Here is a 144,179-nt window from a genome sequence, read left to right on the forward strand (position 1 = left end):
TTCCCACAGTGACAGTTCTCACGCTGAGAGTTGTCATGGTGATAGTGCCCATGGTGACAGTGCACATGGTCATACTGCCAATGGTGACAGTACTCATGGTTGCAGTACCCATGGTGACAGTGTGCAAAATGGCATTTCCCATGGTGACATTGCCCATGGTGACATTGCCTATGGTGACACATCTCACGGTGACATTTCCCATGGTGACATTGCTCAAGGTGACACACGACATTGTGCCAGTGCCCATGGTGACAGTGCACATTGTGATACTCGCAATGGTGACAGTGCTCATGGTGACAGCGCTCATGGTGGCAGTACCCAAGGTGACAGTGCTCACAGTGACAGTGCCCACTGTATGAGTGCCCATGTTGACAGTGCTCATGGTGCCACTGACCATGGTGACATTGCCTATGGTGACAGTGCTCATGGTGACAGTGCCCATGGTGACACTGACCACAGTGAGAATGCTCACAGTGATAGTGCCAATGATGCCAGCACTCATGTTGACAGCCCCCATTGTGCAAGGTGCCATGGTGACAGTGACCATGGTGAGAGATCTCACGGTGATAGCGCTCACAGTAATAGTCCTCATGGTGAGAGTGCAAATGGTGACAATACACAGGGTGACAGTACACATGGTGAAAATACCCATGGTAGCAGTTCTCATAGTGACAGTGCTCATGGGGGAAGTGCCCATGCTGACAGTGCTCATTGTGGCAGTGCTCATGGTGACAGTACCGATGAGGCCAGTGATTATGGTGATGGTGTTCACAGTGGCTGTGCTCATGGAGATAGTGCTCACGGTGACCGTGCCCATGATGACAGTGCCCAGGGTGACAGTGCTCACGGGGAAAGTGCCAATGATAACATTAACCATGGTGATAGTGCCCGTGGTGACACGGCCCACAGTGACATTGCTCATGGTGATAGTGCCATTGGTGACAGTGCTCACGGTGAAGTTGCCCATCCTGACAATGCTCATGGTGACATTGACCTTCGAGATAGTACCCATGTTGACAGTGCCCATGGTGACGTGCTCATGTTGACAGTGCTCAAAGTGATAGTGCGCATGGTGACATTGTCAAGAGTGACAGTGCCCATGCTGACAGTTCTCATTGTGATAGTGCCCATGGTGACAGTGCACATGGTGATACTTGCAATGGTGACAGTGCTCATGGTGACAGCGCTCATGGTTGCAGTACCCATGGTGACAGTGCTCAAAATGACAGTGACAGTGGTGGCAGTGACCATGGTGACAGTGCCCACGGTGACATTGCCTATAGTGACACTTCTCACAGTGACATTGCCCATGGTGACAGGGCTCATGTTGACGTGCTCATATTGACAGAGCTCACAGCGATAATGTCCATGGTGACATTGCCCATGGTGGAATTGCACACAATGCCATTTCCAACAGTGAAAGTGCTCACGCTGAGAGTTGTCATGGTGATAGTGCCCATGGTGACAGTGCACATGGTCATACTGCCAATGGTTAAATTACTCATGGTGACAGTACTCATGGTTGCAGTACCCATGGTGACAGTGCTCAAAATGGCAGTTCCCATGGTGACATTGCCCATGGTGACATTGCCTATGGTGACACTTCTCACGGTGACATTTCCCATGGTGACATGGCTCATGGTGACACACCACATTGTGCCAGTGCCCATGGTGACAGTGTTCACAGTGAAAGTGCTCATGGTAATACTGTTTACTTTGAGAGTGCCCAAGGTGAAAATACACATGGTGACATTACTCATTGAGAAATTGCCCATGGTTACAATTCTCATAGCAACAGTTATGGTGACAGTGCTCATGGTGGCACTGCCCTGGGTGACAGTGCTCGTGGTGTCAGTGCTCATGGTGACAGTGCTCATGATGAGAGTGCCTATGTTGTTAATTCCCATGGTGACACTTCTCACAGTGACACTGGCAATGGTTACAGGTCACATGTTGGCCGTGCCCTTGGTGACAGTGCCCATGCAGACAGTACTTATGGTGACAGTGTTATCGGTGATAGTGCCCATGGTGAGAGTGCACATGGTGGTAGTGCACATGGTGGCACTGCAAAATGGTGACAGGGCTCATGGTGACAGTGCTCACGGTAAAAACCCATGCTGACAGTACTCACAGAGACACTGCTCATAGTGGCAGTAACCATGGTGACAGTTCGCACAGTGACAGTGCCCACTGTAGGAGTGCCCATGGAGACATTGCTCATGGTGACACTGACCACGGTGACATTGCCTATGGCGACAGTGCTCATGGTGACAGAGCCCATGTTGACTCTGACCACAGTGAGAATGCTCACGGTGATAGTGCCAATGGTGACAGCACTCATGTTGACAGCACGCATTGTGCAAGGTGCCATGGTGACAGTGACCATGGTGAGAGATCTCACGGTGATAGCACTCATGGTAATAGTCCTGATGGTGACAGTGCAAATGGTGACAATACAGAGGGTGACAGTACTCATGGTGAAAATACCCATGCTAGCAGTTCTCATAGTGACAGTGCTCATGGGGGAAGTGCCCATGCTGACAGTGCTCATTGTGGCAGTGCTCATGGTGACAGTACCGATGAGGCCAGTGATTATGGTGATGGTGTTCACAGTGGCTGTGCTCATGGAGATAGTGCTCACGGTGACCGTGCCCATGATGACAGTGCCCAGGGTGACAGTGCTCACGGGGAAGGTGCCAATGATAACATTAACCATGGTGATAGTGCCCCTGGTGACACGGCCCACAGTGACATTGCTCATGGTGATAGTGCCTTTGGTGACAGTGCTCATGGTGAAATTACCCTTCCTGACAATGCTCATGGTGACATTGCCCTTCGAGATAGTACCCATGTTGACAGTGCCCATGGTGACGTGCTCATGTTGACAGTGCTCACAGTGATAGTGCCCATGGTGACATTGCCCATGGTGGAAGTGCCCACGGTGCCCTTGCCAACAGTGACAGTGCCCACGCTGACAGTTCTCATTGTGATAGTGCCCATGGTGACAGTACACATGGTGATAATTGCAATGGTGACAGTGCTCATGTTGACAGTGCTCATGGTTGCAATACCCATGGTGACAGTGCTCAAAATGACAGTGACAGTGGTGGCAGTGACCATGGTGACAGTGCCGACGGTGACCTTGCCTATAGTGACACTTCTCACGGTGACATTGCCAATGGTGACAGGGCTCATGTTGACGTGCTTATATTGAGAGTGCTCACAGTGATAGTGCCCATGGTGACATTGCCCATGGTGGAATTGCACACAATGCCAGTTCCCACAGTGACAGTGCTCACGCTGAGAGTTGTCATGGTGATAGTGCCCATGGTGACAGTGCACATGGTCATACTGCCAATGGTGACAGTACTCATGGTTGCAGTACCCATGGTGACAGTGTGCAAAATGGCATTTCCCATGGTGACATTGCCCATGGTGACATTGCCTATGGTGACACATCTCACGGTGACATTTCCCATGGTGACATTGCTCAAGGTGACACACGACATTGTGCCAGTGACCATGGTGACAGTGCACATTGTGATACTCGCAATGGTGACAGTGCTCATGGTGACAGCGCTCATGGTGGCAGTACCCAAGGTGACAGTGCTCACAGTGACAGTGCCCACTGTATGAGTGCCCATGTTGACAGTGCTCATGGTGCCACTGACCATGGTGACATTGCCTATGGTGACAGTGCTCATGGTGACAGTGCCCATGGTGACACTGACCACAGTGAGAATGCTCACAGTGATAGTGCCAATGGTGCCAGCACTCATGTTGAGAGCCCCCATTGTGCAAGGTGCCATGGTGACAGTGACCATGGTGAGAGATCTCACGGTGAGAGTGCTCACGGTAATAGTCCTCATGGTGAGAGTGCAAATGGTGACAATACACAGGGTGACAGTACACATGGTGAAAATACCCATGGTAGCAGTTCTCATAGTGACAGTGCTCATGGGGATGTGCCCATGATGACAGTGCTCATTGTGGCAGTGCTCATGTTGACAGTACCGATGAGGCCAGTGATTATGGTGATGGTGTTCACAGTGGCTGTGCTCATGGAGATAGTGCTCACGGTGACCGTGCCCATGATGACAGTGCCCAGGGTGACAGTGCTCACGGGGAAAGTGCCAATGATAACATTAACCATGGTGATAGTGCCCCTGGTGACACGGCCCACAGTGACATTGCTCATGGTGATAGTGCCATTGGTGACAGTGCTCACGGTGAAGTTGCCCATCCTGACAATGCTCATGGTGACATTGACCTTCGAGATAGTACCCATGTTGACAGTGCCCATGGTGACGTGCTCATGTTGACAGTGCTCAAAGTGATAGTGCCCATGGTGACATTGCCAAGAGTGACAGTGCCCATGCTGACAGTTCTCATTGTGATAGTGCCCATGGTGACAGTGCACATGGTGATACTTGCAATGGTGACAGTGCTCATGGTGACAGCGCTCATGGTTGCAGTACCCATGGTGACAGTGCTCAAAATGACAGTGACAGTGGTGGCAGTGACCATGGTGACAGTGCCCACGGTGACATTGCCTATAGTGACACTTCTCACAGTGACATTGCCCATGGTGACAGGGCTCATGTTGACGTGCTCATATTGACAGTGCTCACAGCGATAATGTCCATGGTGACATTGCCCATGGTGGAATTGCACACAATGCCATTTCCAACAGTGACAGTGCTCACGCTGAGAGTTGTCATGGTGATAGTGCCCATGGTGACAGTGCACATGGTCATACTGCCAATGGTTAAATTACTCATGGTGACAGTACTCATGGTTGTAGTACCCATGGTGACAGTGCTCAAAATGGCAGTTCCTATGGTGACATTGCCCATGGTGACATTGCCTATGGTGACACTTCTCACGGTGACATTTCCCATGGTGACATGGCTCATGGTGACACACCACATTGTGCCAGTGCCCATGGTGACAGTGTTCACAGTGAAAGTGCTCATGGTAATACTGTTTACTTTGAGAGTGCCCAAGGTGAAAATACACATGGTGACATTACTCATTGAGAAATTGCCCATGGTTACAATTCTCATAGCAACAGTTATGGTGACAGTGCTCATGGTGGCACTGCCCTGGGTGACAGTGCTCGTGGTGTCAGTGCTCATGGTGACAGTGCTCATGATGAGAGTGCCTATGTTGTTAATTCCCATGGTGACACTTCTCACAGTGACACTGACAATGGTTACAGGTCACATGTTGGCCGTGCCCTTGGTGACAGTGCCCATGAAGACAGTACTTATGGTGACAGTGTTATCGGTGATAGTGCCCATGGTGAGAGTGCACATGGTGGTAGTGCACATGGTGGCACTGAAGAATGGTGACAGGGCTCATGGTGACAGTGCTCACGGTAAAAACCCATGCTGACAGTACTCACAGAGACACTGCTCATAGTGGCAGTAACCATGGTGACAGTTCGCACAGTGACAGTGCCCACTGTAGGAGTGCCCATGGAGACATTGCTCATGGTGACACTGACCACGGTGACATTGCCTATGGTGACAGTGCTCATGGTGACAGAGCCCATGTTGACTCTGACCACAGTGAGAATGCTCACGGTGATAGTGCCAATGGTGACAGCACTCATGTTGACAGCCCCCATTGTGCAAGGTGCCATGGTGACAGTGACCATGGTGAGAGATCTCACGGTGATAGCACTCACGGTAATAGTCCTGATGGTGACAGTGCAAATGGTGACAATACAGAGGGTGACAGTACTCATGGTGAAAATACCCATGCTAGCAGTTCTCATAGTGACAGTGCTCATGGGGGAAGTGCCCATGCTGACAGTGCTCATTGTGGCAGTGCTCATGGTGACAGTACCGATGAGGCCAGTGATTATGGTGATGGTGTTCACAGTGGCTGTGCTCATGGAGATAGTGCTCACGGTGACCGTGCCCATGATGACAGTGCCCAGGGTGACAGTGCTCACGGGGAAAGTGCCAATGAGAACATTAACCATGGTGATAGTGCCCCTGGTGACACGGCCCACAGTGACATTGCTCATGGTGATAGTGCCTTTGGTGACAGTGCTCATGGTGAAATTGCCCTTCCTGACAATGCTCATGGTGACATTGCCCTTCGAGATAGTACCCATGTTGACAGTGCCCATGGTGACGTGCTCATGTTGACAGTGCTCACAGTGATAGTGCCCATGGTGACATTGCCCATGGTGGAAGTGCCCACGGTGCCCTTGCCAACAGTGACAGTGCCCACGCTGACAGTTCTCATTGTGATAGTGCCCATGGTGACAGTACACATGGTGATAATCGCAATGGTGACAGTGCTCATGGTGACAGTGCTCATGGTTGCAATACCCATGGTGACAGTGCTCAAAATGACAGTGACAGTGGTGGCAGTGACCATGGTGACAGTGCCCATGGTGACATCGCCTATAGTGACACTTCTCACGGTGACATTGCCAGTGGTGACAGGGCTCATGTTGACGTGCTTATATTGACAGTGCTCACAGTGATTGTGCCCATGGTGACATTGCCCATGGTGGAATTGCACACAATGCCAGTTCCCACAGTGACAGTGCTCACGCTAAGAGTTGTCATGGTGATAGTGCCCATGGTGACAGTGCACATGGTCATACTGCCAATGGTGACAGTACTCATGGTTGCAGTACCCATGGTGACAGTGTGCAAAATGGCATTTCCCATGGTGACATTGCCCATGGTGACATTGCCTATGGTGACACATCTCACGGTGACATTTCCCATGGTGACATTGCTCAAGGTGACACACGACATTGTGCCAGTGCCCATGGTGACAGTGCACATTGTGATACTCGCAATGGTGACAGTGCTCATGGTGACAACGCTCAGGGTGGCAGTACCCAAGGTGACAGTGCTCACAGTGACAGTGCCCACTGTATGAGTGCCCATGTTGACAGTGCTCATGGTGCCACTCACCATGGTGACATTGCCTATGGTGACAGTGCTCATGGTGACAGTGGCCATGGTGACACTGACCACAGTGAGAATGCTCACAGTGATAGTGCCAATGGTGCCAGCACTCATGTTGACAGCCCCCATTGTGCAAGGTGCCATGGTGACAGTGACCAAGGTGAGAGATCTCACGGTGATAGTGCTCACGGTAATAGTCCTCATGGTGACAGTGCAAATGGTGACAATACACAGGGTGACAGTACACATGGTGAAAATACCCATGGTAGCAGTTCTCATAGTGACAGTGCTCATGGGGATGTGCCCATGATGACAGTGCTCATTGTGGCAGTGCTCATGTTGACAGTACCGATGAGGCCAGTGATTATGGTGATGGTGTTCACAGTGGCTGTGCTCATGGAGATAGTGCTCACGGTGACCGTGCCCATGATGACAGTGCCCAGGGTGACAGTGCTCACGGGGAAAGTGCCAATGAGAACATTAACCATGGTGATAGTGCCCCTGGTGACACGGCCCACAGTGACATTGCTCATGGTGATAGTGCCATTGGTGACAGTGCTCACGGTGAAGTTGCCCATCCTGACAATGCTCATGGTGACATTGACCTTCGAGATAGTACCCATGTTGACAGTGCCCATGGTGACGTGCTCATGTTGACAGTGCTCAAAGTGATAGTGCCCATGGTGACATTGCCAAGAGTGACAGTGCCCATGCTGACATTTCTCATTGTGATAGTGCCCATGGTGACAGTGCACATGGTGATACTTGCAATGGTGACAGTGCTCATGGTGACAGCGCTCATGGTTGCAGTACCCATGGTGACAGTGCTCAAAATGACAGTGACAGTGGTGGCAGTGACCATGGTGACAGTGCCCATGGTGACATTGCCTATTGTGACACTTCTCACAGTGACATTGCCCATGGTGACAGGGCTCATGTTGACGTGCTCATATTGACAGTGCTCACAGCGATAATGTCCATGGTGACATTGCCCATGGTGGAATTGCACACAATGCCATTTCCAACAGTGACAGTGCTCACGCTGAGAGTTGTCATGGTGATAGTGCCCATGGTGACAGTGCACATGGTCATACTGCCAATGGTTAAATTACTCATGGTGACAGTACTCATGGTTGTAGTACCCATGGTGACAGTGCTCAAAATGGCAGTTCCCATGGTGACATTGCCCATGGTGACATTGCCTATGGTGACACTTCTCACGGTGACATTTCCCATGGTGACATGGCTCATGGTGACACACCACATTGTGCCAGTGCCCATGGTGACAGTGTTCACAGTGAAAGTGCTCATGGTAATACTGTTTACTTTGAGAGTGCCCACGGTGAAAATACACATGGTGACATTACTCATTGAGAAATTGCCCATGGTTACAATTCTCATAGCAACAGTTATGGTGACAGTGCTCATGGTGGCACTGCCCTGGGTGACAGTGCTCGTCGTGTCAGTGCTCATGGTGACAGTGCTCATGATGAGAGTGCCTATGTTGTTAATTCCCATGGTGACACTTCTCACAGTGACACTGACAATGGTTACAGGTCACATGTTGGCCGTGCCCTTGGTGACAGTGCCCATGAAGACAGTACTTATGGTGACAGTGTTATCGGTGATAGTGCCCATGGTGAGAGTGCCCATGGTGGTAGTGCACATGGTGGCACTGAAGAATGGTGACAGGGCTCATGGTGACAGTGCTCACGGTAAAAACCCATGCTGACAGTACTCACAGAGACACTGCTCATAGTGGCAGTAACCATGGTGACAGTTCGCACAGTGACAGTGCCCACTGTAGGAGTGCCCATGGAGACATTGCTCATGGTGACACTGACCACGGTGACATTGCCTATGGTGACAGTGCTCATGGTGACAGAGCCCATGTTGACTCTGACCACAGTGAGAATGCTCACGGTGATAGTGCCAATGGTGACAGCACTCATGTTGACAGCACGCATTGTGCAAGGTGCCATGGTGACAGTGACCATGGTGAGAGATCTCACGGTGATAGCACTCACGGTAATAGTCCTGATGGTGACAGTGCAAATGGTGACAATACAGAGGGTGACAGTACTCATGGTGAAAATACCCATGCTAGCAGTTCTCATAGTGACAGTGCTCATGGGGGAAGTGCCCATGCTGACAGTGCTCATTGTGGCAGTGCTCATGGTGACAGTACCGATGAGGCCAGTGATTATGGTGATGGTGTTCACAGTGGCTGTGCTCATGGAGATAGTGCTCACGGTGACCGTGCCCATGATGACAGTGCCCAGGGTGACAGTGCTCACGGGGAAAGTGCCAATGAGAACATTAACCATGGTGATAGTGCCCCTGGTGACACGGCCCACAGTGACATTGCTCATGGTGATAGTGCCTTTGGTGACAGTGCTCATGGTGAAATTGCCCTTCCTGACAATGCTCATGGTGACATTGCCCTTCGAGATAGTACCCATGTTGACAGTGCCCATTGTGACGTGCTCATGTTGACAGTGCTCACAGTGATAGTGCCCATGGTGAAATTGCCCATGGTGGAAGTGCCCACGGTGCCCTTTCCAACAGTGACAGTGCCCACGCTGACAGTTCTCATTGTGATAGTGCCCATGGTGACAGTACACATGGTGATAATCGCAATGGTGACAGTGCTCATGGTGACAGTGCTCATGGTTGCAACACCCATGGTGACAGTGCTCAAAATGACAGTGACAGTGGTGGCAGTGACCATGGTGACAGTGCCCACGGGGACATCGCCTATAGTGACACTTCTCACGGTGACATTGCCAATGGTGACAGGGCTCATGTTGACGTGCTTATATTGACAGTGCTCACAGTGATAGTGCCCATGGTGACATTGCCCATGGTGGAATTGCACACAATGCCTGTTCCCACAGTGACAGTGCTCATGCTGAGAGTTGTCATGGTGATAGTGCCCATGGTGACAGTGCACATGGTCATACTGCCAATGGTGACAGTACTCATGGTTGCAGTACCCATGGTGACAGTGTGCAAAATGGCATTTCCCATGGTGACATTGCCCATGGTGACATTGCCTATGGTGACACATCTCACGGTGACATTTCCCATGGTGACATTGCTCAAGGTGACACACGACATTGTGCCAGTGCCCATGGTGACAGTGCACATTGTGATACTCGCAATGGTGACAGTGCTCATGGTGACAGCGCTCATGGTGGCAGTACCAAAGGTGACAGTGCTCACAGTGACAGTGCCCACTGTATGAGTGCCCATGTTGACAGTGCTCATGGTGCCACAGACCATGGTGACATTGCCTATGGTGACAGTGCTCATGGTGACAGTGGCCATGGTGACACTGACCACAGTGAGAATGCTCACAGTGATAGTGCCAATGGTGCCAGCACTCATGTTGAGAGCCCCCATTGTGCAAGGTGCCATGGTGACAGTGACCATGGTGAGAGATCTCACGGTGAGAGTGCTCACGGTAATAGTCCTCATGGTGAGAGTGCAAATGGTGACAATACACAGGGTGACAGTACACATGGTGAAAATACCCATGGTAGCAGTTCTCATAGTGACAGTGCTCATGGGGATGTGCCCATGATGACAGTGCTCATTGTGGCAGTGCTCATGTTGACAGTACCGATGAGGCCAGTGATTATGGTGATGGTGTTCACAGTGGCTGTGCTCATGGAGATAGTGCTCACGGTGACCGTGCCCATGATGACAGTGCCCAGGGTGACAGTGCTCACGGGGAAAGTGCCAATGATAACATTAACCATGGTGATAGTGCCCCTGGTGACACGGCCCACAGTGACATTGCTCATGGTGATAGTGCCATTGGTGACAGTGCTCACGGTGAAGTTGCCCATCCTGACAATGCTCATGGTGACATTGACCTTCGAGATAGTACCCATGTTGACAGTGCCCATGGTGACGTGCTCATGTTGACAGTGCTCAAAGTGATAGTGCCCATGGTGACATTGCCAAGAGTGACAGTGCCCATGCTGACAGTTCTCATTGTGATAGTGCCCATGGTGACAGTGCACATGGTGATACTTGCAATGGTGACAGTGCTCATGGTGACAGCGCTCATGGTTGCATTACCCATGGTGACAGTGCTCAAAATGACAGTGACAGTGGTGGCAGTGACCATGGTGACAGTGCCCACGGTGACATTGCCTATAGTGACACTTCTCACAGTGACATTGCCCATGGTGACAGGGCTCATGTTGACGTGCTCATATTGACAGTGCTCACAGCGATAATGTCCATGGTGACATTGCCCATGGTGGAATTGCACACAATGCCATTTCCAACAGTGACAGTGCTCACGCTGAGAGTTGTCATGGTGATAGTGCCCATGGTGACAGTGCACATGGTCATACTGCCAATGGTTAAATTACTCATGGTGACAGTACTCATGGTTGTAGTACCCATGGTGACAGTGCTCAAAATGGCAGTTCCCATGGTGACATTGCCCATGGTGACATTGCCTATGGTGACACTTCTCACGGTGACATTTCCCATGGTGACATGGCTCATGGTGACACACCACATTGTGCCAGTGCCCATGGTGACAGTGTTCACAGTGAAAGTGCTCATGGTAATACTGTTTACTTTGAGAGTGCCCAAGGTGAAAATACACATGGTGACATTACTCATTGAGAAATTGCCCATGGTTACAATTCTCATAGCAACAGTTATGGTGACAGTGCTCATGGTGGCACTGCCCTGGGTGACAGTGCTCGTGGTGTCAGTGCTCATGGTGACAGTGCTCATGATGAGAGTGCCTATGTTGTTAATTCCCATGGTGACACTTCTCACAGTGACACTGACAATGGTTACAGGTCACATGTTGGCCGTGCCCTTGGTGACAGTGCCCATGAAGACAGTACTTATGGTGACAGTGTTATCGGTGATAGTGCCCATGGTGAGAGTGCACATGGTGGTAGTGCACATGGTGGCACTGAAGAATGGTGACAGGGCTCATGGTGACAGTGCTCACGGTAAAAACCCATGCTGACAGTACTCACAGAGACACTGCTCATAGTGGCAGTAACCATGGTGACAGTTCGCACAGTGACAGTGCCCACTGTAGGAGTGCCCATGGAGACATTGCTCATGGTGACACTGACCACGGTGACATTGCCTATGGTGACAGTGCTCATGGTGACAGAGCCCATGTTGACTCTGACCACAGTGAGAATGCTCACGGTGATAGTGCCAATGGTGACAGCACTCATGTTGACAGCCCCCATTGTGCAAGGTGCCATGGTGACAGTGACCATGGTGAGAGATCTCACGGTGATAGCACTCACGGTAATAGTCCTGATGGTGACAGTGCAAATGGTGACAATACAGAGGGTGACAGTACTCATGGTGAAAATACCCATGCTAGCAGTTCTCATAGTGACAGTGCTCATGGGGGAAGTGCCCATGCTGACAGTGCTCATTGTGGCAGTGCTCATGGTGACAGTACCGATGAGGCCAGTGATTATGGTGATGGTGTTCACAGTGGCTGTGCTCATGGAGATAGTGCTCACGGTGACCGTGCCCATGATGACAGTGCCCAGGGTGACAGTGCTCACGGGGAAAGTGCCAATGAGAACATTAACCATGGTGATAGTGCCCCTGGTGACACGGCCCACAGTGACATTGCTCATGGTGATAGTGCCTTTGGTGACAGTGCTCATGGTGAAATTGCCCTTCCTGACAATGCTCATGGTGACATTGCCCTTCGAGATAGTACCCATGTTGACAGTGCCCATGGTGACGTGCTCATGTTGACAGTGCTCACAGTGATAGTGCCCATGGTGACATTGCCCATGGTGGAAGTGCCCACGGTGCCCTTGCCAACAGTGACAGTGCCCACGCTGACAGTTCTCATTGTGATAGTGCCCATGGTGACAGTACACATGGTGATAATCGCAATGGTGACAGTGCTCATGGTGACAGTGCTCATGGTTGCAATACCCATGGTGACAGTGCTCAAAATGACAGTGACAGTGGTGGCAGTGACCATGGTGACAGTGCCCATGGTGACATCGCCTATAGTGACACTTCTCACGGTGACATTGCCAGTGGTGACAGGGCTCATGTTGACGTGCTTATATTGACAGTGCTCACAGTGATTGTGCCCATGGTGACATTGCCCATGGTGGAATTGCACACAATGCCAGTTCCCACAGTGACAGTGCTCACGCTAAGAGTTGTCATGGTGATAGTGCCCATGGTGACAGTGCACATGGTCATACTGCCAATGGTGACAGTACTCATGGTTGCAGTACCCATGGTGACAGTGTGCAAAATGGCATTTCCCATGGTGACATTGCCCATGGTGACATTGCCTATGGTGACACATCTCACGGTGACATTTCCCATGGTGACATTGCTCAAGGTGACACACGACATTGTGCCAGTGCCCATGGTGACAGTGCACATTGTGATACTCGCAATGGTGACAGTGCTCATGGTGACAACGCTCAGGGTGGCAGTACCCAAGGTGACAGTGCTCACAGTGACAGTGCCCACTGTATGAGTGCCCATGTTGACAGTGCTCATGGTGCCACTCACCATGGTGACATTGCCTATGGTGACAGTGCTCATGGTGACAGTGGCCATGGTGACACTGACCACAGTGAGAATGCTCACAGTGATAGTGCCAATGGTGCCAGCACTCATGTTGACAGCCCCCATTGTGCAAGGTGCCATGGTGACAGTGACCAAGGTGAGAGATCTCACGGTGATAGTGCTCACGGTAATAGTCCTCATGGTGACAGTGCAAATGGTGACAATACACAGGGTGACAGTACACATGGTGAAAATACCCATGGTAGCAGTTCTCATAGTGACAGTGCTCATGGGGATGTGCCCATGATGACAGTGCTCATTGTGGCAGTGCTCATGTTGACAGTACCGATGAGGCCAGTGATTATGGTGATGGTGTTCACAGTGGCTGTGCTCATGGAGATAGTGCTCACGGTGACCGTGCCCATGATGACAGTGCCCAGGGTGACAGTGCTCACGGGGAAAGTGCCAATGAGAACATTAACCATGGTGATAGTGCCCCTGGTGACACGGCCCACAGTGACATTGCTCATGGTGATAGTGCCATTGGTGACAGTGCTCACGGTGAAGTTGCCCATCCTGACAATGCTCATGGTGACATTGACCTTCGAGATAGTACCCATGTTGACAGTGCCCATGGTGACGTGCTCATGTTGACAGTGCTCAAAGTGATAGTGCCCATGGTGACATTGCCAAGAGTGACAGTGCCCATGCTGACATTTCTCATTGTGATAGTGCCCATGGTGACAGTGCACATGGTGATACTTGCAATGGTGACAGTGCTCATGGTGACAGCGCTCATGGTTGCAGTACCCATGGTGACAGTGCTCAAAATGACAGTGACAGTGGTGGCAGTGACCATGGTGACAGTGCCCATGGTGACATTGCCTATTGTGACACTTCTCACAGTGACATTGCCCATGGTGACAGGGCTCATGTTGACGTGCTCATATTGACAGTGCTCACAGCGATAATGTCCATGGTGACATTGCCCATGGTGGAATTGCACACAATGCCATTTCCAACAGTGACAGTGCTCACGCTGAGAGTTGTCATTGTGATAGTGCCCATGGTGACAGTGCACATGGTCATACTGCCAATGGTTAAATTACTCATGGTGACAGTACTCATGGTTGTAGTACCCATGGTGACAGTGCTCAAAATGGCAGTTCCCATGGTGACATTGCCCATGGTGACATTGCCTATGGTGACACTTCTCACGGTGACATTTCCCATGGTGACATGGCTCATGGTGACACACCACATTGTGCCAGTGCCCATGGTGACAGTGTTCACAGTGAAAGTGCTCATGGTAATACTGTTTACTTTGAGAGTGCCCACGGTGAAAATACACATGGTGACATTACTCATTGAGAAATTGCCCATGGTTACAATTCTCATAGCAACAGTTATGGTGACAGTGCTCATGGTGGCACTGCCCTGGGTGACAGTGCTCGTCGTGTCAGTGCTCATGGTGACAGTGCTCATGATGAGAGTGCCTATGTTGTTAATTCCCATGGTGACACTTCTCACAGTGACACTGACAATGGTTACAGGTCACATGTTGGCCGTGCCCTTGGTGACAGTGCCCATGAAGACAGTACTTATGGTGACAGTGTTATCGGTGATAGTGCCCATGGTGAGAGTGCCCATGGTGGTAGTGCACATGGTGGCACTGAAGAATGGTGACAGGGCTCATGGTGACAGTGCTCACGGTAAAAACCCATGCTGACAGTACTCACAGAGACACTGCTCATAGTGGCAGTAACCATGGTGACAGTTCGCACAGTGACAGTGCCCACTGTAGGAGTGCCCATGGAGACATTGCTCATGGTGACACTGACCACGGTGACATTGCCTATGGTGACAGTGCTCATGGTGACAGAGCCCATGTTGACTCTGACCACAGTGAGAATGCTCACGGTGATAGTGCCAATGGTGACAGCACTCATGTTGACAGCACGCATTGTGCAAGGTGCCATGGTGACAGTGACCATGGTGAGAGATCTCACGGTGATAGCACTCACGGTAATAGTCCTGATGGTGACAGTGCAAATGGTGACAATACAGAGGGTGACAGTACTCATGGTGAAAATACCCATGCTAGCAGTTCTCATAGTGACAGTGCTCATGGGGGAAGTGCCCATGCTGACAGTGCTCATTGTGGCAGTGCTCATGGTGACAGTACCGATGAGGCCAGTGATTATGGTGATGGTGTTCACAGTGGCTGTGCTCATGGAGATAGTGCTCACGGTGACCGTGCCCATGATGACAGTGCCCAGGGTGACAGTGCTCACGGGGAAAGTGCCAATGAGAACATTAACCATGGTGATAGTGCCCCTGGTGACACGGCCCACAGTGACATTGCTCATGGTGATAGTGCCTTTGGTGACAGTGCTCATGGTGAAATTGCCCTTCCTGACAATGCTCATGGTGACATTGCCCTTCGAGATAGTACCCATGTTGACAGTGCCCATTGTGACGTGCTCATGTTGACAGTGCTCACAGTGATAGTGCCCATGGTGAAATTGCCCATGGTGGAAGTGCCCACGGTGCCCTTGCCAACAGTGACAGTGCCCACGCTGACAGTTCTCATTGTGATAGTGCCCATGGTGACAGTACACATGGTGATAATCGCAATGGTGACAGTGCTCATGGTGACAGTGCTCATGGTTGCAACACCCATGGTGACAGTGCTCAAAATGACAGTGACAGTGGTGGCAGTGACCATGGTGACAGTGCCCACGGGGACATCGCCTATAGTGACACTTCTCACGGTGACATTGCCAATGGTGACAGGGCTCATGTTGACGTGCTTATATTGACAGTGCTCACAGTGATAGTGCCCATGGTGACATTGCCCATGGTGGAATTGCACACAATGCCTGTTCCCACAGTGACAGTGCTCATGCTGAGAGTTGTCATGGTGATAGTGCCCATGGTGACAGTGCACATGGTCATACTGCCAATGGTGACAGTACTCATGGTTGCAGTACCCATGGTGACAGTGTGCAAAATGGCATTTCCCATGGTGACATTGCCCATGGTGACATTGCCTATGGTGACACATCTCACGGTGACATTTCCCATGGTGACATTGCTCAAGGTGACACACGACATTGTGCCAGTGCCCATGGTGACAGTGCACATTGTGATACTCGCAATGGTGACAGTGCTCATGGTGACAGCGCTCATGGTGGCAGTACCAAAGGTGACAGTGCTCACAGTGACAGTGCCCACTGTATGAGTGCCCATGTTGACAGTGCTCATGGTGACACTGACCATGGTGACATTGCCTATGGTGACAGTGCTCATGGTGACAGTGCCCATGGTGACACTGACCACAGTGAGAATGCTCACAGTGATAGTGCCAATGGTGCCAGCACTCATGTTGACAGCCCCCATTGTGCAAGGTGCCATGGTGACAGTGACCATGGTGAGAGATCTCACGGTGATAGCGCTCACGGTAATAGTCCTCATGGTGACAGTGCAAATGGTGACAATACACAGGGTGACAGTACACATGGTGAAAATACCCATGGTAGCAGTTCTCATAGTGACACTGCTCACGGGGAAAGTGCCAATGATAACATTAACCATGGTGATAGTGCCCCTGGTGACACGGCCCACAGTGACATTGCTCATGGTGATAGTGCCATTGGTGACAGTGCTCACGGTGAAGTTGCCCATCCTGACAATTCTCATGGTGACATTGACCTTCGAGATAGTACCCATGTTGACAGTGCCCATGGTGACGTGCTCATGTTGACAGTGCTCATAGTGATAGTGCCCATGGTGACATTGCCAAGAGTGACAGTGCCCATGCTGACAGTTCTCATTGTGATAGTGCCCATGGTGACAGTGCACATGGTGATACTTGCAATGGTGACAGTGCTCATGGTGACAGTGCTCATGGTTGCAGTACCCATGGTGACGGTGCTCAAAATGACAGTGACAGTGGTGGCAGTGACCATGGTGACAGTGCCCACGGTGACATTGCCTATAGTGACACTTCTCACAGTGACATTGCCCATGGTGACAGGGCTCATGTTGACGTGCTCATATTGACAGTGCTCACAGCGATAATGTCCATGGTGACATTGCCCATGGTGGAATTGCACACAATGCCATTTCCAACAGTGACAGTGCTCACGCTGAGAGTTGTCATGGTGATAGTGCCCATGGTGACAGTGCACATGGTCATACTGCCAATGGTTAAATTACTCATGGTGACAGTACTCATGGTTGCAGTACCCATGGTGACAGTGCTCAAAATGGCAGTTCCCATGGTGACATTGCCCATGGTGACATTGCCTATGGTGACACTTCTCACGGTGACATTCCCCATGGTGACATGGCTCATGGTGACACACCACATTGTGCCAGTGCCGATGGTGACAGTGTTCACAGTGAAAGTGCTCATGGTAATACTGTTTACTTTGAGAGTGCCCAAGGTGAAAATACACATGGTGACATTACTCATTGAGAAATTGCCCATGGTTACAATTCTCATAGCAACAGTTATGGTGACAGTGCTCATGGTGGCACTGCCCTGGGTGACAGTGCTCGTCGTGTCAGTGCTCATGGTGACAGTGCTCATGATGAGAGTGCCTATGTTGTTAATTCCCATGGTGACACTTCTCACAGTGACACTGACAATGGTTACAGGTCACATGTTGGCCGTGCCCTTGGTAACAGTGCCCATGCAGACAGTACTTATGGTGACAGTGTTATCGGTGATAGTGCCCATGGTGAGAGTGCACATGATTGTAGTGCACATGGTGGCACTGAAAAATGGTGACAGGGCTCATGGTGACAGTGCTCACGGTAAAAACCCATGCTGACAGTACTCACAGAGACACTGCTCATAGTGGCAGTAACCATGGTGACAGTTCGCACAGTGACAGTGCCCACTGTAGGAGTGCCCATGGAGACATTGCTCATGGTGACACTGACCACGGTGACATTGCCTATGGTGACAGTGCTCATGGTGACAGAGCCCATGTTGACTCTGACCACAGTGAGAATGCTCACGGTGATAGTGCCAATGGTGACAGCACTCATGTTGACAGCACGCATTGTGCAAGGTGCCATGGTGACAGTGACCATGGTGAGAGATCTCACGGTGATAGCACTCACGGTAATAGTCCTGATGGTGACAGTGCAAATGGTGACAATACAGAGGGTGACAGTACTCATGGTGAAAATACCCATGCTAGCAGTTCTCATAGTGACAGTGCTCATGGGGGAAGTGCCCATGCTGACAGTGCTCATTGTGGCAGTGCTCATGGTGACAGTACCGATGAGGCCAGTGATTATGGTGATGGTGTTCACAGTGGCTGTGCTCATGGAGATAGTGCTCACGGTGACCGTGCCCATGATGACAGTGCCCAGGGTGACAGTGCTCACGGGGAAAGTGCCAATGAGAACATTAACCATGGTGATAGTGCCCCTGGTGACACGGCCCACAGTGACATTGCTCATGGTGATAGTGCCTTTGGTGACAGTGCTCATGGTGAAATTGCCCTTCCTGACAATGCTCATGGTGACATTGCCCTTCGAGATAGTACCCATGTTGACAGTGCCCATGGTGACGTGCTCATGTTGACAGTGCTCACAGTGATAGTGCCCATGGCGACATTGCCCATGGTGGAAGTGCCCACGGTGCCCTTGCCAACAGTGACAGTGCCCACGCTGACAGTTCTCATTGTGATAGTGCCCATGGTGACAGTACACATGGTGATAATCGCAATGGTGACAGTGCTCATGGTGACAGTGCTCATGGTTGCAACACCCATGGTGACAGTGCTCAAAATGACAGTGACAGTGGTGCCAGTGACCATGGTGACAGTGCCCACGGGGACATCGCCTATAGTGACACTTCTCACGGTGACATTGACAATGGTGACAGGGCTCATGTTGACGTGCTTATATTGACAGTGCTCACAGTGATAGTGCCCATGGTGACATTGCCCATGGTGGAATTGCACACAATGCCAGTTCCCACAGTGACAGTGCTCACGCTGAGAGTTGTCATGGTGATAGTGCCCATGGTGACAGTGCACATGGTCATACTGCCAATGGTGACAGTACTCATGGTTGCAGTACCCATGGTGACAGTGTGCAAAATGGCATTTCCCATGGTGACATTGCCCATGGTGACATTGCCTATGGTGACACATCTCACGGTGACATTTCCCATGGTGACATTGCTCAAGGTGACACACGACATTGTGCCAGTGCCCATGGTGACAGTGCACATTGTGATACTCGCAATGGTGACAGTGCTCATGGTGACAGCGCTCATGGTGGCAGTACCAAAGGTGACAGTGCTCACAGTGACAGTGCCCACTGTATGAGTGCCCATGTTGACAGTGCTCATGGTGACACTGACCATGGTGACATTGCCTATGGTGACAGTGCTCATGGTGACAGTGCCCATGGTGACACTGACCACAGTGAGAATGCTCACAGTGATAGTGCCAATGGTGCCAGCACTCATGTTGACAGCCCCCATTGTGCAAGGTGCCATGGTGACAGTGACCATGGTGAGAGATCTCACGGTGATAGCGCTCACGGTAATAGTCCTCATGGTGACAGTGCAAATGGTGACAATACACAGGGTGACAGTACACATGGTGAAAATACCCATGGTAGCAGTTCTCATAGTGACACTGCTCACGGGGAAAGTGCCAATGATAACATTAACCATGGTGATAGTGCCCCTGGTGACACGGCCCACAGTGACATTGCTCATGGTGATAGTGCCATTGGTGACAGTGCTCACGGTGAAGTTGCCCATCCTGACAATTCTCATGGTGACATTGACCTTCGAGATAGTACCCATGTTGACAGTGCCCATGGTGACGTGCTCATGTTGACAGTGCTCATAGTGATAGTGCCCATGGTGACATTGCCAAGAGTGACAGTGCCCATGCTGACAGTTCTCATTGTGATAGTGCCCATGGTGACAGTGCACATGGTGATACTTGCAATGGTGACAGTGCTCATGGTGACAGTGCTCATGGTTGCAGTACCCATGGTGACGGTGCTCAAAATGACAGTGACAGTGGTGGCAGTGACCATGGTGACAGTGCCCACGGTGACATTGCCTATAGTGACACTTCTCACAGTGACATTGCCCATGGTGACAGGGCTCATGTTGACGTGCTCATATTGACAGTGCTCACAGCGATAATGTCCATGGTGACATTGCCCATGGTGGAATTGCACACAATGCCATTTCCAACAGTGACAGTGCTCACGCTGAGAGTTGTCATGGTGATAGTGCCCATGGTGACAGTGCACATGGTCATACTGCCAATGGTTAAATTACTCATGGTGACAGTACTCATGGTTGCAGTACCCATGGTGACAGTGCTCAAAATGGCAGTTCCCATGGTGACATTGCCCATGGTGACATTGCCTATGGTGACACTTCTCACGGTGACATTCCCCATGGTGACATGGCTCATGGTGACACACCACATTGTGCCAGTGCCCATGGTGACAGTGTTCACAGTGAAAGTGCTCATGGTAATACTGTTTACTTTGAGAGTGCCCAAGGTGAAAATACACATGGTGACATTACTCATTGAGAAATTGCCCATGGTTACAATTCTCATAGCAACAGTTATGGTGACAGTGCTCATGGTGGCACTGCCCTGGGTGACAGTGCTCGTCGTGTCAGTGCTCATGGTGACAGTGCTCATGATGAGAGTGCCTATGTTGTTAATTCCCATGGTGACACTTCTCACAGTGACACTGACAATGGTTACAGGTCACATGTTGGCCGTGCCCTTGGTGACAGTGCCCATGCAGACAGTACTTATGGTGACAGTGTTATCGGTGATAGTGCCCATGGTGAGAGTGCACATGATTGTAGTGCACATGGTGGCACTGAAAAATGGTGACAGGGCTCATGGTGACAGTGCTCACGGTAAAAACCCATGCTGACAGTACTCACAGAGACACTGCTCATAGTGGCAGTAACCATGGTGACAGTTCGCACAGTGACAGTGCCCACTGTAGGAGTGCCCATGGAGACATTGCTCATGGTGACACTGACCACGGTGACATTGCCTATGGTGACAGTGCTCATGGTGACAGAGCCCATGTTGACTCTGACCACAGTGAGAATGCTCACGGTGATAGTGCCAATGGTGACAGCACTCATGTTGACAGCACGCATTGTGCAAGGTGCCATGGTGACAGTGACCATGGTGAGAGATCTCACAGTGATAGCACTCACGGTAATAGTCCTGATGGTGACAGTGCAAATGGTGACAATACAGAGGGTGACAGTACTCATGGTGAAAATACCCATGCTAGCAGTTCTCATAGTGACAGTGCTCATGGGGGAAGTGCCCATGCTGACAGTGCTCATTGTGGCAGTGCTCATGGTGACAGTACCGATGAGGCCAGTGATTATGGTGATGGTGTTCACAGTGGCTGTGCTCATGGAGATAGTGCTCACGGTGACCGTGCCCATGATGACAGTGCCCAGGGTGACAGTGCTCACGGGGAAAGTGCCAATGAGAACATTAACCATGGTGATAGTGCCCCTGGTGACACGGCCCACAGTGACATTGCTCATGGTGATAGTGCCTTTGGTGACAGTGCTCATGGTGAAATTGCCCTTCCTGACAATGCTCATGGTGACATTGCCCTTCGAGATAGTACCCATGTTGACAGTGCCCATGGTGACGTGCTCATGTTGACAGTGCTCACAGTGATAGTGCCCATGGCGACATTGCCCATGGTGGAAGTGCCCACGGTGCCCTTGCCAACAGTGACAGTGCCCACGCTGACAGTTCTCATTGTGATAGTGCCCATGGTGACAGTACACATGGTGATAATCGCAATGGTGACAGTGCTCATGGTGACAGTGCTCATGGTTGCAATACCCATGGTGACAGTGCTCAAAATGACAGTGACAGTGGTGCCAGTGACCATGGTGACAGTGCCCACGGGGACATCGCCTATAGTGACACTTCTCACGGTGACATTGACAATGGTGACAGGGCTCATGTTGACGTGCTTATATTGACAGTGCTCACAGTGATAGTGCCCATGGTGACATTGCCCATGGTGGAATTGCACACAATGCCAGTTCCCACAGTGACAGTGCTCACGCTGAGAGTTGTCATGGTGATAGTGCCCATGGTGACAGTGCACATGGTCATACTGCCAATGGTGACAGTACTCATGGTTGCAGTACCCATGGTGACAGTGTGCAAAATGGCATTTCCCATGGTGACATTGCCCATGGTGACATTGCCTATGGTGACACATCTCACGGTGACATTTCCCATGGTGACATTGCTCAAGGTGACACACGACATTGTGCCAGTGCCCATGGTGACAGTGCACATTGTGATACTCGCAATGGTGACAGTGCTCATGGTGACAGCGCTCATGGTGGCAGTACCCAAGGTGACAGTGCTCACAGTGACAGTGCCCACTGTATGAGTGCCCATGTTGACAGTGCTCATGGTGCCACAGACCATGGTGACATTGCCTATGGTGACAGTGCTCATGGTGACAGTGCCCATGGTGACACTGACCACAGTGAGAATGCTCACAGTGATAGTGCCAATGGTGCCAGCACTCATGTTGACAGCCCCCATTGTGCAAGGTGCCATGGTGACAGTGACCATGGTGAGAGATCTCACGGTGATAGCGCTCACGGTAATAGTCCTCATGGTGACAGTGCAAATGGTGACAATACACAGGGTGACAGTACACATGGTGAAAATACCTATGGTAGCAGTTCTCATAGTGACAGTGCTCATGGGGGATGTGCCCATGCTGACAGTGCTCATTGTGGCAGTGCTCATGGTGACAGTACCGATGAGGCCAGTGATTATGGTGATGGTGTTCACAGTGGCTGTGCTCATGGAGATAATGCTCACGGTGACCGTGCCCATGATGACAGTGCCCAGGGTGACAGTGCTCACGGGGAAATTGCCAATGATAACATTAACCATGGTGATAGTGCCCCTGGTGACACGGCCCACAGTGACATTGCTCATGGTGACAGTGCTCATGGTGAAGTTGCCCATCCTGACAATGCTCATGGTGACATTGACCTTCGAGATAGTACCCATGTTGACAGTGCCCATGGTGACGTGCTCATGTTGACAGTGCTCAAAGTGATAGTGCCCATGGTGACATTGCCAAGAGTGACAGTGCCCATGCTGACAGTTCTCATTGTGATAGTGCCCATGGTGGCAGTGCACATGGTGATACTTGCAATGGTGACAGTGCTCATGGTGACAGCGCTCATGGTTGCAGTACCCATGGTGACAGTGCTCAAAATGACAGTGACAGTGGTGGCAGTGACCATGGTGACAGTGCCCACGGTGACATTGCCTATAGTGACACTTCTCACAGTGACATTGCCCATGGTGACAGGGCTCATGTTGACGTGCTCATATTGACAGTGCTCACAGCGATAATGTCCATGGTGACATTGCCCATGGTGGAATTGCACACAATGCCATTTCCAACAGTGACAGTGCTCACGCTGAGAGTTGTCATGGTGATAGTGCCCATGGTGACAGTGCACATGGTCATACTGCCAATGGTTAAATTACTCATGGTGACAGTACTCATGGTTGCAGTACCCATGGTGACAGTGCTCAAAATGGCAGTTCCCATGGTGACATTGCCCATGGTGACATTGCCTATGGTGACACTTCTCACGGTGACATTTCCCATGGTGACATGGCTCATGGTGACACACCACATTGTGCCAGTGCCCATGGTGACAGTGTTCACAGTGAAAGTGCTCATGGTAATACTGTTTACTTTGAGAGTGCCCAAGGTGAAAATACACATGGTGACATTACTCATTGAGAAATTGCCCATGGTTACAATTCTCATAGCAACAGTTATGGTGACAGTGCTCATGGTGGCACTGCCCTGGGTGACAGTGCTCGTCGTGTCAGTGCTCATGGTGACAGTGCTCATGATGAGAGTGCCTATGTTGTTAATTCCCATGGTGACACTTCTCACAGTGACACTGAAAATGGTTACAGGTCACATGTTGGCCGTGCCCTTGGTGACAGTGCCCATGCAGACAGTACTTATGGTGACAGTGTTATCGGTGATAGTGCCCATGGTGAGAGTGCACATGGTGGTAGTGCACATAGTGGCACTGCAAAATGGTGACAGGGCTCATGGTGACAGTGCTCACGGTAAAAACCCATGCTGACAGTACTCACAGAGACACTGCTCATAGTGGCAGTAACCATGGTGACATTTCGCACAGTGACAGTGCCCACTGTAGGAGTGCCCATGGAGACATTGCTCATGGTGACACTGACCACGGTGACATTGCCTATGGTGACAGTGCTCATGGTGACAGAGCCCATGTTGACTCTGACCACAGTGAGAATGCTCACGGTGATAGTGCCAATGGTGACAGCACTCATGTTGACAGCACGCATTGTGCAAGGTGCCATGGTGACAGTGACCATGGTGAGAGATCTCACGGTGATAGCACTCACGGTAATAGTCCTGATGGTGACAGTGCAAATGGTGACAATACAGAGGGTGACAGTACTCATGGTGAAAATACCCATGCTAGCAGTTCTCATAGTGACAGTGCTCATGGGGGAAGTGCCCATGCTGACAGTGCTCATTGTGGCAGTGCTCATGGTGACAGTACCGATGAGGCCAGTGATTATGGTGATGGTGTTCACAGTGGCTGTGCTCATGGAGATAGTGCTCACGGTGACCGTGCCCATAATGACAGTGCCCAGGGTGACAGTGCTCACGGGGAAAGTGCCAATGAGAACATTAACCATGGTGATTGTGCCCCTGGTGACACGGCCCACAGTGACATTGCTCATGGTGATAGTGCCATTGGTGACAGTGCTCACGGTGAAGTTGCCCATCCTGACAATGCTCATGGTGACATTGACCTTCGAGATAGTACCCATGTTGACAGTGCCCATGGTGACGTGCTCATGTTGACAGTGCTCAAAGTGATAGTGCCCATGGTGACATTGCCAAGAGTGACAGTGCCCATGCTGACAGTTCTCATTGTGATAGTGCCCATGGTGACAGTGCACATGGTGATACTTGCAATGGTGACAGTGCTCATGGTGACAGCGCTCATGGGTGCAGTACCCATGGTGACAGTGCTCAAAATGACAGTGACAGTGGTGGCAGTGACCATGGTGACAGTGCCCACGGTGACATTGCCTATAGTGACACTTCTCACAGTGACATTGCCCATGGTGACAGGGCTCATGTTGACGTGCTCATATTGACAGTGCTCACAGCGATAATGTCCATGGTGACATTGCCCATGGTGGAATTGCACACAGTGCCATTTCCAACAGTGACAGTGCTCACGCTGAGAGTTGTCATGGTGATAGTGCCCATGGTGACAGTGCACATGGTCATACTGCCAATGGTTAAATTACTCATGGTGACAGTACTCATGGTTGCAGTACCCATGGTGACAGTGCTCAAAATGGCAGTTCCCATGGTGACATTGCCCATGGTGACATTGCCTATGGTGACACTTCTCACGGTGACATTTCCCATGGTGACATGGCTCATGGTGACACACCACATTGTGCCAGTGCCCATGGTGACAGTGTTCACAGTGAAAGTGCTCATGGTAATACTGTTTACTTTGAGAGTGCCCAAGGTGAAAATACACATGGTGACATTACTCATTGAGAAATTGCCCATGGTTACAATTCTCATAGCAACAGTTATGGTGACAGTGCTCATGGTGGCACTGCCCTGGGTGACAGTGCTCGTCGTGTCAGTGCTCATGGTGACAGTGCTCATGATGAGAGTGCCTATGTTGTTAATTCCCATGGTGACACTTCTCACAGTGACACTGAAAATGGTTACAGGTCACATGTTGGCCGTGCCCTTGGTGACAGTGCCCATGCAGACAGTACTTATGGTGACAGTGTTATCGGTGATAGTGCCCATGGTGAGAGTGCACATGGTGGTAGTGCACATAGTGGCACTGCAAAATGGTGACAGGGCTCATGGTGACAGTGCTCACGGTAAAAACCCATGCTGACAGTACTCACAGAGACACTGCTCATAGTGGCAGTAACCATGGTGACATTTCGCACAGTGACAGTGCCCACTGTAGGAGTGCCCATGGAGACATTGCTCATGGTGACACTGACCACGGTGACATTGCCTATGGTGACAGTGCTCATGGTGACAGAGCCCATGTTGACTCTGACCACAGTGAGAATGCTCACGGTGATAGTGCCAATGGTGACAGCACTCATGTTGACAGCACGCATTGTGCAAGGTGCCATGGTGACAGTGACCATGGTGAGAGATCTCACGGTGATAGCACTCACGGTAATAGTCCTGATGGTGACAGTGCAAATGGTGACAATACAGAGGGTGACAGTACTCATGGTGAAAATACCCATGCTAGCAGTTCTCATAGTGACAGTGCTCATGGGGGAAGTGCCCATGCTGACAGTGCTCATTGTGGCAGTGCTCATGGTGACAGTACCGATGAGGCCAGTGATTATGGTGATGGTGTTCACAGTGGCTGTGCTCATGGAGATAGTGCTCACGGTGACCGTGCCCATAATGACAGTGCCCAGGGTGACAGTGCTCACGGGGAAAGTGCCAATGAGAACATTAACCATGGTGATTGTGCCCCTGGTGACACGGCCCACAGTGACATTGCTCATGGTGATAGTGCCATTGGTGACAGTGCTCACGGTGAAGTTGCCCATCCTGACAATGCTCATGGTGACATTGACCTTCGAGATAGTACCCATGTTGACAGTGCCCATGGTGACGTGCTCATGTTGACAGTGCTCAAAGTGATAGTGCCCATGGTGACATTGCCAAGAGTGACAGTGCCCATGCTGACAGTTCTCATTGTGATAGTGCCCATGGTGACAGTGCACATGGTGATACTTGCAATGGTGACAGTGCTCATGGTGACAGCGCTCATGGGTGCAGTACCCATGGTGACAGTGCTCAAAATGACAGTGACAGTGGTGGCAGTGACCATGGTGACAGTGCCCACGGTGACATTGCCTATAGTGACACTTCTCACAGTGACATTGCCCATGGTGACAGGGCTCATGTTGACGTGCTCATATTGACAGTGCTCACAGCGATAATGTCCATGGTGACATTGCCCATGGTGGAATTGCACACAGTGCCATTTCCAACAGTGACAGTGCTCACGCTGAGAGTTGTCATGGTGATAGTGCCCATGGTGACAGTGCACATGGTCATACTGCCAATGGTTAAATTACTCATGGTGACAGTACTCATGGTTGCAGTACCCATGGTGACAGTGCTCAAAATGGCAGTTCCCATGGTGACATTGCCCATGGTGACATTGCCTATGGTGACACTTCTCACGGTGACATTTCCCATGGTGACATGGCTCATGGTGACACACCACATTGTGCCAGTGCCCATGGTGACAGTGTTCACAGTGAAAGTGCTCATGGTAATACTGTTTACTTTGAGAGTGCCCAAGGTGAAAATACACATGGTGACATTACTCATTGAGAAATTGCCCATGGTTACAATTCTCATAGCAACAGTTATGGTGACAGTGCTCATGGTGGCACTGCCCTGGGTGACAGTGCTCGTCGTGTCAGTGCTCATGGTGACAGTGCTCATGATGAGAGTGCCTATGTTGTTAATTCCCATGGTGACACTTCTCACAGTGACACTGACAATGGTTACAGGTCACATGTTGGCCGTGCCCTTGGTGACAGTGCCCATGCAGACAGTACTTATGGTGACAGTGTTATCGGTGATAGTGCCCATGGTGAGAGTGCACATGATTGTAGTACACATGGTGGCACTGAAAAATGGTGACAGGGCTCATGGTGATAGTGCTCACGGTAAAAACCCATGCTGACAGTACTCACAGAGACACTGCTCATAGTGGCAGTAACCATGGTGACAGTTCGCACAGTGACAGTGCCCACTGTAGGAGTGCCCATGGAGACATTGCTCATGGTGACACTGACCACGGTGACATTGCCTATGGTGACAGTGCTCATGGTGACAGAGCCCATGTTGACTCTGACCACAGTGAGAATGCTCACGGTGATAGTGCCAATGGTGACAGCACTCATGTTGACAGCACGCATTGTGCAAGGTGCCATGGTGACAGTGACCATGGTGAGAGATCTCACGGTGATAGCACTCACGGTAATAGTCCTGATGGTGACAGTGCAAATGGTGACAATACAGAGGGTGACAGTACTCATGGTGAAAATACCCATGCTAGCAGTTCTCATAGTGACAGTGCTCATGGGGGAAGTGCCCATGCTGACAGTGCTCATTGTGGCAGTGCTCATGGTGACAGTACCGATGAGGCCAGTGATTATGGTGATGGTGTTCACAGTGGCTGTGCTCATGGAGATAGTGCTCACGGTGACCGTGCCCATGATGACAGTGCCCAGGGTGACAGTGCTCACGGGGAAAGTGCCAATGAGAACATTAACCATGGTGATAGTGCCCCTGGTGACACGGCCCACAGTGACATTGCTCATGGTGATAGTGCCTTTGGTGACAGTGCTCATGGTGAAATTGCCCTTCCTGACAATGCTCATGGTGACATTGCCCTTCGAGATAGTACCCATGTTGACAGTGCCCATGGTGACGTGCTCATGTTGACAGTGCTCACAGTGATAGTGCCCATGGCGACATTGCCCATGGTGGAAGTGCCCACGGTGCCCTTGCCAACAGTGACAGTGCCCACGCTGACAGTTCTCATTGTGATAGTGCCCATGGTGACAGTACACATGGTGATAATCGCAATGGTGACAGTGCTCATGGTGACAGTGCTCATGGTTGCAATACCCATGGTGACAGTGCTCAAAATGACAGTGACAGTGGTGCCAGTGACCATGGTGACAGTGCCCACGGGGACATCGCCTATAGTGACACTTCTCACGGTGACATTTCCCATGGTGACATGGCTCATGGTGACACACCACATTGTGCCAGTGCCCATGGTGACAGTGTTCACAGTGAAAGTGCTCATGGTAATACTGTTTACTTTGAGAGTGCCCAAGGTGAAAATACACATGGTGACATTACTCATTGAGAAATTGCCCATGGTTACAATTCTCATAGCAACAGTTATGGTGACAGTGCTCATGGTGGCACTGCCCTGGGTGACAGTGCTCGTCGTGTCAGTGCTCATGGTGACAGTGCTCATGATGAGAGTGCCTATGTTGTTAATTCCCATGGTGACACTTCTCACAGTGACACTGACAATGGTTACAGGTCACATGTTGGCCGTGCCCTTGGTGACAGTGCCCATGCAGACAGTACTTATGGTGACAGTGTTATCGGTGATAGTGCCCATGGTGAGAGTGCACATGATTGTAGTACACATGGTGGCACTGAAAAATGGTGACAGGGCTCATGGTGACAGTGCTCACGGTAAAAACCCATGCTGACAGTACTCACAGAGACACTGCTCATAGTGGCAGTAACCATGGTGACAGTTCGCACAGTGACAGTGCCCACTGTAGGAGTGCCCATGGAGACATTGCTCATGGTGACACTGACCACGGTGACATTGCCTATGGTGACAGTGCTCATGGTGACAGAGCCCATGTTGACTCTGACCACAGTGAGAATGCTCACGGTGATAGTGCCAATGGTGACAGCACTCATGTTGACAGCACGCATTGTGCAAGGTGCCATGGTGACAGTGACCATGGTGAGAGATCTCACGGTGATAGCACTCACGGTAATAGTCCTGATGGTGACAGTGCAAATGGTGACAATACAGAGGGTGACAGTACTCATGGTGAAAATACCCATGCTAGCAGTTCTCATAGTGACAGTGCTCATGGGGGAAGTGCCCATGCTGACAGTGCTCATTGTGGCAGTGCTCATGGTGACAGTACCGATGAGGCCAGTGATTATGGTGATGGTGTTCACAGTGGCTGTGCTCATGGAGATAGTGCTCACGGTGACCGTGCCCATGATGACAGTGCCCAGGGTGACAGTGCTCACGGGGAAAGTGCCAATGAGAACATTAACCATGGTGATAGTGCCCCTGGTGACACGGCCCACAGTGACATTGCTCATGGTGATAGTGCCTTTGGTGACAGTGCTCATGGTGAAATTGCCCTTCCTGACAATGCTCATGGTGACATTGCCCTTCGAGATAGTACCCATGTTGACAGTGCCCATGGTGACGTGCTCATGTTGACAGTGCTCACAGTGATAGTGCCCATGGCGACATTGCCCATGGTGGAAGTGCCCACGGTGCCCTTGCCAACAGTGACAGTGCCCACGCTGACAGTTCTCATTGTGATAGTGCCCATGGTGACAGTACACATGGTGATAATCGCAATGGTGACAGTGCTCATGGTGACAGTGCTCATGGTTGCAATACCCATGGTGACAGTGCTCAAAATGACAGTGACAGTGGTGCCAGTGACCATGGTGACAGTGCCCACGGGGACATCGCCTATAGTGACACTTCTCACGGTGACATTGCCAATGGTGACAGGGCTCATGTTGACGTGCTTATATTGACAGTGCTCACAGTGATAGTGCCCATGGTGACATTGCCCATGGTGGAATTGCACACAATGCCAGTTCCCACAGTGACAGTGCTCACGCTGAGAGTTGTCATGGTGATAGTGCCCATGGTGACAGTGCACATGGTCATACTGCCAATGGTGACAGTACTCATGGTTGCAGTACCCATGGTGACAGTGTGCAAAATGGCATTTCCCATGGTGACATTGCCCATGGTGACATTGCCTATGGTGACACATCTCACGGTGACATTTCCCATGGTGACATTGCTCAAGGTGACACACGACATTGTGCCAGTGCCCATGGTGACAGTGCACATTGTGATACTCGCAATGGTGACAGTGCTCAAGGTGACAGCGCTCATGGTGGCAGTACCCAAGGTGACAGTGCTCACAGTGACAGTGCCCACTGTATGAGTGCCCATGTTGACAGTGCTCATGGTGCCACAGACCATGGTGACATTGCCTATGGTGACAGTGCTCATGGTGACAGTGCCCATGGTGACACTGACCACAGTGAGAATGCTCACAGTGATAGTGCCAATGGTGCCAGCACTCATGTTGACAGCCCCCATTGTGCAAGGTGCCATGGTGACAGTGACCATGGTGAGAGATCTCACGGTGATAGCGCTCACGGTAATAGTCCTCATGGTGACAGTGTAAATGGTGACAATACACAGGGTGACAGTACACATGGTGAAAATACCTATGGTAGCAGTTCTCATAGTGACAGTGCTCATGGGGGATGTGACCATGCTGACAGTGCTCATTGTGGCAGTGCTCATGGTGACAGTACCGATGAGGCCAGTGATTATGGTGATGGTGTTCACAGTGGCTGTGCTCATGGAGATAGTGCTCACGGTGACCGTGCCCATGATGACAGTGCCCAGGGTGACAGTGCTCACGGGGAAATTGCCAATGATAACATTAACCATGGTGATAGTGCCCCTGGTGACACGGCCCACAGTGACATTGCTCATGGTGACAGTGCTCATGGTGAAGTTGCCCATCCTGACAATGCTCATGGTGACATTGACCTTCGAGATAGTACCCATGTTGACAGTGCCCATGGTGACGTGCTCATGTTGACAGTGCTCAAAGTGATAGTGCCCATGGTGACATTGCCAAGAGTGACAGTGCCCATGCTGACAGTTCTCATTGTGATAGTGCCCATGGTGGCAGTGCACATGGTGATACTTGCAATGGTGACAGTGCTCATGGTGACAGCGCTCATGGGTGCAGTACCCATGGTGACAGTGCTCAAAATGACAGTGACAGTGGTGGCAGTGACCATGGTGACAGTGCCCACGGTGACATTGCCTATAGTGACACTTCTCACAGTGACATTGCCCATGGTGACAGGGCTCATGTTGACGTGCTCATATTGACAGTGCTCACAGCGATAATGTCCATGGTGACATTGCCCATGGTGGAATTGCACACAATGCCATTTCCAACAGTGACAGTGCTCACGCTGAGAGTTGTCATGGTGATAGTGCCCATGGTGACAGTGCACATGGTCATACTGCCAATGGTTAAATTACTCATGGTGACAGTACTCATGGTTGTAGTACCCATGGTGACAGTGCTCAAAATGGCAGTTCCCATGGTGACATTGCCCATGGTGACATTGCCTATGGTGACACTTCTCACGGTGACATTTCCCATGGTGACATGGCTCATGGTGACACACCACATTGTGCCAGTGCCCATGGTGACAGTGTTCACAGTGAAAGTGCTCATGGTAATACTGTTTACTTTGAGAGTGCCCAAGGTGAAAATACACATGGTGACATTACTCATTGAGAAATTGCCCATGGTTACAATTCTCATAGCAACAGTTATGGTGACAGTGCTCATGGTGGCACTGCCCTGGGTGACAGTGCTCGTGGTGTCAGTGCTCATGGTGACAGTGCTCATGATGAGAGTGCCTATGTTGTTAATTCCCATGGTGACACTTCTCACAGTGACACTGACAATGGTTACAGGTCACATGTTGGCCGTGCCCTTGGTGACAGTGCCCATGAAGACAGTACTTATGGTGACAGTGTTATCGGTGATAGTGCCCATGGTGAGAGTGCACATGGTGGTAGTGCACATGGTGGCACTGAAGAATGGTGACAGGGCTCATGGTGACAGTGCTCACGGTAAAAACCCATGCTGACAGTACTCACAGAGACACTGCTCATAGTGGCAGTAACCATGGTGACAGTTCGCACAGTGACAGTGCCCACTGTAGGAGTGCCCATGGAGACATTGCTCATGGTGACACTGACCAGGGTGACATTGCCTATGGTGACAGTGCTCATGGTGACAGAGCCCATGTTGACTCTGACCACAGTGAGAATGCTCACGGTGATAGTGCCAATGGTGACAGCACTCATGTTGACAGCACGCATTGTGCAAGGTGCCATGGTGACAGTGACCATGGTGAGAGATCTCACGGTGATAGCACTCACGGTAATAGTCCTGATGGTGACAGTGCAAATGGTGACAATACAGAGGGTGACAGTACTCATGGTGAAAATACCCATGCTAGCAGTTCTCATAGTGACAGTGCTCATGGGGGAAGTGCCCATGCTGACAGTGTTCATTGTGGCAGTGCTCATGGTGACAGTACCGATGAGGCCAGTGATTATGGTGATGGTGTTCACAGTGGCTGTGCTCATGGAGATAGTGCTCACGGTGACCGTGCCCATGATGACAGTGCCCAGGGTGACAGTGCTCACGGGGAAAGTGCCAATGAGAACATTAACCATGGTGATAGTGCCCCTGGTGACACGGCCCACAGTGACATTGCTCATGGTGATAGTGCCTTTGGTGACAGTGCTCATGGTGAAATTGCCCTTCCTGACAATGCTCATGGTGACATTGCCCTTCGAGATAGTACCCATGTTGACAGTGCCCATGGTGACGTGCTCATGTTGACAGTGCTCACAGTGATAGTGCCCATGGTGACATTGCCCATGGTGGAAGTGCCCATGGTGCCCTTGCCAACAGTGACAGTGCCCACGCTGACAGTTCTCATTGTGATAGTGCCCATGGTGACAGTACACATGGTGATAATCGCAATGGTGACAGTGCTCATGGTGACAGTGCTCATGGTTGCAATACCCATGGTGACAGTGCTCAAAATGACAGTGACAGTGGTGGCAGTGACCATGGTGACAGTGCCCATGGTGACATCGCCTATAGTGACACTTCTCACGGTGACATTGCCAGTGGTGACAGGGCTCATGTTGACGTGCTTATATTGACAGTGCTCACAGTGATTGTGCCCATGGTGACATTGCCCATGGTGGAATTGCACACAATGCCAGTTCCCACAGTGACACTGCTCACGCTGAGAGTTGTCATGGTGATAGTGCCCATGGTGACAGTGCACATGGTCATACTGCCAATGGTGACAGTACTCATGGTTGCAGTACCCATGGTGACAGTGTGCAAAATGGCATTTCCCATGGTGACATTGCCCATGGTGACATTGCCTATGGTGACACATCTCACGGTGACATTTCCCATGGTGACATTGCTCAAGGTGACACACGACATTGTGCCAGTGCCCATGGTGACAGTGCACATTGTGATACTCGCAATGGTGACAGTGCTCATGGTGACAGCGCTCATGGTGGCACTACCCAATGTGACAGTGCTCACAGTGACAGTGCCCACTGTATGAGTGCCCATGTTGACAGTGCTCATGGTGCCACTCACCATGGTGACATTGCCTATGGTGACAGTGCTCATGGTGACAGTGGCCATGGTGACACTGACCACAGTGAGAATGCTCACAGTGATAGTGCCAATGGTGCCAGCACTCATGTTGACAGCCCCCATTGTGCAAGGTGCCATGGTGACAGTGACCATGGTGAGAGATCTCACGGTGAGAGTGCTCACGGTAATAGTCCTCATGGTGAGAGTGCAAATGGTGACAATACACAGGGTGACAGTACACATGGTGAAATTACCCATGGTAGCAGTTCTCATAGTGACAGTGCTCATGGGGGATGTGCCCATGCTGACAGTGCTCATTGTGGCAGTGCTCATGGTGACAGTACCGATGAGGCCAGTGATTATGGTGATGGTGTTCACAGTGGCTGTGCTCATGGAGATAGTGCTCACGGTGACCGTGCCCATGATGACAGTGCCCAGGGTGACAGTGCTCACGGGGAAAGTGCCAATGATAACATTAACCATGGTGATAGTGCCCCTGGTGACACGGCCCACAGTGACATTGCTCATGGTGATAGTGCCATTGGTGACAGTGCTCACGGTGAAGTTGCCCATCCTGACAATGCTCATGGTGACATTGACCTTCGAGATAGTACCCATGTTGACAGTGCCCATGGTGACGTGCTCATGTTGACAGTGCTCAAAGTGATAGTGCCCATGGTGACATTGCCAAGAGTGACAGTGCCCATGCTGACAGTTCTCATTGTGATAGTGCCCATGGTGACAGTGCACATGGTGATACTTGCAATGGTGACAGTGCTCATGGTGACAGCGCTCATGGTTGCAGTACCCATGGTGACAGTGCTCAAAATGACAGTGACAGTGGTGGCAGTGACCATGGTGACAGTGCCCACGGTGACATTGCCTATAGTGACACTTCTCACAGTGACATTGCCCATGGTGACAGGGCTCATGTTGACGTGCTCATATTGACAGTGCTCACAGCGATAATGTCCATGGTGACATTGCCCATGGTGGAATTGCACACAATGCCATTTCCAACAGTGACAGTGCTCACGCTGAGAGTTGTCATGGTGATAGTGCCCATGGTGACAGTGCACATGGTCATACTGCCAATGGTTAAATTACTCATGGTGACAGTACTCATGGTTGTAGTACCCATGGTGACAGTGCTCAAAATGGCATTTCCCATGGTGACATTGCCCATGGTGACATTGCCTATGGTGACACTTCTCACGGTGACATTTCCCATGGTGACATGGCTCATGGTGACACACCACATTGTGCCAGTGCCCATGGTGACAGTGTTCACAGTGAAAGTGCTCATGGTAATACTGTTTACTTTGAGAGTGCCCAAGGTGAAAATACACATGGTGACATTACTCATTGAGAAATTGCCCATGGTTACAATTCTCATAGCAACAGTTATGGTGACAGTGCTCATGGTGGCACTGCCCTGGGTGACAGTGCTCGTGGTGTCAGTGCTCATGGTGACAGTGCTCATGATGAGAGTGCCTATGTTGTTAATTCCCATGGTGACACTTCTCACAGTGACACTGACAAAGGTTACAGGTCACATGTTGGCCGTGCCCTTGGTGACAGTGCCCATGCAGACAGTACTTATGGTGACAGTGTTATCGGTGATAGTGCCCATGGTGAGAGTGCACATGGTGGTAGTGCACATGGTGGCACTGAAAAATGGTGACAGGGCTCATGGTGACAGTGCTCACGGTAAAAACCCATGCTGACAGTACTCACAGAGACACTGCTCATAGTGGCAGTAACCATGGTGACAGTTCGCACAGTGACAGTGCCCACTGTAGGAGTGCCCATGGAGACATTGCTCATGGTGACACTGACCACGGTGACATTGCCTATGGTGACAGTGCTCATGGTGACAGAGCCCATGTTGACTCTGACCACAGTGAGAATGCTCACGGTGATAGTGCCAATGGTGACAGCACTCATGTTGACAGCACGCATTGTGCAAGGTGCCATGGTGACAGTGACCATGGTGAGAGATCTCACGGTGATAGCACTCACGGTAATAGTCCTGATGGTGACAGTGCAAATGGTGACAATACAGAGGGTGACAGTACTCATGGTGAAAATACCCATGCTAGCAGTTCTCATAGTGACAGTGCTCATGGGGGAAGTGCCCATGCTGACAGTGCTCATTGTGGCAGTGCTCATGGTGACAGTACCGATGAGGCCAGTGATTATGGTGATGGTGTTCACAGTGGCTGTGCTCATGGAGATAGTGCTCACGGTGACCGTGCCCATGATGACAGTGCCCAGGGTGACAGTGCTCACGGGGAAAGTGCCAATGAGAACATTAACCATGGTGATAGTGCCCCTGGTGACACGGCCCACAGTGACATTGCTCATGGTGATAGTGCCTTTGGTGACAGTGCTCATGGTGAAATTGCCCTTCCTGACAATGCTCATGGTGACATTGCCCTTCGAGATAGTACCCATGTTGACAGTGCCCATGGTGACGTGCTCATGTTGACAGTGCTCACAGTGATAGTGCCCATGGTGACATTGCCCATGGTGGAAGTGCCCACGGTGCCCTTGCCAACAGTGACAGTGCCCACGCTGACAGTTCTCATTGTGATAGTGCCCATGGTGACAGTACACATGGTGATAATCGCAATGGTGACAGTGCTCATGGTGACAGTGCTCATGGTTGCAATACCCATGGTGACAGTGCTCAAAATGACAGTGACAGTGGTGGCAGTGACCATGGTGACAGTGCCCATGGTGACATCGCCTATAGTGACACTTCTCACGGTGACATTGCCAGTGGTGACAGGGCTCATGTTGACGTGCTTATATTGACAGTGCTCACAGTGATAGTGCCCATGGTGACATTGCCCATGGTGGAATTGCACACAATGCCAGTTCCCACAGTGACAGTGCTCACGCTGAGAGTTGTCATGGTGATAGTGCCCATGGTGACAGTGCACATGGTCATACTGCCAATGGTGACAGTACTCATGGTTGCAGTACCCATGGTGACAGTGTGCAAAATGGCATTTCCCATGGTGACATTGCCCATGGTGACATTGCCTATGGTGACACATCTCACGGTGACATTTCCCATGGTGACATTGCTCAAGGTGACACACGACATTGTGCCAGTGCCCATGGTGACAGTGCACATTGTGATACTCGCAATGGTGACAGTGCTCATGGTGACAGCGCTCATGGTGGCAGTACCCAAGGTGACAGTGCTCACAGTGACAGTGCCCACTGTATGAGTGCCCATGTTGACAGTGCTCATGGTGCCACTGACCATGGTGACATTGCCTATGGTGACAGTGCTCATGGTGACAGTGCCCATGGTGACACTGACCACAGTGAGAATGCTCACAGTGATAGTGCCAATGGTGCCAGCACTCATGTTGACAGCCCCCATTGTGCAAGGTGCCATGGTGACAGTGACCATGGTGAGAGATCTCACGGTGATAGCGCTCACGGTAATAGTCCTCATGGTGACAGTGCAAATGGTGACAATACACAGGGTGACAGTACACATGGTGAAAATACCCATGGTAGCAGTTCTCATAGTGACAGTGCTCATGGGGGATGTGCCCATGCTGACAGTGCTCATTGTGGCAGTGCTCATGGTGACAGTACCGATGAGGCCAGTGATTATGGTGATGGTGTTCACAGTGGCTGTGCTCATGGAGATAGTGCTCACGGTGACCGTGCCCATGATGACAGTGCCCAGGGTGACAGTGCTCACGGGGAAAGTGCCAATGAGAACATTAACCATGGTGATAGTGCCCCTGGTGACCCGGCCCACAGTGACATTGCTCATGGTGATAGTGCCACTGGTGACAGTGCTCACGGTGAAGTTGCCCATCCTGACAATGCTCATGGTGACATTGACCTTCGAGATAGTACCCATGTTGACAGTGCCCATGGTGACGTGCTCATGTTGACAGTGCTCAAAGTGATAGTGCCCATGGTGACATTGCCAAGAGTGACAGTGCCCATGCTGACAGTTCTCATTGTGATAGTGCCCATGGTGACAGTGCACATGGTGATACTTGCAATGGTGACAGTGCTCATGGTGACAGCGCTCATGGTTGCAGTACCCATGGTGACAGTGCTCAAAATGACAGTGACAGTGGTGGCAGTGACCATGGTGACAGTGCCCACGGTGACATTGCCTATAGTGACACTTCTCACAGTGACATTGCCCATGGTGACAGGGCTCATGTTGACGTGCTCATATTGACAGTGCTCACAGCGATAATGTCCATGGTGACATTGCCCATGGTGGAATTGCACACAATGCCATTTCCAACAGTGACAGTGCTCACGCTGAGAGTTGTCATGGTGATAGTGCCCATGGTGACAGTGCACATGGTCATACTGCCAATGGTTAAATTACTCATGGTGACAGTACTCATGGTTGCAGTACCCATGGTGACAGTGCTCAAAATGGCAGTTCCCATGGTGACATTGCCCATGGTGACATTGCCTATGGTGACACTTCTCACGGTGACATTTCCCATGGTGACATGGCTCATGGTGACACACCACATTGTGCCAGTGCCCATGGTGACAGTGTTCACAGTGAAAGTGCTCATGGTAATACTGTTTACTTTGAGAGTGCCCAAGGTGAAAATACACATGGTGACATTACTCATTGAGAAATTGCCCATGGTTACAATTCTCATAGCAACAGTTATGGTGACAGTGCTCATGGTGGCACTGCCCTGGGTGACAGTGCTCGTCGTGTCAGTGCTCATGGTGACAGTGCTCATGATGAGAGTGCCTATGTTGTTAATTCCCATGGTGACACTTCTCACAGTGACACTGACAATGGTTACAGGTCACATGTTGGCCGTGCCCTTGGTGACAGTGCCCATGAAGACAGTACTTATGGTGACAGTGTTATCGGTGATAGTGCCCATGGTGAGAGTGCACATGGTGGTAGTGCACATGGTGGCACTGAAGAATGGTGACAGGGCTCATGGTGACAGTGCTCACGGTAAAAACCCATGCTGACAGTACTCACAGAGACACTGCTCATAGTGGCAGTAACCATGGTGACAGTTCGCACAGTGACAGTGCCCACTGTAGGAGTGCCCATGGAGACATTGCTCATGGTGACACTGACCACGGTGACATTGCCTATGGTGACAGTGCTCATGGTGACAGAGCCCATGTTGACTCTGACCACAGTGAGAATGCTCACGGTGATAGTGCCAATGGTGACAGCACTCATGTTGACAGCCCCCATTGTGCAAGGTGCCATGGTGACAGTGACCATGGTGAGAGATCTCACGGTGATAGCACTCACGGTAATAGTCCTGATGGTGACAGTGCAAATGGTGACAATACAGAGGGTGACAGTACTCATGGTGAAAATACCCATGCTAGCAGTTCTCATAGTGACAGTGCTCATGGGGGAAGTGCCCATGCTGACAGTGCTCATTGTGGCAGTGCTCATGGTGACAGTACCGATGAGGCCAGTGATTATGGTGATGGTGTTCACAGTGGCTGTGCTCATGGAGATAGTGCTCACGGTGACCGTGCCCATGATGACAGTGCCCAGGGTGACAGTGCTCACGGGGAAAGTGCCAATGAGAACATTAACCATGGTGATAGTGCCCCTGGTGACACGGCCCACAGTGACATTGCTCATGGTGATAGTGCCTTTGGTGACAGTGCTCATGGTGAAATTGCCCTTCCTGACAATGCTCATGGTGACATTGCCCTTCGAGATAGTACCCATGTTGACAGTGCCCATGGTGACGTGCTCATGTTGACAGTGCTCACAGTGATAGTGCCCAAGGTGACATTGCCCATGGTGGAAGTGCCCACGGTGCCCTTGCCAACAGTGACAGTGCCCACGCTGACAGTTCTCATTGTGATAGTGCCCATGGTGACAGTACACATGGTGATAATCGCAATGGTGACAGTGCTCATGGTGACAGTGCTCATGGTTGCAATACCCATGGTGACAGTGCTCAAAATGACAGTGACAGTGGTGGCAGTGACCATGGTGACAGTGCCCATGGTGACATCGCCTATAGTGACACTTCTCACGGTGACATTGCCAGTGGTGACAGGGCTCATGTTGACGTGCTTATATTGACAGTGCTCACAGTGATAGTGCCCATGGTGACATTGCCCATGGTGGAATTGCACACAATGCCAGTTCCCACAGTGACAGTGCTCACGCTGAGAGTTGTCATGGTGATAGTGCCCATGGTGACAGTGCACATGGTCATACTGCCAATGGTGACAGTACTCATGGTTGCAGTACCCATGGTGACAGTGTGCAAAATGGCATTTCCCATGGTGACATTGCCCATGGTGACATTGCCTATGGTGACACATCTCACGGTGACATTTCCCATGGTGACATTGCTCAAGGTGACACACGACATTGTGCCAGTGCCCATGGTGACAGTGCACATAGTGATACTCGCAATGGTGACAGTGCTCATGGTGACAGCGCTCATGGTGGCAGTACCCAAGGTGACAGTGCTCACAGTGACAGTGCCCACTGTATGAGTGCCCATGTTGACAGTGCTCATGGTGCCACTGACCATGGTGACATTGCCTATGGTGACAGTGCTCATGGTGACAGTGGCCATGGTGACACTGACCACAGTGAGAATGCTCACAGTGATAGTGCCAATGGTGCCAGCACTCATGTTGACAGCCCCCATTGTGCAAGGTGCCATGGTGACAGTGACCATGGTGAGAGATCTCACGGTGAGAGTGCTCACGGTAATAGTCCTCATGGTGACAGTGCAAATGGTGACAATACACAGGGTGACAGTACACATGGTGAAAATACCCATGGTAGCAGTTCTCATAGTGACAGTGCTCATGGGGATGTGCCCATGATGACAGTGCTCATTGTGGCAGTGCTCATGTTGACAGTACCGATGAGGCCAGTGATTATGGTGATGGTGTTCACAGTGGCTGTGCTCATGGAGATAGTGCTCACGGTGACCGTGCCCATGATGACAGTGCCCAGGGTGACAGTGCTCACGGGGAAAGTGCCAATGAGAACATTAACCATGGTGATAGTGCCCCTGGTGACCCGGCCCACAGTGACATTGCTCATGGTGATAGTGCCACTGGTGACAGTGCTCACGGTGAAGTTGCCCATCCTGACAATGCTCATGGTGACATTGACCTTCGAGATAGTACCCATGTTGACAGTGCCCATGGTGACGTGCTCATGTTGACAGTGCTCAAAGTGATAGTGCCCATGGTGACATTGCCAAGAGTGACAGTGCCCATGCTGACAGTTCTCATTGTGATAGTGCCCATGGTGACAGTGCACATGGTGATACTTGCAATGGTGACAGTGCTCATGGTGACAGCGCTCATGGTTGCAGTACCCATGGTGACAGTGCTCAAAATGACAGTGACAGTGGTGGCAGTGACCATGGTGACAGTGCCCACGGTGACATTGCCTATAGTGACACTTCTCACAGTGACATTGCCCATGGTGACAGGGCTCATGTTGACGTGCTCATATTGACAGTGCTCACAGCGATAATGTCCATGGTGACATTGCCCATGGTGGAATTGCACACAATGCCATTTCCAACAGTGACAGTGCTCACGCTGAGAGTTGTCATGGTGATAGTGCCCATGGTGACAGTGCACATGGTCATACTGCCAATGGTTAAATTACTCATGGTGACAGTACTCATGGTTGTAGTACCCATGGTGACAGTGCTCAAAATGGCAGTTCCCATGGTGACATTGCCCATGGTGACATTGCCTATGGTGACACTTCTCACGGTGACATTTCCCATGGTGACATGGCTCATGGTGACACACCACCTTGTGCCAGTGCCCATGGTGACAGTGTTCACAGTGAAAGTGCTCATGGTAATAGTGTTTACTTTGAGAGTGCCCAAGGTGAAAATACACATGGTGACATTACTCATTGAGAAATTGCCCATGGTTACAATTCTCATAGCAACAGTTATGGTGACAGTGCTCATGGTGGCACTGCCCTGGGTGACAGTGCTCGTGGTGTCAGTGCTCATGGTGACAGTGCTCATGATGAGAGTGCCTATGTTGTTAATTCCCATGGTGACACTTCTCACAGTGACACTGACAATGGTTACAGGTCACATGTTGGCCGTGCCCTTGGTGACAGTGCCCATGAAGACAGTACTTATGGTGACAGTGTTATCGGTGATAGTGCCCATGGTGAGAGTGCACATGTTGGTAGTGCACATGGTGGCACTGAAGAATGTTGACAGGGCTCATGGTGACAGTGCTCACGGTAAAAACCCATGCTGACAGTACTCACAGAGACACTGCTCATAGTGGCAGTAACCATGGTGACAGTTCGCACAGTGACAGTGCCCACTGTAGGAGTGCCCATGGAGACATTGCTCATGGTGACACTGACCACGGTGACATTGCCTATGGTGACAGTGCTCATGGTGACAGAGCCCATGTTGACTCTGACCACAGTGAGAATGCTCACGGTGATAGTGCCAATGGTGACAGCACTCATGTTGACAGCCCCCATTGTGCAAGGTGCCATGGTGACAGTGACCATGGTGAGAGATCTCACGGTGATAGCACTCACGGTAATAGTCCTGATGGTGACAGTGCAAATGGTGACAATACAGAGGGTGACAGTACTCATGGTGAAAATACCCATGCTAGCAGTTCTCATAGTGACAGTGCTCATGGGGGAAGTGCCCATGCTGACAGTGCTCATTGTGGCAGTGCTCATGGTGACAGTACCGATGAGGCCAGTGATTATGGTGATGGTGTTCACAGTGGCTGTGCTCATGGAGATAGTGCTCACGGTGACCGTGCCCATGATGACAGTGCCCAGGGTGACAGTGCTCACGGGGAAAGTGCCAATGAGAACATTAACCATGGTGATAGTGCCCCTGGTGACACGGCCCACAGTGACATTGCTCATGGTGATAGTGCCTTTGGTGACAGTGCTCATGGTGAAATTGCCCTTCCTGACAATGCTCATGGTGACATTGCCCTTCGAGATAGTACCCATGTTGACAGTGCCCATGGTGACGTGCTCATGTTGACAGTGCTCACAGTGATAGTGCCCATGGCGACATTGCCCATGGTGGAAGTGCCCACGGTGCCCTTGCCAACAGTGACAGTGCCCATGCTGACAGTTCTCATTGTGATAGTGCCCATGGTGACAGTACACATGGTGATAATCGCAATGGCGACAGTGCTCATGGTGACAGTGCTCATGGTTGCAATACCCATGGTGACAGTGCTCAAAATGACAGTGACAGTGGTGCCAGTGACCATGGTGACAGTGCCCACGGGGACATCGCCTATAGTGACACTTCTCACGGTGACATTGACAATGGTGACAGGGCTCATGTTGACGTGCTTATATTGACAGAGCTCACAGTGATAGTGCCCATGGTGACATTGCCCATGGTGGAATTGCACACAATGCCAGTTCCCACAGTGACAGTGCTCACGCTGAGAGTTGTCATGGTGATAGTGCCCATGGTGACAGTGCACATGGTCATACTGCCAATGGTGACAGTACTCATGGTTGCAGTACCCATGGTGACAGTGTGCAAAATGGCATTTCCCATGGTGACATTGCCCATGGTGACATTGCCTATGGTGACACATCTCACGGTGACATTTCCCATGGTGACATTGCTCAAGGTGACACACGACATTGTGCCAGTGCCCATGGTGACAGTGCACATTGTGATACTCGCAATGGTGACAGTGCTCATGGTGACAGCGCTCATGGTGGCAGTACCCAAGGTGACAGTGCTCACAGTGACAGTGCCCACTGTATGAGTGCCCATGTTGACAGTGCTCATGGTGCCACAGACCATGGTGACATTGCCTATGGTGACAGTGCTCATAGTGACAGTGCCCATGGTAACATTGACCACAGTGAGAATGCTCACAGTGATAGTGCCAATGGTGCCAGCACTCATGTTGACAGCCCCCATTGTGCAAGGTGCCATGGTGACAGTGACCATGGTGAGAGATCTCACGGTGATAGCGCTCACGGTAATAGTCCTCATGGTGACAGTGTAAATGGTGACAATACACAGGGTGACAGTACACATGGTGAAAATACCTATGGTAGCAGTTCTCATAGTGACAGTGCTCATGGGGGATGTGCCCATGCTGACAGTGCTCATTGTGGCAGTGCTCATGGTGACAGTACCGATGAGGCCAGTGATTATGGTGATGGTGTTCACAGTGGCTGTGCTCATGGAGATAGTGCTCACGGTGACCGTGCCCATGATGACAGTGCCCAGGGTGACAGTGCTCACGGGGAAATTGCCAATGATAACATTAACCATGGTGATAGTGCCCCTGGTGACACGGCCCACAGTGACATTGCTCATGGTGACAGTGCTCATGGTGAAGTTGCCCATCCTAACAATGCTCATGGTGACATTGACCTTCGAGATAGTACCCATGTTGACAGTGCCCATGGTGACGTGCTCATGTTGACAGTGCTCAAAGTGATAGTGCCCATGGTGACATTGCCAAGAGTGACAGTGCCCATGCTGACAGTTCTCATTGTGATAGTGCCCATGGTGGCAGTGCACATGGTGATACTTGCAATGGTGACAGTGCTCATGGTGACAGCGCTCATGGGTGCAGTACCCATGGTGACAGTGCTCAAAATGACAGTGACAGTGGTGGCAGTGACCATGGTGACAGTGCCCACGGTGACATTGCCTATAGTGACACTTCTCACAGTGACATTGCCCATGGTGACAGGGCTCATGTTGACGTGCTCATATTGACAGTGCTCACAGCGATAATGTCCATGGTGACATTGCCCATGGTGGAATTGCACACAGTGCCATTTCCAACAGTGACAGTGCTCACGCTGAGAGTTGTCATGGTGATAGTGCCCATGGTGACAGTGCACATGGTCATACTGCCAATGGTTAAATTACTCATGGTGACAGTACTCATGGTTGCAGTACCCATGGTGACAGTGCTCAAAATGGCAGTTCCCATGGTGACATTGCCCATGGTGACATTGCCTATGGTGACACTTCTCACGGTGACATTTCCCATGGTGACATGGCTCATGGTGACACACCACATTGTGCCAGTGCCCATGGTGACAGTGTTCACAGTGAAAGTGCTCATGGTAATACTGTTTACTTTGAGAGTGCCCAAGGTGAAAATACACATGGTGACATTACTCATTGAGAAATTGCCCATGGTTACAATTCTCATAGCAACAGTTATGGTGACAGTGCTCATGGTGGCACTGCCCTGGGTGACAGTGCTCGTGGTGTCAGTGCTCATTGTGACAGTGCTCATGATGAGAGTGCCTATGTTGTTAATTCCCATGGTGACACTTCTCACAGTGACACTGACAATGGTTACAGGTCACATGTTGGCCGTGCCCTTGGTGACAGTGCCCATGAAGACAGTACTTATGGTGACAGTGTTATCGGTGATAGTGCCCATGGTGAGAGTGCACATGGTGGTAGTGCACATGGTGGCACTGAAGAATGGTGACAGGGCTCATGGTGACAGTTCTCAAGGTAAAAACCCATGCTGACAGTACTCACAGAGACACTGCTCATAGTGGCAGTAACCATGGTGACAGTTCGCACAGTGACAGTGCCCACTGTAGGAGTGCCCATGGAGACATTGCTCATGGTGTCACTGACCACGGTGACATTGCCTATGGTGACAGTGCTCATGGTGACAGAGCCCATGTTGACTCTGACCACAGTGAGAATGCTCACGGTGATAGTGCCAATGGTGACAGCACTCATGTTGACAGCACGCATTGTGCAAGGTGCCATGGTGACAGTGACCATGGTGAGAGATCTCACGGTGACAGCACACACGGTAATAGTCCTGATGGTGACAGTGCAAATGGTGACAATACAGAGGGTGACAGTACTCATGGTGAAAATACCCATGCTAGCAGTTCTCATAGTGACAGTGCTCATGGGGGAAGTGCCCATGCTGACAGTGCTCATTGTGGCAGTGCTCATGGTGACAGTACCGATGAGGCCAGTGATTATGGTGATGGTGTTCACAGTGGCTGTGCTCATGGAGATAGTGCTCACGGTGACCGTGCCCATGATGACAGTGCCCAGGGTGACAGTGCTCACGGGGAAAGTGCCAATGAGAACATTAACCATGGTGATAGTGCCCCTGGTGACACGGCCCACAGTGACATTGCTCATGGTGATAGTGCCTTTGGTGACAGTGCTCATGGTGAAATTGCCCTTCCTGACAATGCTCATGGTGACATTGCCCTTCGAGATAGTACCCATGTTGACAGTGCCCATGGTGATGTGCTCATGTTGACAGTGCTCACAGTGATAGTGCCCATGGTGACATTGCCCATGGTGGAAGTGCCCACGGTGACCTTGCCAACAGTGACAGTGCCCACGCTGACAGTTCTCATTGTGATAGTGCCCATGGTGACAGTACACATGGTGATAATCACAATGGTGACACTGCTCATGGTGACAGTGCTCATGGTTGCAATACCCATGGTGACAGTGCTCAAAATGACAGTGACAGTGGTGCCAGTGACCATGGTGACAGTGCCCACGGGGACATCGCCTATAGTGACACTTCTCACGGTGACATTGACCATGGTGACAGGGCTCATGTTGACGTGCTTATATTGACAGTGCTCACAGTGATAGTGCCCATGGTGACATTGCCCATGGTGGAATTGCACACAATGCCAGTTCCCACAGTGACAGTGCTCACGCTGAGAGTTGTCATGGTGATAGTGCCCATGGTGACAGTGCACATGGTCATACTGCCAATGGTGACAGTACTCATGGTTGCAGTACCCATGGTGACAGTGTGCAAAATGGCATTTCCCATGGTGACATTGCCCATGGTGACATTGCCTATGGTGACACATCTCACGGTGACATTTCCCATGGTGACATTGCTCAAGGTGACACACGACATTGTGCCAGTGCCCATGGTGACAGTGCACATTGTGATACTCGCAATGGTGACAGTGCTCATGGTGACAGCGCTCATGGTGGCACTACCCAAGGTGACAGTGCTCACAGTGACAGTGCCCACTGTATGAGTGCCCATGTTGAGAGTGCTCATTGTGCCACAGACTATGGTGACATTGACTATGGTGACAGTGCTCATGGTGACAGTGCCCATGGTGACACTGACCACAGTGAGAATGCTCACAGTGATAGTGCCAATGGTGCCAGCACTCATGTTGACAGCCCCCATTGTGCAAGGTGCCATGGTGACAGTGACCATGGTGAGAGATCTCACGGTGATAGTGCTCACGGTAATAGTCCTCATGGTGACAGTGCAAATGGTGACAATACACAGGGTGACAGTACACATGGTGAAAATACCCATGGTAGCAGTTCTCATAGTGACAGTGCTCAGGGGGGATGTGCCCATGATGACAGTGCTCATTGTGGCAGTGCTCATGGTGACAGTACCGATGAGGCCAGTGATTATGGTGATGGTGTTCACAGTGGCTGTGCTCATGGAGATAGTGCTCACGGTGACCGTGCCCATGATGACAGTGCCCAGGGTGACAGTGCTCACGGGGAAAGTGCCAATGAGAACATTAACCATGGTGATAGTGCCCCTGGTGACACGGCCCACAGTGACATTGCTCATGGTGATAGTGCCATTGGTGACAGTGCTCACGGTGAAGTTGCCCATCCTGACAATGCTCAAGGTGACATTGACCTTCGAGATTGTACCCATGTGGACAGTGCCCACGGTGACGTGCTCATGTTGACAGTGCTCAAAGTGATAGTGCCCATGGTGACATTGCCAAGAGTGACAGTGCCCATGCTGACAGTTCTCATTGTGATAGTGCCCATGGTGACAGTGCACATGGTGATACTTGCAATGGTGACAGTGCTCATGGTGACAGCGCTCATGGTTGCAGTACCCATGGTGACAGTGCTCAAAATGACAGTGACAGTGGTGGCAGTGACCATGGTGACAGTGCCCACGGTGACATTGCCTATAGTGACACTTCTCACAGTGACATTGCCCATGGTGACAGGGCTCATGTTGACGTGCTCATATTGACAGTGCTCACAGCGATAATGTCCATGGTGACATTGCCCATGGTGGAATTGCACACAATGCCATTTCCAACAGTGACAGTGCTCACGCTGAGAGTTGTCATGGTGATAGTGCCCATGGTGACAGTGCACATGGTCATACTGCCAATGGTTAAATTACTCATGGTGACAGTACTCATGGTTGTAGTACCCATGGTGACAGTGCTCAAAATGGCAGTTCCCATGGTGACATTGCCCATGGTGACATTGCCTATGGTGACACTTCTCACGGTGACATTTCCCATGGTGACATGGCTCATGGTGACACACCACCTTGTGCCAGTGCCCATGGTGACAGTGTTCACAGTGAAAGTGCTCATGGTAATAGTGTTTACTTTGAGAGTGCCCAAGGTGAAAATACACATGGTGACATTACTCATTGAGAAATTGCCCATGGTTACAATTCTCATAGCAACAGTTATGGTGACAGTGCTCATGGTGGCACTGCCCTGGGTGACAGTGCTCGTGGTGTCAGTGCTCATGGTGACAGTGCTCATGATGAGAGTGCCTATGTTGTTAATTCCCATGGTGACACTTCTCACAGTGACACTGACAATGGTTACAGGTCACATGTTGGCCGTGCCCTTGGTGACAGTGCCCATGAAGACAGTACTTATGGTGACAGTGTTATCGGTGATAGTGCCCATGGTGAGAGTGCACATGTTGGTAGTGCACATGGTGGCACTGAAGAATGTTGACAGGGCTCATGGTGACAGTGCTCACGGTAAAAACCCATGCTGACAGTACTCACAGAGACACTGCTCATAGTGGCAGTAACCATGGTGACAGTTCGCACAGTGACAGTGCCCACTGTAGGAGTGCCCATGGAGACATTGCTCATGGTGACACTGACCACGGTGACATTGCCTATGGTGACAGTGCTCATGGTGACAGAGCCCATGTTGACTCTGACCACAGTGAGAATGCTCACGGTGATAGTGCCAATGGTGACAGCACTCATGTTGACAGCCCCCATTGTGCAAGGTGCCATGGTGACAGTGACCATGGTGAGAGATCTCACGGTGATAGCACTCACGGTAATAGTCCTGATGGTGACAGTGCAAATGGTGACAATACAGAGGGTGACAGTACTCATGGTGAAAATACCCATGCTAGCAGTTCTCATAGTGACAGTGCTCATGGGGGAAGTGCCCATGCTGACAGTGCTCATTGTGGCAGTGCTCATGGTGACAGTACCGATGAGGCCAGTGATTATGGTGATGGTGTTCACAGTGGCTGTGCTCATGGAGATAGTGCTCACGGTGACCGTGCCCATGATGACAGTGCCCAGGGTGACAGTGCTCACGGGGAAAGTGCCAATGAGAACATTAACCATGGTGATAGTGCCCCTGGTGACACGGCCCACAGTGACATTGCTCATGGTGATAGTGCCTTTGGTGACAGTGCTCATGGTGAAATTGCCCTTCCTGACAATGCTCATGGTGACATTGCCCTTCGAGATAGTACCCATGTTGACAGTGCCCATGGTGACGTGCTCATGTTGACAGTGCTCACAGTGATAGTGCCCATGGCGACATTGCCCATGGTGGAAGTGCCCACGGTGCCCTTGCCAACAGTGACAGTGCCCATGCTGACAGTTCTCATTGTGATAGTGCCCATGGTGACAGTACACATGGTGATAATCGCAATGGCGACAGTGCTCATGGTGACAGTGCTCATGGTTGCAATACCCATGGTGACAGTGCTCAAAATGACAGTGACAGTGGTGCCAGTGACCATGGTGACAGTGCCCACGGGGACATCGCCTATAGTGACACTTCTCACGGTGACATTGACAATGGTGACAGGGCTCATGTTGACGTGCTTATATTGACAGAGCTCACAGTGATAGTGCCCATGGTGACATTGCCCATGGTGGAATTGCACACAATGCCAGTTCCCACAGTGACAGTGCTCACGCTGAGAGTTGTCATGGTGATAGTGCCCATGGTGACAGTGCACATGGTCATACTGCCAATGGTGACAGTACTCATGGTTGCAGTACCCATGGTGACAGTGTGCAAAATGGCATTTCCCATGGTGACATTGCCCATGGTGACATTGCCTATGGTGACACATCTCACGGTGACATTTCCCATGGTGACATTGCTCAAGGTGACACACGACATTGTGCCAGTGCCCATGGTGACAGTGCACATTGTGATACTCGCAATGGTGACAGTGCTCATGGTGACAGCGCTCATGGTGGCAGTACCCAAGGTGACAGTGCTCACAGTGACAGTGCCCACTGTATGAGTGCCCATGTTGACAGTGCTCATGGTGCCACAGACCATGGTGACATTGCCTATGGTGACAGTGCTCATAGTGACAGTGCCCATGGTGACACTGACCACAGTGAGAATGCTCACAGTGATAGTGCCAATGGTGCCAGCACTCATGTTGACAGCCCCCATTGTGCAAGGTGCCATGGTGACAGTGACCATGGTGAGAGATCTCACGGTGATAGCGCTCACGGTAATAGTCCTCATGGTGACAGTGTAAATGGTGACAATACACAGGGTGACAGTACACATGGTGAAAATACCTATGGTAGCAGTTCTCATAGTGACAGTGCTCATGGGGGATGTGCCCATGCTGACAGTGCTCATTGTGGCAGTGCTCATGGTGACAGTACCGATGAGGCCAGTGATTATGGTGATGGTGTTCACAGTGGCTGTGCTCATGGAGATAGTGCTCACGGTGACCGTGCCCATGATGACAGTGCCCAGGGTGACAGTGCTCACGGGGAAATTGCCAATGATAACATTAACCATGGTGATAGTGCCCCTGGTGACACGGCCCACAGTGACATTGCTCATGGTGACAGTGCTCATGGTGAAGTTGCCCATCCTAACAATGCTCATGGTGACATTGACCTTCGAGATAGTACCCATGTTGACAGTGCCCATGGTGACGTGCTCATGTTGACAGTGCTCAAAGTGATAGTGCCCATGGTGACATTGCCAAGAGTGACAGTGCCCATGCTGACAGTTCTCATTGTGATAGTGCCCATGGTGGCAGTGCACATGGTGATACTTGCAATGGTGACAGTGCTCATGGTGACAGCGCTCATGGGTGCAGTACCCATGGTGACAGTGCTCAAAATGACAGTGACAGTGGTGGCAGTGACCATGGTGACAGTGCCCACGGTGACATTGCCTATAGTGACACTTCTCACAGTGACATTGCCCATGGTGACAGGGCTCATGTTGACGTGCTCATATTGACAGTGCTCACAGCGATAATGTCCATGGTGACATTGCCCATGGTGGAATTGCACACAGTGCCATTTCCAACAGTGACAGTGCTCACGCTGAGAGTTGTCATGGTGATAGTGCCCATGGTGACAGTGCACATGGTCATACTGCCAATGGTTAAATTACTCATGGTGACAGTACTCATGGTTGCAGTACCCATGGTGACAGTGCTCAAAATGGCAGTTCCCATGCTGACATTGCCCATGGTGACATTGCCTATGGTGACACTTCTCACGGTGACATTTCCCATGGTGACATGGCTCATGGTGACACACCACATTGTGCCAGTGCCCATGGTGACAGTGTTCACAGTGAAAGTGCTCATGGTAATACTGTTTACTTTGAGAGTGCCCAAGGTGAAAATACACATGGTGACATTACTCATTGAGAAATTGCCCATGGTTACAATTCTCATAGCAACAGTTATGGTGACAGTGCTCATGGTGGCACTGCCCTGGGTGACAGTGCTCGTGGTGTCAGTGCTCATTGTGACAGTGCTCATGATGAGAGTGCCTATGTTGTTAATTCCCATGGTGACACTTCTCACAGTGACACTGACAATGGTTACAGGTCACATGTTGGCCGTGCCCTTGGTGACAGTGCCCATGAAGACAGTACTTATGGTGACAGTGTTATCGGTGATAGTGCCCATGGTGAGAGTGCACATGGTGGTAGTGCACATGGTGGCACTGAAGAATGGTGACAGGGCTCATGGTGACAGTTCTCAAGGTAAAAACCCATGCTGACAGTACTCACAGAGACACTGCTCATAGTGGCAGTAACCATGGTGACAGTTCGCACAGTGACAGTGCCCACTGTAGGAGTGCCCATGGAGACATTGCTCATGGTGTCACTGACCACGGTGACATTGCCTATGGTGACAGTGCTCATGGTGACAGAGCCCATGTTGACTCTGACCACAGTGAGAATGCTCACGGTGATAGTGCCAATGGTGACAGCACTCATGTTGACAGCACGCATTGTGCAAGGTGCCATGGTGACAGTGACCATGGTGAGAGATCTCACGGTGACAGCACACACGGTAATAGTCCTGATGGTGACAGTGCAAATGGTGACAATACAGAGGGTGACAGTACTCATGGTGAAAATACCCATGCTAGCAGTTCTCATAGTGACAGTGCTCATGGGGGAAGTGCCCATGCTGACAGTGCTCATTGTGGCAGTGCTCATGGTGACAGTACCGATGAGGCCAGTGATTATGGTGATGGTGTTCACAGTGGCTGTGCTCATGGAGATAGTGCTCACGGTGACCGTGCCCATGATGACAGTGCCCAGGGTGACAGTGCTCACGGGGAAAGTGCCAATGAGAACATTAACCATGGTGATAGTGCCCCTGGTGACACGGCCCACAGTGACATTGCTCATGGTGATAGTGCCTTTGGTGACAGTGCTCATGGTGAAATTGCCCTTCCTGACAATGCTCATGGTGACATTGCCCTTCGAGATAGTACCCATGTTGACAGTGCCCATGGTGATGTGCTCATGTTGACAGTGCTCACAGTGATAGTGCCCATGGTGACATTGCCCATGGTGGAAGTGCCCACGGTGACCTTGCCAACAGTGACAGTGCCCACGCTGACAGTTCTCATTGTGATAGTGCCCATGGTGACAGTACACATGGTGATAATCACAATGGTGACACTGCTCATGGTGACAGTGCTCATGGTTGCAATACCCATGGTGACAGTGCTCAAAATGACAGTGACAGTGGTGCCAGTGACCATGGTGACAGTGCCCACGGGGACATCGCCTATAGTGACACTTCTCACGGTGACATTGACCATGGTGACAGGGCTCATGTTGACGTGCTTATATTGACAGTGCTCACAGTGATAGTGCCCATGGTGACATTGCCCATGGTGGAATTGCACACAATGCCAGTTCCCACAGTGACAGTGCTCACGCTGAGAGTTGTCATGGTGATAGTGCCCATGGTGACAGTGCACATGGTCATACTGCCAATGGTGACAGTACTCATGGTTGCAGTACCCATGGTGACAGTGTGCAAAATGGCATTTCCCATGGTGACATTGCCCATGGTGACATTGCCTATGGTGACACATCTCACGGTGACATTTCCCATGGTGACATTGCTCAAGGTGACACACGACATTGTGCCAGTGCCCATGGTGACAGTGCACATTGTGATACTCGCAATGGTGACAGTGCTCATGGTGACAGCGCTCATGGTGGCACTACCCAAGGTGACAGTGCTCACAGTGACAGTGCCCACTGTATGAGTGCCCATGTTGAGAGTGCTCATTGTGCCACAGACTATGGTGACATTGACTATGGTGACAGTGCTCATGGTGACAGTGCCCATGGTGACACTGACCACAGTGAGAATGCTCACAGTGATAGTGCCAATGGTGCCAGCACTCATGTTGACAGCCCCCATTGTGCAAGGTGCCATGGTGACAGTGACCATGGTGAGAGATCTCACGGTGATAGTGCTCACGGTAATAGTCCTCATGGTGACAGTGCAAATGGTGACAATACACAGGGTGACAGTACACATGGTGAAAATACCCATGGTAGCAGTTCTCATAGTGACAGTGCTCAGGGGGGATGTGCCCATGATGACAGTGCTCATTGTGGCAGTGCTCATGGTGACAGTACCGATGAGGCCAGTGATTATGGTGATGGTGTTCACAGTGGCTGTGCTCATGGAGATAGTGCTCACGGTGACCGTGCCCATGATGACAGTGCCCAGGGTGACAGTGCTCACGGGGAAAGTGCCAATGAGAACATTAACCATGGTGATAGTGCCCCTGGTGACACGGCCCACAGTGACATTGCTCATGGTGATAGTGCCATTGGTGACAGTGCTCACGGTGAAGTTGCCCATCCTGACAATGCTCAAGGTGACATTGACCTTCGAGATTGTACCCATGTGGACAGTGCCCATGGTGACGTGCTCATGTTGACAGTGCTCAAAGTGATAGTGCCCATGGTGACATTGCCAAGAGTGACAGTGCCCATGCTGACAGTTCTCATTGTGATAGTGCCCATGGTGACAGTGCACATGGTGATACTTGCAATGGTGACATTGCTCATGGTTACAGCGCTCATGGTTGCAGTACCCATGGTGACAGTGCTCAAAATGACAGTGACAGTGGTGGCAGTGACCATGGTGACAGTGCCCACGGTGACATTGCCTATAGTGACACTTCTCACAGTGACATTGCCCATGGTGACAGGGCTCATGTTGATGTGCTCATATTGACAGTGCTCACAGCGATAATGTCCATGGTGACATTGCCCATGGTGGAATTGCACACAATGCCATTTCCAACAGTGACAGTGCTCACGCTGAGAGTTGTCATGGTGATAGTGCCCATGGTGACAGTGTACATGGTCATACTGCCAATGGTTAAATTACTCATGGTGACAGTACTCATGGTTGCAGTACCCATGGTGACAGTGCTCAAAATGGCAGTTCCCATGGTGACATTGCCCATGGTGACATTGCCTATGGTGACACTTCTCACGGTGACATTTCCCATGGTGACATGGCTCATGGTGACACACCACATTGTGCCAGTGCCCATGGTGACAGTGTTCACAGTGAAAGTGCTCATGGTAATACTGTTTACTTTGAGAGTGCCCAAGGTGAAAATACACATGGTGACATTACTCATTGAGAAATTGCCCATGGTTACAATTCTCATAGCAACAGTTATGGTGACAGTGCTCATGGTGGCACTGCCCTGGGTGAGAGTGCTCATGGTGTCAGTGCTCATGGTGACAGTGCTCATGATGAGAGTGCCTATGTTGTTAATTCCCATGGTGACACTTCTCACAGTGACACTGACAATGGTTACAGGTCACATGTTGCCCGTGCCCTTGGTGACAGTGCCCATGCAGACAGTACTTATGGTGACAGTGTTATCGGTGATAGTGCCCATGGTGAGAGTGCACATGGTGGTAGTGCACATGGTGGCACTGAAGAATGGTGACAGGGCTCATGGTGACAGTTCTCAAGGTAAAAACCCATGCTGACAGTACTCACAGAGACACTGCTCATAGTGACAGTAACCATGGTGACAGTTCGCACAGTGACAGTGCCCACTGTAGGAGTGCCCATGGAGACATTGCTCATGGTGACACTGACCACGGTGACATTGCCTATGGTGACAGTGCTCATGGTGACAGAGCCCATGTTGACTCTGACCACAGTGAGAATGCTCACGGTGATAGTGCCAATGGTGACAGCACTCATGTTGACAGCACGCATTGTGCAAGGTGCCATGGTGACAGTGACCATGGTGAGAGATCTCACGGTGACAGCACACACGGTAATAGTCCTGATGGTGACAGTGCAAATGGTGACAATACAGAGGGTGACAGTACTCATGGTGAAAATACCCATGCTAGCAGTTCTCATAGTGACAGTGCTCATGGGGGAAGTGCCCATGCTGACAGTGCTCATTGTGGCAGTGCTCATGGTGACAGTACCGATGAGGCCAGTGATTATGGTGATGGTGTTCACAGTGGCTGTGCTCATGGAGATAGTGCTCACGGTGACCGTGCCCATGATGACAGTGCCCAGGGTGACAGTGCTCACGGGGAAAGTGCCAATGAGAACATTAACCATGGTGATAGTGCCCCTGGTGACACGGCCCACAGTGACATTGCTCATGGTGATAGTGCCTTTGGTGACAGTGCTCATGGTGAAATTGCCCTTCCTGACAATGCTCATGGTGACATTGCCCTTCGAGATAGTACCCATGTTGACAGTGCCCATGGTGACGTGCTCATGTTGACAGTGCTCACAGTGATAGTGCCCATGGTGACATTGCCCATGGTGGAAGTGCCCACGGTGCCCTTGCCAACAGTGACAGTGCCCACGCTGACAGTTCTCATTGTGATAGTGCCCATGGTGACAGTACACATGGTGATAATCGCAATGGTGACAGTGCTCATGGTGACAGTGCTCATGGTTGCAATACCCATGGTGACAGTGCTCAAAATGACAGTGACAGTGGTGGCAGTGACCATGGTGACAGTGCCCACGGTGACATCGCCTATAGTGACACTTCTCACGGTGACATTTCCAATGGTGACAGGGCTCATGTTGACGTGCTTATATTGACAGTGCTCACAGTGATAGTGCCCATGGTGACATTGCCCATGGTGGAATTGCACACAATGCCTGTTCCCACAGTGACAGTGCTCACGCTGAGAGTTGTCATGGTGATAGTGCCCATGGTGACAGTGCACATGGTCATACTGCCAATGGTGACAGTACTCATGGTTGCAGTACCCATGGTGACAGTGTGCAAAATGGCATTTCCCATGGTGACATTGCCCATGGTGACATTGCCTATGGTGACACATCTCACGGTGACATTTCCCATGGTGACATTGCTCAAGGTGACACACGACATTGTGCCAGTGCCCATGGTGACAGTGCACATTGTGATACTCGCAATGGTGACAGTGCTCATGGTGACAGCGCTCATGGTGCCAGTACCAAAGGTGACAGTGCTCACAGTGACAGTGCCCACTGTATGAGTGCCCATGTTGACAGTGCTCATGGTGACACTGACCATGGTGACATTGCCTATGGTGACAGTGCTCATGGTGACAGTGCCCATGGTGACACTGACCACAGTGAGAATGCTCACAGTGATAGTGCCAATGGTGCCAGCACTCATGTTGACAGCCCCCATTGTGCAAGGTGCCATGGTGACAGTGACCATGGTGAGAGATCTCACGGTGATAGCGCTCACGGTAATAGTCCTCATGGTGACAGTGCAAATGGTGACAATACACAGGGTGACAGTACACATGGTGAAAATACCCATGGTAGCAGTTCTCATAGTGACAGTGCTCACGGGGAAAGTGCCAATGATAACATTAACCATGGTGATAGTGCCCCTGGTGACACGGCCCACAGTGACATTGCTCATGGTGATAGTGCCATTGGTGACAGTGCTCACGGTGAAGTTGCCCATCCTGACAATGCTCATGGTGACATTGAACTTCGAGATAGTACCCATGTTGACAGTGCCCATGGTGACGTGCTCATGTTGACAGTGCTCAAAGTGATAGTGCCCATGGTGACATTGCCAAGAGTGACAGTGCCCATGCTGACAGTTCTCATTGTGATAGTGCCCATGGTGACAGTGCACATGGTGATACTTGCAATGGTGACAGTGCTCATGGTGACAGTGCTCATGGTTGCAGTACCCATGGTGACAGTGCTCAAAATGACAGTGACAGTGGTGGCAGTGACCATGGTGACAGTGCCCACGGTGACATTGCCTATAGTGACACTTCTCACAGTGACATTGCCCATGGTGACAGGGCTCATGTTGACGTGCTCATATTGACAGTGCTCACAGCGATAATGTCCATGGTGACATTGCCCATGGTGGAATTGCACACAATGCCATTTCCAACAGTGACAGTGCTCACGCTGAGAGTTGTCATGGTGATAGTGCCCATGGTGACAGTGCACATGGTCATACTGCCAATGGTTAAATTACTCATGGTGACAGTACTCATGGTTGCAGTACCCATGGTGACAGTGCTCAAAATGGCAGTTCCCATGGTGACATTGCCCATGGTGACATTGCCTATGGTGACACTTCTCACGGTGACATTCCCCATGGTGACATGGCTCATGGTGACACACCACTTTGTGCCAGTGCCCATGGTGACAGTGTTCACAGTGAAAGTGCTCATGGTAATACTGTTTACTTTGAGAGTGCCCAAGGTGAAAATACACATGGTGACATTACTCATTGAGAAATTGCCCATGGTTACAATTCTCATAGCAACAGTTATGGTGACAGTGCTCACGGTGGCACTGCCCTGGGTGACAGTGCTCGTGGTGTCAGTGCTCATGGTGACAGTGCTCATGATGAGAGTGCCTATGTTGTTAATTCCCATGGTGACACTTCTCACAGTGACACTGACAGTGGTTACAGGTCACATGTTGGCCGTGCCCTTGGTGACAGTGCCCATGCAGACAGTACTTATGGTGACAGTGTTATCGGTGATAGTGCCCATGGTGAGAGTGCACATGGTGGTATTGCACATGGTGCCACTGAAAAATGGTGACAGGGCTCATGGTGACAGTGCTCACGGTAAAAACCCATGCTGACAGTACTCACAGAGACACTGCTCACAGTGGCAGTAACCATGGTGACAGTTCGCACAGTGACAGTGCCCACTGTAGGAGTGCCCATGGAGACATTGCTCATGGTGTCACTGACCACGGTGACATTGCCTATGGTGACAGTGCTCATGGTGACAGAGCCCATGTTGACTCTGACCACAGTGAGAATGCTCACGGTGATAGTGCCAATGGTGACAGCACTCATGTTGACAGCACGCATTGTGCAAGGTGCCATGGTGACAGTGACCATGGTGAGAGATCTCACGGTGATAGCACTCACGGTAATAGTCCTGATGGTGACAGTGCAAATGGTGACAATACAGAGGGTGAAAGTACTCATGGTGAAAATACCCATGCTAGCAGTTCTCATAGTGACAGTGCTCATGGGGGAAGTGCCCATGCTGACAGTGCTCATTGTGGCAGTGCTCATGGTGACAGTACCGATGAGGCCAGTGATTATGGTGATGGTGTTCACAGTGGCTGTGCTCATGGAGATAGTGCTCACGGTGACCGTGCCCATGATGACAGTGCCCAGGGTGACAGTGCTCACGGGGAAAGTGCCAATGAGAACATTAACCATGGTGATAGTGCCCCTGGTGACACGGCCCACAGTGACATTGCTCATGGTAATAGTGCCTTTGGTGACAGTGCTCATGGTGAAATTGCCCTTCCTGACAATGCTCATGGTGACATTGCCCTTCGAGATAGTACCCATGTTGACAGTGCCCATTGTGACGTGCTCATGTTGACAGTGCTCACAGTGATAGTGCCCATGGTGAAATTGCCCATGGTGGAAGTGCCCACGGTGCCCTTGCCAACAGTGACAGTGCCCACGCTGACAGTTCTCATTGTGATAGTGCCCATGGTGACAGTACACATGGTGATAATCGCAATGGTGACAGTGCTCATGGTGACAGTGCTCATGGTTGCAACACCCATGGTGACAGTGCTCAAAATGACAGTGACAGTGGTGGCAGTGACCATGGTGACAGTGCCCACGGGGACATCGCCTATAGTGACACTTCTCACGGTGACATTGCCAATGGTGACAGGGCTCATGTTGACGTGCTTATATTGAGAGTGCTCACAGTGATAGTGCCCATGGTGACATTGCCCATGGTGGAATTGCACACAATGCCAGTTCCCACAGTGACAGTGCTCATGCTGAGAGTTGTCATGGTGATAGTGCCCATGGTGACAGTGCACATGGTCATACTGCCAATGGTGACAGTACTCATGGTTGCAGTACCCATGGTGACAGTGTGCAAAATGGCATTTCCCATGGTGACATTGCCCATGGTGACATTGCCTATGGTGACACATCTCACGGTGACATTTCCTATGGTGACATTGCTCAAGGTGACACACGACATTGTGCCAGTGCCCATGGTGACAGTGCACATTGTGATACTCGCAATGGTGACAGTGCTCATGGTGACAGCGCTCATGGTGGCAGTACCAAAGGTGACAGTGCTCACAGTGACAGTGCCCACTGTATGAGTGCCCATGTTGACAGTGCTCATGGTGACACTGACCATGGTGACATTGCCTATGGTGACAGTGCTCATGGTGACAGTGCCCATGGTGACACTGACCACAGTGAGAATGCTCACAGTGATAGTGCCAATGGTGCCAGCACTCATGTTGACAGCCCCCATTGTGCAAGGTGCCATGGTGACAGTGACCATGGTGAGAGATCTCACGGTGATAGCGCTCACGGTAATAGTCCTCATGGTGACAGTGCAAATGGTGACAATACACAGGGTGACAGTACACATGGTGAAAATACCCATGGTAGCAGTTCTCATAGTGACAGTGCTCACGGGGAAAGTGCCAATGATAACATTAACCATGGTGATAGTGCCCCTGGTGACACGGCCCACAGTGACATTGCTCATGGTGATAGTGCCATTGGTGACAGTGCTCACGGTGAAGTTGCCCATCCTGACAATGCTCATGGTGACATTGACCTTCGAGATAGTACCCATGTTGACAGTGCCCATGGTGACGTGCTCATGTTGACAGTGCTCAAAGTGATAGTGCCCATGGTGACATTGCCAAGAGTGACAGTGCCCATGCTGACAGTTCTCATTGTGATAGTGCCCATGGTGACAGTGCACATGGTGATACTTGCAATGGTGACAGTGCTCATGGTGACAGTGCTCATGGTTGCAGTACCCATGGTGACAGTGCTCAAAATGACAGTGACAGTGGTGGCAGTGACCATGGTGACAGTGCCCACGGTGACATTGCCTATAGTGACACTTCTCACAGTGACATTGCCCATGGTGACAGGGCTCATGTTGACGTGCTCATATTGACAGTGCTCACAGCGATAATGTCCATGGTGACATTGCCCATGGTGGAATTGCACACAATGCCATTTCCAACAGTGACAGTGCTCACGCTGAGAGTTGTCATGGTGATAGTGCCCATGGTGACAGTGCACATGGTCATACTGCCAATGGTTAAATTACTCATGGTGACAGTACTCATGGTTGCAGTACCCATGGTGACAGTGCTCAAAATGGCAGTTCCCATGGTGACATTGCCCATGGTGACATTGCCTATGGTGACACTTCTCACGGTGACATTCCCCATGGTGACATGGCTCATGGTGACACACCACATTGTGCCAGTGCCCATGGTGACAGTGTTCACAGTGAAAGTGCTCATGGTAATACTGTTTACTTTGAGAGTGCCCAAGGTGAAAATACACATGGTGACATTACTCATTGAGAAATTGCCCATGGTTTCAATTCTCATAGCAACAGTTATGGTGACAGTGCTCACGGTGGCACTGCCCTGGGTGACAGTGCTCGTGGTGTCAGTGCTCATGGTGACAGTGCTCATGATGAGAGTGCCTATGTTGTTAATTCCCATGGTGACACTTCTCACAGTGACACTGACAATGGTTACAGGTCACATGTTGGCCGTGCCCTTGGTGACAGTGCCCATGAAGACAGTACTTATGGTGACAGTGTTATCGGTGATAGTGCCCATGGTGAGAGTGCACATGGTGGTAGTGCACATGGTGGCACTGAAAAATGGTGACAGGGCTCATGGTGACAGTGCTCACGGTAAAAACCCATGCTGACAATACTCACAGAGACACTGCTCATAGTGGCAGTAACCATGGTGACAGTTCGCACAGTGACAGTGCCCACTGTAGGAGTGCCCATGGAGACATTGCTCATGGTGACACTGACCACGGTGACATTGCCTATGGTGACAGTGCTCATGGTGACAGAGCCCATGTTGACTCTGACCACAGTGAGAATGCTCACGGTGATAGTGCCAATGGTGACAGCACTCATGTTGACAGCCCCCATTGTGCAAGGTGCCATGGTGACAGTGACCATGGTGAGAGATCTCACGGTGATAGCACTCACGGTAATAGTCCTGATGGTGACAGTGCAAATGGTGACAATACAGAGGGTGACAGTACTCATGGTGAAAATACCCATGCTAGCAGTTCTCATAGTGACAGTGCTCATGGGGGAAGTGCCCATGCTGACAGTGCTCATTGTGGCAGTGCTCATGGTGACAGTACCGATGAGGCCAGTGATTATGGTGATGGTGTTCACAGTGGCTGTGCTCATGGAGATAGTGCTCACGGTGACCGTGCCCATGATGACAGTGCCCAGGGTGACAGTGCTCACGGGGAATGTGCCAATGAGAACATTAACCATGGTGATAGTGCCCCTGGTGACACGGCCCACAGTGACATTGCTCATGGTGATAGTGCCTTTGGTGACAGTGCTCATGGTGAAATTGCCCTTCCTGACAATGCTCATGGTGACATTGCCCTTCGAGATAGTACCCATGTTGACAGTGCCCATGGTGACGTGCTCATGTTGACAGTGCTCACAGTGATAGTGCCCATGGTGACATTGCCCATGGTGGAAGTGCCAACGGTGCCCTTGCCAACAGTGACAGTGCCCACGCTGACAGTTCTCATTGTGATAGTGCCCATGGTGACAGTACACATGGTGATAATCGCAATGGTGACAGTGCTCATGGTGACAGTGCTCATGGTTGCAATACCCATGGTGACAGTGCTCAAAATGACAGTGACAGTGGTGGCAGTGACCATGGTGACAGTGCCCATGGTGACATCGCCTATAGTGACACTTCTCACGGTGACATTGCCAGTGGTGACAGGGCTCATGTAGACGTGCTTATATTGACAGTGCTCACAGTGATAGTGCCCATGGTGACATTGCCCATGGTGGAATTGCACACAATGCCAGTTCCCACAGTGACAGTGCTCACGCTGAGAGTTGTCATGGTGATAGTGCCCATGGTGACAGTGCACATGGTCATACTGCCAATGGTGACAGTACTCATGGTTGCAGTACCCATGGTGACAGTGTGCAAAATGGCATTTCCCATGGTGACATTGCCCATGGTGACATTGCCTATGGTGACACATCTCACGGTGACATTTCCCATGGTGACATTGCTCAAGGTGACACACGACATTGTGCCAGTGCCAATGGTGACAGTGCACATTGTGATACTCGCAATGGTGACAGTGCTCATGGTGACAGCGCTCATGGTGGCAGTACCCAAGGTGACAGTGCTCACAGTGACAGTGCCCACTGTATGAGTGCCCATGTTGACAGTGCTCATGGTGCCACTGACCATGGTGACATTGCCTATGGTGACAGTGCTCATGGTGCCACTCACCATGGTGACATTGCCTATGGTGACAGTGCTCATGGTGACAGTGGCCATGGTGACACTGACCACAGTGAGAATGCTCACAGTGATAGTGCCAATGGTGCCAGCACTCATGTTGACAGCCCCCATTGTGCAAGGTGCCATGGTGACAGTGACCAAGGTGAGAGATCTCACGGTGATAGTGCTCACGGTAATAGTCCTCATGGTGACAGTGCAAATGGTGACAATACACAGGGTGACAGTACACATGGTGAAAATACCCATGGTAGCAGTTCTCATAGTGACAGTGCTCATGGGGATGTGCCCATGATGACAGTGCTCATTGTGGCAGTGCTCATGTTGACAGTACCGATGAGGCCAGTGATTATGGTGATGGTGTTCACAGTGGCTGTGCTCATGGAGATAGTGCTCACGGTGACCGTGCCCATGATGACAGTGCCCAGGGTGACAGTGCTCACGGGGAAAGTGCCAATGAGAACATTAACCATGGTGATAGTGCCCCTGGTGACACGGCCCACAGTGACATTGCTCATGGTGATAGTGCCATTGGTGACAGTGCTCACGGTGAAGTTGCCCATCCTGACAATGCTCATGGTGACATTGACCTTCGAGATAGTACCCATGTTGACAGTGCCCATGGTGACGTGCTCATGTTGACAGTGCTCAAAGTGATAGTGCCCATGGTGACATTGCCAAGAGTGACAGTGCCCATGCTGACAGTTCTCATTGTGATAGTGCCCATGGTGACAGTGCACATGGTGATACTTGCAATGGTGACAGTGCTCATGGTGACAGCGCTCATGGTTGCAGTACCCATGGTGACAGTGCTCAAAATGACAGTGACAGTGGTGGCAGTGACCATGGTGACAGTGCCCACGGTGACATTGCCTATTGTGACACTTCTCACAGTGACATTGCCCATGGTGACAGGGCTCATGTTGACGTGCTCATATTGACAGTGCTCACAGCGATAATGTCCATGGTGACATTGCCCATGGTGGAATTGCACACAATGCCATTTCCAACAGTGACAGTGCTCACGCTGAGAGTTGTCATGGTGATAGTGCCCATGGTGACAGTGCACATGGTCATACTGCCAATGGTTAAATTACTCATGGTGACAGTACTCATGGTTGTAGTACCCATGGTGACAGTGCTCAAAATGGCAGTTCCCATGGTGACATTGCCCATGGTGACATTGCCTATGGTGACACTTCTCACGGTGACATTTCCCATGGTGACATGGCTCATGGTGACACACCACATTGTGCCAGTGCCCATGGTGACAGTGTTCACAGTGAAAGTGCTCATGGTAATACTGTTTACTTTGAGAGTGCCCACGGTGAAAATACACATGGTGACATTACTCATTGAGAAATTGCCCATGGTTACAATTCTCATAGCAAGAGTTATGGTGACAGTGCTCATGGTGGCACTGCCCTGGGTGACAGTGCTCGTCGTGTCAGTGCTCATGGTGACAGTGCTCATGATGAGAGTGCCTATGTTGTTAATTCCCATGGTGACACTTCTCACAGTGACACTGACAATGGTTACAGGTCACATGTTGGCCGTGCCCTTGGTGACAGTGCCCATGAAGACAGTACTTATGGTGACAGTGTTATCGGTGATAGTGCCCATGGTGAGAGTGCCCATGGTGGTAGTGCACATGGTGGCACTGAAGAATGGTGACAGGGCTCATGGTGACAGTGCTCACGGTAAAAACCCATGCTGACAGTACTCACAGAGACACTGCTCATAGTGGCAGTAACCATGGTGACAGTTCGCACAGTGACAGTGCCCACTGTAGGAGTGCCCATGGAGACATTGCTCATGGTGACACTGACCACGGTGACATTGCCTATGGTGACAGTGCTCATGGTGACAGAGCCCATGTTGACTCTGACCACAGTGAGAATGCTCACGGTGATAGTGCCAATGGTGACAGCACTCATGTTGAGAGCACGCATTGTGCAAGGTGCCATGGTGACAGTGACCATGGTGAGAGATCTCACGGTGATAGCACTCACGGTAATAGTCCTGATGGTGACAGTGCAAATGGTGACAATACAGAGGGTGACAGTACTCATGGTGAAAATACCCATGCTAGCAGTTCTCATAGTGACAGTGCTCATGGGGGAAGTGCCCATGCTGACAGTGCTCATTGTGGCAGTGCTCATGGTGACAGTACCGATGAGGCCAGTGATTATGGTGATGGTGTTCACAGTGGCTGTGCTCATGGAGATAGTGCTCACGGTGACCGTGCCCATGATGACAGTGCCCAGGGTGACAGAGCTCACGGGGAAAGTGCCAATGAGAACATTAACCATGGTGATAGTGCCCCTGGTGACACGGCCCACAGTGACATTGCTCATGGTGATAGTGCCTTTGGTGACAGTGCTCATGGTGAAATTGCCCTTCCTGACAATGCTCATGGTGACATTGCCCTTCGAGATAGTACCCATGTTGACAGTGCCCATTGTGACGTGCTCATGTTGACAGTGCTCACAGTGATAGTGCCCATGGTGAAATTGCCCATGGTGGAAGTGCCCACGGTGCCCTTGCCAACAGTGACAGTGCCCACGCTGACAGTTCTCATTGTGATAGTGCCCATGGTGACAGTACACATGGTGATAATCGCAATGGTGACAGTGCTCATGGTGACAGTGCTCATGGTTGCAACACCCATGGTGACAGTGCTCAAAATGACAGTGACAGTGGTGGCAGTGACCATGGTGACAGTGCCCACGGGGACATCGCCTATAGTGACACTTCTCACGGTGACATTGCCAATGGTGACAGGGCTCATGTTGACGTGCTTATATTGAGAGTGCTCACAGTGATAGTGCCCATGGTGACATTGCCCATGGTGGAATTGCACACAATGCCTGTTCCCACAGTGACAGTGCTCATGCTGAGAGTTGTCATGGTGATAGTGCCCATGGTGACAGTGCACATGGTCATACTGCCAATGGTGACAGTACTCATGGTTGCAGTACCCATGGTGACAGTGTGCAAAATGGCATTTCCCATGGTGACATTGCCCATGGTGACATTGCCTATGGTGACACATCTCACGGTTACATTTCCCATGGTGACATTGCTCAAGGTGACACACGACATTGTGCCAGTGCCCATGGTGACTGTGCACATTGTGATACTCGCAATGGTGACAGTGCTCATGGTGACAGCGGTCATGGTGGCAGTACCAAAGGTGACAGTGCTCACAGTGACAGTGCCCACTGTATGAGTGCCCATGTTGACAGTGCTCATGGTGACACTGACCATGGTGACATTGCCTATGGTGACAGTGCTCATGGTGACAGTGCCCATGGTGAAACTGACCACAGTGAGAATGCTCACAGTGATAGTGCCAATGGTGCCAGCACTCATGTTGACAGCCCCCATTGTGCAAGGTGCCATGGTGACAGTGACCATGGTGAGAGATCTCACGGTGATAGCGCTCACGGTAATAGTCCTCATGGTGACAGTGCAAATGGTGACAATACACAGGGTGACAGTACACATGGTGAAAATACCCATGGTAGCAGTTCTCATAGTGACAGTGCTCACGGGGAAAGTGCCAATGATAACATTAACCATGGTGATAGTGCCCCTGGTGACACGGCCCACAGTGACATTGCTCATGGTGATAGTGCCATTGGTGACAGTGCTCACGGTGAAGTTGCCCATCCTGACAATGCTCATGGTGACATTGAACTTCGAGATAGTACCCATGTTGACAGTGCCCATGGTGACGTGCTCATGTTGACAGTGCTCAAAGTGATAGTGCCCATGGTGACATTGCCAAGAGTGACAGTGCCCATGCTGACAGTTCTCATTGTGATAGTGCCCATGGTGACAGTGCACATGGTGATACTTGCAATGGTGACAGTGCTCATGGTGACAGTGCTCATGGTTGCAGTACCCATGGTGACAGTGCTCAAAATGACAGTGACAGTGGTGGCAGTGACCATGGTGACAGTGCCCACGGTGACATTGCCTATAGTGACACTTCTCACAGTGACATTGCCCATGGTGACAGGGCTCATGTTGACGTGCTCATATTGACAGTGCTCACAGCGATAATGTCCATGGTGACATTGCCCATGGTGGAATTGCACACAATGCCATTTCCAACAGTGACAGTGCTCACGCTGAGAGTTGTCATGGTGATAGTGCCCATGGTGACAGTGCACATGGTCATACTGCCAATGGTTAAATTACTCATGGTGACAGTACTCATGGTTGCAGTACCCATGGTGACAGTGCTCAAAATGGCAGTTCCCATGGTGACATTGCCCATGGTGACATTGCCTATGGTGACACTTCTCACGGTGACATTCCCCATGGTGACATGGCTCATGGTGACACACCACTTTGTGCCAGTGCCCATGGTGACAGTGTTCACAGTGAAAGTGCTCATGGTAATACTGTTTACTTTGAGAGTGCCCAAGGTGAAAATACACATGGTGACATTACTCATTGAGAAATTGCCCATGGTTACAATTCTCATAGCAACAGTTATGGTGACAGTGCTCACGGTGGCACTGCCCTGGGTGACAGTGCTCGTGGTGTCAGTGCTCATGGTGACAGTGCTCATGATGAGAGTGCCTATGTTGTTAATTCCCATGGTGACACTTCTCACAGTGACACTGACAATGGTTACAGGTCACATGTTGGCCATGCCCTTGGTGACAGTGCCCATGAAGACAGTACTTATGGTGACAGCGTTATCGGTGATAGTGCCCATGGTGAGAGTGCACATGGTGGTAGTGCACATGGTGGCACTGAAAAATGGTGACAGGGCTCATGGTGACAGTGCTCATGGTAAAAACCCATGCTGACAGTACTCACAGAGACACTGCTCACAGTGGCAGTAACCATGGTGACAGTTCGCACAGTGACAGTGCCCACTGTAGGAGTGCCCATGGAGACATTGCTCATGGTGTCACTGACCACGGTGATATTGCCTATGGTGACAGTGCTCATGGTGACAGAGCCCATGTTGACTCTGACCACAGTGAGAATGCTCACGGTGATAGTGCCAATGGTGACAGCACTCATGTTGACAGCACGCATTGTGCAAGGTGCCATGGTGACAGTGACCATGGTGAGAGATCTCACGGTGATAGCACTCATGGTAATAGTCCTGATGGTGACAGTGCAAATGGTGACAATACAGAGGGTGACAGTACTCATGGTGAAAATACCCATGCTAGCAGTTCTCATAGTGACAGTGCTCATGGGGGAAGTGCCCATGCTGACAGTGCTCATTGTGGCAGTGCTCATGGTGACAATACCGATGAGGCCAGTGATTATGGTGATGGTGTTCACAGTGGCTGTGCTCATGGAGATAGTGCTCACGGTGACCGTGCCCATGATGACAGTGCCCAGGGTGACAGTGCTCACGGGGAAAGTGCCAATGAGAACATTAACCATGGTGATAGTGCCCCTGGTGACACGGCCCACAGTGACATTGCTCATGGTGATAGTGCCTTTGGTGACAGTGCTCATGGTGAAATTGCCCTTCCTGACAATGCTCATGGTGACATTGCCCTTCGAGATAGTACCCATGTTGACAGTGCCCATGGTGACGTGCTCATGTTGACAGTGCTCACAGTGATAGTGCCCATGGCGACATTGCCCATGGTGGAAGTGCCCACGGTGCCCTTGCCAACAGTGACAGTGCCCACGCTGACAGTTCTCATTGTGATAGTGCCCATGGTGACAGTACACATGGTGATAATCGCAATGGTGACAGTGCTCATGGTGACAGTGCTCATGGTTGCAATACCCATGGTGACAGTGCTCAAAATGACAGTGACAGTGGTGCCAGTGACCATGGTGACAGTGCCCACGGGGACATCGCCTATAGTGACACTTCTCACGGTGACATTTCCAATGGTGACAGGGCTCATGTTGACGTGCTTATATTGACAGAGCTCACAGTGATAGTGCCCATGGTGACATTGCCCATGGTGGAATTGCACACAATGCCAGTTCCCACAGTGACAGTGCTCACGCTGAGAGTTGTCATGGTGATAGTGCCCATGGTGACAGTGCACATGGTCATACTGCCAATGGTGACAGTACTCATGGTTGCAGTACCCATGGTGACAGTGTGCAAAATGGCATTTCCCATGGTGACATTGCCCATGGTGACATTGCCTATGGTGACACATCTCACGGTGACATTTCCCATGGTGACATTGCTCAAGGTGACACACGACATTGTGCCAGTGCCCATGGTGACAGTGCACATTGTGATACTCGCAATGGTGACAGTGCTCATGGTGACAGCGCTCATGGTGGCAGTACCCAAGGTGACAGTGCTCACAGTGACAGTGCCCACTGTATGAGTGCCCATGTTGACAGTGCTCATGGTGCCACAGACCATGGTGACATTGCCTATGGTGACAGTGCTCATAGTGACAGTGCCCATGGTGACACTGACCACAGTGAGAATGCTCACTGTGATAGTGCCAATGGTGCCAGCACTCATGTTGACAGCCCCCATTGTGCAAGGTGCCATGGTGACAGTGACCATGGTGAGAGATCTCACGGTGATAGCGCTCACGGTAATAGTCCTCATGGTGACAGTGTAAATGGTGACAATACACAGGGTGACAGTACACATGGTGAAAATACCTATGGTAGCAGTTCTCATAGTGACAGTGCTCATGGGGGATGTGCCCATGCTGACAGTGCTCATTGTGGCAGTGCTCATGGTGACAGTACCGATGAGGCCAGTGATTATGGTGATGGTGTTCACAGTGGCTGTGCTCATGGAGATAGTGCTCACGGTGACCGTGCCCATGATGACAGTGCCCAGGGTGACAGTGCTCACGGGGAAATTGCCAATGATAACATTAACCATGGTGATAGTGCCCCTGGTGACACGGCCCACAGTGACATTGCTCATGGTGACAGTGCTCATGGTGAAGTTGCCCATCCTAACAATGCTCATGGTGACATTGACCTTCGAGATAGTACCCATGTTGACAGTGCCCATGGTGACGTGCTCATGTTGACAGTGCTCACAGTGATAGTGCCCATGGTGACATTGCCCATGGTGGAAGTGCCAACGGTGCCCTTGCCAACAGTGACAGTGCCCACGCTGACAGTTCTCATTGTGATAGTGCCCATGGTGACAGTACACATGGTGATAATCGCAATGGTGACAGTGCTCATGGTGACAGTGCTCATGGTTGCAATACCCATGGTGACAGTGCTCAAAATGACAGTGACAGTGGTGGCAGTGACCATGGTGACAGTGCCCATGGTGACATCGCCTATAGTGACACTTCTCACGGTGACATTGCCAGTGGTGACAGGGCTCATGTAGACGTGCTTATATTGACAGTGCTCACAGTGATAGTGCCCATGGTGACATTGCCCATGGTGGAATTGCACACAATGCCAGTTCCCACAGTGACAGTGCTCACGCTGAGAGTTGTCATGGTGATAGTGCCCATGGTGACAGTGCACATGGTCATACTGCCAATGGTGACAGTACTCATGGTTGCAGTACCCATGGTGACAGTGTGCAAAATGGCATTTCCCATGGTGACATTGCCCATGGTGACATTGCCTATGGTGACACATCTCACGGTGACATTTCCCATGGTGACATTGCTCAAGGTGACACACGACATTGTGCCAGTGCCAATGGTGACAGTGCACATTGTGATACTCGCAATGGTGACAGTGCTCATGGTGACAGCGCTCATGGTGGCAGTACCCAAGGTGACAGTGCTCACAGTGACAGTGCCCACTGTATGAGTGCCCATGTTGACAGTGCTCATGGTGCCACTGACCATGGTGACATTGCCTATGGTGACAGTGCTCATGGTGCCACTCACCATGGTGACATTGCCTATGGTGACAGTGCTCATGGTGACAGTGGCCATGGTGACACTGACCACAGTGAGAATGCTCACAGTGATAGTGCCAATGGTGCCAGCACTCATGTTGACAGCCCCCATTGTGCAAGGTGCCATGGTGACAGTGACCAAGGTGAGAGATCTCACGGTGATAGTGCTCACGGTAATAGTCCTCATGGTGACAGTGCAAATGGTGACAATACACAGGGTGACAGTACACATGGTGAAAATACCCATGGTAGCAGTTCTCATAGTGACAGTGCTCATGGGGATGTGCCCATGATGACAGTGCTCATTGTGGCAGTGCTCATGGTGACAGTACCGATGAGGCCAGTGATTATGGTGATGGTGTTCACAGTGGCTGTGCTCATGGAGATAGTGCTCACGGTGACCGTGCCCATGATGACAGTGCCCAGGGTGACAGTGCTCACGGGGAAAGTGCCAATGAGAACATTAACCATGGTGATAGTGCCCCTGGTGACACGGCCCACAGTGACATTGCTCATGGTGATAGTGCCATTGGTGACAGTGCTCACGGTGAAGTTGCCCATCCTGACAATGCTCATGGTGACATTGACCTTCGAGATAGTACCCATGTTGACAGTGCCCATGGTGACGTGCTCATGTTGACAGTGCTCAAAGTGATAGTGCCCATGGTGACATTGCCAAGAGTGACAGTGCCCATGCTGACAGTTCTCATTGTGATAGTGCCCATGGTGACAGTGCACATGGTGATACTTGCAATGGTGACAGTGCTCATGGTGACAGCGCTCATGGTTGCAGTACCCATGGTGACAGTGCTCAAAATGACAGTGACAGTGGTGGCAGTGACCATGGTGACAGTGCCCACGGTGACATTGCCTATAGTGACACTTCTCACAGTGACATTGCCCATGGTGACAGGGCTCATGTTGACGTGCTCATATTGACAGTGCTCACAGCGATAATGTCCATGGTGACATTGCCCATGGTGGAATTGCACACAATGCCATTTCCAACAGTGACAGTGCTCACGCTGAGAGTTGTCATGGTGATAGTGCCCATGGTGACAGTGTACATGGTCATACTGCCAATGGTTAAATTACTCATGGTGACAGTACTCATGGTTGCAGTACCCATGGTGACAGTGCTCAAAATGGCAGTTCCCATGGTGACATTGCCCATGGTGACATTGCCTATGGTGACACTTCTCACGGTGACATTTCCCATGGTGACATGGCTCATGGTGACACACCACATTGTGCCAGTGCCCATGGTGACAGTGTTCACAGTGAAAGTGCTCATGGTAATACTGTTTACTTTGAGAGTGCCCAAGGTGAAAATACACATGGTGACATTACTCATTGAGAAATTGCCCATGGTTACAATTCTCATAGCAAGAGTTATGGTGACAGTGCTCATGGTGGCACTGCCCTGGGTGACAGTGCTCGTGGTGTCAGTGCTCATGGTGACAGTGCTCATGATGAGAGTGCCTATGTTGTTAATTCCCATGGTGACACTTCTCACAGTGACACTGACAATGGTTACAGGTCACATGTTGGCCGTGCCCTTGGTGACAGTGCCCATGCAGACAGTACTTATGGTGACAGTGTTATCGGTGATAGTGCCCATGGTGAGAGTGCACATGGTGGTAGTGCACATGGTGGCACTGCAAAATGGTGACAGGGCTCATGTTGACAGTGCTCACGGTAAAAACCCATGCTGACAGTACTCACAGAGACACTGCTCATAGTGGCAGTAACCATGGTGACATTTCGCACAGTGACAGTGCCCACTGTAGGAGTGCCCATGGAGACATTGCTCATGGTGACACTGACCACGGTGACATTGCCTATGGTGACAGTGCTCATGGTGACAGAGCCCATGTTGACTCTGACCACAGTGAGAATGCTCACGGTGATAGTGCCAATGGTGACAGCACTCATGTTGACAGCACGCATTGTGCAAGGTGCCATGGTGACAGTGACCATGGTGAGAGATCTCACGGTGATAGCACTCACAGTAATAGTCCTGATGGTGACAGTGCAAATGGTGACAATACAGAGGGTGACAGTACTCATGGTGAAAATACCCATGCTAGCAGTTCTCATAGTGACAGTGCTCATGGGGGAAGTGCCCATGCTGACAGTGCTCATTGTGGCAGTGCTCATGGTGACAGTACCGATGAGGCCAGTGATTATGGTGATGGTGTTCACAGTGGCTGTGCTCATGGAGATAGTGCTCACGGTGACCGTGCCCATGATGACAGTGCCCAGGGTGACAGTGCTCACGGGGAAAGTGCCAATGAGAACATTAACCATGGTGATAGTGCCCCTGGTGACACGGCCCACAGTGACATTGCTCATGGTAATAGTGCCTTTGGTGACAGTGCTCATGGTGAAATTGCCCTTCCTGACAATGCTCATGGTGACATTGCCCTTCGAGATAGTACCCATGTTGACAGTGCCCATGGTGATGTGCTCATGTTGACAGTGCTCACAGTGATAGTGCCCATGGTGACATTGCCCATGGTGGAAGTGCCCACGGTGACCTTGCCAACAGTGACAGTGCCCACGCTGACAGTTCTCATTGTGATAGTGCCCATGGTGACAGTACACATGGTGATAATCACAATGGTGACACTGCTCATGGTGACAGTGCTCATGGTTGCAATACCCATGGTGACAGTGCTCAAAATGACAGTGACAGTGGTGCCAGTGACCATGGTGACAGTGCCCACGGGGACATCGCCTATAGTGACACTTCTCACGGTGACATTGACCATGGTGACAGGGCTCATGTTGACGTGCTTATATTGACAGTGCTCACAGTGATAGTGCCCATGGTGACATTGCCCATGGTGGAATTGCACACAATGCCAGTTCCCACAGTGACAGTGCTCACGCTGAGAGTTGTCATGGTGATAGTGCCCATGGTGACAGTGCACATGGTCATACTGCCAATGGTGACAGTACTCATGGTTGCAGTACCCATGGTGACAGTGTGCAAAATGGCATTTCCCATGGTGACATTGCCCATGGTGACATTGCCTATGGTGACACATCTCACGGTGACATTTCCCATGGTGACATTGCTCAAGGTGACACACGACATTGTGCCAGTGCCCATGGTGACAGTGCACATTGTGATACTCGCAATGGTGACAGTGCTCATGGTGACAGCGCTCATGGTGGCACTACCCAAGGTGACAGTGCTCACAGTGACAGTGCCCACTGTATGAGTGCCCATGTTGAGAGTGCTCATTGTGCCACAGACTATGGTGACATTGACTATGGTGACAGTGCTCATGGTGACAGTGCCCATGGTGACACTGACCACAGTGAGAATGCTCACAGTGATAGTGCCAATGGTGCCAGCACTCATGTTGACAGCCCCCATTGTGCAAGGTGCCATGGTGACAGTGACCATGGTGAGAGATCTCACGGTGATAGTGCTCACGGTAATAGTCCTCATGGTGACAGTGCAAATGGTGACAATACACAGGGTGACAGTACACATGGTGAAAATACCCATGGTAGCAGTTCTCATAGTGACAGTGCTCAGGGGGGATGTGCCCATGATGACAGTGCTCATTGTGGCAGTGCTCATGGTGACAGTACCGATGAGGCCAGTGATTATGGTGATGGTGTTCACAGTGGCTGTGCTCATGGAGATAGTGCTCACGGTGACCGTGCCCATGATGACAGTGCCCAGGGTGACAGTGCTCACGGGGAAAGTGCCAATGAGAACATTAACCATGGTGATAGTGCCCCTGGTGACACGGCCCACAGTGACATTGCTCATGGTGATAGTGCCATTGGTGACAGTGCTCACGGTGAAGTTGCCCATCCTGACAATGCTCATGGTGACATTGCCCTTCGAGATAGTACCCATGTTGACAGTGCCCATGGTGACGTGCTCATGTTGACAGTGCTCAAAGTGATAGTGCCCATGGTGACATTGCCAAGAGTGACAGTGCCCATGCTGACAGTTCTCATTGTGATAGTGCCCATGGTGACAGTGCACATGGTGATACTTGCAATGGTGACAGTGCTCATGGTGACAGCGCTCATGGTTGCAGTACCCATGGTGACAGTGCTCAAAATGACAGTGACAGTGGTGGCAGTGACCATGGTGACAGTGCCCACGGTGACATTGCCTATAGTGACACTTCTCACAGTGACATTGCCCATGGTGACAGGGCTCATGTTGATGTGCTCATATTGACAGTGCTCACAGCGATAATGTCCATGGTGACATTGCCCATGGTGGAATTGCACACAATGCCATTTCCAACAGTGACAGTGCTCACGCTGAGAGTTGTCATGGTGATAGTGCCCATGGTGACAGTGTACATGGTCATACTGCCAATGGTTAAATTACTCATGGTGACAGTACTCATGGTTGCAGTACCCATGGTGACAGTGCTCAAAATGGCAGTTCCCATGGTGACATTGCCCATGGTGACATTGCCTATGGTGACACTTCTCACGGTGACATTTCCCATGGTGACATGGCTCATGGTGACACACCACATTGTGCCAGTGCCCATGGTGACAGTGTTCACAGTGAAAGTGCTCATGGTAATACTGTTTACTTTGAGAGTGCCCAAGGTGAAAATACACATGGTGACATTACTCATTGAGAAATTGCCCATGGTTACAATTCTCATAGCAACAGTTATGGTGACAGTGCTCATGGTGGCACTGCCCTGGGTGAGAGTGCTCATGGTGTCAGTGCTCATGGTGACAGTGCTCATGATGAGAGTGCCTATGTTGTTAATTCCCATGGTGACACTTCTCACAGTGACACTGACAATGGTTACAGGTCACATGTTGGCCGTGCCCTTGGTGACAGTGCCCATGCAGACAGTACTTATGGTGACAGTGTTATCGGTGATAGTGCCCATGGTGAGAGTGCACATGGTGGTAGTGCACATGGTGGCACTGAAGAATGGTGACAGGGCTCATGGTGACAGTTCTCAAGGTAAAAACCCATGCTGACAGTACTCACAGAGACACTGCTCATAGTGACAGTAACCATGGTGACAGTTCGCACAGTGACAGTGCCCACTGTAGGAGTGCCCATGGAGACATTGCTCATGGTGACACTGACCACGGTGACATTGCCTATGGTGACAGTGCTCATGGTGACAGAGCCCATGTTGACTCTGACCACAGTGAGAATGCTCACGGTGATAGTGCCAATGGTGACAGCACTCATGTTGACAGCACGCATTGTGCAAGGTGCCATGGTGACAGTGACCATGGTGAGAGATCTCACGGTGACAGCACACACGGTAATAGTCCTGATGGTGACAGTGCAAATGGTGACAATACAGAGGGTGACAGTACTCATGGTGAAAATACCCATGCTAGCAGTTCTCATAGTGACAGTGCTCATGGGGGAAGTGCCCATGCTGACAGTGCTCATTGTGGCAGTGCTCATGGTGACAGTACCGATGAGGCCAGTGATTATGGTGATGGTGTTCACAGTGGCTGTGCTCATGGAGATAGTGCTCACGGTGACCGTGCCCATGATGACAGTGCCCAGGGTGACAGTGCTCACGGGGAAAGTGCCAATGAGAACATTAACCATGGTGATAGTGCCCCTGGTGACACGGCCCACAGTGACATTGCTCATGGTGATAGTGCCTTTGGTGACAGTGCTCATGGTGAAATTGCCCTTCCTGACAATGCTCATGGTGACATTGCCCTTCGAGATAGTACCCATGTTGACAGTGCCCATGGTGACGTGCTCATGTTGACAGTGCTCACAGTGATAGTGCCCATGGTGACATTGCCCATGGTGGAAGTGCCCACGGTGCCCTTGCCAACAGTGACAGTGCCCACGCTGACAGTTCTCATTGTGATAGTGCCCATGGTGACAGTACACATGGTGATAATCGCAATGGTGACAGTGCTCATGGTGACAGTGCTCATGGTTGCAATACCCATGGTGACAGTGCTCAAAATGACAGTGACAGTGGTGGCAGTGACCATGGTGACAGTGCCCACGGTGACATCGCCTATAGTGACACTTCTCACGGTGACATTTCCAATGGTGACAGGGCTCATGTTGACGTGCTTATATTGACAGTGCTCACAGTGATAGTGCCCATGGTGACATTGCCCATGGTGGAATTGCACACAATGCCTGTTCCCACAGTGACAGTGCTCACGCTGAGAGTTGTCATGGTGATAGTGCCCATGGTGACAGTGCACATGGTCATACTGCCAATGGTGACAGTACTCATGGTTGCAGTACCCATGGTGACAGTGTGCAAAATGGCATTTCCCATGGTGACATTGCCCATGGTGACATTGCCTATGGTGACACATCTCACGGTGACATTTCCCATGGTGACATTGCTCAAGGTGACACACGACATTGTGCCAGTGCCCATGGTGACAGTGCACATTGTGATACTCGCAATGGTGACAGTGCTCATGGTGACAGCGCTCATGGTGCCAGTACCAAAGGTGACAGTGCTCACAGTGACAGTGCCCACTGTATGAGTGCCCATGTTGACAGTGCTCATGGTGACACTGACCATGGTGACATTGCCTATGGTGACAGTGCTCATGGTGACAGTGCCCATGGTGACACTGACCACAGTGAGAATGCTCACAGTGATAGTGCCAATGGTGCCAGCACTCATGTTGACAGCCCCCATTGTGCAAGGTGCCATGGTGACAGTGACCATGGTGAGAGATCTCACGGTGATAGCGCTCACGGTAATAGTCCTCATGGTGACAGTGCAAATGGTGACAATACACAGGGTGACAGTACACATGGTGAAAATACCCATGGTAGCAGTTCTCATAGTGACAGTGCTCACGGGGAAAGTGCCAATGATAACATTAACCATGGTGATAGTGCCCCTGGTGACACGGCCCACAGTGACATTGCTCATGGTGATAGTGCCATTGGTGACAGTGCTCACGGTGAAGTTGCCCATCCTGACAATGCTCATGGTGACATTGAACTTCGAGATAGTACCCATGTTGACAGTGCCCATGGTGACGTGCTCATGTTGACAGTGCTCAAAGTGATAGTGCCCATGGTGACATTGCCAAGAGTGACAGTGCCCATGCTGACAGTTCTCATTGTGATAGTGCCCATGGTGACAGTGCACATGGTGATACTTGCAATGGTGACAGTGCTCATGGTGACAGTGCTCATGGTTGCAGTACCCATGGTGACAGTGCTCAAAATGACAGTGACAGTGGTGGCAGTGACCATGGTGACAGTGCCCACGGTGACATTGCCTATAGTGACACTTCTCACAGTGACATTGCCCATGGTGACAGGGCTCATGTTGACGTGCTCATATTGACAGTGCTCACAGCGATAATGTCCATGGTGACATTGCCCATGGTGGAATTGCACACAATGCCATTTCCAACAGTGACAGTGCTCACGCTGAGAGTTGTCATGGTGATAGTGCCCATGGTGACAGTGCACATGGTCATACTGCCAATGGTTAAATTACTCATGGTGACAGTACTCATGGTTGCAGTACCCATGGTGACAGTGCTCAAAATGGCAGTTCCCATGGTGACATTGCCCATGGTGACATTGCCTATGGTGACACTTCTCACGGTGACATTCCCCATGGTGACATGGCTCATGGTGACACACCACTTTGTGCCAGTGCCCATGGTGACAGTGTTCACAGTGAAAGTGCTCATGGTAATACTGTTTACTTTGAGAGTGCCCAAGGTGAAAATACACATGGTGACATTACTCATTGAGAAATTGCCCATGGTTACAATTCTCATAGCAACAGTTATGGTGACAGTGCTCACGGTGGCACTGCCCTGGGTGACAGTGCTCGTGGTGTCAGTGCTCATGGTGACAGTGCTCATGATGAGAGTGCCTATGTTGTTAATTCCCATGGTGACACTTCTCACAGTGACACTGACAGTGGTTACAGGTCACATGTTGGCCGTGCCCTTGGTGACAGTGCCCATGCAGACAGTACTTATGGTGACAGTGTTATCGGTGATAGTGCCCATGGTGAGAGTGCACATGGTGGTATTGCACATGGTGCCACTGAAAAATGGTGACAGGGCTCATGGTGACAGTGCTCACGGTAAAAACCCATGCTGACAGTACTCACAGAGACACTGCTCACAGTGGCAGTAACCATGGTGACAGTTCGCACAGTGACAGTGCCCACTGTAGGAGTGCCCATGGAGACATTGCTCATGGTGTCACTGACCACGGTGACATTGCCTATGGTGACAGTGCTCATGGTGACAGAGCCCATGTTGACTCTGACCACAGTGAGAATGCTCACGGTGATAGTGCCAATGGTGACAGCACTCATGTTGACAGCACGCATTGTGCAAGGTGCCATGGTGACAGTGACCATGGTGAGAGATCTCACGGTGATAGCACTCACGGTAATAGTCCTGATGGTGACAGTGCAAATGGTGACAATACAGAGGGTGAAAGTACTCATGGTGAAAATACCCATGCTAGCAGTTCTCATAGTGACAGTGCTCATGGGGGAAGTGCCCATGCTGACAGTGCTCATTGTGGCAGTGCTCATGGTGACAGTACCGATGAGGCCAGTGATTATGGTGATGGTGTTCACAGTGGCTGTGCTCATGGAGATAGTGCTCACGGTGACAGTGCCCATGATGACAGTGCCCAGGGTGACAGTGCTCACGGGGAAAGTGCCAATGAGAACATTAACCATGGTGATAGTGCCCCTGGTGACACGGCCCACAGTGACATTGCTCATGGTAATAGTGCCTTTGGTGACAGTGCTCATGGTGAAATTGCCCTTCCTGACAATGCTCATGGTGACATTGCCCTTCGAGATAGTACCCATGTTGACAGTGCCCATTGTGACGTGCTCATGTTGACAGTGCTCACAGTGATAGTGCCCATGGTGAAATTGCCCATGGTGGAAGTGCCCACGGTGCCCTTGCCAACAGTGACAGTGCCCACGCTGACAGTTCTCATTGTGATAGTGCCCATGGTGACAGTACACATGGTGATAATCGCAATGGTGACAGTGCTCATGGTGACAGTGCTCATGGTTGCAACACCCATGGTGACAGTGCTCAAAATGACAGTGACAGTGGTGGCAGTGACCATGGTGACAGTGCCCACGGGGACATCGCCTATAGTGACACTTCTCACGGTGACATTGCCAATGGTGACAGGGCTCATGTTGACGTGCTTATATTGAGAGTGCTCACAGTGATAGTGCCCATGGTGACATTGCCCATGGTGGAATTGCACACAATGCCAGTTCCCACAGTGACAGTGCTCATGCTGAGAGTTGTCATGGTGATAGTGCCCATGGTGACAGTGCACATGGTCATACTGCCAATGGTGACAGTACTCATGGTTGCAGTACCCATGGTGACAGTGTGCAAAATGGCATTTCCCATGGTGACATTGCCCATGGTGACATTGCCTATGGTGACACATCTCACGGTGACATTTCCTATGGTGACATTGCTCAAGGTGACACACGACATTGTGCCAGTGCCCATGGTGACAGTGCACATTGTGATACTCGCAATGGTGACAGTGCTCATGGTGACAGCGCTCATGGTGGCAGTACCAAAGGTGACAGTGCTCACAGTGACAGTGCCCACTGTATGAGTGCCCATGTTGACAGTGCTCATGGTGACACTGACCATGGTGACATTGCCTATGGTGACAGTGCTCATGGTGACAGTGCCCATGGTGACACTGACCACAGTGAGAATGCTCACAGTGATAGTGCCAATGGTGCCAGCACTCATGTTGACAGCCCCCATTGTGCAAGGTGCCATGGTGACAGTGACCATGGTGAGAGATCTCACGGTGATAGCGCTCACGGTAATAGTCCTCATGGTGACAGTGCAAATGGTGACAATACACAGGGTGACAGTACACATGGTGAAAATACCCATGGTAGCAGTTCTCATAGTGACAGTGCTCACGGGGAAAGTGCCAATGATAACATTAACCATGGTGATAGTGCCCCTGGTGACACGGCCCACAGTGACATTGCTCATGGTGATAGTGCCATTGGTGACAGTGCTCACGGTGAAGTTGCCCATCCTGACAATGCTCATGGTGACATTGACCTTCGAGATAGTACCCATGTTGACAGTGCCCATGGTGACGTGCTCATGTTGACAGTGCTCAAAGTGATAGTGCCCATGGTGACATTGCCAAGAGTGACAGTGCCCATGCTGACAGTTCTCATTGTGATAGTGCCCATGGTGACAGTGCACATGGTGATACTTGCAATGGTGACAGTGCTCATGGTGACAGCGCTCATGGGTGCAGTACCCATGGTGACAGTGCTCAAAATGACAGTGACAGTGGTGGCAGTGACCATGGTGACAGTGCCCACGGTGACATTGCCTATAGTGACACTTCTCACAGTGACATTGCCCATGGTGACAGGGCTCATGTTGACGTGCTCATATTGACAGTGCTCACAGCGATAATGTCCATGGTGACATTGCCCATGGTGGAATTGCACACAATGCCATTTCCAACAGTGACAGTGCTCACGCTGAGAGTTGTCATGGTGATAGTGCCCATGGTGACAGTGCACATGGTCATACTGCCAATGGTTAAATTACTCATGGTGACAGTACTCATGGTTGCAGTACCCATGGTGACAGTGCTCAAAATGGCAGTTCCCATGGTGACATTGCCCATGGTGACATTGCCTATGGTGACACTTCTCACGGTGACATTCCCCATGGTGACATGGCTCATGGTGACACACCACTTTGTGCCAGTGCCCATGGTGACAGTGTTCACAGTGAAAGTGCTCATGGTAATACTGTTTACTTTGAGAGTGCCCAAGGTGAAAATACACATGGTGACATTACTCATTGAGAAATTGCCCATGGTTACAATTCTCATAGCAACAGTTATGGTGACAGTGCTCACGGTGGCACTGCCCTGGGTGACAGTGCTCGTGGTGTCAGTGCTCATGGTGACAGTGCTCATGATGAGAGTGCCTATGTTGTTAATTCCCATGGTGACACTTCTCACAGTGACACTGACAGTGGTTACAGGTCACATGTTGGCCGTGCCCTTGGTGACAGTGCCCATGCAGACAGTACTTATGGTGACAGTGTTATCGGTGATAGTGCCCATGGTGAGAGTGCACATGGTGGTATTGCACATGGTGCCACTGAAAAATGGTGACAGGGCTCATGGTGACAGTGCTCACGGTAAAAACCCATGCTGACAGTACTCACAGAGACACTGCTCACAGTGGCAGTAACCATGGTGACAGTTCGCACAGTGACAGTGCCCACTGTAGGAGTGCCCATGGAGACATTGCTCATGGTGTCACTGACCACGGTGACATTGCCTATGGTGACAGTGCTCATGGTGACAGAGCCCATGTTGACTCTGACCACAGTGAGAATGCTCACGGTGATAGTGCCAATGGTGACAGCACTCATGTTGACAGCCCCCATTGTGCAAGGTGCCATGGTGACAGTGACCATGGTGAGAGATCTCACGGTGATAGCACTCACGGTAATAGTCCTGATGGTGACAGTGCAAATGGTGACAATACAGAGGGTGACAGTACTCATGGTGAAAATACCCATGCTAGCAGTTCTCATAGTGACAGTGCTCATGGGGGAAGTGCCCATGCTGACAGTGCTCATTGTGGCAGTGCTCATGGTGACAGTACCGATGAGGCCAGTGATTATGGTGATGGTGTTCACAGTGGCTGTGCTCATGGAGATAGTGCTCACGGTGACCGTGCCCATGATGACAGTGCCCAGGGTGACAGTGCTCACGGGGAAAGTGCCAATGAGAACATTAACCATGGTGATAGTGCCCCTGGTGACACGGCCCACAGTGACATTGCTCATGGTGATAGTGCCTTTGGTGACAGTGCTCATGGTGAAATTGCCCTTCCTGACAATGCTCATGGTGACATTGCCCTTCGAGATAGTACCCATGTTGACAGTGCCCATGGTGACGTGCTCATGTTGACAGTGCTCACAGTGATAGTGCCCATGGTGACATTGCCCATGGTGGAAGTGCCAACGGTGCCCTTGCCAACAGTGACAGTGCCCACGCTGACAGTTCTCATTGTGATAGTGCCCATGGTGACAGTACACATGGTGATAATCGCAATGGTGACAGTGCTCATGGTGACAGTGCTCATGGTTGCAATACCCATGGTGACAGTGCTCAAAATGACAGTGACAGTGGTGGCAGTGACCATGGTGACAGTGCCCATGGTGACATCGCCTATAGTGACACTTCTCACGGTGACATTGCCAGTGGTGACAGGGCTCATGTAGACGTGCTTATATTGACAGTGCTCACAGTGATAGTGCCCATGGTGACATTGCCCATGGTGGAATTGCACACAATGCCAGTTCCCACAGTGACAGTGCTCACGCTGAGAGTTGTCATGGTGATAGTGCCCATGGTGACAGTGCACATGGTCATACTGCCAATGGTGACAGTACTCATGGTTGCAGTACCCATGGTGACAGTGTGCAAAATGGCATTTCCCATGGTGACATTGCCCATGGTGACATTGCCTATGGTGACACATCTCACGGTGACATTTCCCATGGTGACATTGCTCAAGGTGACACACGACATTGTGCCAGTGCCAATGGTGACAGTGCACATTGTGATACTCGCAATGGTGACAGTGCTCATGGTGACAGCGCTCATGGTGGCAGTACCCAAGGTGACAGTGCTCACAGTGACAGTGCCCACTGTATGAGTGCCCATGTTGACAGTGCTCATGGTGCCACTGACCATGGTGACATTGCCTATGGTGACAGTGCTCATGGTGCCACTCACCATGGTGACATTGCCTATGGTGACAGTGCTCATGGTGACAGTGGCCATGGTGACACTGACCACAGTGAGAATGCTCACAGTGATAGTGCCAATGGTGCCAGCACTCATGTTGACAGCCCCCATTGTGCAAGGTGCCATGGTGACAGTGACCAAGGTGAGAGATCTCACGGTGATAGTGCTCACGGTAATAGTCCTCATGGTGACAGTGCAAATGGTGACAATACACAGGGTGACAGTACACATGGTGAAAATACCCATGGTAGCAGTTCTCATAGTGACAGTGCTCATGGGGATGTGCCCATGATGACAGTGCTCATTGTGGCAGTGCTCATGTTGACAGTACCGATGAGGCCAGTGATTATGGTGATGGTGTTCACAGTGGCTGTGCTCATGGAGATAGTGCTCACGGTGACCGTGCCCATGATGACAGTGCCCAGGGTGACAGTGCTCACGGGGAAAGTGCCAATGAGAACATTAACCATGGTGATAGTGCCCCTGGTGACACGGCCCACAGTGACATTGCTCATGGTGATAGTGCCATTGGTGACAGTGCTCACGGTGAAGTTGCCCATCCTGACAATGCTCATGGTGACATTGACCTTCGAGATAGTACCCATGTTGACAGTGCCCATGGTGACGTGCTCATGTTGACAGTGCTCAAAGTGATAGTGCCCATGGTGACATTGCCAAGAGTGACAGTGCCCATGCTGACAGTTCTCATTGTGATAGTGCCCATGGTGACAGTGCACATGGTGATACTTGCAATGGTGACAGTGCTCATGGTGACAGCGCTCATGGTTGCAGTACCCATGGTGACAGTGCTCAAAATGACAGTGACAGTGGTGGCAGTGACCATGGTGACAGTGCCCACGGTGACATTGCCTATTGTGACACTTCTCACAGTGACATTGCCCATGGTGACAGGGCTCATGTTGACGTGCTCATATTGACAGTGCTCACAGCGATAATGTCCATGGTGACATTGCCCATGGTGGAATTGCACACAATGCCATTTCCAACAGTGACAGTGCTCACGCTGAGAGTTGTCATGGTGATAGTGCCCATGGTGACAGTGCACATGGTCATACTGCCAATGGTTAAATTACTCATGGTGACAGTACTCATGGTTGTAGTACCCATGGTGACAGTGCTCAAAATGGCAGTTCCCATGGTGACATTGCCCATGGTGACATTGCCTATGGTGACACTTCTCACGGTGACATTTCCCATGGTGACATGGCTCATGGTGACACACCACATTGTGCCAGTGCCCATGGTGACAGTGTTCACAGTGAAAGTGCTCATGGTAATACTGTTTACTTTGAGAGTGCCCACGGTGAAAATACACATGGTGACATTACTCATTGAGAAATTGCCCATGGTTACAATTCTCATAGCAAGAGTTATGGTGACAGTGCTCATGGTGGCACTGCCCTGGGTGACAGTGCTCGTCGTGTCAGTGCTCATGGTGACAGTGCTCATGATGAGAGTGCCTATGTTGTTAATTCCCATGGTGACACTTCTCACAGTGACACTGACAATGGTTACAGGTCACATGTTGGCCGTGCCCTTGGTGACAGTGCCCATGAAGACAGTACTTATGGTGACAGTGTTATCGGTGATAGTGCCCATGGTGAGAGTGCCCATGGTGGTAGTGCACATGGTGGCACTGAAGAATGGTGACAGGGCTCATGGTGACAGTGCTCACGGTAAAAACCCATGCTGACAGTACTCACAGAGACACTGCTCATAGTGGCAGTAACCATGGTGACAGTTCGCACAGTGACAGTGCCCACTGTAGGAGTGCCCATGGAGACATTGCTCATGGTGACACTGACCACGGTGACATTGCCTATGGTGACAGTGCTCATGGTGACAGAGCCCATGTTGACTCTGACCACAGTGAGAATGCTCACGGTGATAGTGCCAATGGTGACAGCACTCATGTTGAGAGCACGCATTGTGCAAGGTGCCATGGTGACAGTGACCATGGTGAGAGATCTCACGGTGATAGCACTCACGGTAATAGTCCTGATGGTGACAGTGCAAATGGTGACAATACAGAGGGTGACAGTACTCATGGTGAAAATACCCATGCTAGCAGTTCTCATAGTGACAGTGCTCATGGGGGAAGTGCCCATGCTGACAGTGCTCATTGTGGCAGTGCTCATGGTGACAGTACCGATGAGGCCAGTGATTATGGTGATGGTGTTCACAGTGGCTGTGCTCATGGAGATAGTGCTCACGGTGACCGTGCCCATGATGACAGTGCCCAGGGTGACAGAGCTCACGGGGAAAGTGCCAATGAGAACATTAACCATGGTGATAGTGCCCCTGGTGACACGGCCCACAGTGACATTGCTCATGGTGATAGTGCCTTTGGTGACAGTGCTCATGGTGAAATTGCCCTTCCTGACAATGCTCATGGTGACATTGCCCTTCGAGATAGTACCCATGTTGACAGTGCCCATTGTGACGTGCTCATGTTGACAGTGCTCACAGTGATAGTGCCCATGGTGAAATTGCCCATGGTGGAAGTGCCCACGGTGCCCTTGCCAACAGTGACAGTGCCCACGCTGACAGTTCTCATTGTGATAGTGCCCATGGTGACAGTACACATGGTGATAATCGCAATGGTGACAGTGCTCATGGTGACAGTGCTCATGGTTGCAACACCCATGGTGACAGTGCTCAAAATGACAGTGACAGTGGTGGCAGTGACCATGGTGACAGTGCCCACGGGGACATCGCCTATAGTGACACTTCTCACGGTGACATTGCCAATGGTGACAGGGCTCATGTTGACGTGCTTATATTGAGAGTGCTCACAGTGATAGTGCCCATGGTGACATTGCCCATGGTGGAATTGCACACAATGCCTGTTCCCACAGTGACAGTGCTCATGCTGAGAGTTGTCATGGTGATAGTGCCCATGGTGACAGTGCACATGGTCATACTGCCAATGGTGACAGTACTCATGGTTGCAGTACCCATGGTGACAGTGTGCAAAATGGCATTTCCCATGGTGACATTGCCCATGGTGACATTGCCTATGGTGACACATCTCACGGTTACATTTCCCATGGTGACATTGCTCAAGGTGACACACGACATTGTGCCAGTGCCCATGGTGACTGTGCACATTGTGATACTCGCAATGGTGACAGTGCTCATGGTGACAGCGGTCATGGTGGCAGTACCAAAGGTGACAGTGCTCACAGTGACAGTGCCCACTGTATGAGTGCCCATGTTGACAGTGCTCATGGTGACACTGACCATGGTGACATTGCCTATGGTGACAGTGCTCATGGTGACAGTGCCCATGGTGAAACTGACCACAGTGAGAATGCTCACAGTGATAGTGCCAATGGTGCCAGCACTCATGTTGACAGCCCCCATTGTGCAAGGTGCCATGGTGACAGTGACCATGGTGAGAGATCTCACGGTGATAGCGCTCACGGTAATAGTCCTCATGGTGACAGTGCAAATGGTGACAATACACAGGGTGACAGTACACATGGTGAAAATACCCATGGTAGCAGTTCTCATAGTGACAGTGCTCACGGGGAAAGTGCCAATGATAACATTAACCATGGTGATAGTGCCCCTGGTGACACGGCCCACAGTGACATTGCTCATGGTGATAGTGCCATTGGTGACAGTGCTCACGGTGAAGTTGCCCATCCTGACAATGCTCATGGTGACATTGACCTTCGAGATAGTACCCATGTTGACAGTGCCCATGGTGACGTGCTCATGTTGACAGTGCTCAAAGTGATAGTGCCCATGGTGACATTGCCAAGAGTGACAGTGCCCATGCTGACAGTTCTCATTGTGATAGTGCCCATGGTGACAGTGCACATGGTGATACTTGCAATGGTGACAGTGCTCATGGTGACAGTGCTCATGGTTGCAGTACCCATGGTGACAGTGCTCAAAATGACAGTGACAGTGGTGGCAGTGACCATGGTGACAGTGCCCACGGTGACATTGCCTATAGTGACACTTCTCACAGTGACATTGCCCATGGTGACAGGGCTCATGTTGACGTGCTCATATTGACAGTGCTCACAGCGATAATGTCCATGGTGACATTGCCCATGGTGGAATTGCACACAATGCCATTTCCAACAGTGACAGTGCTCACGCTGAGAGTTGTCATGGTGATAGTGCCCATGGTGACAGTGCACATGGTCATACTGCCAATGGTTAAATTACTCATGGTGACAGTACTCATGGTTGCAGTACCCATGGTGACAGTGCTCAAAATGGCAGTTCCCATGGTGACATTGCCCATGGTGACATTGCCTATGGTGACACTTCTCACGGTGACATTCCCCATGGTGACATGGCTCATGGTGACACACCACTTTGTGCCAGTGCCCATGGTGACAGTGTTCACAGTGAAAGTGCTCATGGTAATACTGTTTACTTTGAGAGTGCCCAAGGTGAAAATACACATGGTGACATTACTCATTGAGAAATTGCCCATGGTTACAATTCTCATAGCAACAGTTATGGTGACAGTGCTCACGGTGGCACTGCCCTGGGTGACAGTGCTCGTGGTGTCAGTGCTCATGGTGACAGTGCTCATGATGAGAGTGCCTATGTTGTTAATTCCCATGGTGACACTTCTCACAGTGACACTGACAATGGTTACAGGTCACATGTTGGCCATGCCCTTGGTGACAGTGCCCATGAAGACAGTACTTATGGTGACAGCGTTATCGGTGATAGTGCCCATGGTGAGAGTGCACATGGTGGTAGTGCACATGGTGGCACTGAAAAATGGTGACAGGGCTCATGGTGACAGTGCTCATGGTAAAAACCCATGCTGACAGTACTCACAGAGACACTGCTCACAGTGGCAGTAACCATGGTGACAGTTCGCACAGTGACAGTGCCCACTGTAGGAGTGCCCATGGAGACATTGCTCATGGTGTCACTGACCACGGTGATATTGCCTATGGTGACAGTGCTCATGGTGACAGAGCCCATGTTGACTCTGACCACAGTGAGAATGCTCACGGTGATAGTGCCAATGGTGACAGCACTCATGTTGACAGCACGCATTGTGCAAGGTGCCATGGTGACAGTGACCATGGTGAGAGATCTCACGGTGATAGCACTCATGGTAATAGTCCTGATGGTGACAGTGCAAATGGTGACAATACAGAGGGTGACAGTACTCATGGTGAAAATACCCATGCTAGCAGTTCTCATAGTGACAGTGCTCATGGGGGAAGTGCCCATGCTGACAGTGCTCATTGTGGCAGTGCTCATGGTGACAATACCGATGAGGCCAGTGATTATGGTGATGGTGTTCACAGTGGCTGTGCTCATGGAGATAGTGCTCACGGTGACCGTGCCCATGATGACAGTGCCCAGGGTGACAGTGCTCACGGGGAAAGTGCCAATGAGAACATTAACCATGGTGATAGTGCCCCTGGTGACACGGCCCACAGTGACATTGCTCATGGTGATAGTGCCTTTGGTGACAGTGCTCATGGTGAAATTGCCCTTCCTGACAATGCTCATGGTGACATTGCCCTTCGAGATAGTACCCATGTTGACAGTGCCCATGGTGACGTGCTCATGTTGACAGTGCTCACAGTGATAGTGCCCATGGCGACATTGCCCATGGTGGAAGTGCCCACGGTGCCCTTGCCAACAGTGACAGTGCCCACGCTGACAGTTCTCATTGTGATAGTGCCCATGGTGACAGTACACATGGTGATAATCGCAATGGTGACAGTGCTCATGGTGACAGTGCTCATGGTTGCAATACCCATGGTGACAGTGCTCAAAATGACAGTGACAGTGGTGCCAGTGACCATGGTGACAGTGCCCACGGGGACATCGCCTATAGTGACACTTCTCACGGTGACATTGACAATGGTGACAGGGCTCATGTTGACGTGCTTATATTGACAGAGCTCACAGTGATAGTGCCCATGGTGACATTGCCCATGGTGGAATTGCACACAATGCCAGTTCCCACAGTGACAGTGCTCACGCTGAGAGTTGTCATGGTGATAGTGCCCATGGTGACAGTGCACATGGTCATACTGCCAATGGTGACAGTACTCATGGTTGCAGTACCCATGGTGACAGTGTGCAAAATGGCATTTCCCATGGTGACATTGCCCATGGTGACATTGCCTATGGTGACACATCTCACGGTGACATTTCCCATGGTGACATTGCTCAAGGTGACACACGACATTGTGCCAGTGCCCATGGTGACAGTGCACATTGTGATACTCGCAATGGTGACAGTGCTCATGGTGACAGCGCTCATGGTGGCAGTACCCAAGGTGACAGTGCTCACAGTGACAGTGCCCACTGTATGAGTGCCCATGTTGACAGTGCTCATGGTGCCACAGACCATGGTGACATTGCCTATGGTGACAGTGCTCATAGTGACAGTGCCCATGGTGACACTGACCACAGTGAGAATGCTCACTGTGATAGTGCCAATGGTGCCAGCACTCATGTTGACAGCCCCCATTGTGCAAGGTGCCATGGTGACAGTGACCATGGTGAGAGATCTCACGGTGATAGCGCTCACGGTAATAGTCCTCATGGTGACAGTGTAAATGGTGACAATACACAGGGTGACAGTACACATGGTGAAAATACCTATGGTAGCAGTTCTCATAGTGACAGTGCTCATGGGGGATGTGCCCATGCTGACAGTGCTCATTGTGGCAGTGCTCATGGTGACAGTACCGATGAGGCCAGTGATTATGGTGATGGTGTTCACAGTGGCTGTGCTCATGGAGATAGTGCTCACGGTGACCGTGCCCATGATGACAGTGCCCAGGGTGACAGTGCTCACGGGGAAATTGCCAATGATAACATTAACCATGGTGATAGTGCCCCTGGTGACACGGCCCACAGTGACATTGCTCATGGTGACAGTGCTCATGGTGAAGTTGCCCATCCTAACAATGCTCATGGTGACATTGACCTTCGAGATAGTACCCATGTTGACAGTGCCCATGGTGACGTGCTCATGTTGACAGTGCTCACAGTGATAGTGCCCATGGTGACATTGCCCATGGTGGAAGTGCCAACGGTGCCCTTGCCAACAGTGACAGTGCCCACGCTGACAGTTCTCATTGTGATAGTGCCCATGGTGACAGTACACATGGTGATAATCGCAATGGTGACAGTGCTCATGGTGACAGTGCTCATGGTTGCAATACCCATGGTGACAGTGCTCAAAATGACAGTGACAGTGGTGGCAGTGACCATGGTGACAGTGCCCATGGTGACATCGCCTATAGTGACACTTCTCACGGTGACATTGCCAGTGGTGACAGGGCTCATGTAGACGTGCTTATATTGACAGTGCTCACAGTGATAGTGCCCATGGTGACATTGCCCATGGTGGAATTGCACACAATGCCAGTTCCCACAGTGACAGTGCTCACGCTGAGAGTTGTCATGGTGATAGTGCCCATGGTGACAGTGCACATGGTCATACTGCCAATGGTGACAGTACTCATGGTTGCAGTACCCATGGTGACAGTGTGCAAAATGGCATTTCCCATGGTGACATTGCCCATGGTGACATTGCCTATGGTGACACATCTCACGGTGACATTTCCCATGGTGACATTGCTCAAGGTGACACACGACATTGTGCCAGTGCCAATGGTGACAGTGCACATTGTGATACTCGCAATGGTGACAGTGCTCATGGTGACAGCGCTCATGGTGGCAGTACCCAAGGTGACAGTGCTCACAGTGACAGTGCCCACTGTATGAGTGCCCATGTTGACAGTGCTCATGGTGCCACTGACCATGGTGACATTGCCTATGGTGACAGTGCTCATGGTGCCACTCACCATGGTGACATTGCCTATGGTGACCGTGCTCATGGTGACAGTGGCCATGGTGACACTGACCACAGTGAGAATGCTCACAGTGATAGTGCCAATGGTGCCAGCACTCATGTTGACAGCCCCCATTGTGCAAGGTGCCATGGTGACAGTGACCAAGGTGAGAGATCTCACGGTGATAGTGCTCACGGTAATAGTCCTCATGGTGACAGTGCAAATGGTGACAATACACAGGGTGACAGTACACATGGTGAAAATACCCATGGTAGCAGTTCTCATAGTGACAGTGCTCATGGGGATGTGCCCATGATGACAGTGCTCATTGTGGCAGTGCTCATGGTGACAGTACCGATGAGGCCAGTGATTATGGTGATGGTGTTCACAGTGGCTGTGCTCATGGAGATAGTGCTCACGGTGACCGTGCCCATGATGACAGTGCCCAGGGTGACAGTGCTCACGGGGAAAGTGCCAATGAGAACATTAACCATGGTGATAGTGCCCCTGGTGACACGGCCCACAGTGACATTGCTCATGGTGATAGTGCCATTGGTGACAGTGCTCACGGTGAAGTTGCCCATCCTGACAATGCTCATGGTGACATTGACCTTCGAGATAGTACCCATGTTGACAGTGCCCATGGTGACGTGCTCATGTTGACAGTGCTCAAAGTGATAGTGCCCATGGTGACATTGCCAAGAGTGACAGTGCCCATGCTGACAGTTCTCATTGTGATAGTGCCCATGGTGACAGTGCACATGGTGATACTTGCAATGGTGACAGTGCTCATGGTGACAGCGCTCATGGTTGCAGTACCCATGGTGACAGTGCTCAAAATGACAGTGACAGTGGTGGCAGTGACCATGGTGACAGTGCCCACGGTGACATTGCCTATAGTGACACTTCTCACAGTGACATTGCCCATGGTGACAGGGCTCATGTTGACGTGCTCATATTGACAGTGCTCACAGCGATAATGTCCATGGTGACATTGCCCATGGTGGAATTGCACACAATGCCATTTCCAACAGTGACAGTGCTCACGCTGAGAGTTGTCATGGTGATAGTGCCCATGGTGACAGTGTACATGGTCATACTGCCAATGGTTAAATTACTCATGGTGACAGTACTCATGGTTGCAGTACCCATGGTGACAGTGCTCAAAATGGCAGTTCCCATGGTGACATTGCCCATGGTGACATTGCCTATGGTGACACTTCTCACGGTGACATTTCCCATGGTGACATGGCTCATGGTGACACACCACATTGTGCCAGTGCCCATGGTGACAGTGTTCACAGTGAAAGTGCTCATGGTAATACTGTTTACTTTGAGAGTGCCCAAGGTGAAAATACACATGGTGACATTACTCATTGAGAAATTGCCCATGGTTACAATTCTCATAGCAAGAGTTATGGTGACAGTGCTCATGGTGGCACTGCCCTGGGTGACAGTGCTCGTGGTGTCAGTGCTCATGGTGACAGTGCTCATGATGAGAGTGCCTATGTTGTTAATTCCCATGGTGACACTTCTCACAGTGACACTGACAATGGTTACAGGTCACATGTTGGCCGTGCCCTTGGTGACAGTGCCCATGCAGACAGTACTTATGGTGACAGTGTTATCGGTGATAGTGCCCATGGTGAGAGTGCACATGGTGGTAGTGCACATGGTGGCACTGCAAAATGGTGACAGGGCTCATGTTGACAGTGCTCACGGTAAAAACCCATGCTGACAGTACTCACAGAGACACTGCTCATAGTGGCAGTAACCATGGTGACATTTCGCACAGTGACAGTGCCCACTGTAGGAGTGCCCATGGAGACATTGCTCATGGTGACACTGACCACGGTGACATTGCCTATGGTGACAGTGCTCATGGTGACAGAGCCCATGTTGACTCTGACCACAGTGAGAATGCTCACGGTGATAGTGCCAATGGTGACAGCACTCATGTTGACAGCACGCATTGTGCAAGGTGCCATGGTGACAGTGACCATGGTGAGAGATCTCACGGTGATAGCACTCACAGTAATAGTCCTGATGGTGACAGTGCAAATGGTGACAATACAGAGGGTGACAGTACTCATAGTGAAAATACCCATGCTAGCAGTTCTCATAGTGACAGTGCTCATGGGGGAAGTGCCCATGCTGACAGTGCTCATTGTGGCAGTGCTCATGGTGACAGTACCGATGAGGCCAGTGATTATGGTGATGGTATTCACAGTGGCTGTGCTCATGGAGATAGTGCTCACGGTGACCGTGCCCATGATGACAGTGCCCAGGTTGACAGTGCTCACGGGGAAAGTGCCAATGAGAACATTAACCATGGTGATAGTGCCCCTGGTGACACGGCCCACAGTGACATTGCTCATGGTGATAGTGCCATTGGTGACAGTGCTCACGGTGAAGTTGCCCATCCTGACAATGCTCATGGTGACATTGACCTTCGAGATAGTACCCATGTTGACAGTGCCCATGGTGACGTGCTCATGTTGACAGTGCTCACAGTGATAGTGCCCATGGTGACATTGCCAAGAGTGACAGTGCCCATGCTGACAGTTCTCATTGTGATAGAGCCCATGGTGACAGTGCACATGGTGATACTTGCAATGGTGACAGTGCTCATGGTGACAGCGCTCATGGTTGCAGTACCCATGGTGACAGTGCTCAAAATGACAGTGACAGTGGTGGCAGTGACCATGGTGACAGTGCCCACGGTGACATTGCCTATAGTGACACTTCTCACAGTGACATTGCCCATGGTGACAGGGCTCATGTTGACGTGCTCATATTGACAGTGCTCACAGCGATAATGTCCATGGTGACATTGCCCATGGTGGAATTGCACACAATGCCATTTCCAACAGTGACAGTGCTCACGCTGAGAGTTGTCATGGTGATAGTGCCCATGGTGACAGTGCACATGGTCATACTGCCAATGGTTAAATTACTCATGGTGACAGTACTCATGGTTGTAGTACCCATGGTGACAGTGCTCAAAATGGCATTTCCCATGGTGACATTGCCCATGGTGACATTGCCTATGGTGACACTTCTCACGGTGACATTTCCCATGGTGACATGGCTCTTGGTGACACACCACATTGTGCCAGTGCCCATGGTGACAGTGTTCACAGTGAAAGTGCTCATGGTAATACTGTTTACTTTGAGAGTGCCCAAGGTGAAAATACACATGGTGACATTACTCATTGAGAAATTGCCCATGGTTACAATTCTCATAGCAAGAGTTATGGTGACAGTGCTCATGGTGGCACTGCCCTGGGTGACAGTGCTCGTCGTGTCAGTGCTCATGGTGACAGTGCTCATGATGAGAGTGCCTATGTTGTTAATTCCCATGGTGACACTTCTCACAGTGACACTGACAATGGTTACAGGTCACATGTTGGCCGTGCCCTTGGTGACAGTGCCCATGCAGACAGTACTTATGGTGACAGTGTTATCGGTGATAGTGCCCATGGTGAGAGTGCACATGGTGGTAGTGCACATGGTGGCACTGAAGAATGGTGACAGGGCTCATGGTGACAGTGCTCACGGTAAAAACCCATGCTGACAGTACTCACAGAGACACTGCTCATAGTGGCAGTAACCATGGTGACAGTTCGCACAGTGACATTGCCCACTGTAGGAGTGCCCATGGAGACATTGCTCATGGTGACACTGACCACGGTGACATTGCCTATGGTGACAGTGCTCATGGTGACAGAGCCCATGTTGACTCTGACCACAGTGAGAATGCTCACGGTGATAGTGCCAATGGTGACAGCACTCATGTTGACAGCACGCATTGTGCAAGGTGCCATGGTGACAGTGACCATGGTGAGAGATCTCACGGTGATAGCACTCACGGTAATAGTCCTGATGGTGACAGTGCAAATGGTGACAATACAGAGGGTGACAGTACTCATGGTGAAAATACCCATGCTAGCAGTTCTCATAGTGACAGTGCTCATGGGGGAAGTGCCCATGCTGACAGTGCTCATTGTGGCAGTGCTCATGGTGACAGTACCGATGAGGCCAGTGATTATGGGGATGGTGTTCACAGTGGCTGTGCTCATGGAGATAGTGCTCACGGTGACCATGCCCATGATGACAGTGCCCAGGGTGACAGTGCTCACGGGGAAATTGCCAATGATAACATTAACCATGGTGATAGTGCCCCTGGTGACACGGCCCACAGTGACATTGCTCATGGTGATAGTGCCATTGGTGACAGTGCTCACGGTGAAGTTGCCCATCCTGACAATGCTCATGGTGACATTGACCTTCGAGATAGTACCCATGTTGACAGTGCCCATGGTGACGTGCTCATGTTGACAGTGCTCAAAGTGATAGTGCCCATGGTGACATTGCCAAGAGTGACAGTGCCCATGCTGACAGTTCTCATTGTGATAGTGCCCATGTTGACAGTGCACATGGTGATACTTGCAATGGTGACAGTGCTCATGGTGACAGCGCTCATGGTTGCAGTACCCATGGTGACAGTGCTCAAAATGACAGTGACAGTGGTGGCAGTGACCATGGTGACAGTGCCCATGGTGACATTGCCTATAGTGACACTTCTCACAGTGACATTGCCCATGGTGACAGGGCTCATGTTGACGTGCTCATATTGACAGTGCTCACAGCGATAATGTCCATGGTGACATTGCCCATGGTGGAATTGCACACAATGCCATTTCCAACAGTGACAGTGCTCACGCTGAGAGTTGTCATGGTGATAGTGCCCATGGTGACAGTGCACATGGTCATACTGCCAATGGTTAAATTACTCATGGTGACAGTACTCATGGTTGCAGTACCCATGGTGACAGTGCTCAAAATGGCAGTTCCCATGGTGACATTGCCCATGGTGACATTGCCTATGGTGACACTTCTCACGGTGACATTTCCCATGGTGACATGGCTCATGGTGACACACCACATTGTGCCAGTGCCCATGGTGACAGTGTTCACAGTGAAAGTGCTCATGGTAATACTGTTTACTTTGAGAGTGCCCAAGGTGAAAATACACATGGTGGCATTACTCATTGAGAAATTGCCCATGGTTACAATTCTCATAGCAACAGTTATGGTGACAGTGCTCATGGTGGCACTGCCCTGGGTGACAGTGCTCGTGGTGTCAGTGCTCATGGTGAGAGTGCTCATGATGAGAGTGCCTATGTTGTTAATTCCCATGGTGACACTTCTCACAGTGACACTGACAATGGTTACAGGTCACATGTTGGCCGTGCCCTTGGTGACAGTGCCCATGCAGACAGTACTTATGGTGACAGTGTTATCGGTGATAGTGCCCATGGTGAGAGTGCACATGGTGGTAGTGCACATGGTGGCACTGCAAAATGGTGACAGGGCTCATGGTGACAGTGCTCACGGTAAAAACCCATGCTGACAGTACTCACAGAGACACTGCTCATAGTGGCAGTAACCATGGTGACATTTCGCACAGTGACAGTGCCCACTGTAGGAGTGCCCATGGAGACATTGCTCATGGTGACACTGACCACGGTGACATTGCCTATGGTGACAGTGCTCATGGTGACAGAGCCCATGTTGACTCTGACCACAGTGAGAATGCTCACGGTGATAGTGCCAATGGTGACAGCACTCATGTTGACAGCACGCATTGTGCAAGGTGCCATGGTGACAGTGACCATGGTGAGAGATCTCACGGTGATAGCACTCACGGTAATAGTCCTGATGGTGACAGTGCAAATGGTGACAATACAGAGGGTGACAGTACTCATGGTGAAAATACCCATGCTAGCAGTTCTCATAGTGACAGTGCTCATGGGGGAAGTGCCCATGCTGACAGTGCTCATTGTGGCAGTGCTCATGGTGACAGTACCGATGAGGCCAGTGATTATGGGGATGGTATTCATAGTGGCTGTGCTCATGGAGATAGTGCTCACGGTGACCGTGCCCATGATGACAGTGCCCAGGGTGACAGTGCTCACGGGGAAAGTGCCAATGAGAACATTAACCATGGTGATAGTGCCCCTGGTGACACGGCCCACAGTGACATTGCTCATGGTGATAGTGCCATTGGTGACAGTGCTCACGGTGAAGTTGCCCATCCTGACAATGCTCATGGTGACATTGACCTTCGAGATAGTACCCATGTTGACAGTGCCCATGGTGACGTGCTCATGTTGACAGTGCTCAAAGTGATAGTGCCCATGGTGACATTGCCAAGAGTGACAGTGCCCATGCTGACAGTTCTCATTGTGATAGTGCCCATGTTGACAGTGCACATGGTGATACTTGCAATGGTGACAGTGCTCATGGTGACAGCGCTCATGGTTGCAGTACCCATGGTGACAGTGCTCAAAATGACAGTGACAGTGGTGGCAGTGACCATGGTGACAGTGCCCATGGTGACATTGCCTATAGTGACACTTCTCACAGTGACATTGCCCATGGTGACAGGGCTCATGTTGACGTGCTCATATTGACAGTGCTCACAGCGATAATGTCCATGGTGACATTGCCCATGGTGGAATTGCACACAATGCCATTTCCAACAGTGACAGTGCTCACGCTGAGAGTTGTCATGGTGATAGTGCCCATGGTGACAGTGCACATGGTCATACTGCCAATGGTTAAATTACTCATGGTGACAGTACTCATGGTTGCAGTACCCATGGTGACAGTGCTCAAAATGGCAGTTCCCATGGTGACATTGCCCATGGTGACATTGCCTATGGTGACACTTCTCACGGTGACATTTCCCATGGTGACATGGCTCATGGTGACACACCACATTGTGCCAGTGCCCATGGTGACAGTGTTCACAGTGAAAGTGCTCATGGTAATACTGTTTACTTTGAGAGTGCCCAAGGTGAAAATACACATGGTGGCATTACTCATTGAGAAATTGCCCATGGTTACAATTCTCATAGCAACAGTTATGGTGACAGTGCTCATGGTGGCACTGCCCTGGGTGACAGTGCTCGTGGTGTCAGTGCTCATGGTGAGAGTGCTCATGATGAGAGTGCCTATGTTGTTAATTCCCATGGTGACACTTCTCACAGTGACACTGACAATGGTTACAGGTCACATGTTGGCCGTGCCCTTGGTGACAGTGCCCATGCAGACAGTACTTATGGTGACAGTGTTATCGGTGATAGTGCCCATGGTGAGAGTGCACATGGTGGTAGTGCACATGGTGGCACTGCAAAATGGTGACAGGGCTCATGGTGACAGTGCTCACGGTAAAAACCCATGCTGACAGTACTCACAGAGACACTGCTCATAGTGGCAGTAACCATGGTGACATTTCGCACAGTGACAGTGCCCACTGTAGGAGTGCCCATGGAGACATTGCTCATGGTGACACTGACCACGGTGACATTGCCTATGGTGACAGTGCTCATGGTGACAGAGCCCATGTTGACTCTGACCACAGTGAGAATGCTCACGGTGATAGTGCCAATGGTGACAGCACTCATGTTGACAGCACGCATTGTGCAAGGTGCCATGGTGACAGTGACCATGGTGAGAGATCTCACGGTGATAGCACTCACGGTAATAGTCCTGATGGTGACAGTGCAAATGGTGACAATACAGAGGGTGACAGTACTCATGGTGAAAATACCCATGCTAGCAGTTCTCATAGTGACAGTGCTCATGGGGGAAGTGCCCATGCTGACAGTGCTCATTGTGGCAGTGCTCATGGTGACAGTACCGATGAGGCCAGTGATTATGGTGATGGTATTCATAGTGGCTGTGCTCATGGAGATAGTGCTCACGGTGACCGTGCCCATGATGACAGTGCCCAGGGTGACAGTGCTCACGGGGAAAGTGCCAATGAGAACATTAACCATGGTGATAGTGCCCCTGGTGACACGGCCCACAGTGACATTGCTCATGGTGATAGTGCCATTGGTGACAGTGCTCACGGTGAAGTTGCCCATCCTGACAATGCTCATGGTGACATTGACCTTCGAGATAGTACCCATGTTGACAGTGCCCATGGTGACGTGCTCATGTTGACAGTGCTCACAGTGATAGTGCCCATGGTGACATTGCCAAGAGTGACAGTGCCCATGCTGACAGTTCTCATTGTGATAGAGCCCATGGTGACAGTGCACATGGTGATACTTGCAATGGTGACAGTGCTCATGGTGACAGCGCTCATGGTTGCAGTACCCATGGTGACAGTGCTCAAAATGACAGTGACAGTGGTGGCAGTGACCATGGTGACAGTGCCCACGGTGACATTGCCTATAGTGACACTTCTCACAGTGACATTGCCCATGGTGACAGGGCTCATGTTGACGTGCTCATATTGACAGTGCTCACAGCGATAATGTCCATGGTGACATTGCCCATGGTGGAATTGCACACAATGCCATTTCCAACAGTGAAAGTGCTCACGCTGAGAGTTGTCATGGTGATAGTGCCCATGGTGACAGTGCACATGGTCATACTGCCAATGGTTAAATTACTCATGGTGACAGTACTCATGGTTGTAGTACCCATGGTGACAGTGCTCAAAATGGCAGTTCCCATGGTGACATTGCCCATGGTGACATTGCCTATGGTGACACTTCTCACGGTGACATTTCCCATGGTGACATGGCTCATGGTGACACACCACATTGTGCCAGTGCCCATGGTGACAGTGTTCACAGTGAAAGTGCTCATGGTAATACTGTTTACTTTGAGAGTGCCCAAGGTGAAAATACACATGGTGACATTACTCATTGAGAAATTGCCCATGGTTACAATTCTCATAGCAAGAGTTATGGTGACAGTGCTCATGGTGGCACTGCCCTGGGTGACAGTGCTCGTGGTGTCAGTGCTCATGGTGACAGTGCTCATGATGAGAGTGCCTATGTTGTTAATTCCCATGGTGACACTTCTCACAGTGACACTGACAATGGTTACAGGTCACATGTTGGCCGTGCCCTTGGTGACAGTGCCCATGCAGACAGTACTTATGGTGACAGTGTTATCGGTGATAGTGCCCATGGTGAGAGTGCACATGGTGGTAGTGCACATGGTGGCACTGAAGAATGGTGACAGGGCTCATGGTGACAGTGCTCACGGTAAAAACCCATGCTGACAGTACTCACAGAGACACTGCTCATAGTGGCAGTAACCATGGTGACAGTTCGCACAGTGACATTGCCCACTGTAGGAGTGCCCATGGAGACATTGCTCATGGTGACACTGACCACGGTGACATTGCCTATGGTGACAGTGCTCATGGTGACAGAGCCCATGTTGACTCTGACCACAGTGAGAATGCTCACGGTGATAGTGCCAATGGTGACAGCACTCATGTTGACAGCACGCATTGTGCAAGGTGCCATGGTGACAGTGACCATGGTGAGAGATCTCACGGTGATAGCACTCACGGTAATAGTCCTGATGGTGACAGTGCAAATGGTGACAATACAGAGGGTGACAGTACTCATGGTGAAAATACCCATGCTAGCAGTTCTCATAGTGACAGTGCTCATGGGGGAAGTGCCCATGCTGACAGTGCTCATTGTGGCAGTGCTCATGGTGACAGTACCGATGAGGCCAGTGATTATGGTGATGGTGTTCACAGTGGCTGTGCTCATGGAGATAGTGCTCACGGTGACCGTGCCCATGATGACAGTGCCCAGGGTGACAGTGCTCACGGGGAAAGTGCCAATGAGAACATTAACCATGGTGATAGTGCCCCTGGTGACACGGCCCACAGTGACATTGCTCATGGTGATAGTGCCTTTGGTGACAGTGCTCATGGTGAAATTGCCCTTCCTGACAATGCTCATGGTGACATTGCCCTTCGAGATAGTACCCATGTTGACAGTGCCCATGGTGACGTGCTCATGTTGACAGTGCTCACAGTGATAGTGCCCATGGTGACATTGCCCATGGTGGAAGTGCCCACGGTGCCCTTGCCAACAGTGACAGTGCCCACGCTGACAGTTCTCATTGTGATAGTGCCCATGGTGACAGTACACATGGTGATAATCGCAATGGTGACAGTGCTCATGGTGACAGTGCTCATGGTTGCAATACCCATGGTGACAGTGCTCAAAATGACAGTGACAGTGGTGGCAGTGACCATGGTGACAGTGCCCACGGGGACATCGCCTATAGTGACACTTCTCACGGTGACATTGCCAATGGTGACAGGGCTCATGTTGACGTGCTTATATTGACAGTGCTCACAGTGATAGTGCCCATGGTGACATTGCCCATGGTGGAATTGCACACAATGCCAGTTCCCACAGTGACAGTGCTCACGCTGAGAGTTGTCATGGTGATAGTGCCCATGGTGACAGTGCACATGGTCATACTGCCAATGGTGACAGTACTCATGGTTGCAGTACCCATGGTGACAGTGTGCAAAATGGCATTTCCCATGGTGACATTGCCCATGGTGACATTGCCTATGGTGACACATCTCACGGTGACATTTCCCATGGTGACATTGCTCAAGGTGACACACGACATTGTGCCAGTGCCCATGGTGACAGTGCACATTGTGATACTCGCAATGGTGACAGTGCTCATGGTTACAGCGCTCATGGTGGCAGTACCCAAGGTGACAGTGCTCACAGTGACAGTGCCCACTGTATGAGTGCCCATGTTGACAGTGCTCATGGTGCCACAGACCATGGTGACATTGCCTATGGTGACAGTGCTCATGGTGACAGTGCCCATGGTAACACTGACCACAGTGAGAATGCTCACAGTGATAGTGCCAATGGTGCCAGCACTCATGTTGACAGCCCCCATTGTGCAAGGTGCCATGGTGACAGTGACCATGGTGAGAGATCTCACGGTGATAGCGCTCACGGTAATAGTCCTCATGGTGACAGTGCAAATGGTGACAATACACAGGGTGACAGTACTCATGGTGAAAATACCCATGCTAGCAGTTCTCATAGTGACAGTGCTCATGGGGGAAGTGCCCATGCTGACAGTGCTCATTGTTGCAGTGCTCATGGTGACAGTACCGATGAGGCCAGTGATTATGGTGATGGTGTTCACAGTGGCTGTGATCATGGAGATAGTGCTCACGGTGACCGTGCCCATGATGACAGTGCCCAGGGTGACAGTGCTCACGGGGAAAGTGCCAATGATAACATTAACCATGGTGATAGTGCCCCTGGTGACACGGCCCACAGTGACATTGCTCATGGTGATAGTGCCATTGGTGACAGTGCTCACGGTGAAGTTGCCCATCCTGACAATGCTCATGGTGACATTGACCTTCGAGATAGTACCCATGTTGACAGTGCCCATGGTGACGTGCTCATGTTGACAGTGCTCAAAGTGATAGTGCCCATGGTGACATTGCCAAGAGTGACAGTGCCCATGCTGACAGTTCTCATTGTGATAGTGCCCATGGTGACAGTGCACATGGTGATACTTGCAATGGTGACAGTGCTCATGGTGACAGCGCTCATGGTTGCAGTACCCATGGTGACAGTGCTCAAAATGACAGTGACAGTGGTGGCAGTGACCATGGTGACAGTGCCCACGGTGACATTGCCTATAGTGACACTTCTCACAGTGACATTGCCCATGGTGACAGGGCTCATGTTGACGTGCTCATATTGACAGTGCTCACAGCGATAATGTCCATGGTGACATTGCCCATGGTGGAATTGCACACAATGCCATTTCCAACAGTGACAGTGCTCACGCTGAGAGTTGTCATGGTGATAGTGCCCATGGTGACAGTGCACATGGTCATACTGCCAATGGTTAAATTACTCATGGTGACAGTACTCATGGTTGCAGTACCCATGGTGACAGTGCTCAAAATGGCAGTTCCCATGGTGACATTGCCCATGGTGACATTGCCTATGGTGACACTTCTCACGGTGACATTTCCCATGGTGACATGCCTCATGGTGACACACCACATTGTGCCAGTGCCCATGGTGACAGTGTTCACAGTGAAAGTGCTCATGGTAATACTGTTTACTTTGAGAGTGCCCAAGGTGAAAATACACATGGTGACATTACTCATTGAGAAATTGCCCATGGTTACAATTCTCATAGCAAGAGTTATGGTGACAGTGCTCATGGTGGCACTGCCCTGGGTGACAGTGCTCGTGGTGTCAGTGCTCATGGTGACAGTGCTCATGATGAGAGTGCCTATGTTGTTAATTCCCATGGTGACACTTCTCACAGTGACACTGACAATGGTTACAGGTCACATGTTGGCCGTGCCCTTGGTGACAGTGCCCATGCAGACAGTACTTATGGTGACAGTGTTATCGGTGATAGTGCCCATGGTGAGAGTGCACATGGTGGTAGTGCACATGGTGGCACTGAAAAATGGTGACAGGGCTCATGGTGACAGTGCTCACGGTAAAAACCCATGCTGACAGTACTCACAGAGACACTGCTCATAGTGGCAGTAACCATGGTGACAGTTCGCACAGTGACAGTGCCCACTGTATGAGTGCCCATGGAGACATTGCTCATGGTGACACTGACCACGGTGACATTGCCTATGGTGACAGTGCTCATGGTGACAGAGCCCATGTTGACTCTGACCACAGTGAGAATGCTCACGGTGATAGTGCCAATGGTGACAGCACTCATGTTGACAGCACGCATTGTGCAAGGTGCCATGGTGACAGTGACCATGGTGAGAGATCTCACGGTAACAGCACTCACGGTAATAGTCCTGATGGTGACAGTGCAAATGGTGACAATACAGAGGGTGACAGTACTCATGGTGAAAATACCCATGCTAGCAGTTCTCATAGTAACAGTGCTCATGGGGGAAGTGCCCATGCTGACAGTGCTCATTGTGGCAGTGCTCATGGTGACAGTACCGATGAGGCCAGTGATTATGGTGATGGTGTTCACAGTGGCTGTGCTCATGGAGATAGTGCTCACGGTGACCGTGCCCATGATGACAGTGCCCAGGGTGACAGTGCTCACGGGGAAAGTGCCAATGAGAACATTAACCATGGTGATAGTTCCCCTGCTGACACTGCCCACAGTGACATTGCTCATGGTGATAGTGCCTTTGGTGACAGTGCTCATGGTGAAATTGCCCTTCCTGACAATGCTCATGGTGACATTGCCCTTCGAGATAGTACCCATGTTGACAGTGCTCACAGTGATAGTGCCCATGGTGACATTGCCCATGGTGGAAGTGCCCACGGTGCCCTTGCCAACAGTGACAGTGCCCACGCTGACAGTTCTCATTGTGATAGTGCCCATGGTGACAGTACACATGGTGATAATCGCAATGGTGACAGTGCTCATGGTGACAGTGCTCATGGTTGCAATACCCATGGTGACAGTGCTCAAAATGACAGTGACAGTGGTGGCAGTGACCATGGTGACAGTGCCCACGGGGACATCGCCTATAGTGACACTTCTCACGGTGACATTGCCAATGGTGACAGGGCTCATGTTGACGTGCTTATATTGACAGTGCTCACAGTGATAGTGCCCATGGTGACATTGCCCATGGTGGAATTGCACACAATGCCATTTCCAACAGTGACAGTGCTCACGCTGAGAGTTGTCATGGTGATAGTGCCCATGGTGACAGTGCACATGGTCATACTGCCAATGGTGACAGTACTCATGGTTGCAGTACCCATGGTGACAGTGTGCAAAATGGCATTTCCCATGGTGACATTGCCCATGGTGACATTGCCTATGGTGACACATCTCACGGTGACATTTCCCATGGTGACATTGCTCAAGGTGACACACGACATTGTGCCAGTGCCCATGGTGACAGTGCACATTGTGATACTCGCAATGGTGACAGTGCTCATGGTGACAGCGCTCATGGTGGCAGTACCCAAGGTGACAGTGCTCACAGTGACAGTGCCCACTGTATGAGTGCCCATGTTGACAGTGCTCATGGTGCCACAGACCATGGTGACATTGCCTATGGTGACAGTGCTCATGGTGACAGTGCCCATGGTAACACTGACCACAGTGAGAATGCTCACAGTGATAGTGCCAATGGTGCCAGCACTCATGTTGACAGCCCCCATTGTGCAAGGTGCCATGGTGACAGTGACCATGGTGAGAGATCTCACGGTGATAGCGCTCACGGTAATAGTCCTCATGGTGACAGTGCAAATGGTGACAATACAGAGGGTGACAGTACTCATGGTGAAAATACCCATGCTAGCAGTTCTCATAGTGACAGTGCTCATGGGGGAAGTGCCCATGCTGACAGTGCTCATTGTTGCAGTGCTCATGGTGAAAGTACCGATGAGGCCAGTGATTATGGTGATGGTGTTCACAGTGGCTGTGATCATGGAGATAGTGCTCACGGTGACCGTGCCCATGATGACAGTGCCCAGGGTGACAGTGCTCACGGGGAAAGTGCCAATGAGAACATTAACCATGGTGATAGTGCCCCTGGTGACACGGCCCACAGTGACATTGCTCATGGTGATAGTGCCTTTGGTGACAGTGCTCATGGTGAAATTGCCCTTCCTGACAATGCTCATGGTGACATTGCCCTTCGAGATAGTACCCATGTTGACAGTGCCCATGGTGACGTGCTCATGTTGACAGTGCTCACAGTGATAGTGCCCATGGTGACATTGCCCATGGTGGAAGTGCCCACGGTGCCCTTGCCAACAGTGACAGTGCCCACGCTGACAGTTCTCATTGTGATAGTGCCCATGGTGACAGTACACATGGTGATAATCGCAATGGTGACAGTGCTCATGGTGACAGTGCTCATGGTTGCAATACCCATGGTGACAGTGCTCAAAATGACAGTGACAGTGGTGGCAGTGACCATGGTGACAGTGCCCACGGGGACATCGCCTATAGTGACACTTCTCACGGTGACATTGCCAATGGTGACAGGGCTCATGTTGACGTGCTTATATTGACAGTGCTCACAGTGATAGTGCCCATGGTGACATTGCCCATGGTGGAATTGCACACAATGCCAGTTCCCACAGTGACAGTGCTCACGCTGAGAGTTGTCATGGTGATAGTGCCCATGGTGACAGTGCACATGGTCATACTGCCAATGGTGACAGTACTCATGGTTGCAGTACCCATGGTGACAGTGTGCAAAATGGCATTTCCCATGGTGACATTGCCCATGGTGACATTGCCTATGGTGACACATCTCACGGTGACATTTCCCATGGTGACATTGCTCAAGGTGACACACGACATTGTGCCAGTGCCCATGGTGACAGTGCACATTGTGATACTCGCAATGGTGACAGTGCTCATGGTTACAGCGCTCATGGTGGCAGTACCCAAGGTGACAGTGCTCACAGTGACAGTGCCCACTGTATGAGTGCCCATGTTGACAGTGCTCATGGTGCCACAGACCATGGTGACATTGCCTATGGTGACAGTGCTCATGGTGACAGTGCCCATGGTAACACTGACGACAGTGAGAATGCTCACAGTGATAGTGCCAATGGTGCCAGCACTCATGTTGACAGCCCCCATTGTGCAAGGTGCCATGGTGACAGTGACCATGGTGAGAGATCTCACGGTGATAGCGCTCACGGTAATAGTCCTCATGGTGACAGTGCAAATGGTGACAATACAGAGGGTGACAGTACTCATGGTGAAAATACCCATGCTAGCAGTTCTCATAGTGACAGTGCTCATGGGGGAAGTGCCCATGCTGACAGTGCTCATTGTTGCAGTGCTCATGGTGACAGTACCGATGAGGCCAGTGATTATGGTGATGGTGTTCACAGTGGCTGTGCTCATGGAGATAGTGCTCACGGTGACCGTGCCCATGATGACAGTGCCCAGGGTGACAGTGCTCACGGGGAAAGTGCCAATGATAACATTAACCATGGTGATAGTGCCCCTGGTGACACGGCCCACAGTGACATTGCTCATGGTGATAGTGCCATTGGTGACAGTGCTCACGGTGAAGTTGCCCATCCTGACAATGCTCATGGTGACATTGACCTTCGAGATAGTACCCATGTTGACAGTGCCCATGGTGACGTGCTCATGTTGACAGTGCTCAAAGTGATAGTGCCCATGGTGACATTGCCAAGAGTGACAGTGCCCATGCTGACAGTTCTCATTGTGATAGTGCCCATGGTGACAGTGCACATGGTGATACTTGCAATGGTGACAGTGCTCATGGTGACAGCGCTCATGGTTGCAGTACCCATGGTGACAGTGCTCAAAATGACAGTGACAGTGGTGGCAGTGACCATGGTGACAGTGCCCACGGTGACATTGCCTATAGTGACACTTCTCACAGTGACATTGCCCATGGTGACAGGGCTCATGTTGACGTGCTCATATTGACAGTGCTCACAGCGATCATGTCCATGGTGACATTGCCCATGGTGGAATTGCACACAATGCCATTTCCAACAGTGACAGTGCTCACGCTGAGAGTTGTCATGGTGATAGTGCCCATGGTGACAGTGCACATGGTCATACTGCCAATGGTTAAATTACTCATGGTGACAGTACTCATGGTTGCAGTACCCATGGTGACAGTGCTCAAAATGGCAGTTCCCATGGTGACATTGCCCATGGTGACATTGCCTATGGTGACACTTCTCACGGTGACATTTCCCATGGTGACATGCCTCATGGTGACACACCACATTGTGCCAGTGCCCATGGTGACAGTGTTCACAGTGAAAGTGCTCATGGTAATACTGTTTACTTTGAGAGTGCCCAAGGTGAAAATACACATGGTGACATTACTCATTGAGAAATTGCCCATGGTTACAATTCTCATAGCAAGAGTTATGGTGACAGTGCTCATGGTGGCACTGCCCTGGGTGACAGTGCTCGTGGTGTCAGTGCTCATGGTGACAGTGCTCATGATGAGAGTGCCTATGTTGTTAATTCCCATGGTGACACTTCTCACAGTGACACTGACAATGGTTACAGGTCACATGTTGGCCATGCCCTTGGTGACAGTGCCCATGCAGACAGTACTTATGGTGACAGTGTTATCGGTGATAGTGCCCATGGTGAGAGTGCACATGGTGGTAGTGCACATGGTGGCACTGCAAAATGGTGACAGGGCTCATGGTGACAGTGCTCACGGTAAAAACCCATGCTGACAGTACTCACAGAGACACTGCTCATAGTGGCAGTAACCATGGTGACATTTCGCACAGTGACAGTGCCCACTGTAGGAGTGCCTATGGAGACATTGCTCATGGTGACACTGACCACGGTGACATTGCCTATGGTGACAGTGCTCATGGTGACAGAGCCCATGTTGACTCTGACCACAGTGAGAATGCTCACGGTGATAGTGCCAATGGTGACAGCACTCATGTTGACAGCACGCATTGTGCAAGGTGCCATGGTGACAGTGACCATGGTGAGAGATCTCACGGTGATAGCACTCACGGTAATAGTCCTGATGGTAACAGTGCAAATGGTGACAATACAGAGGGTGACAGTACTCATGGTGAAAATACCCATGCTAGCAGTTCTCATAGTGACAGTGCTCATGGGGGAAGTGCCCATGCTGACAGTGCTCATTGTGGCAGTGCTCATGGTGACAGTACCGATGAGGCCAGTGATTATGGTGATGGTGTTCACAGTGGCTGTGCTCATGGAGATAGTGCTCACGGTGACCGTGCCCATGATGACAGTGCCCAGGGTGACAGTGCTCACGGGGAAAGTGCCAATGAGAACATTAACCATGGTGATAGTGCCCCTGGTGACACGGCCCACAGTGACATTGCTCATGGTGATAGTGCCATTGGTGACAGTGCTCACGGTGAAGTTGCCCATCCTGACAATGCTCATGGTGACATTGACCTTCGAGATAGTACCCATGTTGACAGTGCCCATGGTGACGTGCTCATGTTGACAGTGCTCACAGTGATAGTGCCCATGGTGACATTGCCAAGAGTGACAGTGCCCATGCTGACAGTTCTCATTGTGATAGTGCCCATGGTGACAGTGCACATGGTGATACTTGCAATGGTGACAGTGCTCATGGTGACCGCACTCATGGTTGCAGTACCCATGGTGACAGTGCTCAAAATGACAGTGACAGTGGTGGCAGTGACCATGGTGACAGTGCCCACGGTGACATTGCCTATAGTGACACTTCTCACAGTGACATTGCCCATGGTGACAGGGCTCATGTTGACGTGCTCATATTGACAGTGCTCACAGCGATAATGTCCATGGTGACATTGCCCATGGTGGAATTGCACACAATGCCATTTCCAACAGTGACAGTGCTCACGCTGAGAGTTGTCATGGTGATAGTGCCCATGGTGACATTGCACATGGTCATACTGCCAATGGTTAAATTACTCATGGTGACAGTACTCATGGTTGTAGTACCCATGGTGACAGTGCTCAAAATGGCAGTTCCCATGGTGACATTGCCCATGGTGACATTGCCTATGGTGACACTTCTCACGGTGACATTTCCCATGGTGACATGGCTCATGGTGACACACCACATTGTGCCAGTGCCCATGGTGACAGTGTTCACAGTGAAAGTGCTCATGGTAATACTGTTTACTTTGAGAGTGCCCAAGGTGAAAATACACATGGTGACATTACTCATTGAGAAATTGCCCATGGTTACAATTCTCATAGCAACAGTTATGGTGACAGTGCTCATGGTGGCACTGCCCTGGGTGACAGTGCTCGTGGTGTCAGTGCTCATGGTGACAGTGCTCATGATGAGAGTGCCTATGTTGTTAATTCCCATGGTGACACTTCTCACAGTGACACTGACAATGGTTACAGGTCACATGTTGGCCGTGCCCTTGGTGACAGTGCCCATGCAGACAGTACTTATGGTGACAGTGTTATCGGTGATAGTGCCCATGGTGAGAGTGCACATGGTGGTAGTGCACATGGTGGCACTGCAAAATGGTGACAGGGCTCATGGTGACAGTGCTCATGGTAAAAACCCATGCTGACATTACTCACAGAGACACTGCTCATAGTGGCAGTAACCATGGTGACAGTTCGCACAGTGACAGTGCCCACTGTAGGAGTGCCCATGGAGACATTGCTCATGGTGACACTGACCACGGTGACATTGCCTATGGTGACAGTGCTCATGGTGACAGAGCCCATGTTGACTCTGACCACAGTGAGAATGCTCACGGTGATAGTGCCAATGGTGACAGCACTCATGTTGACAGCCCCCATTGTGCAAGGTGCCATGGTGACAGTGACCATGGTGAGAGATCTCACGGTGATAGCACTCACGGTAATAGTCCTGATGGTGACAGTGCAAATGGTGACAATACAGAGGGTGACAGTACTCATGGTGAAAATACCCATGCTAGCAGTTCTCATAGTGACAGTGCTCATGGGGGAAGTGCCCATGCTGACAGTGCTCATTGTGGCAGTGCTCATGGTGACAGTACCGATGAGGCCAGTGATTATGGTGATGGTGTTCACAGTGGCTGTGCTCATGGAGATAGTGCTCACGGTGACCGTGCCCATGATGACAGTGCCCAGGGTGACAGTGCTCACGGGGAAAGTGCCAATGAGAACATTAACCATGGTGATAGTGCCCCTGGTGACACGGCCCACAGTGACATTGCTCATGGTGATAGTGCCTTTGGTGACAGTGCTCATGGTGAAATTGCCCTTCCTGACAATGCTCATGGTGACATTGCCCTTCGAGATAGTACCCATGTTGACAGTGCCCATGGTGACGTGCTCATGTTGACAGTGCTCACAGTGATAGTGCCCATGGTGACATTGCCCATGGTGGAAGTGCCCACGGTGCCCTTGCCAACAGTGACAGTGCCCACGCTGACAGTTCTCATTGTGATAGTGCCCATGGTGACAGTACACATGGTGATAATCGCAATGGTGACAGTGCTCATGGTGACAGTGCTCATGGTTGCAATACCCATGGTGACAGTGCTCAAAATGACAGTGACAGTGGTGGCAGTGACCATGGTGACAGTGCCCATGGTGACATCGCCTATAGTGACACTTCTCACGGTGACATTGCCAGTGGTGACAGGGCTCATGTTGACGTGCTTATATTGACAGTGCTCACAGTGATTGTGCCCATGGTGACATTGCCCATGGTGGAATTGCACACAATGCCAGTTCCCACAGTGACAGTGCTCACGCTGAGAGTTGTCATGGTGATAGTGCCCATGGTGACAGTGCACATGGTCATACTGCCAATGGTGACAGTACTCATGGTTGCAGTACCCATGGTGACAGTGTGCAAAATGGCATTTCCCATGGTGACATTGCCCATGGTGACATTGCCTATGGTGACACATCTCACGGTGACATTTCCCATGGTGACATTGCTCAAGGTGACACACGACATTGTGCCAGTGCCCATGGTGACAGTGCACATTGTGATACTCGCAATGGTGACAGTGCTCATGGTGACAGCGCTCATGGTGGCAGTACCCAAGGTGACAGTGCTCACAGTGACAGTGCCCACTGTATGAGTGCCCATGTTGACAGTGCTCATGGTGCCACTGACCATGGTGACATTGCCTATGGTGACAGTGCTCATGGTGACAGTGGCCATGGTGACACTGACCACAGTGAGAATGCTCACAGTGATAGTGCCAATGGTGCCAGCACTCATGTTGACAGCCCCCATTGTGCAAGGTGCCATGGTGACAGTGACCATGGTGAGAGATCTCACGGTGAGAGTGCTCACGGTAATAGTCCTCATGGTGAGAGTGCAAATGGTGACAATACACAGGGTGACAGTACACATGGTGAAAATACCCATGCTAGCAGTTCTCATAGTGACAGTGCTCATGGGGGAAGTGCCCATGCTGACAGTGCTCATTGTGGCAGTGCTCATGGTGACAGTACCGATGAGGCCAGTGATTATGGTGATGGTGTTCACAGTGGCTGTGCTCATGGAGATAGTGCTCACGGTGACCGTGCCCATGATGACAGTGCCCAGGGTGACAGTGCTCACGGGGAAAGTGCCAATGAGAACATTAACCATGGTGATAGTGCCCCTGGTGACACGGCCCACAGTGACATTGCTCATGGTGATAGTGCCACTGGTGACAGTGCTCACGGTGAAGTTGCCCATCCTGACAATGCTCATGGTGACATTGACCTTCGAGATAGTACCCATGTTGACAGTGCCCATGGTGACGTGCTCATGTTGACAGTGCTCAAAGTGATAGTGCCCATGGTGACATTGCCAAGAGTGACAGTGCCCATGCTGACAGTTCTCATTGTGATAGTGCCCATGGTGACAGTGCACATGGTGATACTTGCAATGGTGACAGTGCTCATGGTGACAGCGCTCATGGTTGCAGTACCCATGGTGACAGTGCTCAAAATGACAGTGACAGTGGTGGCAGTGACCATGGTGACAGTGCCCACGGTGACATTGCCTATAGTGACACTTCTCACAGTGACATTGCCCATGGTGACAGGGCTCATGTTGACGTGCTCATATTGACAGTGCTCACAGCGATAATGTCCATGGTGACATTGCCCATGGTGGAATTGCACACAATGCCATTTCCAACAGTGACAGTGCTCACGCTGAGAGTTGTCATGGTGATAGTGCCCATGGTGACAGTGCACATGGTCATACTGCCAATGGTTAAATTACTCATGTTGACAGTACTCATGGTTGCAGTACCCATGGTGACAGTGCTCAAAATGGCAGTTCCCATGGTGACATTGCCCATGGTGACATTGCCTATGGTGACACTTCTCACGGTGACATTTCCCATGGTGACATGGCTCATGGTGACACACCACATTGTGCCAGTGCCCATGGTGACAGTGTTCACAGTGAAAGTGCTCATGGTAATCCTGTTTACTTTGAGAGTGCCCAAGGTGAAAATACACATGGTGACATTACTCATTGAGAAATTGCCCATGGTTACAATTCTCATAGCAAGAGTTATGGTGACAGTGCTCATGGTGGCACTGCCCTGGGTGACAGTGCTCGTGGTGTCAGTGCTCATGGTGACAGTGCTCATGATGAGAGTGCCTATGTTGTTAATTCCCATGGTGACACTTCTCACAGTGACACTGACAATGGTTACAGGTCACATGTTGGCCGTGCCCTTGGTGACAGTGCCCATGCAGACAGTACTTATGGTGACAGTGTTATCGGTGATAGTGCCCATGGTGAGAGTGCACATGGTGGTAGTGCACATGGTGGCACTGAAAAATGGTGACAGGGCTCATGGTGACAGTGCTCACGGTAAAAACCCATGCTGACAGTACTCACAGAGACACTGCTCATAGTGGCAGTAACCATGGTGACATTTCGCACAGTGACAGTGCCCACTGTAGGAGTGCCCATGGAGACATTGCTCATGGTGACACTGACCACGGTGACATTGCCTATGGTGACAGTGCTCATGGTGACAGAGCCCATGTTGACTCTGACCACAGTGAGAATGCTCACGGTGATAGTGCCAATGGTGACAGCACTCATGTTGACAGCACGCATTGTGCAAGGTGCCATGGTGACAGTGACCATGGTGAGAGATCTCACGGTGATAGCACTCACGGTAATAGTCCTGATGGTGACAGTGCAAATGGTGACAATACAGAGGGTGACAGTACTCATGGTGAAAATACCCATGCTAGCAGTTCTCATAGTGACAGTGCTCATGGGGGAAGTGCCCATGCTGACAGTGCTCATTGTGGCAGTGCTCATGGTGACAGTACCGATGAGGCCAGTGATTATGGTGATGGTGTTCACAGTGGCTGTGCTCATGGAGATAGTGCTCACGGTGACCGTGCCCATGATGACAGTGCCCAGGGTGACAGTGCTCACGGGGAAAGTGCCAATGAGAACATTAACCATGGTGATAGTGCCCCTGGTGACACGGCCCACAGTGACATTGCTCATGGTGATAGTGCCATTGGTGACAGTGCTCACGGTGAAGTTGCCCATCCTGACAATGCTCATGGTGACATTGACCTTCGAGATAGTACCCATGTTGACAGTGCCCATGGTGACGTGCTCATGTTGACAGTGCTCACAGTGATAGTGCCCATGGTGACATTGCCAAGAGTGACAGTGCCCATGCTGACAGTTCTCATTGTGATAGTGCCCATGGTGACAGTGCACATGGTGATACTTGCAATGGTGACAGTGCTCATGGTGACCGCACTCATGGTTGCAGTACCCATGGTGACAGTGCTCAAAATGACAGTGACAGTGGTGGCAGTGACCATGGTGACAGTGCCCACGGTGACATTGCCTATAGTGACACTTCTCACAGTGACATTGCCCATGGTGACAGGGCTCATGTTGACGTGCTCATATTGACAGTGCTCACAGCGATAATGTCCATGGTGACATTGCCCATGGTGGAATTGCACACAATGCCATTTCCAACAGTGACAGTGCTCACGCTGAGAGTTGTCATGGTGATAGTGCCCATGGTGACAGTGCACATGGTCATACTGCCAATGGTTAAATTACTCATGGTGACAGTACTCATGGTTGCAGTACCCATGGTGACAGTGCTCAAAATGGCAGTTCCCATGGTGACATTGCCCATGGTGACATTGCCTATGGTGACACTTCTCACGGTGACATTTCCCATGGTGACATGGCTCATGGTGACACACCACATTGTGCCAGTGCCCATGGTGACAGTGTTCACAGTGAAAGTGCTCATGGTAATACTGTTTACTTTGAGAGTGCCCAAGGTGAAAATACACATGGTGACATTACTCATTGAGAAATTGCCCATGGTTACAATTCTCATAGCAAGAGTTATGGTGACAGTGCTCATGGTGGCACTGCCCTGGGTGACAGTCCTCGTGGTGTCAGTGCTCATGGTGACAGTGCTCATGATGAGAGTGCCTATGTTGTTAATTCCCATGGTGACACTTCTCACAGTGACACTGACAATGGTTACAGGTCACATGTTGGCCGTGCCCTTGGTGACAGTGCCCATGCAGACAGTACTTATGGTGACAGTGTTATCGGTGATAGTGCCCATGGTGAGAGTGCACATGGTGGTAGTGCACATGGTGGCACTGAAAAATGGTGACAGGGCTCATGGTGACAGTGCTCACGGTAAAAACCCATGCTGACAGTACTCACAGAGACACTGCTCATAGTGGCAGTAACCATGGTGACAGTTCGCACAGTGACAGTGCCCACTGTAGGAGTGCCCATGGAGACATTGCTCATGGTGACACTGACCACGGTGACATTGCCTATGGTGACAGTGCTCATGGTGACAGAGCCCATGTTGACTCTGACCACAGTGAGAATGCTCACGGTGATAGTGCCAATGGTGACAGCACTCATGTTGACAGCAAGCATTGTGCAAGGTGCCATGGTGACAGTGACCATGGTGAGAGATCTCACGGTGACAGCACTCACGGTAATAGTCCTGATGGTGACAGTGCAAATGGTGACAATACAGAGGGTGACAGTACTCATGGTGAAAATACCCATGCTAGCAGTTCTCATAGTGACAGTGCTCATGGGGGAAGTGCCCATGCTGACAGTGCTCATTGTGGCAGTGCTCATGGTGACAGTACCGATGAGGCCAGTGATTATGGTGATGGTGTTCACAGTGGCTGTGCTCATGGAGATAGTGCTCACGGTGACCGTGCCCATGATGACAGTGCCCAGGGTGACAGTGCTCACGGGGAAAGTGCCAATGAGAACATTAACCATGGTGATAGTGCCCCTGGTGACACGGCCCACAGTGACATTGCTCATGGTGATAGTGCCTTTGGTGACAGTGCTCATGGTGAAATTGCCCTTCCTGACAATGCTCATGGTGACATTGCCCTTCGAGATAGTACCCATGTTGACAGTGCCCATGGTGACGTGCTCATGTTGACAGTGCTCACAGTGATAGTGCCCATGGTGACATTGCCCATGGTGGAAGTGCCCACGGTGCCCTTGCCAACAGTGACAGTGCCCACGCTGACAGTTCTCATTGTGATAGTGCCCATGGTGACAGTACACATGGTGATAATCGCAATGGTGACAGTGCTCATGGTTGCAATACCCATGGTGACAGTGCTCAAAATGACAGTGACAGTGGTGGCAGTGACCATGGTGACAGTGCCCATGGTGACATCGCCTATAGTGACACTTCTCACGGTGACATTGCCAATGGTGACAGGGCTCATGTTGACGTGCTTATATTGACAGTGCTCACAGTGATTGTGCCCATGGTGACATTGCCCATGGTGGAATTGCACACAATGCCAGTTCCCACAGTGACAGTGCTCACGCTGAGAGTTGTCATGGTGATAGTGCCCATGGTGACAGTGCACATGGTCATACTGCCAATGGTGACAGTACTCATGGTTGCAGTACCCATGGTGACAGTGTGCAAAATGGCATTTCCCATGGTGACATTGCCCATGGTGACATTGCCTATGGTGACACATCTCACGGTGACATTTCCCATGGTGACATTGCTCAAGGTGACACACGACATTGTGCCAGTGCCCATGGTGACAGTGCACATTGTGATACTCGCAATGGTGACAGTGCTCATGGTGACAGCGCTCATGGTGGCAGTACCCAAGGTGACAGTGCTCACAGTGACAGTGCCCACTGTATGAGTGCCCATGTTGACAGTGCTCATGGTGCCACTGACCATGGTGACATTGCCTATGGTGACAGTGCTCATGGTGACAGTGGCCATGGTGACACTGACCACAGTGAGAATGCTCACAGTGATAGTGCCAATGGTGCCAGCACTCATGTTGACAGCCCCCATTGTGCAAGGTGCCATGGTGACAGTGACCATGGTGAGAGATCTCACGGTGAGAGTGCTCACGGTAATAGTCCTCATGGTGAGAGTGCAAATGGTGACAATACACAGGGTGACAGTACACATGGTGAAAATACCCATGGTAGCAGTTCTCATAGTGACAGTGCTCATGGGGATGTGCCCATGATGACAGTGCTCATTGTGGCAGTGCTCATGTTGACAGTACCGATGAGGCCAGTGATTATGGTGATGGTGTTCACAGTGGCTGTGCTCATGGAGATAGTGCTCACGGTGACCGTGCCCATGATGACAGTGCCCAGGGTGACAGTGCTCACGGGGAAAGTGCCAATGATAACATTAACAATGGTGATTGTGCCCCTGATGACACGGCCCACAGTGACATTGCTCATGGTGATAGTGCCATTGGTGACAGTGCTCACGGTGAAGTTGCCCATCCTGACAATGCTCATGGTGACATTGACCTTCGAGATAGTGCCCATGTTGACAGTGCCCTTGGTGACGTGCTCATGTTGACAGTGCTCAAAGTGATAGTGCCCATGGTGACATTGCCCATGGTGGAAGTGCCCACGGTGCCCTTGCCAACAGTGACAGTGCCCACGCTGACAGTTCTCATTGTGATAGTGCCCATGGTGACAGTACACATGGTGATAATCGCAATGGTGACAGTGCTCATGGTGACAGTGCTCATCGTTGCAATACCCATGGTGACAGTGCTCAAAATGACAGTGACAGTGGTGGCAGTGACCATGGTGACAGTGCCCACGGTGACATCGCCTATAGTGACACTTCTCACGGTGACATTGCCAATGGTGACAGGGCTCATGTTGACGTGCTTATATTGACAGTGCTCACAGTGATAGTGCCCATGGTGACATTGCCCATGGTGGAATTGCACAGAATGCCAGTTCCCACAGTGACAGTGCTCATGCTGAGAGTTGTCATGGTGATAGTGCCCATGGTGACAGTGCACATGGTCATACTGCCAATGGTGACAGTACTCATGGTTGCAGTACCCATGGTGACAGTGTGCAAAATGGCATTTCCCATGGTGACATTGCCCATGGTGACATTGCCTATGGTGACACATCTCACGGTGACATTTCCCATGGTGACATTGCTCAAGGTGACACACGACATTGTGCCAGTGCCCATGGTGACAGTGCACATAGTGATACTCGCAATGGTGACAGTGCTCATGGTGACAGCGCTCATGGTGGCAGTACCCAAGGTGACAGTGCTCACAGTGACAGTGCCCACTGTATGAGTGCCCATGTTGACAGTGCTCATGGTGCCACTGACCATGGTGACATTGCCTATGGTGACAGTGCTCATGGTGACAGTGGCCATGGTGACACTGACCACAGTGAGAATGCTCACAGTGATAGTGCCAATGGTGCCAGCACTCATGTTGACAGCCCCCATTGTGCAAGGTGCCATGGTGACAGTGACCATGGTGAGAGATCTCACAGTGATAGCGCTCACGGTAATAGTCCTCATGGTGACAGTGCAAATGGTGACAATACACAGGGTGACAGTACACATGGTGAAAATACCCATGGTAGCAGTTCTCATAGTGACAGTGCTCATGGGGGATGTGCCCATGCTGACAGTGCTCATTGTGGCAGTGCTCATGGTGACAGTACCGATGAGGCCAGTGATTATGGTGATGGTGTTCACAGTGTCTGTGCTCATGGAGATAGTGCTCACGGTGACCGTGCCCATGATGACAGTGCCCAGGGTGACAGTGCTCACGGGGAAAGTGCCAATGAGAACATTAACCATGGTGATAGTGCCCCTGGTGACACGGCCCACAGTGACATTGCTCATGGTGATAGTGCCACTGGTGACAGTGCTCACGGTGAAGTTGCCCATCCTGACAATGCTCATGGTGACATTGACCTTCGAGATAGTACCCATGTTGACAGTGCCCATGGTGACGTGCTCATGTTGACAGTGCTCAAAGTGATAGTGCCCATGGTGACATTGCCAAGAGTGACAGTGCCCATGCTGACAGTTCTCATTGTGATAGTGCCCATGGTGACAGTGCACATGGTGATACTTGCAATGGTGACAGTGCTCATGGTGACAGCGCTCATGGTTGCAGTACCCATGGTGACAGTGCTCAAAATGACAGTGACAGTGGTGGCAGTGACCATGGTGACAGTGCCCACGGTGACATTGCCTATAGTGACACTTCTCACAGTGACATTGCCCATGGTGACAGGGCTCATGTTGACGTGCTCATATTGACAGTGCTCACAGCGATAATGTCCATGGTGACATTGCCCATGGTGGAATTGCACACAATGCCATTTCCAACAGTGACAGTGCTCAAGCTGAGAGTTGTCATGGTGATAGTGCCCATGGTGACAGTGCACATGGTCATACTGCCAATGGTTAAATTACTCATGGTGACAGTACTCATGGTTGCAGTACCCATGGTGACAGTGCTCAAAATGGCAATTCCCATGGTGACATTGCCCATGGTGACATTGCCTATGGTGACACTCCTCACGGTGACATTTCCCATGGTGACATGTCTCATGGTGACACACCACATTGTGCCAGTGCCCATGGTGACAGTGTTCACAGTGAAAGTGCTCATGGTAATACTGTTTACTTTGAGAGTGCCCAAGGTGAAAATACACATGGTGACATTACTCATTGAGAAATTGCCCATGGTTACAATTCTCATAGCAACAGTTATGGTGACAGTGCTCATGGTGGCACTGCCCTGGGTGACAGTGCTCGTGGTGTCAGTGCTCATGGTGACAGTGCTCATGATGAGAGTGCCTATGTTGTTAATTCCCATGGTGACACTTCTCACAGTGACACTGACAATGGTTACAGGTCACATGTTGGCCGTGCCCTTGGTGACAGTGCCCATGAAGACAGTACTTATGGTGACAGTGTTATCGGTGATAGTGCCCATGGTGAGAGTGCACATGGTGGTAGTGCACATGGTGGCACTGAAGAATGGTGACAGGGCTCATGGTGACAGTGCTCACGGTAAAAACCCATGCTGACAGTACTCACAGAGACACTGCTCATAGTGGCAGTAACCATGGTGACAGTTCGCACAGTGACAGTGCCCACTGTAGGAGTGCCCATGGAGACATTGCTCATGGTGACACTGACCACGGTGACATTGCCTATGGTGACAGTGCTCATGGTGACAGAGCCCAAGTTGACTCTGACCACATTGAGAATGCTCACGGTGATAGTGCCAATGGTGACAGCACTCATGTTGACAGCCCCCATTGTGCAAGGTGCCATGGTGACAGTGACCATGGTGAGAGATCTCACGGTGATAGCACTCACGGTAATAGTCCTGATGGTGACAGTGCAAATGGTGACAATACAGAGGGTGACAGTACTCATGGTGAAAATACCCATGCTAGCAGTTCTCATAGTGACAGTGCTCATGGGGGAAGTGCCCATGCTGACAGTGCTCATTGTGGCAGTGCTCATGGTGACAGTACCGATGAGGCCAGTGATTATGGTGATGGTGTTCACAGTGGCTGTGCTCATGGAGATAGTGCTCACGGTGACCGTGCCCATGATGACAGTGCCCAGGGTGACAGTGCTCACGGGGAAAGTGCCAATGAGAACATTAACCATGGTGATAGTGCCCCTGGTGACACGGCCCACAGTGACATTGCTCATGGTGATAGTGCCTTTGGTGACAGTGCTCATGGTGAAATTGCCCTTCCTGACAATGCTCATGGTGACATTGCCCTTCGAGATAGTACCCATGTTGACAGTGCCCATGGTGACGTGCTCATGTTGACAGTGCTCACAGTGATAGTGCCCATGGTGACATTGCCCATGGTGGAAGTGCCCACGGTGCCCTTGCCAACAGTGACAGTGCCCACGCTGACAGTTCTCATTGTGATAGTGCCCATGGTGACAGTACACATGGTGATAATCGCAATGGTGACAGTGCTCATGGTGACAGTGCTCATGGTTGCAATACCCATGGTGACAGTGCTCAAAATGACAGTGACAGTGGTGGCAGTGACCATGGTGACAGTGCCCATGGTGACATCGCCTATAGTGACACTTCTCACGGTGACATTGCCAGTGGTGACAGGGCTCATGTTGACGTGCTTATATTGACAGTGCTCACAGTGATTGTGCCCATGGTGACATTGCCCATGGTGGAATTGCACACAATGCCAGTTCCCACAGTGACAGTGCTCACGCTGAGAGTTGTCATGGTGATAGTGCCCATGGTGACAGTGCACATGGTCATACTGCCAATGGTGACAGTACTCATGGTTGCAGTACCCATGGTGACAGTGTGCAAAATGGCATTTCCCATGGTGACATTGCCCATGGTGTCATTGCCTATGGTGACACATCTCACGGTGACATTTCCTATGGTGACATTGCTCAAGGTGACACACGACATTGTGCCAGTGCCCATGGTGAGAGTGCACATTGTGATACTCGCAATGGTGACAGTGCTCATGGTGACAGCGCTCATGGTGGCAGTACCCAAGGTGACAGTGCTCACAGTGACAGTGCCCACTGTATGAGTGCCCATGTTGACAGTGCTCATGGTGCCACTCACCATGGTGACATTGCCTATGGTGACAGTGCTCATGGTGACAGTGGCCATGGTGACACTGACCACAGTGAGAATGCTCACAGTGATAGTGCCAATGGTGCCAGCACTCATGTTGACAGCCCCCATTGTGCAAGGTGCCATGGTGACAATGACCAAGGTGAGAGATCTCACGGTGATAGTGCTCACGGTAATAGTCCTCATGGTGACAGTGCAAATGGTGACAATACACAGGGTGACAGTACACATGGTGAAAATACCCATGGTAGCAGTTCTCATAGTGACAGTGCTCATGGGGATGTGCCCATGATGACAGTGCTCATTGTGGCAGTGCTCATGTTGACAGTACCGATGAGGCCAGTGATTATGGTGATGGTGTTCACAGTGGCTGTGCTCATGGAGATAGTGCTCACGGTGACCGTGCCCATGATGACAGTGCCCAGGGTGACAGTGCTCACGGGGAAAGTGCCAATGATAACATTAACCATGGTGATTGTGCCCCTGATGACACGGCCCACAGTGACATTGCTCATGGTGATAGTGCCATTGGTGACAGTGCTCACGGTGAAGTTGCCCATCCTGACAATGCTCATGGTGACATTGACCTTCGAGATAGTACCCATGTTGACAGTGCCCTTGGTGACGTGCTCATGTTGACAGTGCTCAAAGTGATAGTGCCCATGGTGACATTGCCAAGAGTGACAGTGCCCATGCTGACAGTTCTCATTGTGATAGTGCCCATGGTGACAGTGCACATGGTGATACTTGCAATGGTGACAGTGCTCATGGTGACAGCGCTCATGGTTGCAGTACCCATGGTGACAGTGCTCAAAATGACAGTGACAGTGGTGGCAGTGACCATGGTGACTGTGCCCACGGTGACATTGCCTATTGTGACACTTCTCACAGTGACATTGCCCATGGTGACAGGGCTCATGTTGACGTGCTCATATTGACAGTGCTCACAGCGATAATGTCCATGGTGGCATTGCCCATGGTGGAATTGCACACAATGCCATTTCCAACAGTGACAGTGCTCACGCTGAGAGTTGTCATGGTGATAGTGCCCATGGTGACAGTGCACATGGTCATACTGCCAATGGTTAAATTACTCATGGTGACAGTACTCATGGTTGTAGTACCCATGGTGACAGTGCTCAAAATGGCAGTTCCCATGGTGACATTGCCCATGGTGACATTGCCTATGGTGACACTTCTCACGGTGACATTTCCCATGGTGACATGGCTCATGGTGACACACCACATTGTGCCAGTGCCCATGGTGACAGTGTTCACAGTGAAAGTGCTCATGGTAATACTGTTTACTTTGAGAGTGCCCAAGGTGAAAATACACATGGTGACATTACTCATTGAGAATTTGTCCATGGTTACAATTCTCATAGCAACAGTTATGGTGACAGTGCTCATGGTGGCACTGCCCTGGGTGACAGTGCTCGTGGTGTCAGTGCTCATGGTGACAGTGCTCATGATGAGAGTGCCTATGTTGTTAATTCCCATGGTGACACTTCTCACAGTGACACTGACAATGGTTACAGGTCACATGTTGGCCGTGCCCTTGGTGACAGTGCCCATGAAGACAGTACTTATGGTGACAGTGTTATCGGTGATAGTGCCCATGGTGAGAGTGCACATGGTGGTAGTGCACATGGTGGCACTGAAGAATGGTGACAGGGCTCATGGTGACAGTGCTCACGGTAAAAACCCATGCTGACAGTACTCACAGAGACACTGCTCATAGTGGCAGTAACCATGGTGACAGTTCGCACAGTGACAGTGCCCACTGTAGGAGTGCCCATGGAGACATTGCTCATGGTGACACTGACCACGGTGACATTGCCTATGGTGACAGTGCTCATGGTGACAGAGCCCATGTTGACTCTGACCACAGTGAGAATGCTCACGGTGATAGTGCCAATGGTGACAGCACTCATGTTGACAGCACGCATTGTGCAAGGTGCCATGGTGACAGTGACCATGGTGAGAGATCTCACGGTGATAGCACTCACGGTAATAGTCCTGATGGTGACAGTGCAAATGGTGACAATACAGAGGGTGACAGTACTCATGGTGAAAATACCCATGCTAGCAGTTCTCATAGTGACAGTGCTCATGGGGGAAGTGCCCATGCTGACAGTGCTCATTGTGGCAGTGCTCATGGTGACAGTACCGATGAGGCCAGTGATTATGGTGATGGTGTTCACAGTGGCTGTGCTCATGGAGATAGTGCTCACGGTGACCGTGCCCATGATGACAGTGCCCAGGGTGACAGTGCTCACGGGGAAAGTGCCAATGATAACATTAACCATGGTGATTGTGCCCCTGATGACACGGCCCACAGTGACATTGCTCATGGTGATAGTGCCTTTGGTGACAGTGCTCACGGTGAAGTTGCCCATCCTGACAATGCTCATGGTGACATTGACCTTCGAGATAGTACCCATGTTGACAGTGCCCTTGGTGACGTGCTCATGTTGACAGTGCTCAAAGTGATAGTGCCCATGGTGACATTGCCAAGAGTGACAGTGCCCATGCTGACAGTTCTCATTGTGATAGTGCCCATGGTGACAGTGCACATGGTGATACTTGCAATGGTGACAGTGGTCATGGTGACAGCGCTCATGGTTGCAGTACCCATGGTGACAGTGCTCAAAATGACAGTGACAGTGGTGGCAGTGACCATGGTGACTGTGCCCACGGTGACATTGCCTATTGTGACACTTCTCACAGTGACATTGCCCATGGTGACAGGGCTCATGTTGACGTGCTCATATTGACAGTGCTCACAGCGATAATGTCCATGGTGACATTGCCCATGGTGGAATTGCACACAATGCCATTTCCAACAGTGACAGTGCTCACGCTGAGAGTTGTCATGGTGATAGTGCCCATGGTGACAGTGCACATGGTCATACTGCCAATGGTTAAATTACTCATGGTGACAGTACTCATGGTTGTAGTACCCATGGTGACAGTGCTCAAAATGGCAGTTCCCATGGTGACATTGCCCATGGTGACATTGCCTATGGTGACACTTCTCACGGTGACATTTCCCATGGTGACATGGCTCATGGTGACACACCACATTGTGCCAGTGCCCATGGTGACAGTGTTCACAGTGAAAGTGCTCATGGTAATACTGTTTACTTTGAGAGTGCCCAAGGTGAAAATACACATGGTGACATTACTCATTGAGAATTTGCCCATGGTTACAATTCTCATAGCAACAGTTATGGTGACAGTGCTCATGGTGGCACTGCCCTGGGTGACAGTGCTCGTGGTGTCAGTGCTCATGGTGACAGTGCTCATGATGAGAGTGCCTATGTTGTTAATTCCCATGGTGACACTTCTCACAGTGACACTGACAATGGTTACAGGTCACATGTTGGCCGTGCCCTTGGTGACAGTGCCCATGCAGACAGTACTTATGGTGACAGTGTTATCGGTGATAGTGCCCATGGTGAGAGTGCACATGGTGGTAGTGCACATGGTGGCACTGAAGAATGGTGACAGGGCTCATGGTGACAGTGCTCACGGTAAAAACCCATGCTGACAGTACTCACAGAGACACTGCTCATAGTGGCAGTAACCATGGTGACAGTTCGCACAGTGACAGTGCCCACTGTAGGAGTGCCCATGGAGACATTGCTCATGGTGACACTGACCACGGTGACATTGCCTATGGTGACAGTGCTCATGGTGACAGAGCCCATGTTGACTCTGACCACAGTGAGAATGCTCACGGTGATAGTGCCAATGGTGACAGCACTCATGTTGACAGCACGCATTGTGCAAGGTGCCATGGTGACAGTGACCATGGTGAGAGATCTCACGGTGATAGCACTCACGGTAATAGTCCTGATGGTGACAGTGCAAATGGTGACAATACAGAGGGTGACAGTACTCATGGTGAAAATACCCATGCTAGCAGTTCTCATAGTGACAGTGCTCATGGGGGAAGTGCCCATGCTGACAGTGCTCATTGTGGCAGTGCTCATGGTGACAGTACCGATGAGGCCAGTGATTATGGTGATGGTGTTCACAGTGGCTGTGCTCATGGAGATAGTGCTCACGGTGACCGTGCCCATGATGACAGTGCCCAGGGTGACAGTGCTCACGGGGAAAGTGCCAATGAGAACATTAACCATGGTGATAGTGCCCCTGGTGACACGGCCCACAGTGACATTGCTCATGGTGATAGTGCCTTTGGTGACAGTGTTCATGGTGAAATTGCCCTTCCTGACAATGCTCATGGTGACATTGCCCTTCGAGATAGTACCCATGTTGACAGTGCCCATGGTGACGTGCTCATGTTGACAGTGCTCAAAGTGATAGTGCCCATGGTGACATTGCCAAGAGTGACAGTGCCCATGCTGACAGTTCTCATTGTGATAGTGCCCATGGTGACAGTGCACATGGTGATACTTGCAATGGTGACAGTGCTCATGGTGACAGCGCTCATGGTTGCAGTACCCATGGTGACAGTGCTCAAAATGACAGTGACAGTGGTGGCAGTGACCATGGTGACTGTGCCCACGGTGACATTGCCTATTGTGACACTTCTCACAGTGACATTGCCCATGGTGACAGGGCTCATGTTGACGTGCTCATATTGACAGTGCTCACAGCGATAATGTCCATGGTGACATTGCCCATGGTGGAATTGCACACAATGCCATTTCCAACAGTGACAGTGCTCACGCTGAGAGTTGTCATGGTGATAGTGCCCATGGTGACAGTGCACATGGTCATACTGCCAATGGTTAAATTACTCATGGTGACAGTACTCATGGTTGTAGTACCCATGGTGACAGTGCTCAAAATGGCAGTTCCCATGGTGACATTGCCCATGGTGACATTGCCTATGGTGACACTTCTCACGGTGACATTTCCCATGGTGACATGGCTCATGGTGACACACCACATTGTGCCAGTGCCCATGGTGACAGTGTTCACAGTGAAAGTGCTCATGGTAATACTGTTTACTTTGAGAGTGCCCAAGGTGAAAATACACATGGTGACATTACTCATTGAGAATTTGCCCATGGTTACAATTCTCATAGCAACAGTTATGGTGACAGTGCTCATGGTGGCACTGCCCTGGGTGACAGTGCTCGTGGTGTCAGTGCTCATGGTGACAGTGCTCATGATGAGAGTGCCTATGTTGTTAATTCCCATGGTGACACTTCTCACAGTGACACTGACAATGGTTACAGGTCACATGTTGGCCGTGCCCTTGGTGACAGTGCCCATGAAGACAGTACTTATGGTGACAGTGTTATCGGTGATAGTGCCCATGGTGAGAGTGCACATGGTGGTAGTGCACATGGTGGCACTGAAGAATGGTGACAGGGCTCATGGTGACAGTGTTCACGGTAAAAACCCATGCTGACAGTACTCACAGAGACACTGCTCATAGTGGCAGTAACCATGGTGACAGTTCGCACAGTGACAGTGCCCACTGTAGGAGTGCCCATGGAGACATTGCTCATGGTGACACTGACCACGGTGACATTGCCTATGGTGACAGTGCTCATGGTGACAGAGCCCATGTTGACTCTGACCACAGTGAGAATGCTCACGGTGATAGTGCCAATGGTGACAGCACTCATGTTGACAGCCCCCATTGTGCAAGGTGCCATGGTGACAGTGACCATGGTGAGAGATCTCACGGTGATAGCACTCACGGTAATAGTCCTGATGGTGACAGTGCAAATGGTGACAATACAGAGGGTGACAGTACTCATGGTGAAAATACCCATGCTAGCAGTTCTCATAGTGACAGTGCTCATGGGGGAAGTGCCCATGCTGACAGTGCTCATTGTGGCAGTGCTCATGGTGACAGTACCGATGAGGCCAGTGATTATGGTGATGGTGTTCACAGTGGCTGTGCTCATGGAGATAGTGCTCACGGTGACCGTGCCCATGATGACAGTGCCCAGGGTGACAGTGCTCACGGGGAAAGTGCCAATGAGAACATTAACCATGGTGATAGTGCCCCTGGTGACACGGCCCACAGTGACATTGCTCATGGTGATAGTGCCTTTGGTGACAGTGCTCATGGTGAAATTGCCCTTCCTGACAATGCTCATGGTGACATTGCCCTTCGAGATAGTACCCATGTTGACAGTGCCCATGGTGACGTGCTCATGTTGACAGTGCTCACAGTGATAGTGCCCATGGTGACATTGCCCATGGTGGAAGTGCCCACGGTGCCCTTGCCAACAGTGACAGTGCCCACGCTGACAGTTCTCATTGTGATAGTGCCCATGGTGACAGTACACATGGTGATAATCGCAATGGTGACAGTGCTCATGGTGACAGTGCTCATCGTTGCAATACCCATGGTGACAGTGCTCAAAATGACAGTGACAGTGGTGGCAGTGACCATGGTGACAGTGCCCACGGTGACATCGCCTATAGTGACACTTCTCACGGTGACATTGCCAATGGTGACAGGGCTCATGTTAACGTGCTTATATTGACAGTGCTCACAGTGATAGTGCCCATGGTGACATTGCCCATGGTGGAATTGCACAGAATGCCAGTTCCAACAGTGACAGTGCTCATGCTGAGAGTTGTCATGGTGATAGTGCCCATGGTGACAGTGCACATGGTCATACTGCCAATGGTGACAGTACTCATGGTTGCAGTACCCATGGTGACAGTGTGCAAAATGGCATTTCCCATGGTGACATTGCCCATGGTGACATTGCCTATGGTGACACATCTCACGGTGACATTTCCTATGGTGACATTGCTCAAGGTGACACACGACATTGTGCCAGTGCCCATGGTGACAGTGCACATTGTGATACTCGCAATGGTGACAGTGCTCATGGTGACAGCGCTCATGGTGGCAGTACCCAAGGTGACAGTGCTCACAGTGACAGTGCCCACTGTATGAGTGCCCATGTTGACAGTGCTCATGGTGCCACTCACCATGGTGACATTGCCTATGGTGACAGTGCTCATGGTGACAGTGGCCATGGTGACACTGACCACAGTGAGAATGCTCACAGTGATAGTGCCAATGGTGCCAGCACTCATGTTGACAGCCCCCATTGTGCAAGGTGCCATGGTGACAGTGACCAAGGTGAGAGATCTCACGGTGATCGTGCTCACGGTAATAGTCCTCATGGTGACAGTGCAAATGGTGACAATACACAGGGTAACAGTACACATGGTGAAAATACCCATGGTAGCAGTTCTCATAGTGACAGTGCTCATGGGGATGTGCCCATGATGACAGTGCTCATTGTGGCAGTGCTCATGTTGACAGTACCGATGAGACCAGTGATTATGGTGATGGTGTTCACAGTGGCTGTGCTCATGGAGATAGTGTTCACGGTGACCGTGCCCATGATGACAGTGCCCAGGGTGACAGTGCTCACGGGGAAAGTGCCAATGATAACATTAACCATGGTGATTGTGCCCCTGATGACACGGCCCACAGTGACATTGCTCATGGTGATAGTGCCATTGGTGACAGTGCTCTCGGTGAAGTTGCCCATCCTGACAATGCTCATGGTGACATTGACCTTCGAGATAGTACCCATGTTGACAGTGCCCTTGGTGACGTGCTCATGTTGACAGTGCTCAAAGTGATAGTGCCCATGGTGACATTGCCAAGAGTGACAGTGCCCATGCTGACAGTTCTCATTGTGATAGTGCCCATGGTGACAGTGCACATGGTGATACTTGCAATGGTGACAGTGCTCATGGTGACAGCGCTCATGGTTGCAGTACCCATGGTGACAGTGCTCAAAATGACAGTGACAGTGGTGGCAGTGACCATGGTGACTGTGCCCACGGTGACATTGCCTATTGTGACACTTCTCACAGTGACATTGCCCATGGTGACAGGGCTCATGTTGACGTGCTCATATTGACAGTGCTCACAGCGATCATGTCCATGGTGACATTGCCCATGGTGGAATTGCACACAATGCCATTTCCAACAGTGACAGTGCTCACGCTGAGAGTTGTCATGGTGATAGTGCCCATGGTGACAGTGCACATGGTCATACTGCCAATGGTTAAATTACTCATGGTGACAGTACTCATGGTTGTAGTACCCATGGTGACAGTGCTCAAAATGGCAGTTCCCATGGTGACATTGCCCATGGTGACATTGCCTATGGTGACACTTCTCACGGTGACATTTCCCATGGTGACATGGCTCATGGTGACACACCACATTGTGCCAGTGCCCATGGTGACAGTGTTCACAGTGAAAGTGCTCATGGTAATACTGTTTACTTTGAGAGTGCCCAAGGTGAAAATACACATGGTGACATTACTCATTGAGAATTTGCCCATGGTTACAATTCTCATAGCAACAGTTATGGTGACAGTGCTCATGGTGGCACTGCCCTGGGTGACAGTGCTCGTGGTGTCAGTGCTCATGGTGACAGTGCTCATGATGAGAGTGCCTATGTTGTTAATTCCCATGGTGACACTTCTCACAGTGACACTGACAATGGTTACAGGTCACATGTTGGCCGTGCCCTTGGTGACAGTGCCCATGAATACAGTACTTATGGTGACAGTGTTATCGGTGATAGTGCCCATGGTGAGAGTGCACATGGTGGTAGTGCACATGGTGGCACCGAAGAATGGTGACAGGGCTCATGGTGACAGTGCTCACGGTAAAAACCCATGCTGACAGTACTCACAGAGACACTGCTCATAGTGGCAGTAACCATGGTGACAGTTCGCACAGTGACAGTGCCCACTGTAGGAGTGCCCATGGAGACATTGCTCATGGTGACACTGACCACGGTGACATTGCCTAAGGTGACAGTGCTCATGGTGACAGAGCCCATGTTGACTCTGACCACAGTGAGAATGCTCACGGTGATAGTGCCAATGGTGACAGCACTCATGTTGACAGCACGCATTGTGCAAGGTGCCATGGTGACAGTGACCATGGTGAGAGATCTCACGGTGATAGCACTCACGGTAATAGTCCTGATGGTGACAGTGCAAATGGTGACAATACAGAGGGTGACAGTACTCATGGTGAAAATACCCATGCTAGCAGTTCTCATAGTGACAGTGCTCATGGGGGAAGTGCCCATGCTGACAGTGCTCATTGTGGCAGTGCTCATGGTGACAGTACCGATGAGGCCAGTGATTATGGTGATGGTGTTCACAGTGGCTGTGCTCATGGAGATAGTGCTCACGGTGACCGTGCCCATGATGACAGTGCCCAGGGTGACAGTGCTCACGGGGAAAGTGCCAATGAGAACATTAACCATGGTGATAGTGCCCCTGGTGACACGGCCCACAGTGACATTGCTCATGGTGATAGTGCCTTTGGTGACAGTGCTCATGGTGAAATTGCCCTTCCTGACAATGCTCATGGTGACATTGCCCTTCGAGATAGTACCCATGTTGACAGTGCCCATGGTGACGTGCTCATGTTGACAGTGCTCACAGTGATAGTGCCCATGGTGACATTGCCCATGGTGGAAGTGCCCACGGTGCCCTTGCCAACAGTGACAGTGCCCACGCTGACAGTTCTCATTGTGATAGTGCCCATGGTGACAGTACACATGGTGATAATCGCAATGGTGACAGTGCTCATGGTGACAGTGCTCATGGTTGCAATACCCATGGTGACAGTGCTCAAAATGACAGTGACAGTGGTGGCCGTGACCATGGTGACAGTGCCCACGGTGACATCGCCTATAGTGACACTTCTCATGGTGACATTGCCAATGGTGACAGGGCTCATGTTGACGTGCTTATATTGACAGTGCTCACAGTGATAGTGCCCATGGTGACATTGCCCATGGTGGAATTGCACACAATGCCAGTTCCCACAGTGACAGTGCTCATGCTGAGAGTTGTCATGGTGATAGTGCCCATGGTGACAGTGCACATGGTCATACTGCCAATGGTGACAGTACTCATGGTTGCAGTACCCATGGTGACAGTGTGCAAAATGGCATTTCCCATGGTGACATTGCCCATGGTGACATTGCCTATGGTGACACATCTCACGGTGACATTTCCCATGGTGACATTGCTCAAGGTGACACAACACATTGTGCCAGTGCCCATGGTGACAGTGCACATTGTGATACTCGCAATGGTGACAGTGCTCATGGTGACAGCGCTCATGGTGGCAGTTCCCAAGGTGACAGTGCTCACAGTGACAGTGCCCACTGTATGAGTGCCCATGTTGACAGTGCTCATGGTGACACTGACCATGGTGACATTGCCTATGGTGACAGTGCTCATGGTGACAGTGCCCATGGTGACACTGACCACAGTGAGAATGCTCACAGTGATAGTGCCAATGGTGCCAGCACTCATGTTGACAGCCCCCATTGTGCAAGGTGCCATGGTGACAGTGACCATGGTGAGAGATCTCACGGTGATAGCGCTCACGGTAATAGTCCTCATGGTGACAGTGCAAATGGTGACAATACACAGGGTGACAGTACACATGGTGAAAATACCCATGCTAGCAGTTCTCATAGTGACAGTGCTCATGGGGGATGTGCCCATGCTGACAGTGCTCATTGTGGCAGTGCTCATGGTGACAGTACCGATGAGGCCAGTGATTATGGTGATGGTGTTCACAGTGGCTGTGCTCATGGAGATAGTGCTCACGGTGACCGTGCCCATGATGACAGTGCCCAGGGTGACAGTGCTCACGGGGAAAGTGCCAATGAGAACATTAACCATGGTGATAGTGCCCCTGGTGACACGGCCCACAGTGACATTGCTCATGGTGATAGTGCCATTGGTGACAGTGCTCACGGTGAAGTTGCCCATCCTGACAATGCTCATGGTGACATTGACCTTCGAGATAGTACCCATGTTGACAGTGCCCATGGTGACGTGCTCATGTTGACAGTGCTCAAAGTGATAGTGCCCATGGTGACATTGCCAAGAGTGACAGTGCCCATGCTGACAGTTCTCATTGTGATAGTGCCCATGGTGACAGTGCACATGGTGATACTTGCAATGGTGACAGTGCTCATGGTGACAGCGCTCATGGTTGCAGTACCCATGGTGACAGTGCTCAAAATGACAGTGACAGTGGTGGCAGTGACCATGGTGACAGTGCCCACGGTGACATTGCCTATAGTGACACTTCTCACAGTGACATTGCCCATGGTGACAGGGCTCATGTTGACGTGCTCATATTGACAGTGCTCACAGCGATAATGTCCATGGTGACATTGCCCATGGTGGAATTGCACACAATGCCATTTCCAACAGTGACAGTGCTCACGCTGAGAGTTGTCATGGTGATAGTGCCCATGGTGACAGTGCACATGGTCATACTGCCAGTGGTTAAATTACTCATGGTGACAGTACTCATGGTTGCAGTACCCATGGTGACAGTGCTCAAAATGGCAGTTCCCATGGTGACATTGCCCATGGTGACATTGCCTATGTTGACAATTCTCACGGTGACATTTCCCATGGTGACATGGCTCATGGTGACACACCACATTGTGCCAGTGCCCATGGTGACAGTGTTCACAGTGAAAGTGCTCATGGTAATCCTGTTTACTTTGAGAGTGCCCAAGGTGAAAATACACATGGTGACATTACTCATTGAGAAATTGCCCATGGTTACAATTCTCATAGCAAGAGTTATGATGACAGTGCTCATGGTGGCACTGCCCTGGGTGACAGTGCTCGTGGTGTCAGTGCTCATGGTGACAGTGCTCATGATGAGAGTGCCTATGTTGTTAATTCCCATGGTGACACTTCTCACAGTGACACTGACAATGGTTACAGGTCACATGTTGGCCGTGCCCTTGGTGACAGTGCCCATGCAGACAGTACTTATGGTGACAGTGTTATCGGTGATAGTGCCCATGGTGAGAGTGCACATGGTGGTAGTGCACATGGTGGCACTGCAAAATGGTGACAGGGCTCATGGTGACAGTGCTCACGGTAAAAACCCATGCTGACAGTACTCACAGAGACACTGCTCATAGTGGCAGTAACCATGGTGACAGTTCGCACAGTGACAGTGCCCACTGTAGGAGTGCCCATGGAGACATTGCTCATGGTGTCACTGACCACGGTGACATTGCCTATGGTGACAGTGCTCATGGTGACAGAGCCCATGTTGACTCTGACCACAGTGAGAATGCTCACGGTGATAGTGCCAATGGTGACAGCACTCATGTTGACAGCACGCATTGTGCAAGGTGCCATGGTGACAGTGACCATGGTGAGAGATCTCACGGTGATAGCACTCACGGTAATAGTCCTGATGGTGACAGTGCAAATGGTGACAATACAGAGGGTGACAGTACTCATGGTGAAAATACCCATGCTAGCAGTTCTCATAGTGACAGTGCTCATGGGGGAAGTGCCCATGCTGACAGTGCTCATTGTGGCAGTGCTCATGGTGACAGTACCGATGAGGCCAGTGATTATGGTGATGGTGTTCACAGTGGCTGTGCTCATGGAGATAGTGCTCACGGTGACCGTGCCCATGATGACAGTGCCCAGGGTGACAGTGCTCACGGGGAAAGTGCCAATGATAACATTAACCATGGTGATAGTGCCCCTGGTGACACGGCCCACAGTGACATTGCTCATGGTGATAGTGCCATTGGTGACAGTGCTCACGGTGAAGTTGCCCATCCTGACAATGCTCATGGTGACATTGACCTTCGAGATAGTACCCATGTTGACAGTGCCCATGGTGACGTGCTCATGTTGACAGTGCTCAAAGTGATAGTGCCCATGGTGACATTGCCAAGAGTGACAGTGCCCATGCTAACAGTTCTCATTGTGATAGTGCCCATGGTGACAGTGCACATGGTGATACTTGCAATGATGACAGTGCTCATGGTGACAGCGCTCATGGTTGCAGTACCCATGGTGACAGTGCTCAAAATGACAGTGACAGTGGTGGCAGTGACCATGGTGACAGTGCCCACGGTGACATTGCCTATAGTGACACTTCTCACAGTGACATTGCCCATGGTGACAGGGCTCATGTTGACGTGCTCATATTGACAGTGCTCACAGCGATAATGTCCATGGTGACATTGCCCATGGTGGAATTGCACACAATGCCATTTCCAACAGTGACAGTGCTCACGCTGAGAGTTGTCATGGTGATAGTGCCCATGGTGACAGTGCACATGGTAATACTGCCAATGGTTAAATTACTCATGGTGACAGTACTCATGGTTGTAGTACCCATGGTGACAGTGCTCAAAATGGCATTTCCCATGGTGACATTGCCCATGGTGACATTGCCTATGGTGACACTTCTCACGGTGACATTTCCCATGGTGACATGGCTCATGGTGACACACCACATTGTGCCAGTGCCCATGGTGACAGTGTTCACAGTGAAAGTGCTCATGGTAATACTGTTTACTTTGAGAGTGCCCAAGGTGAAAATACACATGGTGACATTACTCATTGAGAAATTGCCCATGGTTACAATTCTCATAGCAACAGTTATGGTGACAGTGCTCATGGTGGCACTGCCCTGGGTGACAGTGCTCGTCGTGTCAGTGCTCATGGTGACAGTGCTCATGATGAGAGTGCCTATGTTGTTAATTCCCATGGTGACACTTCTCACAGTGACACTGACAATGGTTACAGGTCACATGTTGGCCGTGCCCTTGGTGACAGTGCCCATGAAGACAGTACTTATGGTGACAGTGTTATCGGTGATAGTGCCCATGGTGAGAGTGCACATGGTGGTAGTGCACATGGTGGCACTGAAGAATGGTGACAGGGCTCATGGTGACAGTGCTCACGGTAAAAACCCATGCTGACAGTACTCACAGAGACACTGCTCATAGTGGCAGTAACCATGGTGACAGTTCGCACAGTGACAGTGCCCACTGTAGGAGTGCCCATGGAGACATTGCTCATGGTGACACTGACCACGGTGACATTGCCTATGGTGACAGTGCTCATGGTGACAGAGCCCATGTTGACTCTGACCACAGTGAGAATGCTCACGGTGATAGTGCCAATGGTGACAGCACTCATGTTGACAGCACGCATTGTGCAAGGTGCCATGGTGACAGTGACCATGGTGAGAGATCTCACGGTGATAGCACTCACGGTAATAGTCCTGATGGTGACAGTGCAAATGGTGACAATACAGAGGGTGACAGTACTCATGGTGAAAATACCCATGCTAGCAGTTCTCATAGTGACAGTGCTCATGGGGGAAGTGCCCATGCTGACAGTGCTCATTGTGGCAGTGCTCATGGTGACAGTACCGATGAGGCCAGTGATTATGGTGATGGTGTTCACAGTGGCTGTGCTCATGGAGATAGTGCTCACGGTGACCGTGCCCATGATGACAGTGCCCAGGGTGACAGTGCTCACAGGGAAAGTGCCAATGATAACATTAACCATGGTGATAGTGCCCCTGGTGACACGGCCCACAGTGACATTGCTCATGGTGATAGTGCCATTGGTGACAGTGCTCACGGTGAATTTGCCCATCCTGACAATGCTCATGGTGACATTGACCTTCGAGATAGTACCCATGTTGACAGTGCCCATGGTGACGTGCTCATGTTGACAGTGCTCAAAGTGATAGTGCCCATGGTGACATTGCCAAGAGTGACAGTGCCCATGCTGACAGTTCTCATTGTGATAGTGCCCATGGTGACAGTGCACATGGTGATACTTGCAATGGTGACAGTGCTCATGGTGACAGCGCTCATGGTTGCAGTACCCATGGTGACAGTGCTCAAAATGACAGTGACAGTGGTGGCAGTGACCATGGTGACAGTGCCCACGGTGACATTGCCTATAGTGACACTTCTCACAGTGACATTGCCCATGGTGACAGGGCTCATGTTGACATGCTCATATTGACAGTGCTCACAGCGATCATGTCCATGGTGACATTGCCCATGGTGGAATTGCACACAATGCCATTTCCAACAGTGACAGTGCTCACGCTGAGAGTTGTCATGGTGATAGTGCCCATGGTGACAGTGCACATGGTCATACTGCCAATGGTTAAATTACTCATGGTGACAGTACTCATGGTTGTAGTACCCATGGTGACAGTGCTCAAAATGGCAGTTCCCATGGTGACATTGCCCATGGTGACATTGCCTATGGTGACACTTCTCACGGTGACATTTCCCATGGTGACATGGCTCATGGTGACACACCACATTGTGCCAGTGCCCATGGTGACAGTGTTCACAGTGAAAGTGCTCATGGTAATACTGTTTACTTTGAGAGTGCCCAAGGTGAAAATACACATGGTGACATTACTCATTGAGAATTTGCCCATGGTTACAATTCTCATAGCAACAGTTATGGTGACAGTGCTCATGGTGGCACTGCCCTGGGTGACAGTGCTCGTGGTGTCAGTGCTCATGGTGACAGTGCTCATGATGAGAGTGCCTATGTTGTTAATTCCCATGGTGACACTTCTCACAGTGACACTGACAATGGTTACAGGTCACATGTTGGCCGTGCCCTTGGTGACAGTGCCCATGCAGACAGTACTTATGGTGACAGTGTTATCGGTGATAGTGCCCATGGTGAGAGTGCACATGGTGGTAGTGCACATGGTGGCACTGCAAAATGGTGACAGGGCTCATGGTGACAGTGCTCACGGTAAAAACCCATGCTGACAGTACTCACAGAGACACTGCTCATAGTGGCAGTAACCATGGTGACAGTTCGCACAGTGACAGTGCCCACTGTAGGAGTGCCCATGGAGACATTGCTCATGGTGTCACTGACCACGGTGACATTGCCTATGGTGACAGTGCTCATGGTGACAGAGCCCATGTTGACTCTGACCACAGTGAGAATGCTCACGGTGATAGTGCCAATGGTGACAGCACTCATGTTGACAGCACGCATTGTGCAAGGTGCCATGGTGACAGTGACCATGGTGAGAGATCTCACGGTGATAGCACTCACGGTAATAGTCCTGATGGTGACAGTGCAAATGGTGACAATACAGAGGGTGACAGTACTCATGGTGAAAATACCCATGCTAGCAGTTCTCATAGTGACAGTGCTCATGGGGGAAGTGCCCATGCTGACAGTGCTCATTGTGGCAGTGCTCATGGTGACAGTACCGATGAGGCCAGTGATTATGGTGATGGTGTTCACAGTGGCTGTGCTCATGGAGATAGTGCTCACGGTGACCGTGCCCATGATGACAGTGCCCAGGGTGACAGTGCTCACGGGGAAAGTGCCAATGAGAACATTAACCATGGTGATAGTGCCCCTGGTGACACGGCCCACAGTGACATTGCTCATGGTGATAGTGCCTTTGGTGACAGTGCTCATGGTGAAATTGCCCTTCCTGACAATGCTCATGGTGACATTGCCCTTCGAGATAGTACCCATGTTGACAGTGCCCATGGTGACGTGCTCATGTTGACAGTGCTCACAGTGATAGTGCCCATGGTGACATTGCCCATGGTGGAAGTGCCCACGGTGCCCTTGCCAACAGTGACAGTGCCCACGCTGACAGTTCTCATTGTGATAGTGCCCATGGTGACAGTGCACATGGTGATAATCGCAATGGTGACAGTGCTCATGGTGACAGTGCTCATGGTTGCAATACCCATGGTGACAGTGCCAAAATGACAGTGACAGTGGTGGCAGTGACCATGGTGACAGTGCCCATGGTGACATCGCCTATAGTGACACTTCTCACGGTGACATTGCCCATGGTGACAGGGCACATGTTGACGTGCTTATATTGACAGTGCTCACAGTGATTGTGCCCATGTTGACATTGCCCATGGTGGAATTGCACACAATGCCAGTTCCCACAGTGACAGTGCTCACGCTGAGAGTTGTCATGGTGATAGTGCCCATGTTGACAGTGCACATGGTCATACTGCCAATGGTGACAGTACTCATGGTTGCAGTACCCATGGTGACAGTGTGCAAAATGGCATTTCCCATGGTGACATTGCCCATGGTGACATTGCCTATGGTGACACATCTCATGGTGACATTTCCCATGGTGACATTGCTCAAAGTGACACACGACATTGTGCCAGTGCCCATGGTGACAGTGCACATTGTGATACTCGCAATGGTGACAGTGCTCATGGTGACAGTGCTCATGGTGGCAGTACCCAAGGTGACAGTGCTCACAGTGACAGTGCCCACTGTATGAGTGCCCATTTTGACAGTGCTCATGGTGCCACTGACCATGGTGACATTGCCTATGGTGATAGTGCTCATGGTGACAGTGGCCATGGTGACACTGACCACAGTGAGAATGCTCACAGTGATAGTGCCAATGGTGCCAGCACTCATGTTGACAGCCCCCATTGTGCAAGGTGCCATGGTGACAGTGACCATGGTGAGAGATCTCACGGTGATAGTGCTCACGGTAATAGTCCTCATGGTGACAGTGCAAATGGTGACAATACACAGGGTGACAGTACACATGGTGAAAATACCCATGGTAGCAGTTCTCATAGTGACAGTGCTCATGGGGGATGTGCCCATGATGACAGTGCTCATTGTGGCAGTGCTCATGGTGACAGTACCGATGAGGCCAGTGATTATGGTGATGGTGTTCACAGTGGCTGTGCTCATGGAGATAGTGATCACGGTGACCGTGCCCATGATGACAGTGCCCACGGTGACAGTGCTCACGGGGAAAGTGCCAATGATAACATTAACCATGGTGATAGTGCCCCTGGTGACACGGCCCACAGTGTCATTGCTCATGGTGATAGTGCCATTGGTGACAGTGCTCACGGTGAATTTGCCCATCCTGACAATGCTCATGGTGACATTGACCTTCGAGATAGTACCCATGTTGACAGTGCCCATGGTGACATGCTCATGTTGACAGTGCTCCAAGTGATAGTGCCCATGGTGACATTGCCAAGAGTGACAGTGCCCATGCTGACAGTTCTCATTGTGATAGTGCCCATGGTGACAGTGCACATGGTGATACTTGCAATGGTGACAGTGCTCATGGTGACAGCGCTCATGGTTGCAGTACCCATGGTGACAGTGCTCAAAATGACAGTGACAGTGGTGGCAGTGACCATGGTGACAGTGCCCACGGTGACATTGCCTATAGTGACACTTCTCACAGTGACATTGCCCATGGTGACAGGGCTCATGTTGACGTGCTCATATTGACAGTGCTCACAGCGATCATGTCCATGGTGACATTGCCCATGGTGGAATTCCACACAATGCCATTTCCAACAGTGACAGTGCTCACGCTGAGAGTTGTCATGGTGATAGTGCCCATGGTGACAGTGCACATGGTCATACTGCCAATGGTTAAATTACTCATGGTGTCAGTACTCATGGTTGTAGTACCCATGGTGACAGTGCTCAAAATGGCATTTCCCATGGTGACATTGCCCATGGTGACATTGCCTATGATGACACTTCTCACGGTGACATTTCCCATGGTGACATGGCTCATGGTGACACACCACATTGTGCCAGTGCCCATGGTGACAGTGTTCACAGTGAAAGTGCTCATGGTAATACTGTTTACTTTGAGAGTGCCCAAGGTGAAAATACACATGGTGACATTACTCATTGAGAAATTGCCCATGGTTACAATTCTCATAGCAACAGTTATGGTGACAGTGCTCATGGTGGCACTGCCCTGGGTGACAGTGCTCGTGGTGTCAGTGCTCATGGTGACAGTGCTCATGATGAGAGTGCCTATGTTGTTAATTCCCATGGTGACACTTCTCACAGTGACACTGACAATGGTTACAGGTCACATGTTGGCCGTGCCCTTGGTGACAGTGCCCATGAAGACAGTACTTATGGTGACAGTGTTATCGGTGATAGTGCCCATGGTGAGAGTGCACATGGTGGTAGTGCACATGGTGGCACTGAAGAATGGTGACAGGGCTCATGGTGACAGTGCTCACGGTAAAAACCCATGCTGACAGTACTCACAGAGACACTGCTCATAGTGGCAGTAACCATGGTGACAGTTCGCACAGTGACAGTGCCCACTGTAGGAGTGCCCATGGAGACATTGCTCATGGTGACACTGACCACGGTGACATTGCCTATGGTGACAGTGCTCATGGTGACAGAGCCCATGTTGACTCTGACCACAGTGAGAATGCTCACGGTGATAGTGCCAATGGTGACAGCACTCAAGTTGACAGCACACATTGTGCAAGGTGCCATGGTGACAGTGACCATGGTGAGAGATCTCATGGTGATAGCACTCACGGTAATAGTCCTGATGGTGACAGTGCAAATGGTGACAATACAGAGGGTGACAGTACTCATGGTGAAAATACCCATGCTAGCAGTTCTCATAGTGACAGTGCTCATGGGGGAAGTGCCCATGCTGACAGTGCTCATTGTGGCAGTGCTCATGGTGACAGTACCGATGAGGCCAGTGATTATGGTGATGGTGTTCACAGTGGCTGTGCTCATGGAGATAGTGCTCACGGTGACCGTGCCCATGATGACAGTGCCCAGGGTGACAGTGCTCACGGGGAAAGTGCCAATGAGAACATTAACCATGGTGATAGTGCCCCTGGTGACACGGCCCACAGTGACATTGCTCATGGTGATAGTGCCTTTGGTGACAGTGCTCATGGTGAAATTGCCCTTCCTGACAATGCTCATGGTGACATTGCCCTTCGAGATAGTACCCATGTTGACAGTGCCCATGGTGACGTGCTCATGTTGACAGTGCTCACAGTGATAGTGCCCATGGTGACATTGCCCATGGTGGAAGTGCCCACGGTGCCCTTGCCAACAGTGACAGTGCCCACGCTGACAGTTCTCATTGTGATAGTGCCCATGGTGACAGTACACCTGGTGATAATCGCAATGGTGACAGTGCTCATGGTGACAGTGCTCATGGTTGCAATACCCATGGTGACAGTGCTCAAAATGACAGTGACAGTGGTGGCAGTGACCATGGTGACAGTGCCCACGGGGACATCGCCTATAGTGACACTTCTCACGGTGACATTGCCAATGGTGACAGGGCTCATGTTGACGTGCTTATATTGACAGTGCTCACAGTGATAGTGCCCATGGTGACATTGCCCATGGTGGAATTGCACACAATGCCATTTCCAACAGTGACAGTGCTCACGCTGAGAGTTGTCATGGTGATAGTGCCCATGGTGACAGTGCACATGGTCATACTGCCAATGGTGACAGTACTCATGGTTGCAGTACCCATGGTGACAGTGTGCAAAATTGCATTTCCCATGGTGACATTGCCCATGGTGACATTGCCTATGGTGACACATCTCACGGTGACATTTCCCATGGTGACATTGCTCAAGGTGACACACGACATTGTGCCAGTGCCCATGGTGACAGTGCACATTGTGATACTCGCAATGGTGACAGTGCTCATGGTGACAGCGCTCATGGTGGAAGTACCCAAGGTGACAGTGCTCACAGTGACAGTGCCCACTGTATGAGTGCCCATGTTGACAGTGCTCATGGTGCCACAGACCATGGTGACATTGCCTATGGTGACAGTGCTCATGGTGACAGTGCCCATGGTAACACTGACCACAGTGAGAATGCTCACAGTGATAGTGCCAATGGTGCCAGCACTCATGTTGACAGCCCCCATTGTGCAATGTGCCATGGTGACAGTGACCATGGTGAGAGATCTCACGGTGATAGCGCTCACGGTAATAGTCCTCATGGTGACATTGCAAATGGTGACAATACACAGGGTGACAGTACTCATGGTGAAAATACCCATGCTAGCAGTTCTCATAGTGACAGTGCTCATGGGGGAAGTGCCCATGCTGACAGTGCTCATTGTTGCAGTGCTCATGGTGACAGTACCGATGAGGCCAGTGATTATGGTGATGGTGTTCACAGTGGCTGTGATCATGGAGATAGTGCTCACGGTGACCGTGCCCATGATGACAGTGCCCAGGGTGACAGTGCTCACGGGGAAAGTGCCAATGATAACATTAACCATGTTGATAGTGCCCCTGGTGACACGGCCCACAGTGACATTGCTCATGGTGATAGTGCCATTGGTGACAGTGCTCACGGTGAAGTTGCCCATCCTGACAATGCTCATGGTGACATTGACCTTCGAGATAGTACCCATGTTGACAGTGCCCATGGTGACGTGCTCATGTTGACAGTGCTCAAAGTGATAGTGCCCATGGTGACATTGCCAAGAGTGACAGTGCCCATGCTGACAGTTCTCATTGTGATAGTGCCCATGGTGACAGTGCACATGGTGATACTTGCAATGGTGACAGTGCTCATGGTGACAGCGCTCATGGTTGCAGTACCCATGGTGACAGTGCTCAAAATGACAGTGACAGTGGTGGCAGTGACCATGGTGACAGTGCCCACGGTGACATTGCCTATAGTGACACTTCTCACAGTGACATTGCCCATGGTGACAGGGCTCATGTTGACGTGCTCATATTGACAGTGCTCACAGCGATCATGTCCATGGTGACATTGCCCATGGTGGAATTGC

Source organism: Mesoplodon mirus (genome assembly GCF_964341445.2).
Source record: "Mesoplodon mirus genome assembly, chromosome: 1".
NCBI lineage: Eukaryota > Metazoa > Chordata > Mammalia > Artiodactyla > Ziphiidae > Mesoplodon > Mesoplodon mirus.